Source organism: Marmota monax, unplaced genomic scaffold (genome assembly GCF_021218885.2).
Source record: "Marmota monax isolate L192 unplaced genomic scaffold, Marmota_monax_Labrador192_F-V1.1 WCK01_AAM20220418_F8-fsc00288, whole genome shotgun sequence".
NCBI classification, from domain to species: Eukaryota; Metazoa; Chordata; class Mammalia; order Rodentia; family Sciuridae; genus Marmota; species Marmota monax.
Genome location: NW_026693586.1, coordinates 1,378,743 through 1,513,149, shown reverse-complemented (window position 1 = coordinate 1,513,149; position 134,407 = coordinate 1,378,743). Strand labels below are relative to the sequence as shown.

Genomic DNA, 134,407 nt, shown 5'->3' with positions numbered 1-134,407 from the left:
GGAGAGCAGACACCTCAGTCCCCGCCTTGCAGAACCTTCTGTCTGGACAAGGAGTTGGGGCCACAGGCTGTGAACATGTAAACAAGTGGATCAGTAAGTGGATTTCAGGTCCTGAGCGAAGTCATGAAGACGAGAGGAATGAGTCGGGAGCTGGGCCTGGGTGTTGGTTCAGGGCCGTCTCTGCTGGGCAGTGAGCTGGGGAGCAGAATGTCCCGAGCCCTGTGGTGGCCTGCAGGCAGCAGCTGGCCAAGAGCACTCACGGGGCAGACTACCGGTGACTGTCAGCACCCTCTTCTGTGCACACTTTAGCTGCTTGGAGGAAAAGCTTTCCAAACAGAAGGGCCTGGGGGTACAAATGGCCCAGGCCAGGGAGGATTGAAGAAAGAAAGGTCAGTGGGCTCAGGTGATGTGCAGGAGGAGGGTCCCAACGAGAGCTCAGCGGCGCCTGGACCTAGAGGACCTTCTCAGGGCGCGGGCTCGGGCTCTTCATTGATTCGAGTAGCTGCTGTAGAGATTCAAGCACTTCTTCAGGTGATGGAATTGGGGGTGGTGCTGTTGTGGAAGAGCAGGTGTGGGGTGAGGAGGAGTCGATGAATCACTCAGCTTAGGCCACGCAAGTTGAAGCACTTCCTGGCACCCTCGTGGAGACGGGGAGGAAGGAAGCTTGTGATTCGGGTCTAGAACCTGGAAGGAATCTGAAAACGAGAAATCTCAGTGTCATCAGCCTAGAAATGGCATGTGAAGCCAGGGAGCCCGTAGAGATCATTTAGGGAGGGAATGGAGAGCCAGAGGGAGTCTGAGCATTGAGTGCAGGGCCCTACGACATCCTGGGTCTGGTCACGGGAGGAACAAAAGAACTTGGAACATTGCAGCTGAGACTGGCCTTGGAGGAAGTTGCTGTCCCAGGGCAATGTAGGCATGTGTTCCATGGAAGTCTGCAGCAGACCGCAGACCGATGACCATGATCAGAACAAAGCAAGAAAGTACGTAATAAGGAGGTCAGGCCCTTTGAGCAAGGACCTCAAAACATTCAAGATTCAGGGAATCTTTCCTCAGCATTTTGCAGAAGGAACTGGGATCTTCTACAAAATGATTCCAGAAATGAACCTGTCCAGGCCTTCTCAGAATTGTTGTGGATTCTCTATGCTGATGCTAGTCTTGGGAAACCGCCATGTCACCAGGGCCCACTGGTCAGAGTGGGGTGGGAGATGGGTCTTGTTCCAAGTCTGTCTCACACAGCCCAGGGAGTCTGAATCACAGGACGGAAGGTGTCTCGTCACTCCCAGACTGCATCTCTGTGTCCGCCAAGTCCCAGCTTCTGTGAACTTGCCACTTTAACACCTACCCGACATGCATGTGCTGGACACACCTGGTTCTGGACAACCGAGTCACCCACCTGCATCTCCGTGCCTTGACCCCTCACCCCACTGCTCCTTGGAGGAGTCCTTCTCCTGAGGGTGTTTCCAAAGAAAAACAAACTAGCCCAGAGCTCACATCCCAGCCACCCACTCCCCTGGGCTCTCACGCTCTTGGCTACTGTCTACCTGACCTCATCACCCTGGGCCAGCCCTGAGCCCCAGAGCCCACTGAAATTATTCACACTAGACAATCTAAAGCTGCTTAGCCTACTTATCCCAACTCACTCAATCCTTCCTGCAGAAACTGCAAGATAGGTTTGTTTTCTTTTTTGTTATTGTTGTTGTTATTGAGGATTGAACTCAGGACACTTAACCACTGAGCCACATCCCCAGCCCTTTTAATATTTTATTTAAAGATGGGGTCTTGTTAAGTTGCTCAAGCTATGCTAAGTTGCTGAGGCTGGCTTTGAACTTGCAATCCTCCTGCCTTAGCCTCCTGAGCCACTGAATTACAGGTATGTACCACCACGCCCAGCTACAAGAAAAGCTCTTGTACACAGTGCCCCCTTCTCCTTCTGCCTCCTGATGGACCCCAGTGCTTTCTGGTGGCCCCATGGATGGCACACCCCCTCCTCTGGACCTGTGAGTAACAAACTGTCTTTTCAATGGCAGTCATCTCCTGCTCTGTTGGCCTTATGTACCAAGGTAATAATAAGACCTATTAAAACAGAATTTATAGTTTACTCATGTTGTATCTTCCAATCTATGAGCACAATTAAGTAAATTTAATTTAGTAAATGTATTTTATTTCCCTTAATAAACTTTGCAGTTTTCAATGTCCAGGTATTGCATATCTTTTATTAGTATATCCCTAAGTATTTCGTATTTTAATGTCATGGTCATATTGTTTTTGAACTTCAATCTCTACTTGTTCATCGCTAGCTTATACAAGTACAGTTGGTTTTGTATGTTGACCTGGTAGAGTGCCTTCATGCTAAACTCACTTAATTCTAGCCTCTTCTTTATGGGTTGATGAAAGTTTCTACGTAAGTAACACAGTAACCTGCAGAGACGCTTTCCTTCCTCATCTCCGACTCCGCGCCTTCCCCACACCCCAGTCTTACTGTCCCAGCTCTCGCAGGTGTTTGTCACTATCCCTGTCCCTTTATTGCCTTGGTGGCATCCCGCAAGTTTTGATATGTTGGTGTTTTCATTTCCACTTGGTTGGAAATATTTTTAATTTTTCTCTTTGAGTTCTTTTGACTTCTGAGTTGTTAAGAATTTGTTGTTTAGTTTCCAAATATTTGGAGATTTTTCCAGAGATCTGTTAGCAGTTTTGAATGTAATTCCATCCTTATCAAAGACATGTCTTGGAAGTTTTTTAATTTACTGAGACATTTTCCACGGGCCAGAATACAGTCCCTTTGGGTCAGTGTTTTGTGTGTACTTGAGACAAATGCGCCTTGTGCTGTTGTCAGGGAGAGTGTTCTCTAGGTGCCAATCAAGTCCAGTTGGTGAGTGGTGTTATTCACGACCCTTCTGCCCTCACTGATGCCCTGTCCGCTTTATCAATTATGAAGAGAGATGTTGAATTCTCCAACTATAATTGTGGATTGTCTACTTCATAATAGTTTTTTTTTTTTTTTAGTTGTTGCTGCATGTATTTGGAAATTCTGTCACCAGGTACATAAATGTTTAAGATTTCATGTCCTCTTCATGAACGGAACTGTTATGAAATGACCCTCTTCATCCCTAGTAATATTCTTTGTTCTGAAGTCCTCTCTTATATTGATACAGCACTCCAGCTTTCTTTAGGTTAGTGCTTACAAAATATATGATTTTCCGTCTTTTAACGTTTAACCAGCTCTTGTCTTGACATTTGAAGTGAGTCTGTAGGCAGCACGTGGTTGAGCTGTGCCTTTGCAGCTAATCTGACGGTGCCTGACCTTAACTGGGTGGTGGAGGCTGTTGGAACCTTCCCATGGCTCTTTGTTTTCTTCTTGTCCTCCTCAGTGTCTGTTCACTCTCTGGGTTTTCCTCTCTTCTTCTAGGGTAATGATGTATTTCATGATTCTCTTCTACACAGGTTTATATAATACCTCTTTGCTGTGTTATTTTCTTGGTTACTTTCAGGTTTATCAGCTACATCTTTAACTTAGTATCTACTTCAATCGACATCACCTCACTTACCGTGTACCGTGAGTTCCTGAAAATAGTGTATTCCATCTCTCTCCTCCTGGTCATTCTGCTGTTTTTATCATACATTTGATTCTATCCTCATTACAAACTCCACATTATAATTGTTATTATTTTTGCTTTTAATAGTCATTTTATAATTTACTATTTTACATTTAAATAATAAGAGAATAATCTTATATATATCCAGAGAGCTGACATTTCTAGTGTTCTTCCTTCCTTTGATGATTTGCATTTCCATCTGCATCACACTCCTTCCATTTGGAGGATGCGTTTCTTGTGGTATAGTTTTTCTAGTGATGGATTCTTTCTGCTTTGGTACCTCTCAGAAAGTCTTTATCCCACCTTAGTTTATCAAACATGTTTTTGTTGGATATAAAATTCCAACTCTGTCTTTTTTCTTTCAGTAATTTGGAGATGTTGTTCCAATGTCTTGGGGGGGCGAAGCTTCCATAGTATCCAGTGGAAAATCTGCTGTTATCCTTATCTTTATTCCTTTGAACACAAGGAATATATTTTTCACCCTTCTGGCTGCTTTTATGATTTTCTCTTAACAGTTTTAAGTAATCGTATTGTCACAAAATAATACATCCAAGTTCTAGCCTCTGGTACCTGTGAACGTGGCCTTATTTGGAAATTGGGTCTTTGCAGGGGCAATCACATCAAGCTGTTACACTGGGTTAGGGTAAGTCCTGATCCATGACTAGCGCCTTTAGGAAATGAGAGAAATTTGGACACATACACCCATGTACACGCATGAGAACGTCATGTGAAGACAGAGACACACAGAAATAAGACCACATGAAGGTGGGAGAGAGAGAGGAGTGTGTAGCTTCACACCAGGGAACACCAAGGGTTGTTGGCGACCACCAGAATCTGTGAAGAGGCATGGAAGGATTTTTTCCTTGGTGACTTTAGAGAGAACACAGCCCTGGCAACATCCTGGTTTTGGACTTGTGGCCTCCTAAATTCCAAGATAATAAATTTCTGTTATTGTGAGCTCCCAGTTCATGGTAGTTTGTTACAGCAGCCCTCAGAAACTAATACAGCTCTGATGTGCCTTGATGGGGTGTTCTTTGGGGTTTTTGGGGCTTGGATTTTGTTAAGCTTCTTAAATCTGCTTATAGTTTTCATCAGGCTCTGAAGCTTTCTGCCATTAATCTTCAATTATTTTTTTAATCCTCTCCCTTTCTTTGGGGACCCCCAATAAATGTCCCATTTATATTCTGATCATTTTTTCAGCCTTTTTTAAATCTCCAAGATTTATTTTAGATAGTTTCAGTTGTTCTATTTCTATGTTTTCAAGTCTTCCAGTCTTTTCTTTCGCAATGTTCAATCTGCCATTAACCCATCCAAAGCTATTTCATCTTGGATGTTGTGATTTTCATCTCTCTTTTTTTTCCACCTCCTGGTGTTTGCTTGGAGGCTTTGATACATCTTCTGTGAATCTACTGACATGTTCAATCTTTCCTCTGGTTTCTTGAACATATTCAGTGCATTTACAATAATTGTTTAAATGTCCTTGTCTACTAATTCTGTCATCAGTGTCACTTCTGGGTCTCTTTGATTGACTGGTTTTTTTCATTATGGGCCTTATGGAATCACTTCTTTGTGTTTCTGGTAAGTTTTGATTAGACATGTAAGACACTGTTGATTTTTATCTTTGGGGTGCTAGATGTTTTTGCCTTCCTATGAGTTTTCCTGAGATTTGTTCTGCAATATAGTTAACTGTTCCTTGGAAATCATTTGGTCTTTCCAGGGTTGACTCAATCCTTCCAGCTTTCTGAGGTGGGCCAGCACAGAGTTCCATCTCTAGGACTGGTACTTAACCTCCTAGGAGCACTCTGCCCAAGACCTGGGGATCAGGTTGCTGTTCTGGTTGGTGGAAGGAGAAGCCTTTCCGAGCCCTGTGGGCACTCTGAAGCTTGCCCCTCCAACCCTTTGGATCCTTGATTCTGTCTCCATTCTGAGGCTGTGGAAGAATCAGGTGGGCAGTCCCTCCTGCCCACTGGGTGGCATAGCCATAGCACTCTGACACTACTCTCAGGGAACTCACAAAAACATTTAAATTTATTTTGTTATTTGAAGATAAAAGGCAAAATATGTTTTAAGATCTGATCATATGTGTATCTTCACGGCAGTGGACTCGGGAATGTGTGGCTGTGTGGCTGAGGGGCCTGTAGAACTGTAATGCAGGTGGCCAGGGAGAACATCATGGTGAAGACAGCCTCTCTCAGCAGGTGAAGAACCTGATTTTCCGGAAATTGAGCCAAGAGTAAAGCCTGAGCCCTGGGTTTGGCTCACAATGGTGGCAAGAGAAAGAGGATGAGCGGTGGCCCAAGGGACGAAAGCAGTCAAGAGGCCCTGCCCAGTGGAGTAGAGCGTGGAGCAGGTGTTTGAGGCTGGCACACCCAGGGCAGGTTCGCGAGTCTCTAAGCCCAAGTTTCCTGGCCTCTAAAAGGGATTCGGGGCTAACTGCCTTGCAGAGGAGCCCCGTGTGGAAGCTTTGCGGGATGGACACCCCTCTCTCAAGTTTAGATATTAGGCAAACGAGAAGGCCCTGAGTAATGGAAACCAAGGCACAGAGAAGGGGTGGCATTAGGGTCACAGCATGAACAAGACTGGGAAAGAGCGTGGGGCTGCCTCAGCCTGCTTTCCCGCAGGAAGAAATCAAGGCAGCAAGACTTTGAGGCCCTCAATCACAGGAGACCACAGGTAAGGACCACCTGACACTCACGGCCCAGAGTCGGGGAACTAAAATCTCCAGACTTCAGCCATGGGATCCTGGGAGAGCTTGGGAGAGCTGGGGAGGTGCTGGGGACCTAAACCCGTTCTGCCGTGTGGTACTACATGTGGGTGATGGTAATGGTACATCCAGGGTGGCTGTCAGTGACAGCAGCTGGGAAGTCCTCAGCCCAGGGTGATCAGGCACATGCTAAGTCCGGAAATGTGCTAATTTTTAGAGCAAATTTTACCAGACATAGACTGACCTGCTCCTCAATCTCTTTCTCTCCCTTTTTAGGAGACTGGCTGGTTTGGTCCCATCTGTCTGGGCCTTGATTAGGATAACTGTCCTTGCTCCCGGGTTTCAGGACCATCAGTCTCTGTACCCCAGCCCAGAGGGCGCCTGGAGTGCTGCGGGCTGAGACCAGCCGGACGCCCTTGGGAGGCTCGTTCTTCATGCTGCGCAGAACCACTCGGCTGGGCATCGAGGCCTGTGTGAAGGCCCAGGCCCAGGGCCCGCCCTTAGGCCTCCGTCCCAGATGGAATTAATGGAATTGGATTGCGTCTTTGTCATCTTGTGCTCACAGACCCTAGCTGGCTTGCGACAAGAAAGAATTAGGGCATAGCTCAAACAGAAAAGTGGAAAAAGAAACAGGCGAAAGCCCACAGGGAGGACTCTCTATTTCCTTATCTGTCTGCCGTCCCAAATAGCTCTGCTCTCCTCCCCCATTTGTGTTTATGTGTCACGTTTCTTTCTCTTGCAGCAGATGCCACTGGGCTGACTGTCCTAAACTGGGTCAGAGAGTGGTGGTGAATTGACACAGGTCCCTCTGGCGGTATCTTCCTGTGTCCTCACTCCCCCTCCAGTCCCCCAGCCTGCTTTCCGTGGCGTCTGAGGGTGGTCCCTGTCCCCAGAACCACAGGGACTCAGGGAGTTTCCTGCCACTCCAGGACCTCAGCGCTCGTAGCTGGGAGACAGGAAGGCATCCTTGACTGTCCTCAACCCTTTTGCTTCTCCAGGGTCCCTAGCTTCTCGTTTCATCTCACTAAGCACTGATAAATGATTTCAGAGAACTCCAACCCACTTGCCACAGCAGCCAGGTAACCACACTGCCTTCTGGACAGCGCCCTGCCTGCCCTGGGGCCTGTTTCCCACAGCCAGGCCGCCCCTGGTGTAGTGTGGCAGCAATGCCGCACTGGGTGGAAAATCAAATCAGCCATGTTTCAAACTCCATGGAACAGAGACCAAAGAAATCAGTGGATTGCCCAACGTAACGCAGTAAAGGGCAGAGTCCAGGGTCACACTCCCACTGACCATTCCTACTCCAGTGCACACTGTAGTCTACCTTTTGCTGCTTCATTTAAAGCATGCACTACTGAGAGTCTAGCTCTTTTCTTGATGTCCTCTGTTAAGAATCTAGGTCCAGGGCTGGGATTGTAGCTCAGTGGTAGAGTGCTTGCCTTGCAAGCATGAGGTACTGTGTTCGATCCTTGGCACCACATAAAAAAATAAAGAAAAATAAAGATATTGTGTCCATCTATAACTAAAAAAAAAAAAGAATCTAGATCCAAACTTTTCCTTGAGATGCCCTTCAAAAGAATAGATATGGCATGCGGGTGACCAGTGTTTGAGAGGGGAAATTATGTTACACAAAAGATTACCATCAGGAATATTGAAGAAAAAATTCTGATAGGTCCCATGGACTTAGGGGTCAGAGGCTTTGCCTTTCCAATCGGAGTTTAAAGATAATTGCTTGGTCTTCACCTCTGCATAGATGCCATGTTGGCAGACCAGTGTTCCACTGTGCAAGTGAAAGGCTGGATAGATGCTCTAAAATGACAGCACAGGACATCTGGGGTAACAATGAGGACTCGATGAATCGACATTTCAAAGAATCGGCACAGTTAGGTAACTGACATTACCAACAGGATTTGTTGTTGTTCTTCCTCTCTCCTGGGGGACATCCAATTGGCTGATCCCCAAGCTGAACATCAGACATGGTCCAGACACGTGAACACTAACCACAGGGGCAGAGAGAAACCAGGAATGCTTTTAGCAGTTGTGTGGGTCTGGAGGAGACCCTGGGAATTTGAGAGGCTCCAAATGTAGATCCTGGAAAGCTAGGCTGATATCTTCGGAAAATCAGAGGAAAATATCTGTTTCCATGCCTACAGAATGAAGACCATCCATGGGAGGGACCTGCCTCAAAATCACCAGTCCCCTCCTTCTCCAGACAGGTACCAGGCTGAAGCTGTCCAGGGTGGTAGGTGGAAGGTCCAGGCTGGCATTCCCACACCTCCTGCACCATCCAAGGCAGGGGTATCTGAGACCTGTCAGGGAAGTCCAAAAGGGCTATGCCCAAAAATTAAGTATTAGAGAGACATAGACTGAAAAAACAGTTATTTTAAAACCTAGCCAAATGTCTGATTGCATTGAGATAACCAGTTCTTCAATTTATCTGCCCCACAGAGGACAGAGGGATCCTCAGTGGAAGAAGACAATAGCATGTAGATCCTTTGTTATTTTTCTTTTTCTAAATAAGCAATGCCAAATACTTACTTAAATTTAATTCAAGTTAAAATGTTAAAAATTGCTAACCATACAATGAAACAAGAAAAGATACCTCCACGGTCTAGACATTAACATTGCCAGTATGGATTAAAAAAGAAAGCCAAACATATATTATTTATATATTTTAAAAATAAGACCACAGAAAGGTTGAAAGTAAAAATAATAGGAAAGAAATGATGTGAACAATAACCAAAAGAAAACTGGTGACACTTTATTAATTTCAAAGTACACTTTAATTCGTGAAGACAGAATCACACAAGGCTTTGAATAACATAATATGTCACATAAAATCGAGGCAAAGAAGATAGAATGAATGAAGATTCACAACTTAAATAAAGAATTTTAAATGACAAAGTTCAATGGACTTTGTAAAACTGAGAAAATATAATACCTTGAATTATCCAAATGGATAGTCTCTCTCTCTTTTTAGTTGCTTTTATTTTTTAAATACATGACAACGGAATGCATCACAATTCTTATTACACATATAGAACACAATTTTTCATATCTCTGTTTGTATATAAAGTATGTTCACACCAATTCATGTCTTCATATATGTACTTTGGATAATGATGTCCATCACATTCCTTCATCATTGCTAACCCCCTGCCTTCTCCCTTCCCTTCCCACCTCTGCCCTATCTAGAGTTGAGTTTGTCAATTCCTCCCATGCTCCCTCTCTCTACCCCACTATGAGTCAGTCACCTTACATCAGAGAAAACATTCGCCATTTGTTTTGGGGGGATTGGCTGACTTCACTTAGCATTATCTTCTCCAACTGCATCCACCAAATGGGTAGTCTCAACAACAGAATAGATGCAGCAGACAGAATCATTTTAACTGGGAGACAGATCAATTTCTAGGAAACTAAGAAGAAACATGACGAGTACAGGAGATACGTGGGACACATTCCTAATGTCTTTCATATATAATTACAATTTCAGAAAGAGAACAAGACAAAATCAACATTCAAAAACTATTGAATGAGCATTTTTTAAAACTTATGAACATCAATTCCTATATTAAAAAATCTCAAAACCTCAAGCAATAGAGACACAAAGAAAACTCCAACTAGGCATGTCATAATAAAACTGATGAAAACCAAAGACAGAACAATTCTTAAGAGCATCCAGAAAAGGGGGGGGGGCACATTACCTTCAAGGGACAGCAATAAAGATGACAGCCGACTTCCTAGCAGACATGATGAAAGCTAGAAGATAATGTAATGACACCTTTAAAACGATGAAAGAAAAAATGAGACAACCTAGAAATCTAGCCCAGCAAGATATCCTTCAAAATGATGTTGAAATAACCATGTTAAGAAGTAAATGAAAATGGAGGGGATTTGTTGCCATAGGCCCACATTAAGAGAATAACGGAGGGGAATTCTGGCAGAAGAAAGATGATCTTGGATGGAAATATAACCTGGAGACTGGAGAGAGAGAGAGAGAGAATAGAGAAGGTGTGGGGGTAAATACAGATGAGTATTTATTGTACAGAGCAGGAACTATAATGTCTTGTGGGATTTAAAGATAACAGAACTAAAATGCATAAGCATAAACACAAAGGGCAGGGGTTGGTAAATAGAATTGAGATTCTAACTTCCGCCAGTGTTGAGCACGTGATAAGGTGATGCCTGTCATTAGACTTAAATACATCAATGATGCTTATTTTAGTCACTGAAAAATATAAAGTATAATTTAAGAGATGGAAAATATGGGTAAATAAACATTATGCTAGCATTCTAAAAGAAAGAAAGAACAGAAAGAAAAAAAAACAAAACATATGTGGGACAGGTAGAAAATCAGTACTTGTGGCTGAGAATTTAGCTCAGTGGTAGAGGACTTGCCAAGCATGCACAAGACCCTGGGTTCAATCCCCAGCATGGGAGGAGTGGGCGGAATAGGAAAAAGAAAATCAATAGTAAACTTATATAGAGACCACATTACATCCATCATTACTGATACACTGATGATATAATTAGTACAGGACTAACAGACTGGATAAAAAAGATTGTGACCAGAGTCACGATTAAAATGAAGGCATGTACTGCTTAATAATTTCAGGGATAGATATGTTCTGAGAAATGCATCTGTGAACATCATGGTGTGTACTTACACAAAACTAGATGGTGTAGTCTGCCATGTACCCAGGCTATTGGGAGTGTGGGCATGCACATGTGTGCCTGTGGAGCTCAGAGGTAGAGGACTTGCCTGGCACATGAAGCATTCTGTTCTGTGTGTGATTGTGCTGTGCTTTTATATGGTTGGCAGTGCAGTGGGTTGTCTATATCAGCATCACCACAGCCACATGAGTAACACATTGCACTGTGGTGCTGTGATAGTCATGAGGTCAGGAGTGACAGGGATCTCCCAGCTCCGCTATGGTCTTATGGACCTGTGTGTGTGGTCCATCCCTGACCAGAGCATTGTCATGCAGTGCATGATGTACAGGAACACTCAAGAGGCTGACAGTAAGGGATTAAAACACACACACCACATAAGCACTCACTGAAAAAGCTGGGTTATCGTCTATACTAATATTAGACTAAGAATCCTTCAAGCCAAGGAGCATTATTAGAAAGAAAGAGGTTCATTTCATGAAAATAAAGGGGCTATGTGACAGGTTGATATCATAGTACTAAATCTGTATGCTCTAAATAACATAGCTTCCAAATATATAAAGCAAAAACATTAAAAATCAAAGGAATGATAATTCCACAATCATAAGAAAGAGGCAGTAATCCACATTTCTCAATAACTGATAGAAAAATAACATTTAAAGGATCAATAGATATGTATATCTGAACAACCCAGTTAACAAACACTGTATTTGATACCCAACAAAGATATGGAAAACTTATCAAAATCAACCATTGCCTGGGCCATTAAGAAAGCATTAGTAAATAAGTGATTGACATCATTCAGAGTAATTTATCTGGCTGTAATAGTATTAAGATAGAAATTAATAATAAAATGATAACTAGAAAAACAACCCTCCTGTCTAGAAATTAAACAGTGCAGTTCTACATAACTCAAAGGTCGAAGATAAAGATAGAAGCTTGATAATATATTTTTATTAACACACATCAAAACTTGTAGGATGGAGGTCCACATTTTGGAATAAGTTTTCATAGCAAAAATAAAAAAGGCAAATATAAGAAAAGTAGAAAAAAGAAAATAATTATAGAAACCAGTTATCTTTAAAATGCAAAATGAGGTCAGGAGTGACAAGGATCAAACGGTTTTTTAAGAAAAAAATTATTATTTACTTTATGAAATATCAATTACAATATTTATGATCAAAAGAAAGAAAAAGAAATAATAACAGGAATACAAAGATTAGAGAGCTATAAATCTTACAGACATCAAAACATAAGAGAATTTATGACTATATTTTTTACAATAAACTTAATGAGTTGGAAGAATGCACCAAATGCCTCAAAAAATACAACTTACCAAATCGAAAAGAAGAAAAAATAGAAACCCTAATTGTCTTTTTGTGATTAAAAAAAAAAATTTGAGTATAAGGCTGGAATACAGCTCAATTGGTAGAGTGCTTGCCTTGCATGGACAAGGCCCTGGGTTCAATCCCCAGCACCATTAAAACAAAACAAAACAAAAATACAAGTATGAATTAAGACCTTTCCCTCAAAACAATCCCTAGACCCAGGTGGTGAATTCTTCCAAAGACCTCAGGTAGTAAACTTCGCAAACTCTTCCAGGAGAGGTGGAGACACTTCTCTAGTCTTTGTATGAAGCCAGCAGAGCCTTGATTACAAACTATGATAAGGATATTATAAGAATGAACAAGGACAGGTCAATCTGCCTCATGATCACATATAGAGAGAGATGTATGAAAAGAGATTTTTGAATAATTGGCTCACATGATTCTGGAAGCTGAGAAGTACCATAATCTTCCATTTGCAACCTGCAGTCTTGGAATTCTATGCAAGTCCAGAGGCCTGAGAACAGGGAACCAGTGGTACATTCCCAGCCCAGGGCAGGAGAGGATCACCATCAGCTCAAGCAGGCAGCCAGGAAGGGGCTGAGTCCTCATTTCCTCCCCTTTGTATTCTATTCAGGGCCTGGCAGGTGGAGGATGCCCTCCCACACTGGGCAGAGAAACCTGGGTTAGTTAGTCTGCTGATTTAAATGCTAATCCTACCCAGAAACATCCTCCCAGACACACCCACAAATGTTTAATCAGGGTATCCTGTGGTCTAGTCAAGCTGACACTTAAAATTAGCCATCAATCACTGATGGTTTAAAAATAAGAAATTAGTAGTTATACCAATAATGTTTTCACAGCATTTATAGGAAAAGAGAGAATCATAATGATCTCAATAAATGAAAAATAAAAAGCACTCCTGTTCCAAATCTCCCACAGGAAACATCATACTCAATGGTCAGATTTTGCAAACTTTTCTCAAAAGATGAGGGAAAGGCAAATTCTGTGTATTTTTCTCTTTTTCTGTCCAGCATTGCACTGGAGGCCTGGCCAGTGCAATCAGGCAAGAAAAGAAATCCATAGCATAAAGACTGGAAAAGAAGAGCTAAAACTGTCACTTTCAAGGAACAACATGATTCTATAACTGGAAAATCTGAAAGAATCTAAATACAAATGGTTTGAATTAGTGAGTTCCGTAAGCTCATGACATAGTTTCCTATACACACACCAGAAGTCAGTATGTCAGTATGTGTGTGCACATGAGATGCTAATGAGAGAAAATTAGAAGTTCAACCTATTTGAAAAGGGACCCCTGATAAGCAGTGAGGGCAGACTCACTATGCCAGGCAAGGCCATCGGTGTTCAAAAGGTCCTGGCCTTTACCTCCCCAGTGGGCTCAGAAGTCAGTTCCATGCTGATTTCAAATTTACTGTGAAAAGTAAGAAGCTAATAAATATTTTGGAGTAAAATATAGTATTTTCATGACCCTTGGATTTGGTGGAGATTTCTGGTGGTGTCTGGGACAACAGTTTATAAAAATTCCTGTAGCCACATGTAAAAATTTCAAGTCACCATGGGGAGGAGTTTTGCTGGGTATGACCTTGGTGTGTGTGTGTGTGTGTGTGTGTATGTCTTTCTTTTGTATCAAAATTTTTCCAGAGTGAATTGTCAGTGCAAGTAATGAGGCCTTAGAAACTGGGATAAACCCAGCCGTCCAGAAATGCCAAGAAGCCTTGCAATGAACTTCGGAGGGTCCTGTGTGTTCCTACAGACTTCCTAAAACCTTACTGTTTTCATCTCATAAACACACTGATGGGGGCTGTGGCTGTGGCTCAGCAGTAGAGAGCTCTCCCAGCATGTGTGAGGCCCTGGGTTTGATCCTCAGCACCACATAAAAAAATAAATAAATAAAATAAAGGTATTGTGTCCACCTGCAACTAAAATAAATAAATAAATAAATAAACCCAAACTGATGGATGCTTCTGATCTTCTGGGTTCAGATCTTGAACTTTAATGACCTCAGCAGGTTTTATTGGGGCATTAATATTCTAGGTCAAAGTCATAATAAGCTAAAAATATAACAAGGTCATGATGTAAGTAAACCAGCTAGCACTGAAAGTACATCTTCTCTCCTCTTTCCTGAGCTGCCGTTTACCTTACCTCTCAACTGCCCCGGTTTACTGGATGCCCAGGGGCACACAGAGATGCTGTAGCTCCTGAGGGGAGCAGAGAGAATATCAATCTCCCTTAAACACCCCCCCATGAGTTGGGTGCCAAAGTAACATACAGGTTAACAATAAATAGTGGAGATACCTGATAAATAGTATAAAGAAGAAAAAACAGGATTGCTAGAAGGTGCCCGAGGACTGTAGGGTAGGGGCTGGACCGTGGTAACTGGTGCAGGGACTGGGCAGAAGGTAAGAGAGGATGGCAACTGGGTAGCAGTGCAAGGGGGGATGTAATGGATTCTGGCTCTGGCTTGAGATCAGTGCTGATGAGCTGTGCTGACGGATCAGACACACGGTGAGAGGAAAGAGTGGCCCGAGCCAGCGCCTGGAGAGTTCCCACGGGGCAGCAGGAGGCTTGGTCAAGCCATTCGCAGCACTGCCAAGGGCTGTGGTGGGGAGACTCCGGTGAGTGGCTGAATCACTAGTTTATTTCGAGATGCCTCTTGGATCTGTGTTCTGGAGCTCAGGGGAGAGGTCCGGGACATGCACAAGGGCAGACATGGCTTTTGTCACAGTGACTATGGTGAGATCATCCCAGGAGGAACAGCCTTCCTCAGTTAGCTGTGGGGGAAAGAGGGAGAACCAGCAGAGTTGAGAGGAGGTGACTGGATACTGGAGAACCAGGCTAGTGAGTTCCCCATCGTGGTCAGAGCTCATGGCTGACGGGGACTGTGGTCTGCTGGTGCCCAGCAGCTCAGGAGGGCCCAGCTCTGCGCATCACCAGTCCAGGAGACGCGTGCTGCTTTCCACCATCACAAAGTTGGGAAATTCCGCCCTTCACACGAGAGACCTGGAAAGGCTGTGAATTTAAACTTGATTTATGTTGTACTTATGCAATCAATAGGATTGGAATTGGGGTACAGAGTTCTGCCAAATTGTCTCTACAGCTACCCGAGGGGAGGGACTGCTGGGTGTGGCAGACATGGGAGCTCTCTGGCTCTTTCACCAGGACTTAAACCAACAACCTAAACGGCTGAGCTTGCTCTTTCTGTGAGGATGCCCTCTTCTACGCAGTCGGCCTACCCCCGGTCCTTGTGTCCTTCTTCTCCTGTGGGACTCAGTTGCCACAGCTATGGGTTATGAAAAGCCCGCCTTCACCAGCGCTGCGTTCCAAGCTACCACAGCGGGCAAGTAAATTACTCCCTGCCACAACTACCTGTCTCCTCCTTTCAAGTGGAAATGAAGCCATCCTGGTCAGACACCAAACAAAAGTCAGAGTAGACGTGCAAACCAAGGCGACCCAGGACAGCCAAAGGAAAGGCGGTCTCCACAATAGAGCCATGCTCATGTGGTCAGCCTGTATAGACCAAGACTAGAGCAGTCAGCCGGAAAGCAAGGCCTTCCCAACTCAGCTGCTGTGTGTACGGAAGAGATGAATTTCAAACCATATCCCACCATGCACCGAAACTATTTCAGGATGGATCACAGGCCTAAATATTAGAGCTAAAGTGAAAAGCTGCTAGAAGTAAACAGTTTACTGTCTCCTCAATATTGAAACAGGCAAAAACTTCCTAAACAGGATTCAGCCCATACTAGCCAGGAAAGAAGAAATTGATTAAATGGATTTAATAAAAATCAAATTTTTCTGCTCATTACGTGACCCCAGTAAGAAAATGAACCAGCAAGGCACAGACAAGGTGGAAACATTTGCACACTTCTGACAAGGGATTCACACACTCCGTAGGTACGAGACTCCTGGGACCCAATAATCAAAAGACAAACAAGTGTCTGTTCAGCTCCTTGCCCATTTATTGATTGGGTCGTCTGTTTTTTGGGTGTTTCTTCCTTCTGTCTAACTGCTCTGGCTAGAGTTTCCAGGACTCTGTTGAATAGAAGTGGTGAAAGAGGACATCTCTGTCTTGTTTCAGTTTTTAGCAGGAATATTTTCAGTTTTTCCTCCATTTAGAATGATGCTGGCCTTGGATTTAATGTGTACAGCTTTTACAATGTTGAGGTTTGTGAGTACTATGTCTAGTTTTTCTAGTGTTTTGAACATGAATGGATGATGTATTTTGACAAATGCTTTTTCTCTGTCTATTGAGATAATCATGCGATTGTTGTCTTTAAGTCTATTGAGGTGATGAATCACGGTTATTGGTTTCCATGTGTTAAACCAACCTTGCATCCCTGGGATGAACCCCACTTAATCGTGGTGCACTGTCATTTAAATATGTCTCTGTGTGTGATCTGCCAGTATTTTGTTAAGACATTTTGCATCTGTGTTCATCAGGGATATTGGTCTGAAATTTTCTTTCCTTGATGTGTCTGTCTGGTTTTGGTATCAGGGTGACAATGACTTCATAGAATGAGTTTGGAAGGGCACCTCCTTTTCTATTCGTGGAATAACTTGAGGAGGACTGGAGCTAGTTCTCCTGGGAAGGTCGGTAGACTCAGCTGGGAGCCCGTCTGGTCCTGGGCTTCCTTGGTGGCCTGTGATGGCGGCTTTAGCTTCACCGCAGCCTGGTTTTCTGTCCTCAGAGTGTGTGTGCACGAGCAAGGAGGGTTTCCCTTTTCCTTTTTTCTTTCTTCTTTGCTGTTCACAGCTCAAGGAATTCCACGTAAGGCAGAGTCAGATAACCACCCTCACATTGCTTTAAAACAGAACTCTTTTCCCTTCTCCTCATAAATATGTTGAGTTGCCTCAGAGAAGAATGCCACTTATTATGCCTGGCCTGGTGGGAAGAATTAAGCTTGTGGATGATTGTCCCAAGGAAGGACAGCGCACCCCTCGTCCAGGTGGTACCAAGTGTCCCCTGGGCCCTGAACCCGCTCTGTCAGCTGAGAGCCGGAGCAGCTCAGTTCTGGCATCCCCGTGGCCTCTGTGACTTCAGGTCAAGTTCCCAAGGCTTGCAAGCCAAGGGGCCTTGGCTGGCACCACCCGCTGACTGTGTGTCTTTCCACCCCATCCCCAGGACACTTGTGCCTCAGTGATTTTCTGTCCTGGACTTTAGCATGTTGCTCCTGATCTCTGAGAGTCAAAGCAGCCTTTTCTGGAGTTCAGGACCAGTGATGGCTGTGGAAGCAAAAGCTGTGAATAAGTCCAAGGAAACTTATAGGAACCAAAGTGTTAGATGTCAGGCAAAGCTGGAAATGAAGGGGGAGAGGAGAGTGGGGGTGTTCCTGATGAGCTGTCTGCCCCGGGCCGTCTGTGCAGATGCAAGATGAAGGCAGCAGGAAGGATGCTTCTGGTAGAGAGGAAAGATGGGGCTTTGTGCCCCCAGGGCCCTGGCTTGCTCCTCCCTGCAGACAGGTGCTCCAGCCCAGCCCTTGGGTGGGACTCAACCTCCCCCCAAGGTCCAGGTGAGCTCTGGGCTGCTGGGCTATGTCTCGGGTCCTCCCTAGGCAGGTATGTGATGAGCTCAGGCACAGCGAGTCAGCTGAGAATCTCCTCTCCCATCTGTGCCCACCCTTAGCCTTATTTCACACACTGAGAAGGACATTTGGGTTTGGTGACAAGACAGTGTTTAATCATCAGGATAACAGGAGCATCACAAAGCACAGGAGCACAATGACCCAGGGGGAGAGAAGCAAGCTGTACCCAGAGTCCGGCTGGTACACATAAGGTTTCCCTGCCTTCTTTGTCACCCTCTTGATCCACAGTAGGTAATTGGACACCTTTGTGTACACCCCAGGGATATCCTTTTTGCCGCAGTTCACACCCCAGCTGACGATGCCCAGCTGGTACCATTTGGTTTTGTTGTTCTTTTTGTGGCAAATCAGAGGGCCCCCACTGTCACCCTAGGAGAGAAAAGTTGTTTGGGAGTGGAGGGGACAGTAGCAAGTCACTCCTACAACCTACCGACGTGCAGGCAGCTCGCATAGGTCGAAAACCCTGGACTTGGGGCTCTTTTGATGGAAACTTTGTGGAGGCTGCTTCTGCTCTCCAGACGCGGACTGTGCTCTCCGACTGTGGGAGAGGTGCACCTGGTTTGTCAACAGCCTCGTGATGAATGAACGGCCGCGTGGTCAAAAGAGATCCCACCCTCGTCACAGAGTCAAGCCTTAGCTCTGATGTGCCAAGAAGTGGATCTCCACTCCATGTTGTCTTTAGCACTTTCATTTTTTAGAGAATTCCCAACTCTCCCCCTGCCATTTCACCTCAAATCCATTTTCTGCTGGCCCATTTTCCTCTTTCACAAACAGAAAAATAAAAAAACAAGAATCCATTTTGCCTTTTAATAGGCCATGAGTTGAACACATTAGATATACAAACTGATAAATAACAAATGAAAAAAGATCCATATTATGTCAACATGTCACGTTATGGCTCAAAGCATTAAATTTTAAACAACTTACAAATTTTTAAATATGCATCGTAGAAAAGACTTTCAAGTTAGCACAAGTAAGCAGAGCAGACATAATGGTCATGAAAATGGAAGAATATGGTAATTTCCCTTCTTCCACACCTTTTAGACCATTAAAAAAATTCTAGTAAAGAGTCATGCACAATCATCAAGAAAAAATTGGAAAAAATACCCATGATTATATAAAGAAGGAATTTTATGAAAACACACACATGATTATGGTATGAAAAGAATATTTCAAGAACCCCCCCATGTGGCAGTGTTTGGGAAGGGATGGGGAGGAGGTCAACCTGCTCTTCACTGCATGTTAAATAAGTGAAGTCAATAGTTCCACCCATGTAGAGGTGGCTCCTTCTTAATACCTTCAAATGTAACTTTCCAGATCCTTGCTTGCATGTGTACATATATCACTATTGTTTTATAGAAATAGGATCAGGTTGTAGATATTGTTTCAGAGTTTACAAAGCTTTATTTTGAAAATGTCCATGATGCTGATAAAGTTGATTTTTAAAAAATCCCTCGAGGATGTTTTAAAAATTTGAATCTAAATCCACAGTAAAACCAAAAACCAACCAACAAGATATGGGTATTTTTCAATTTTTAAAACCAGATTGTTATCACAAACTCTTGTCCTTACTGACTCACTTTGAACAAACTGTTCTTTGCCAACTGCCTTGAAGTCATTGGGAAGTCACACGATCTTTTTTTTAAAGTGAAAAATTAGAATTGCTTCTGTAATCCGTGACTTCTATATGAAAGAAGTCAGGCGGATCAGTGGGGCCCTTAGGATTTTACGTTTGTGCAGCCAAACAAACTTTGGTTCGAAGCCCGGTATGAGTAGTGAGCTGAGTGAATCTGGAGCCTTTCTTGAGTGTGCTAAGGCTGGGAGGGTGTGCTGAGGACGGAATCTCTCCTGCAGGGGACAAGCATTTACTCAGGGGAGCTCCCATTCTCCACGTGGCTGTGGGACCAGGCAAGTCTGGGCATGGCCAGGCTGGGTCTCCTGTGAAAATGGGGACCCAAAAGAGAGTTCTAACCCAAATGTCAGTGTGCTTTTGTTGGAATTCAGGGTCTGTGATTTATTCTACTGGACTGTCCTCAGCAGAACGTTGCATTTCTTCAATCCTTGGTTTCCTCATCTAAAATGTGCCCATTTGCATTTATTAAAACTTATTCACATTTTCAGAGGCAGTGTATGTGCTAGTGGGGACGAGCTGGCGTAAGAAAAGATGTTGAGAAAACTACAGGTATAATTTGCTCTCCTCACCCAGTGCCTTTGTGCACCCACTAGCAAATCATCATGAGGGCCCCCAAAGGCAGGCATTCTTGGTATTCCCATTTTACAGGTAAGCAAATCAGAAGAGGCACAGAAACTGGGGAGGTCACTTTCCCCGGTCACACAGGTGATAAGAAGAGGAGCCAGGAGGGAAGCCATGTTGTCTGACTTCAGAGCCTGGGCCCTGCTCCTGCATCACTTTGGTTTCAGAGTACCTGTTCTTAAAAAGATCTTATGGAGCCTCTGGGCTGGGTGGAAAGGATCCTCCCCAAACTCAAATCCACCCAGAATCTCAGAATATACCTACTTTGGATATAGGGTTGTTGCCGATGTCATTAGTTAAATTAAGACCAGGTCATGCTGAATTAGAGTGGGCCCTAGTGCAATGACTAGTGTCCTGTAAAGAACAGAGGTGTCAGGCACATGGAGAGAAGTCCACATGAAGACGGGCAGAAGTTTGAGTGGGGCGTCTACAAGCCAAAGGAACCCCAAGGATTGCCAGGAGGCCCAGGAGCTGGAAGAGACAAGGAGGGATCGTCCCCCGTTGCCAGGGGAGCGGCAGAGTCCAGCTGGTGTCAGGGTTTCAGGCCTCTGGCCTCCAGAACTAGGAGAGAATCATTTCTGTTGTTTCAAGCCACTCAGCATGTGAGGATTTGTCAGGTCAGCCCTGGGAAACAGCAGTGGCCTCTCCCGTGGAGGAGGGAAAGGGAGCCACTCACCCTCTCTCCAGCAGGCACAGCCCATTACCTGGCAGGCGTCTCCTCCGTGAGAACTGTTGGCACACATCATGTTCCTGGTGAGCACAGGGAAAACGTAGAAGCACCTGTCCCATGTGAGCAGGTCAAGGTGGACTTGGTGCAGCATTGAAGGCAAAAACTTGACAGAACCTGACCCAGAGGAGAAGCACATGGAGAAAGGCCTGAGCTGGAAGGGGTTCCATCAGCTTGAGGCAAGCACCCACCCAAGTCGTGTCTTTTCACTTCAGTGACAAGCGAACTTCCCTGTAGCCCAAAGAACAGTCAAGATTGGGACTGTGGAGGGGGAGGAGGAGCGAGGGTGCTTAGAGGGTTCTTGAGCCCTCCCACACAAGAATCTGGAGCTCTCGGGACTGGATCCCTGCTCGCTCTCAGCCACCCTGCAGAAGGTGCCAGGCTCCCACGGGAACACAACTGGAGTCCAGGATGGCAAGCCCGCGCCAGGGCCCAGGACACGTGGACAGGCTTGAGCCATGCCGGGTCCCTCACAGGGTTCCCTAGGCAGGAGGTGAACCCACACCTGGGCTTTCTTCACTCCCCAGATGGGGGTGCTTTCCGTTCTGCATGCTGCTGCATCCCCACCGCCTACAACACGGCCCACCAGAGAGGGCCATGGGTGTGCTGGAGGAAGGTTGGGAAATTCTAAGTTGAGAAGGTGGCCATTTTTTAAAGCTCATGATAAGGGCAAGTCCCAACAAGCTCTGAACTTTGGGATCACACTAGAATATAGGTCCAGCCATTTGTGTGCTTACTTGAAAGAGTGGTGCTGCCTGCCATGTGTGGATTCCATTCTGTGGATTATGGGCAATACCATTTACCAAGAGTGAGGATGAAAGGGGCCATTTTGCAAGTTGACTGGGGAGAGGCCCACGTGTGGCCAATTCTGAAGGGTGTTTTATATTCGGCCAATGCCCTGCGTCTGACCGGGTCCTATGGTGTTCAAAGAGTCCTTTGTCACAGGACAGCAGAGCCAACCCATCATTGCTACAAAATTGTTGTGATGTGGCCGTGGTGTGGAGGCCAGACCACATTGCTACCCCTTTGCCCATCTGTAAGTCCCTCAGAATTCCCTAAGTCACACCTTGGACTTGGGTTGTCCCTGAGCTCCTCTGAAGGACTCATGTTCCACAATGAGGCATACAGCTTGCTACAGGAGCCCAGAAAGACCTGTGAAGGATGGTTCCCCAGTTGAGAGGGACACGGCTCATCATGGGCCTTCAAGGAAATCTGAAGGTCCCAGATCTACCAGAGAGAATTTCCAGGGCCAGCAGGGCCTCTGGAGTTCCCATCCCAAACACCAGCCAGGTGCCAGCCCCAGCAGCTGGCTCTGAGTAACTCACTGGCGTTGGTAGTGCCCCATCCAGCCACCGAGCAGCTGCTCCATGCCTTTAGGTCCGTGACATCCGAAAGGCAAATGGGTACACTTTCGACACTGAAGTTCAACGGGGATGAGAGCAGGAGCAAAGCTATGTCATTATCCATGATCCAGGAATCAAAATAAGGGTGAGTGATGATCTTATCCACTGTCATCACGGTCACGTTCTTGTTACTTAAGTCATCTGCGCCGTGTACAATTGTCCACTCGGTGCTTTCAAGAAAAGAAGGAGGAAAAGCAGTAAGTGATGGAGGGCAAAAGACCAAATTTTATATAAAATAATCCCGCCAGGCTGTGGCTGTGGTGTAAGGAGTGGGAATGGAGGCATCGGGGCCGTGCAGGTGCTACCAAGCCAAGAAAGAAGGCGGACCAGGCAGCAGGAGCAGATCTGGGCTCTAGGCCTGGGCTCTGCTGCCCAGCTCTTGGCCCGATGGTCTCCTACTTGAGCGAACTCACTAGTACATGTCATCAACCAGTCGCTGTTCAAGTCACTGAGGGCTTGGCCTTGACTTGCAAGAAGCCCAGGGCAGGCTATGGGCAAGCACCTGGGAAGCTGCTTGAAAATCATGATTCTTGAACTTGGCATAAACAAGAAGCTTCTGATAAGCTGCCAGGGATGGAACTGTGCCTCAGGTGCTAATGCCTGCAGGACTCCGTGACCCTGTGGTCATGTCAGCCCATAACCTCTCCTCTCCGAGTGGGAGTGATTACTTAGTGAAGCACTTCCTGGAGGTCAGGCCGGGTCCATGTGCACTCAGCAAGATACAGTCTGAGGAACATCTGTTCTTCAGTTTAGGACACATGCTAAGATGTAACACGCGGGGAGGAGAGCAGCTCACCTAGCACCTGCCTGGGGACACCCAACCATGCAGGCCTAGTTTGACCTCCTGACACTTTGTTCTGTGGCTGACAAACCTGGTTGAGGTCCCAGGGCACCTGGGGAAAATATTCTACCATGCTGGTTTAAAAAAAAGTTTCTGTAGGCGATACTTACGGAGGATGGTGGTTGATTTTAATGAAGCAGTGGGAGGCAGTTAGAATCCACCACTCATTGAGAATAGTTCCTCCACAGACATGATGGCCTTGGTGAAGAATACCCACCTGCCAAGGAAAGTCTGCAATGTCTACAGGTTTCCCACCTATGATTGTAGCTATGTTTGACTCATTGGAACTCATTTTTCTGCCACATGTTACTAAGAGAAAGGAGAAAGAGGGAGAAAGTATCAGGACTCATGAGCTGAGTTTGGGAGAGAGCCCAGTGAGCCCGCTGCTCCCCAGCCCGCCCAGCGGGGCTAAGCCAGGTGGACCCCTCACGCACCCAAAGCCCGGCCCGGAGGCCAAGGGCAGGTGTGGGGTGTGCTCACGGGGAGCGTTTCTCAATGGGGCCCTGAGTGGAGCTCATGGTCCAAGCAGTGTGGCTTCTGAGTCCCCTGAGAGTGGAGGACGGGGCTACGGGGGGAGAGGTAGGGCTCAGATCCCTCCCAGGACTCCCAACCGCATCCCTGGGAACAGCCTTTGGAACTAGTTCCCAGTGATTCTCCTGCCCACTGTGGACCGAGGACGGGCAGGACACAGAGTGAGGGACCTCGGACACCTACATGCCAGGGAGCTGTGGGCCCAGGGCAGCAGCAGGGCGGCGGACAGCAGCAGCCCTGCTCCTCCTCTCCTCCATCCTGTCATGGGCCCCGGCCTTCATCAGAGGTGGGAGGACTTGGTGGAGGCAGTGGGGACGAAGGGAGGGCTCCCTCTCCGTGCGGCCAGCTCAGCCCAGCCTGGCTGCCAGGGTCACAATGGGGCCCTGGGTGGAGCTCATGCTCCAAGGCAGTGTGGCATCTGAGTCCCCTGGGGAGTGGAGGAGTGAGAGGCAGGAGTGGACTCCAGGCCAGGAGCTCTCCCACCAGTCCACGAGTGTGACAGGACAAGATGGCGGAAGTCAGCCTCCAGGAGTGGCCTTGTCCATCACAAGGCACTGAAGCTCCTGGTCCAGACAGATCAGGTGGAACAGCAGGTGGGCACCAGGTGGAGCAGCAGGTGGGCACCAGGTGGAGCAGCAGGTGGGCACCAGGGGGAACAGCAGTGGGCACCAGGTGGAACAACAGGTGGGTACCAGGGGGACAGCTGGGTAGGCACCAGATGGGACAGCAGGTGGGCAGCAGGTCTGACTGGTGGTAGGTCTGGAGCAGTAGAAAGTTTGTCCTGATGGCGGGAGAAGATTGAGGGGGACTCAAGACATGGTACTTGGCAGAGAACTTGGGAGGCGGGACAGGGAGGTGCAGAGGGCAGTGGGCCTGTGGCTTAGGATATGCCATGGTCTTCCTGGACGGTTCCACCCTTCTCAGCTGGGGGATTCTGGGTAGGCACTACCCTGCTCTGCCTGGGTGGACAGGGATTTGAAAGGTGTAAATTGGGTTTTTTGACTCTGATTCAGGCGCTACCCACTGCCCCCCACAGCCAGTGGTGCTGGGCCCTAGTTTGGAGGCCTCTGGAAGTCAGCTCCAAAGCTCCCCCAGGGCAACAGCGATACATGGGGCTCCCTGGCTGCTCCTGAGGAAGGATGGGCTCCCCCGGAGGACTCAAGCAGGGCGAGGTGGGTGGGCAGGGGAGGGATGGGCCAGCGGGACTGCTATCTGCCCACAGCCCAGGGACAGGCTCCACACACCCTCAGACAGTGGCACAGAATGTCCCCACTCGGCAGGTCCCGGGAGCAGGACCCTGCTCAGGTCCCTGGGAGCCCAGTACCTGTGGGGTCTGGCCAGGAGGGCAGGGGAGCCAGGCCAGGGCAGGACGTGGCCTGAGGGCCTGTGCAGCCAGCGCTGCCCTCTGTGACCCAGTTTAAGTCCTGGTGGCTTCTGTGTTGATGTCAACACAAGCCAGGGGAGGAGATGGAGCTGTCTGGGGCAGGAGACGGATCAGGAAAGAGACGCTGCTCCCTGTGGATTCCGCCATTGCTTCCCCTTCCGACTCAGCTGTGCCCTTGCTCTCTCTCGTTCAAGGCCAGGTGGGTCACTGTGGCATTGCCAGAGGTCCACCTCCAGATTTAGTGGCTGTGTTTGGGACGGGGTGCTGGTGAGACCCGGGCTAGCCGCGGTTGTCCTGGAGAGGGAGGCCTTCAGCCGAGAAGGTGGGTTCACCCTCAGGGACAGGCCACCTCGCCCCTGCTAAGCCATCAGAGCTCTGGATTTCCATCCAGCCTCTGAGGTGAACCAAGGAGGCCGACGGCTCTGTAACCACAGGCTGTGTATTAAGGCGGACGGCCCGAGCGTGCCAGTTAGGGAGGGTCCAGAAGGAACTGGAATTCCACTTCGAAGGTTCAAATGAAGGTACTTTAAGGAATGCGCTGAAAGTGTGGTGAAGGGACGTGGTAAAGGAGGCCCAGGCATCAGTAAGCCCCCACCCCAAGGAGGCAGGTGAGCTCAGGAGAGCAGCAGGGGTGCAGGAGGGGCCACCAGTGTGGATGGGCCAAGAGGGGACCCAGCCCCTGCAGCACAGTGGCCAAGCACGAACGGGACGGGGAGGCACCACTGCAAACGCTCTCACTTCCTGCTCTCGTACCCTTGCCATTACCCACCAGGGGACCCGGCACAGCCCCCAGGACCGGGGGGAACTGCACATGGACCTGGGGTGGGGACTGGAGCAGCTCAGCGAGCATCGTCAGCACAGAGGACGGTCGGCTGCTGCGAGTCGTTCTGATTTTAGGGCTGAGAAGACGCCCGACCGTGATGGAGCCTTGACGGGACGCCGCGTGCTGGGGCGTTGCTGGCCACGTGGTAGCCCTGGGGCTTCTGCAGAAGGACTGCTCTCTAGCAATCTGCACTTGGTAGGCCACTGCGCCAGGGAGTGTTCACTGACATTTGACCCCCCCTCTGCCCACTCCCTCTCCCCGGGTGGCAGAGACTGTGTGCTGAGCAGCTGAGATTCCCAGCCATGTTTTAGGGGGCAGAGGACGTATTTCCCCGCGGCAGCTGTGGCAGGCATGCAGACCTCAGCGCGTGGCAGCTGGGCGGTTCTGCCATGAGCTCTGGGACACTCCTGCCACCGTCACCCTGATGCTGAGGAGAATCCCAAGACCGTTCACAGTGGGTTCCTGTGAGGCCTGTGGCTTACTGAGCTCCCGAGAGCAAGCAGCTTTCCTGCTGTGCACACGGGCCTCTCATGGCTCTGGAAGCCAGTGCCATGTATCATGTCCATTTCTGCGTGAGGTGCGTGGACCATGATCTATTTTCCTGGCAGAATCTGGCTGATACGGTACTTGGTACTGAAAATGGTTCCAGGAAATACAACTGCAATGGCAACAGGCTTGGTTTGAGCTGAGGCTGCAGCCACAGTCTCCTGGGGTCCCAGGACTAAGTGCTGCTGTCCTCTAGTGCTCTGCGGCACAGCAGGGATTGTCTCATAGTCCTTCCTGCTCGGACCCCCAACCAGCTAGGGTGACACATTCTGCCTTGCCAGGCAGCCATTCCCCTGATGGCATCACAGACAGGTGCCAGGGTTAACTGGAAAACACGGCATCGGCAAGACCCTGGCCCTCGTCACTGTAAGCTGGGCACAGTCAGTCGGCAAGTGCCCTGACCAGCATTCCAGGACAGAGCGGACCTGGACGTGAGGAACAACAGGCGCCTCTCTGAAGTCACACAACAGTGGCGGCCTCCTGGGGTGGGAAATGGCCTTCTAGGGGGAGCCCCAGGAGCTCTGGGCCCAAGCGAGCAGTGCCAGCCCCTCCTTCTGCTGAGCTCGCCCCGACATACCAAGCCACCTGTCTGCTCAGGATCAAAACGGGGAGGGAGATGAGCCTATGGAGCCACCAGCATTTCTGTCCTTACACAGATTCTTAGTGCACTGGACCTGTTGGTCGCATGGCTAAAGGGGCAGGACCTCGTACTGCAGCCTGAACTCAGCACAAAGCCCTCTTGCTTTGCGCCACACCTGACATCCACCCTACCTGGTGGAAGTATTTTCCCACTTATTACATGCTAGCTTCAAAATCCAGTGGACCTACCAATTGCTGGGCCTCTTTCTTAGTGATGTCAGGCAGATGTGCAGTAATTTGTCCTTTACCTTAAAGGGGATGTTCTGAGGATGTCCACACCATTGGATTCCTACCAATGCATCAGGACCCTGAATCTCCGTACCTTTACCTTCCATCTCTGAAGCGAAGCACCTTAGCAGGGCATTCCAAGTATGTACCACTACCATTCCCCAAGTGTGATGAGCATTATCGTATTAATGCGTGGGCTGAGGCGATACTCCGGCGTTGTTGCAGAGAGCAGGAGGGTGCACCCAGGCCTTGGCAAGGCAGTAGAGGGAGCCCCGACACTCTCCAGGCAACGCACCCGACTGGCTTCTTCTGTCTTTGAGGACATGAGAGTGCATTTCCCAGATCAGATCATACCTGCCTGCTGTGTGCCAGAGTGTGTCCAGTGACACCACCGTGGGGGTTGCCACGTGGTAGAATGGATGGCCGGACGTGATGACAGCTGGGGCACACCAGGATCTTTGCAGGGGTCCTACCCGTGGATTCAATGGCCCCTCCTCCACCCTTTAAACCTTTCATGGTAGCACTAACACTGGCAGGTGCATGGGGGGGTGGACCGCTTCTGCTCAGCCAGCAGTGGGGGCACCAAGGCGCGGAGCTCAGGTCCTCCTTCAGGAATCACTGACTCGGCTCTCTTTGGGAATCAGAGGCTTCCTTCAGCCCAGGCCATGGCTGCCTGTCCAGGTAAGCACACACCAAATGACTGCCCAGTGCAGGGGCATGTCCCACTCTAGCCCCTCGCCCCAATTTGGGACAACTCTGGAAGGCCCCCCAGGTTGGCTGAGCCTCCCGACTTCTCGTTTGGTCCTGTCCTCCCTGTTCAGCTGCTCGTCCAGGGGTTGCCCGATAACCCTCCCACACGGCCACCGGACAGCTGTCTTGGCCACCAGGGACATCTCCAGGGCCTTTCTAAATAGTCAGAGAATGGACAGGAGGGTCCTGCTGGCTACTAAGTACAGCTGTCCTTGCCTGCACCCTGGAACAGGAAAGTGACCTCGGGTTTGGCCCAGCAACCTGTTGCAGCCACTGTGTGGGGCTTGGGCCAGGGCTCCAACAGGGACCCTAGTGGCTTCCTGGATCCCAAATGTCTTTTCCAACAGCTCTCCCAAAGTCCATCCTCCTCTCCCCGGGTGCTGCTAGCCTAAATGACAAGGGTACTGACGCAGGAAGGGGTGAAGACCGAGCCAATAATCTAGTCCACACAGGAAACACAAGTGGGGAACAAAGGCTGGGGATGGTGGGAGCCACTTTAGCCAGGAAGCCGGAAGGCGCCCCCTGAGGCGAGCCCAAAGGGACTTGTAGGTTCTGCTCCAAAAATTTCCCCTGATGTTTAAAATATAGAAACTTTAAAATGAAAACATTGGGCTGGGGAGGTGGCTCAAGTGGTAACACACTCGCCTGGCATGCTCGGGGCGCTGGGTGCGATCCTCAGCACCACATAAAATAAAGATGTTGTGTACACCGAAAACTAAAAACTTGGGATTAGGCAAAGATTTCTTAGTTGTAACACCAAGAGTTAAGAACCATAAAAAACCATAAAAGGAAAAACTTCAATTGGACTTGATGTGTTCGTGCTCTTGACTGTGAATCCTGAGTGACGTACATCAATATCTAGCTAATTTATATGTCGTTATATGTTAAAAAACATGACTCACTCCCACTCTCCCGATTCTGTAAGTCTGAGGAAAGCCACGGAGTCTGCACTTTGAACTGGCTTCCAGGCAATTCTAAGGCATGTCTTCAGACAGGGGCAGGATTTGAAGTTCCCCAGGTGGGAAGCAAACCCTGAGGACTGGCCAGGCAAGCAGAGGAGCTGGGGGTCCAGATGAGAACAGGAAGCCCTGTCTCCGTGGTCTCTCCACCCATGGATACAGGCCAAGAAGGGCAGGGGGCTGTGGCTTCCTGTCACCATTTAATGTTTGGTGTGTATTAGATGCCAAAGAGGGCAGACCTGTATTTCATGTTATTCCCAGAAGTTCCAAGAGATGGGAATGTCAGTGTGATGGTTAATTTTACCTGTCAACCTGGCTGGGCTCTGGTACCCAGTCACCTGATCAACACCAATCTGGATATTTCTGTGAAGTAACAGATCAGTAGACTGACTAAAGGAGATGGGTGGGTCTCATCCAATCAGGCGAAGGTCTTAAGTGAAAAGGGGTCCCTGGAAGAAGGAATTTTGTTTCCAGATGGGTTTTGGACTCATAATTGCAACCTAAAGTCCTCCCTGGGTCTCCAGCTTGCCAGTCTGCTCTGCAGATCTCACACTGGCCAGCCCCTCCCAAGCCCACAGGCCAATTCCTGAAAATAAGTTAGTCTCTCTATATATCTCTACTAATACACAAATAAAATAAATTTAACTAATTACTGGGGGCCCCTGTGGGGGCTCTGGAAGGCTGGACAGGAAGACACATATGAAGCCTTGAACTAAACCCATGAGGACTGGCCAGGCAAGCAGAGGAGTTTGGGTTTGAGCCCAAACCCATGCAGTGTCTGCAAAGGGTCTAAATCAATATTTTTCTTTCCTGTGGGGTCAAGTGATTGAACCAAGAAAAGATTCAGAAAGGCCCTCCTCCTGGGCGCGGTGCACCATCCCACACTATCTTCAGACCCCCTCTCTCAGTGGGATGACCTGCTCGCGTCCTGGCCTTGTCCTTCCTCAGGTGATGAGTGATGGCCGTGGGTTCTTGACACAGCTGTTTCTCCAGTTAATCATTACCTTAACGTGTGGTCCCTGAGTCCCAAGTCACAAGCCCCCTGACTCCAACCCGACCTCAGATTCCTCCACGGGAGGCTCAGGCACTGTGCCAGGCACTGAACCCAGGAGCAAAGCTGGTCCGCGGCCGGGTCAGAGTGTGTTCCATAAGACACAGAAAAGGTGATCGGGACGTCGGGTCGCGGGGAGCTTCGGCTCCTGGGTCCAAGCTTAGAAACGGGAAGGGGATTCCCAGGGTCGGTTTCTCCACGCTGTCCTGCAGCTGTTGCCGCTCCTTGTCAGGGATTCCGAGCATCTGGGGTCCCCCAGGCACTGCCGAGCCCCCGAGCGCACCACATTTGATATTTCACCCTTGGAGTTTCGGGAGAACTGATTCCGTGCCTAACCTCCAGAGATACCCCCAGGGGCGGGGGAAGGAGGGGGAGAAAGAGGAGGAGGCGGGGGTCAAGCCCAGTGACTCGATTTATCGCCGGTGAGCATGGCAGTGAGCAGCAGTTGCCACCCCACGCCCAGCACCAAGGGGTACTGTGGAGCACAAGCCAGGGAGCTTCCCGGGGCCCCTACAAAGGAGTAGACTCGCCCCTCCTTCTGGGTCTCCTCCTGGATCCATGGAATGAACTGAGCCACAGACACAAACACGCCAGGCCTTCCCCTGGAGCCAGAGCTCTTGCCCCAGATGAAGACGCCCGCCTGGAAGAGCCTCTGGGATCCGTGGTCAGCACAGACCATGGGCACCCCGCTGTCCCCCTGGGAAGGAGAAAAGAGCACTGGTCGGGAGCAGTCTCAGGGCCTCCAGCCAGGGCCCCGGGGTCAGAGGGTCCTGGTGGTGTGGGCTGGGGGCCTCCCTCCTGGCCTCTGCTGGGGCCTCCCTCCTGGGCTCTGCTGGGGCCTCCCTCCTGGCCTCTGCTGGGGGCCTCCCTCCTGGCCTCTGCTGGGGCCTCCCTCCTGGGCTCTGCTGGGGCCTCCCTCCTGGCCTCTGCTGGGGCCTCCCTCCTGGGCTCTGCTGGGGCCTCCCTCCTGGGCTCTGCTGGGGGCCTGGAAGGTGGTGGAGGAGGAAGGCCGGGCAGGGTCCCTACCTGGCTGTTGCCATTGGTGTCCTGTTCCTGCCAGGCACAGAGCGTGGCCCTGGGGAGTTGCTGGACCCACTTGCTGCACTCCCTCCGGCTGATCTGGCTCACCCGCAGCTTCTTCAGGTGCGTGTTGGCGTTCTCGGATGGGCCTGGCAAAGTGAAGACGTCCGCGTGAGATGGAGATGGCGTGGGCTGCCGGCAGCCACAGCCCATCAGGGTGGAAGTTCTGGGGCCTCAAATTTCCTCAAATCTCCAGTTCAGAGGGTGGGGGGCCTTAGTGAAGACCTAGGGCAAGGCCCCGCCGTCTCCTCTCCGCTCTAGCAGGGGGTTCCTCTGCTGAAGCGTCTCCCTGTAGGAAGCTCACTTCTTCCAGAAGCAGCCCACGAGAGCCCTGGTCCCTGGCAGGACCACCTGTGGTGGGCAACCCTCTGAAATGGTGGTCCGTGGTGCCTTTGCCAAGCCAAACAGAGAAACCAGGCACAGGACGCACCTGGAGGTGCTATTTTGCAGGAAGGAAATGCCCAGGAGGCTAGAGGAGCTCTCGGTCTTCTCCCCACCTGTTCCCTCCCTCCCAGAAATCCTCCCTGACTGACCAGCCTGGAGCCCTGCAGGAAAGTGCTGGAGTCAGGAGTGGCCACTGGACCAGAGGATCACTGGCTGGGAGTTATGGGGGGGGTGGTCTATAGCACGTGGTCAGCTGATGGAGATGGACATTGTAAAACAGGCTCTCAAGGGAGAATCCAACAATCTAATGAACAATTATCATTGTTCTCATACTTTGGAATTCTTCTATGACCCAGGCTTTTAATCAGGATCTTACCTATATAATTTCACTAATTTAACCTACATGATGTGTTTGAGAGAGATATCGATTACTGTTATTCTATGAGAAGGTGAAGAGGGTGAAGGATCTTGCCCCTAGTTCAGACCTGAGTCTTCCTGCATCAGCCCAGGGCTACCTAACACCAGCCTCCCGGGTTCCCAGGGAAGGCACCCACCATGCATAGCAGTCGGCACCCACTCTGCCATCCAGCACCTGTCCCAGACCCTCTCCTTCTCCTGCAGGCAGATGGGCATTTTTAAGCTGGTGAACTCCACTGGCGTGGCGAGCAGGAGCAAGCAGAGGTCGCTGTCGAGGGAGGGTGGCTTGTAGTCTTTGTGAATAATGATCTTCTGTACTTGCTTTCTCTCCAAGTGGGTGCTGCTGAGTGTTTTGGCTCCTATGACCACAGTGACATTTACTACTGCCATTTCTAATCTGAAGAATGAATACAAAAACACCCTCACAAACACATTTGTGAACAATAGAGTTGACAATTAAATACTGAGGTGGCACGGCATGCCACCGTGGCTTGGGGAGTGCTGGAGAGTGGAGATCAGGTAGGTAGGGGTCAGGGGTCCCACTTCAGCAAATCTCTGAGCCAATGACCCATCAGCCCAGAGAAACCCCGAGCACCAGGAGGGCCACGGGAGAGGAGACAGCGTGGCTGGCTTATCGTCTGCTGCATCCCCAGCACTTGGAATAGCACACGGTGGGTGCTCAATGCGTGTGTGTACAATGAATGAATCCACTGCGTTGTCTTCATATACAGAGGGCAGGCGGCGGAGAGGCCTGGGCGGGTCTTCCGACACTGGGGTGCAGCTGCGAGGAGCCGCTCACCTGTGGGTATGGTTGGCCGAGGGAAGCGGAGAGAGCAGGTGTACAGTGACTTTGGTCCCAAGCCAACAGGAGTGAATGTACTGGGGACAGAACCCATGGCCTCCAGGTCTTGTACACCAACCCACAGCCGACCACTAGGGGACTAGACAGGTTGTAAACCAAGGCGACGCCCTGGGCACTTACAGGGATCTTGGGAAGCAGTGTGCGGCCGTCAGGACCCACCACTGGTGTATGATGGCGCCTCCACAGAGGTGCTGCCCAGACATCTGGATACTCACTTGCCACGGGAATTCAGCAATTCGCGGAAGAGCAGCCATGATGAGTTTGGAAAGGCAGGTCTGTAGCCACACTGAACCACTTCTGAAAGAGACAGAACACTGACTCGCACCCGAGAAGCACGGAGAAAGCCTCGTCTCGTGTTCCTGGCGCCCGTCCAGCCAAGGACGTTGCCCAAGTGGAGGGAAGTCAGTGAGCAGGCCAGGCAGGGACAGATCTCGGAAAACACCCAAAGGGAGCTGTGAGACCCCAGGGCCGTGCGGAGCTCCACTAGAGAGTACACAGAGTTGGAACAGCAATGGGGACAAGCCAAAGACACGCAGGAGACAGAGGAAAAGTTACTGCGGGATCACCAGCTGTAACTGGAGGAAGTGGAGTCCAGGCCTCTAGGAAGGCTGCAGGGCTCCGGGAGAAGGCCAAGGAGGGACAGGCCTGCAGGGGAGCCCTCCCACGGCTGGGGGTCAGAACTCAGGTTTCCTGGCCAGAGCTGATGTTGAGTCTGATCAACAGACCACACACTGTATCTGGGTGATTGACAGATGTGAAGGCAGGGACAGCTTTTTTGGCAGGAGACCATTCAGAGGCTAAGGCAGGTTTAGGGTGCAGGGGGAGGAGAAGAGGAAACTCCAGAGGAAGGGCAATCAGAGAGGGGGCTCCCTGCTAGGTGGGAAGTCTGGGTCAGAGGAGCTCCCGAGGCAGCACTGTGGCCTGAGGTCTCTAGAGCCCCAAGCTTCACCTGTCGGTGGCTGATGTTGGGTGCAGGTCTGTGGAGTGTGCAAAGCAGGCAGGCCCTGGATGGCTGGACTCTTCTTTGCACTGTTCTAAACACTGGATGTGACAAAAGGGAGCTTAGCACCTGCAAGAGTTTGTGCTAAGACGTGTCAGCCTGCTGACAGTAGGCAAGGCGCCCACGGCCTCAGTATTTCACAAGGGTCACCAAATAAGGTGCACAAACAGGAGCATCCCCTTCCTTCTGCAGTATCCCTCCTGCCTGTTCTGCGAGAAAGTTTAACATGTTCACGGGCTGCAGCTCCATCGCTGCAGAGTAGGCAGTGAGGGGTGGTCCCAGCCACAAACTGAGGGAGCCAAAGAACACGTGTGAGGGTGGGGGAGGGGTGGGGGAGAGATGGCGGAGGAAGGCACAGAAGATATGCAGATTAGACAGGCCCGTGGCCACCGACCTCCAGTAAATCCACACTCCTTGAAGGAATCCCAAAAATGGCTGGCCCAGAAGAATGAATTATTGAAAAGGGCTTTGGCACAGAAATAATAAATATATGTTCTTTTTTTCCAAAGGGGAGAGGAATAGGAAAAAGCAGCAAAATTTATCAGATAAAACCTGGCTCTTGCTTTTTATGGAAATCAGGTAAAGTAGCAAATGGCACTGGAAGAGTGGGACAACGCAAACTTTATTTTACGCCTGCGGGCCCAGAGGAGATCAGACTCTAGATTCTGAGCGCCCAGCACCAGTTTTTCACAACATTTATAGGCTCTCTGGTGCCGTGAATGTTACCCGATATACAGCTGTGCACAGGGTTCCTAGCAGGAAGCTTGCTTAGAGGAGCAGAGCTGATCAGGGAAGAACTGCCTCCTCTCACAGGCCTTTGATAACCCTCTACCCCTGGGCCTGAGCCTCCACTTCAAGGGGAGTAGTCGTCCCAGGAGGAGGGAGTGGATGGTGCTGGTCAGGTTTCCTGGGAAGACTGACAGAACGGGGAGGGGACCTTTCCCTTTCCCAGGCACAGTTCTCACGACAGTGTCCTTAGAGTTCCTTTTACATCCAGGCCTGGGCTTGTCACCCATTGCTACCCATTACATGTTGGAATTGCAAGACAACTATCAATGACCTTCAGAAAAGATGGCTGATCAATTCATAAACACGCCTACCCAACACACATATAGAACAGGTCCTTGATGCCCACTGAAACTGACATCATTTTTTAAAACAGAAAAAAGGTCATTTATGCCAAGATCACTAAAACCAAGGTCATGCTGAACTTTGAGGATTTTCCAACTATGGTATTGTTTCAACAGGACGAAAGTGACAATGATGTTCAGCACACAGTCTTCCTATTCTAGAGGTTCTCACAACAGAGTTCTAGAAACTAGAAACTAAAGGAAAAAATAAAACCATAGATTCCTATAACCATTTGCAGCTCAGGGGGCATCGCCATGGCCCAGACAGGCCATAGGAAGGACAAGGCCACTTGTCCTCTCGGGTCAGGCACACTGACATCTCCACCTTTGATGTGGCTTCTTTAAAGGTCAAGATGAGGAAACAACTGAACCAGGACCTAGAGTCAGCTGTGCAGAGAAGAGCACAGGGGTGTCCCAGGGAAGAGGCTCCCATCCTCCCAAGAGCACCGCCTCCAAAAGGGAGGAAGCCCCCGAAGCCCAAGGGTCCCCCTAGGCCTGGGATCTCACCCCTGTCCGCCTTCTTCAGAGGGAAGATATTCCAGGGCAGTTCTCCAGACAGTCGTGACCCAGCCCCGTCCCTGTCAGACAGACTGATCAGGTGGTGGTGATGAGGGCCAGGCTGAAGGGGAGAGGGGGAGACTGCAGTGAGATTCCTCCAGACCACCTGCCGCAACTGGCCCCAGGCTAAAAGCAAAGTATAAAAAAATGAGAATCATGCAAAACACACATGACAATGCATTTATTTGTATAATCATCAGGGGAAAGATGAATGAAAGCTGTTTTATGCAAGAATATTGAAGAAAACATGGAGTAGTGTAGAATAAGAGCTCATGAGGAAAGGATTTAAAAAGGAAAAAGGCAGAAACAAAGAAAAATAAGGGGAAATGACAGACTTGAAAGTTAAATCCCGAATAGCTGGAATGTGACGCGGGACCTTCTTGCGTGACAACCACAGCGTGGGCCATGAGAAGCCCTGGGAAGATACCTGGGAAGAGGACAAATAGGGACAAAGAGGCAGCCAGGAAACAGGAGCGCTGGGCACACCTGGCAGATTGTGAAGGGCTGGGCTCCGGGCTCCAGGCCCCAGTGACGGTGACAGCCTCATAAACTTCCCACTTTGGCCAGGCACCGAGTGGTCTGCACCCTAACCCTAAGGGTGCATCAGAAACCAACCAGGCTGCACGTGCACCAGAGGAATAGAATAGCAAGCAGAATCTCACCAGAGGCTGCTACCATGTTACTACCAGGGGGTAACAGCCGTGTAGCAACTTCGACTGCACAGAACGTCCACAAGAGCCCAAGGCACCCAGCTCCACCACACAGACAACACCCCCCACACAGACAACACCCCCCACACAGACAACACCCCACACACAGAGACAACACTCCCCCACACAGACAACACCCCACACACAGACAACACTCCCCCACACAGACAACACCCCCCACACAGACAACACCCCACACAAGACAACACCCCCCACACAGACAACACCCCCACACAGAGACAACACCCCCACACAGACAACACTCCCCCACAGACAACACCCCCACACACAGACAACACCCCCACACAGACAACACTCCCCCACACAGACAACACCCCCCCACACAGACAACACCCCCCCACAGACAACACCCCCACACACAGACAACACCCCCACACAGACAAAACACCCCCCACAGACAACACCCACACACACAGACAACACCCCCCACACAGACAACACTCCCCCACACAGACAACACCCCACACACAGACAACACCCCACACAAGACAACACCCCCCACACAGACAACACCCCCACACACAGACAACACCCCCACACAGACAACACTCCCCCACAGACAACACCCCCACACACAGACAACACCCCCCCACAGACAACACTCCCCCACACAGACAACACCCCCACACACAGACAACACCCCCCCACAGACAACACCCCCACACACAGACAACACCCCCACACAGACAAAACACCCCCACACAGACAACACACCCCCACACAGACAACACTCCCCCACACAGACAACACCCCCCCACAGACAACACCCCCCCACAGACAACACCCCCCACACAGACAACACCCCCCCACACAGACAACACCCCCCCACAGACAACACCCCACACACAGACAACACCCCCACACAGACAACACCCCACACAGACAACACCCCCCACAGACAACAGCTCCAAACACAGAAAACACCCCCCCACAGACAACACCCCCACACAGACAACACACCCCACCTACAACACCCACCAAAGACAACACTCTCACACAGACAACACCCCCCACAGACAACACCCCCACACAGACAACACCCCCCCACACAGACAACACCCCCACACACAGAGACAACACCCCCACACAGACAACACCCCCCACATGGACAACACCCCCACACATGGACAACACCCACACACACAGAGACAACACCCCCACACAGACAACACCCTACACAAGACAACACCCCCACACACAGACAACACCCCCACACATAGACAACACCCCCACAATACAACACCCCTACACAGACAACACCCCCCACACAGACAACATCCCCACACAGACAGCACCCCCCACACAGACAACACCCCCCCACAGACAACACCCCCACACATAGACAACACCCCACAATACAATACCCCCACACAGACAACACCCCCACACACAGACAACTCCCACACACAGACAACACCCACACATACAGACAATATCCCTCCACACACAACACCCCCACACACAGACAATATCCCCCACATACAGACAACACCCCCACACAGACAACACCCCTACACACAGACAACACCCCCCATAGACAATACCCCACACACATAGACAACACCCCCCACACAGACAATACCCCCACACAGACAACACCCCCACACAGTGCTCTGGCACTGTAGACGGGCAAAGTATATAATCTTGAAAATAATGTAGATAACACAGTGAAAATGGTAAGAAAACATAAGCAGAACATTCAAGAAATATGGGATAGCATAAAAAGACCAAATTTAAGAGTTATTGGGATAGAGTAGGGAATAGAGTTCCAAACCAAAGGAATGAACAATGAAATAATATCAGAAAATTTTCCAAACATGAAAAACAAATTGGAAAACCAAATTCAAGAGCCTTACAGGACACCAAGTGTTCAAAATCACAACAGATTCACACCAAGGCACAATAATGAAAATGCCTAACATACAGAATAAGGAGAGAATATTAAAAGCCACAAGAGAAAGGAATTAGATCACATATAGTGGGAAACCAATTAGGTCGTGTGCAGATTTTTTCAACCTGGACCCTGAAAGCTACAAGATCTTGGAACAGCATATATCAAACTCTGAAAGAAAATGGATGCCAACCAAGAATACTGTGTATCTAGCCAAATTAAGCTTTAGATTTGATGATGAAATAAAAACCTTCCATGATACACAAAAGTTAAAAGAATTTACAGCTAGAAAACCTGCACTACAGAATATCCTTGGCAAAATATCCTTTGAAGAGGAAATGAAAATCAACAATGAAAATCAGCAGAAGGAGGTATTACACTAAAGGAAAAGCTAATCAAAGGAGAAACCAAGTCAAATTAAATAACTAAAATTTCTGGGAATACAAATCATGTCTCAATAATAACCCTGAATGTTAATGGCCTAAACTCACCAATCAAAAGGCATAGGCTAGCTGATTGGATTAAAAAACAAACAAACAAACAATATGCTGTCTCCAAGAGACTCATTTCATAGGAAAAGACACACACAGACTAAAGGTGAAAGGTTGGGAAAAATCATACCACTCCCATGGACTGCAGAAGCAAGCAGGGTTTCCGTCCTCGTATCAAATAAAGTAGACTTTAAGCTAAAGTTAATCAAAAAGGACAAAGAAGGACATTTCATACTGCTCAAGCGAACCATACACCAACAAGACTTAACATATTTATATATATATATATATTTGTTAAGATATATATATATATCTCTCCCCCAAACAATGGAGCATCTGTGTTCATCAAACAAACTCTTCTCAAGTTCAAGAGTCAAATAGACCACAACACAATAATTCTGGGTGACTTTAACACACCTCTTTCACCACTGGATAGATCTTCCAAACAAAAGCTGAACAAAAAAACTTATAGAACTCAATAATTCAATCAATAACTTAGACTTAACTGATATATATAGAATATTTCATCCTTCAACAAGTGAACACACTTTCTTCTCAGCAGCTCATGGAGCCTTCTCTAAAGTAGACCACATATTATGCCACAAAGCAATTCTTAACAAATACAAAAAAGTAGAGATACTACCCAGCATTATATCAGAAAACAATGGAATGAAATTAGAATCAATGATAAAATAAAAAATAAAAACTACTCCTACACCTGGAGACTAAATAGTATGCTACTGAATGAACAATGGGGTGTAAAAGACATCAAGGAAGAGATTAAAAAATAGAGTTAAAATGAGAACACTAATATAACATATCAGAATCTCTGGAACACTATGAAGACAGTACCGAGAGGAAAGTTCATTGCATGGAGTTCATTTCTTCAAAGAAGAAAAAGTCAACAAATAAATGACCTAACATTACATCTCAAAGCCCTGGACAAAGAAGAACAAATGAACACCAAAAGCAGTAGAAGACAGGAAATAATTAAAATCAGAGCTGAAATCAATGAAATTTAAACAAAAGAAACATTTGAAAAAAGTTGACAAAACAAAAAGTTGGTTCTTCAAAAAAATTAAATAAAATTGACAAACCTTTAGCCATCCTAACAAAGAGGAGAGAGAAAACTCAAATAACTAACATCCGTGATGAAAAAGGAAATATCACAACAGACACTACAGAAATACAAAAGACAATTAGAAATTATTTTGAAAACTTTTACTCTAATAAAATAGAGAATATTGAAGGCATCAACAAATTTCTAGAGGCATATGAGTTGGCCAAATTGAATCAGGATGATACATACAATTTCAACAGATCAATTTCAAGCAAGAAAATAGAAACCTACTGACAAAGAAAAGCCCAGCACCAGATGGATACACAGCTGAGTTCTACAAGACCTATAAAGAAGAACTAATACCAATACTCTACAAATTATTTTGTGATATAGAAAAAGAGAGAGCACTTCCAAACTCATTGTATGAGGCCAATATCACCTTGATTCCAAAACCAGGCAAAGACACATTAAAGAAAGAAAACTTCAGACCAATATCTCTAATGAAAATAGATGCAAAAATTCTCAATAAAATTCTGGCAAATTGAATACAAAAAAACATACCAAAAAAGATAGTGCACCACAATCAAGTGGGGTCCATCCCAGGGATGCAAGATTGGTTTAACATACAGAAATCAATAAATGTAATTCACTACATCAATAGATTTAAAGAAAAGAATCATATGATCGTCTCAATTAATGCAGGAAAAGCATTTGACAAAATACAGCATCCATACATGTTCAAAACACTAGAAAAACTAGGGATAACAGGAACATATCTCAGCATCATAAAAGCTATCTATGCTAAGCCCCAGGCCAAGATCATTCTAAATGAAGAAAAATTGAAAGCATTCCCTCTAGAAACATTACATCTTAAAGCCCTAGAAAAAGAAAAATAAATCAACACCAAAAGCAGAGGACAGGAATAATTAAAATCAGAGCTGAAGGAATGCCCTCTTTCACCATTTCTATTTAACATAGTTCTTGAAACACTGGCCAGAGCAATTAGACAGACAAAATAAATTAAAGGGATATGGATAGGAAAAGAAGAACTCAAATTAGCACTATTTGCCAATGCTATGATTCTATGCCTAGAAGACCCCCCCAAAAAAAAAATTCCACCAGAAAACTTCTAGAACTAGTAAATGAATTCAGCAAAGTAGCAGGATACCAAATCAACACCCATAAATCAAAGGCATTTTTGTACATCAGAGACAAATCCTCAGAAACTAGGAAAACCACCCCCATCCACAATACCCTCAAAAAAATAATAAAATACTTTGGAATTAACCTAACAAAAAAGGTGAAAGACCTCTACAACGAAAACTAGAGAACACTAAAGAAAGAAATTAAAGAAGACCTTAGAAAATGGAAAGATCTCCCTTGTTCTTGGATAGGCAGAATTAATAATTAATATTGTCAAAATGACCATACTAGCAAAAGCACTGTACAGATTTAATGCAATTCCAATCAAATTACTAATGATATTCCTCATAGAAATAGAAAAAGCAGTCATGAAATTCATCTGGAAAAATAAGAGACCCACAATAGCTAAAGCAATCCTAAGCAGGAAGAGTGAAGCAGGTGGCATCGTATACCAGACCTTAAACTATACTACAGAGCAACAGTAACAAAAACAGAATGGTGTTGGCACCAAAACAGACTAGTAAGACCATTGGTACAGAATAGAGGACACAGAGACAAATCCACATAATTACAGTTATCATATATTAGATATATAACAAATGGTGCTGGAAAAATTGGAAATCCATATGCAACAAAATGAAATTAAACCCCTGTCTCTCACCATGCACAAAACTCAACTCAAAGTGGATCAAGGACCTAGGAATTAAACCGGAGACTCTGCGTCTAATAGAAGAAAAAGTAGGACCTAATCTCCATTATGTCAGATTAGGCCCCAATTTACTTAAGACTCCTATAGCACAAGAATTAAAATCAAAAATCAATTAATGGGATGGATTCAAACTAAAAAGCTTCTTCCCAGCAAAAGAAACAATCAGTGAGGTGAATAGAAAGCCTACATCTTGGGAGCAAATTTTTACCACTCTAACATCAGATAGAGCACTAATCTCTAGGGTATATAAAGAACTCAAAAAGCTAAACAGCAAAAAAACAAATAGCCCAATAAATAAATGGGCCAAGGAACTGAACAGATACCTCTCAGAATATGACACAATCGATCAACAAATATATGAAAAAATGTTCAAGATCTCTAGCAATTAGAGAAATGCAAATCAAAACTACTATATGATTGCATCTCACTCCAGTCAGAATGGCAGCTATTTGGGGCAGGAGTGGGTGGGGCAGTGCTGGGGATTGAACCCAGGACTTTGTGCATGTGAGGCAGGCACTCTACCAACTGAGCTATATCCCCAGCCCCCATAGAATGGCAGCTATTAAGAACACAAACAACAATAAGTGTTGGCGAGGATATGGGGAAAAGGCACACTTACATACTGCTGGTGGGGCTGCAAATTGGTGCAGCCAATATGGAAAGCAGTATGGAGATTCCTTGGAAATCTGGGAATGGAAGCACCATTTGACACAGCTATCCCTCTCCTCTGTTTATACCTAAAGGACTTAAAAACAGCATACTATAGGGACACAGCCACATCAATGTTTATAGCAGCACAATTCACAATAACTAAACTGTGGAACCAACCTAGACGCCCTTCAGTAGATGAATGGATAAAGAAAATGTGGCATTTATACACAATGGAATTTGACTCAGCAATAAAAGAGAATAAAATCATGGCTTTTGCAGGTAAATGGGTGGAGTTAGAGAAGATAATGCTAAGTTAGCAAATCTCAAAAACCAAATGCGGAATGTGTTCTCTGATATAAGGAGGCTGATTCATAGTGGGGTAGGGAGGGGGAGCATGGGAGGAATAGACGAACTCTAGAGAGGGCAGAGGGGTGGGAGGGGAAGGGAGGGGGCATGGGGGTAAAAAAGATGGTGGAATAAGATGGACATCATTACCCTAAGAACTTGTATGAAGAACAAATGGTGTGAATATACTTCATATACACCCAGAGATATGAAAATTGTGCTCTGTATGTGTAATATGAATTATAATGCATTCTGCTGTCATATATAACACATTAGAATAAAAAATATTTAAAAAAAAAAAGAAGTGAAGTCACTGAACTCTGGGATAAGAGCTAAGGGTTTTGAGCCCTGACAGAGCCAGGCCTGCTCTCAGAGCTTTCTGCAGATTCTCTCCCCACAGGGACCCTCACGTGCCCACTTTACAGGTGGGGAAACAGGACCACAGAGCCAGTAAGCCAGTTGCCCCAGTGGGTAGAGCCCAGTCTGACCGCAGAGCCCAGAGTGCTGATTGCACTTGTGAGTTTGGGACCAAAATCCCTTCTGATGCATCAAATAAAACCCAAGAACTGTAGTGAAAAATATCAATAAAGTTTTCATAAACTTAAATTTCTGTTCGGTCCAAAATAAGTTGGAAGAGCACTGAAGAGTTAGGAGGAACGAGTTCATGACACATGTAAGAGACAAAGGGTTAATGTCACTACGGCTCAATACGGTCCTGCAAATCAGCTTTAGAAACTCCCCTGAATACGAGAATCACAAAGCACTAAGGGACAGGCGAATTTCTAAAGAAAAAGTAGAAAATGTTAGAAATAAGCCAGGGAATGGTCTTCAGGCTGCAGAGGGCCTACAGGGGAGGGGGGTCTATGGTCAGATACATCTCAGAAACGCCAGATTAAATAAAATGAAGCCAGCTGAACACCCTAAGGCGTGTCAGAACCATTAGTATGTGGAGAGCCACTGGGTTCTACAGGAAGAACGTGGAATGGAACGGTTCCAAATCTTATCTAACCATAGAACTTTTTCCTACAGAGTTTGACACAGGCCTGAGGGACAGAACAAACTTCTTTAACTCACGAACTAAATTAACCCATGATGGCCTTCTAAGGCCCCCATTTAATGAGACTGCTTAATACAGGTGTTCTAAATTAAATATGGCCCTATTCCATGTCCCCTCCTCCTAGGGTGTAAGCCCCTAAGGATCCTGAAGTGTCCTAGTGCTCAAGACAGAGCTCTGAGTCACCCAGCCAGATGCTGGATTCTTGCTCCCCTCCCCTGCGCTTCTGTACCCTGGGCCGGGTGCCTGGGGGTGACAGTAGGCGGTGTCTTCGTCCAGCTGGCTACAACGTTGTGATCGGTCAGTACAGTCTCCTTGTTTCCTCAGCAGCAGGCTGGGGCTCAGTGCCCTCGGGCTCAGGGAGGAGGAGGAGCCTTCCCACCCCCTCTACTTGGGGCAAGCCTGGCACCCACCTGACTCGTCCTGGGCATGTCCCTTGAGTGCCATGAGCAGTGCTGTTAGAAGCTGGAGCATCTTCTTGTCATTCCAGTCCAGAACTATCCAACTTCACCTCCAGGCCAGGCTGATACCTAGTCAGCGGTGGCAGCTGCAAGTGGGCATCACAAATGCATGGCAGAGCTGACCCTGGTGACCTCACAGTCAACACTGGGCTAGGGTGGAGGCAGCAGGTTCGGGTGCGGGTCAGTTGGGCTCAGCCCAGCCCCATGCTCCCCTGTCCAGTGCTCCCTCCCCAGCAGGGGCTGGAGGAGAGCCAGGTGAGGCCAAATTCATCTGCGTGCTCCGATCTCTCGCCGCCCCCCCGCCCCCCGATTCTGATCAACTTAAGGAGCCATTGGTTCTGCTCTGTGCTGTGATATTAAAGAGCTTTGGGTCTTTGGACAAGTTTTTATATTCTCTGAAACCAGGTGTCAAATGCCAATACACCTTGTTAGGAGATCTCAGCCTCATCTGAGGTTCAGTGGAGGGAAAGGGAGAGAATTCAAGGGGGTTGTTTGGTAGAGCTGGCATTAAAAGATTGGGCTTAACATGAGGACTGTGTTAGGGAGGGCAAAATGAGAAAGGAGAATATCGTGTGGTGATAACCTGGCTCTAGTGCCTCTAGTGATACAGCTAAAAAGAGACGCTGTTGGCCCGAGGTCGGAAACAGTGGGATGGGGAGAGAAGGGAGAGGCCGGGACAGAGGTGGCCGACGGCTGTGCAGGACAGTGAGAAGACACTGGACAGAGCAGCATGAACTGGACAGTCATCTGTCTCTGAGGACACGAGATGGAGGAGAGGCCCAGAGGCCAAGGGAGAATTCGGCCCCCGCAGCAGGAAGCTGGCCAGAGAGCTGGCAGAGGGTGTGACAAAGAAATACAAGAGCAAGAGCGCGCCAGCCCCCGGGACCCTCCAGTCAGGTCTCTCTGCGGGTCCCTCCTCACCTCTCGCCGCCTCCCGCCTGCCCAACCTCTTGTCCCCGTGGCCCCTGCTCCACGGCGCCTGGCCTGCCCAGCCCATCTGTGTCCTCAGAACTGATTCATTTTCTGTCTCTTCCACTAGACTAAGGCGAGGGCAAGGGCTTTTCCTCTTGTCGGCTCTGCCCAGCCTGTTCTGTTGGAAGAGATTTGCGTCCAGTCCCCAGCTCAGAGTGAGACCCGGCATCTGCCCCTGAGACAGTGACACTAGGCTGTGTTGGGTGGGGCACAGCTCCACAGGCTGCCACAGTGCTACTCAGCAAACCGCTAGCTGCAAGTCAGACTCTTCCCAGGTGGTGGCAGGGCGGGGGGGGCGGGGGAGACAGCGGTTGGGCATCGCACCAACCCGGCTTGGTCATCTCCTGCTGACCTTTGCCACCCAGTAAGATAGTTTGTCCTGCCCAGGTCGGCTTGTGTTGTGGAAATCGTGCTCAGCAAGAGACCCAGCACCACTCGGAGGGTTGGAGAACTCAGGTTTATGGTGCCACTGGATCCAGATGAGCCAGTAGTGGGTTCTGAAGTTCTGGGCCCGGAGCTGAGGTCACATGGGGCTTTCAGAGGAAATCTGGTGTCATTCCTTGCCTAGGACAGTATTGGCAGGTTCAATTCTTGGGCCACATGACCACAGACCATGAGCAGAAATTCTTATTTATTGAAGCAGAACAAAGGCAGAGGAGAATCTGCAAGGGATGTTGGGAAGTGGCCTTTGTCACAGGGAGGTGTTTCTCGAGGTCACAGGAGCTTACACGCCCCAGGGTGTGAATTATAGCATAGAAATGTTACAGTTTAAGCCAGTGCGGAAACAACACTCTCACAGAGACCAGCAATTAAGTAACTCCTAGGAAGACCAAGCCACGGAGTGCCATTTCCCTCTTCACTTGACTCCTGGCTCCTCTGAGGTCCGGCTGGACAGAGGCTCCTCTGATCACTCTGGGGTAACAGTCCTGCAGTCACTGGGTCCAAACCCCGTGGCACTCCACCCTGGTCACACTCTGCTTCAGCTTCCTGTGGAATAAACCACAAAGTGCTGGGGGCAGGGGGTGTTGCCCTCTGGGCGGGTCTGGAGGAGATGGGGCACCCTGCACCAGCATGAGGCCCAGCCTGGGCGCTGGCCAGAGTCCTGAGCAGGAAGGAAGAGGGTCACTGGACCCCGCGGGCCTCGTGCTGGAGAGGCCCAGCCGGCAGGGCTTACCTGGCCTCCACCAGGGGCCCCCTGACAGACTCGTGGAGGGACCTGGGAGCCTTAAAGAAGGATTGGGCGTGACGGCCCAAAGTGCCCAGGGTGGGCTGGGGGGAGGTAGGACGCCAGGTCAGCAGGGAGCCTAGCGGGCTGGGAGGGAGGCTCAGACCAGAGAGCCCTCTGTGAACCATTTTAGAACCCAAACAGGTAGCAAGAAGCCTCCTGACCTCAGCCTCAGCCCATTGTGACGTCGCCAGCAGGGCTGGTTCCTCCACGGCCAGCACCACCGCCCTCCGCCCTGGCCTCCTCCACCTCCCAGCCCACAGCCCAGCCCAGGCCCATGCTTCTCTTCTCAGTTGTGCTGCTCATCACCCACGCCACGGGGGCGGACCCAGGTATGTGGGCTCCTCCCTGGGGCCAGAGCAACAGACCCAGTGGGCACTGGGGGGGGGGGGACAAGTGCCCTCCTCACCTCCTCATTCAGTCCCACTGAGCATTAGGGGCAGGAAAGAGCCGGACATGGGCTTGTAATCAGCCAACTGGTCAGGGAGGCCCTTCCAGGAGAGCCCAAGAGGGTGACTTGATGTGCTCCCAGTCACCCTCCTTGGGGCCACTTGTCTTTCTTCCTGTTCCCCAGCCCAGAGTTTGACAATCTGACCTTTAGCTTTGGTTTTGAAACCCAAGACTTTACCCCAGAAAGCATCATGGAGAGCCCAGAAGCATGTGCCCGAAAGTAACTGAGCCTCAGTTTCAGACTCAGGGTGAGGAGCTTCCGGGGACCTGCCAGCAGAATGGAAGAGGGACTCAGCACGTCAAGCTAAGGCTGCTTCTGGTCTCAGTGTGCTCCTCACGGCTCCAGAGGGTGGCTCCCCCCTCTGAGACGTGGCCAGGGCTGGAAGGAAACTGGGTTACTTAGCAGCAGCAGCTCTAGGCCAAGTACTAGGTGGAAGCTGCCCACCGTGGGGGAGTTTCTGCTCTTCGCCTAAGTGTGGGTGGGAGCAAGCCTCAAGGTCCAGGACCTGCCCAAAGTCACTCTGCAGGAACTTGGTAGGGCTGATGGCAGCAGCCAGCCTGCTGTGCCAGTCCCTCCCTCCCTCCCTCTGCCCACTAGCTCTTGCACACCTGGCCTCCTGCCAGCCGTCCTGAGGTGGGTGCAGGGAGGAGCGTGGGGGAGAGGGGGTGTGGGCAGATCCTCCGAAGAACACCCCAAGTGCATGCTCATTCCCAGCCCTGCTCCCCATCTCTGCTGCCTTCACTGCCACCCGGCTTTGGTGCTTTGCTTTAACCCAAAGAACTTGGGTTGGACGGTTGGACCCTGGTGCTGCTGTTCTCAGGACCAAGAGAGTGAAGAATGGGCCCAGCTGCCAGTCCCTGGGGACTGGGTGCAAAGAGAGGAGAAATTCTGACAGCTAAGATGGCTCAAGGACCCCTCCCTCTGCTCCAGCCCCTGTGGGGGCTTCATCAACCTGGCTCCATCTGAGTGTCCATCTCGTAGGTGGAGAGAGTCTCATGCCCATTTCAGGAGTGGAGAGGGGATAAGAAGGGACGGCTGCTTCCCTCAGATCATGTATGAGTGACAGGGCCAGGGTCAGACTCAGGGGTCTGCCCCAGGGCCACGCTCTCAGCAGGTGCCGCAGCCGCGTCTCAGAAAGAGGAGCCCCCTGCAGTCACCCATGGGCTCTCGAGTTCACCCCACTCAGGGATCCTGACTGTGGTTACTCCCACGTGTGGATGTCCAGATTTTTAATACGGTAAAATCACAAGTTCTAAATATGATTTCGACCCTGACTTTTCTATTCAACTGTTTATCCCAAGCCTTTCCCCATATCATTAAAATCCCCCACGAGCCCGACTTTCCAGCCGAGGAGTCGCGGACGACACGGGTGAACATGCGTGTTGTCCACCTAACACGGGTCGCTTTCAGTTTGTTACTGTTAGGTCAGTGCATATCGTCCAACACGGATGGCCTGGCCCCGGGGGTGAGTGTCCATGAGGGCTCCTGGAGCCAAGGCTCCCTCATCGTTGGGACATCCTCTTCCTGCCCTGGGACCAGCGTCACCAAGGCAGAGCTTAAGCTCTAGCATCAGTCAGGCCAGGGGACCCCAGTGACCCAACGCCATGATGGTACATGAAGAAATGTAATGCTGGGCAGGAGACAGAGTAGCCAGGATGGAGGGGTTGGCTTGGCCTCCTTAAAGGAGCAACTCTCAGGCCAAGGCGGGGACGAGGTGAGGGAGTGAGCCAGGCACCCGTGAAGAGAACCTTACAGGCAGACAGCAGCTCTGGGAGTGGTAGGAGGTCAACTCCAACGCCAGATGCCCAGCTTCAAATCCTGGTGGGGCCATGGACTAGCTGTGTGCCCTTGGGCAAATACTTAACCTTTCTGTGCCTCATTTGTCCTAACTATAAAATGGGGATGGAAATAACAGTACCTACTTCGTAGGGTGGTTGTAAAAGTCACAGTGAATTGGTCTTTGTAAGGTGTTTGAAACAGCATCGGACACACATCTAAGCACCATAGTGTGTCTGATAAGTCAGATATAGGAAGTGCAGGTCCAAAAGTCCTGAACAGACATTCATGGATTATTGACAGCTGGAGCTTCTTGATACAATGTTGCTAAATTCCCCATTTTTTTGAACCAAAAATGACCATGACTTCCTCATTCCAAACCAGACTATGACATCCTGAAAGCCACCGTTGAGCCAATGACTGGACAATTAGAATAAAGACAGGGTCAAGGGGGTCTTGGGCTTTCTAACATCAACCCTCCCACCTTGTTCTGGAAACATCTTTTCCTTTCCCAGCATTGCTATGAGTAGCAGCCACAAACTGAGTGGCTTAAACAGCAATTCCTCACCTTGCCATCCTGTAGGGCAGAAGTCAGCTCAGCCTCCAGGGCTATTTCCAAGGCAGGACGGTATTCCTGCAGACACACCAGCCTTGGATCCTCAGCGTCCCCTTCCGGGGCTCCTGGAGCTGGTCTGGGGCCCCTGTGTCCATCTTTGGAGCCTCAGGCTTGATCTCCCGGGGCCTTCCTGTACTCACCTCCACCCAGCATGGACTCCCTTCTGCCTTCCTCCTACCATTTCTCTTTGGTGGTGCTGGGGGTTAAACCCAGGGCCTCATGCATGCTAAGCAAGCACTTCACCCCAGAGCTGCGCCCAGCCTCTTTATTTTGAGACAACTTCTTGCTAAGTTGCCCAGGCTGGTCTGGAACTTGCAATCCCCCTGTCTCAGCCTCCCAAGTGCCTGCTCCACTGCCCCAGCTCCCCAACACTCTTAAGGGTCCTGTGATTGCACTGGGTCCATTCAGTGAGGGATGCTGGGGTCAGCTGATCAATTCCATCTCCAAATTCCCTGTTGCCTTGTAAGGGAAAATATTTGCAGGTCCCAGATTGCGGCCCTGGAGGACTGGGGTATCTTTGAAGGGGTCCTGTGGGGTTGACTTTGGACATTATTTCCTCCAATTTCTCTGGGAAGACGTGGTTGCCTGACACCCCAGAGCTGGCAGAGTCAGAGCCAATGTTCTGGACCACATCCTGAGCTCTGCTCAACGAAAAGGAACCTGTCAGTTTGCTCCTGTCACACCGGAGCCTCCAGGGCCGGCCCAGTGTCCTCATCTCCAGGACAGGGCCAGGGAGATCTGTCTGCGAGCATCTCACCCAGCAACCGGGCCCATGTGGAGGTGACAGGTGTTTTATGTTTCCCTCCTGCTCTCTTCCATCCCAGCAGGATGTGGCGAGAGGCCCACTTTCGAGGACCAGAAGATGCGGTATTCCAGAATCGTCGGGGGGCTGGAGGCTGAGGTGGGTGAGTTTCCGTGGCAGGTGAGTATCCAGGCAACAAATCAACATTTCTGTGGCGGCACCATCCTCAACTCTTGGTGGATCCTCACAGCTGCTCACTGCGTAATTGGCGAGTTACCGTAAGTACCCAGGGCCAGCCGCGGACAGCCACACGCGTGGCCAGACCTGATGGTGAAGGGGTCCTGGCACCGTTGTATCCTGATGCAGACATGAATGTCCGCCCTCCAGCCTGTGGGCACTGCACAGTGGACCCCAAGCTGTGCCAGGGCCCATGGCTCTGTGCAGCAAAGTCACACGCTGTCCTTTCCAGGCACACCTGTGGCCTATGGAGGTGGAGCACTCAGTCCATCCACCTGTCCTAGGACATCCAAGTGCTTCTTGGAAATCCTGGACGTCTGGTCTCTGGCCACCTGAGTGCGTCCTTCCTGCTCCTTGTAGGGTGCTCTCTGCTCAGCTGACGGTTGACTGCTGGCATTTCCTGATCATGAACCATGCTCCAGGGACCCCATTAAGATTTTACCTGTGTTAAATTACTTACCTGTACAATGACCCTCTGAGGCAGGCAGAATAAATTACTCTATTTTATAGATAAGGAAACTGAGGTCCAATAAAGCTATGTGACCCCGCCAGGGACCACAGCTCACAGTGGAAGGCAGTCCTGAATGCTCCGGCACTTGGGCACCCTGCTTCACCACCTCAAGAGCTTTGGAAGGTACCCAGAAAGGCTGACAGATCTGGGTAAACCCCGTGAAACCGCGTGCAAAGCCGAGTACACTGCAGCACCTGCTCTTGGGGGGCACTTCAGAGCTGGCTACCAGAAAGTTCTTGCCCATCTGCCTGGAGGGGCCCTGCCTGCTGTCTGATTACTCGGGGTCTTTCTGCTCGGCCAGTGGAAGGTCAAATTAAACTCAGCTCCTAAGTCTCTAAATGGTTGTTGGAACCACTGCCGTGAGCAGAATGTGCAATCATTGGCACATGTCACCAGGCCTTACCTATCTGAAGACTGGCTTGGTCTGGGCCAACTAGTCCTTTGTGGGCTCTTTAGAGTGCTCCAAACTGAGCCCTGCCTCTGCTCTGTTGCATGTAAGGGTCACATTCAACCTCAGGACCCCTGAGGACTGGGGTCTGTTCTCTGATGGTTCTGTCCTCTCTTTAGTTTCTAAATCCTCAAACTTTCTGAGCAACAAAAGGACCATCTTAAAGGCCCCCCAAACTCTATGAGGACTGGTATTTGGGGCACAGTGAGCTCTGTGTGCTTTTGTGACCCCTCCTCCCCTCCCCTCTCTGGTTCTATGTCACCAGCACAGAGGATCTGAGTGTCGTGCTGGGGACCAACGACTTGACCAGCCCACGTCTGGAAATAAAGCCGGTCAGCAGCATAGTTTATCACAATAAATTTAAGAGACAAAGCATGGACAACGACATCGCCTTGCTGATGGTGGCCTCGCCCATCGAGTTCAATAGCCTGATAGTGCCCATCTGCATGCCCCCAGAGCCCATGCCTTCCAAGTGGCACAAGTGCTGGGTGGCAGGGTGGGGCCAGACCACTTCAGGTGTGTGACTGCCTGGCGTCCTAGAGAGCTGCTCAGGCCAGGGCCCCACGGGGAGGCAGGAGGAGGGCAGGAACTGATGGGCATGAGGATGAGGGGAGGAATCATGAGATGCATGTGTGGTCAGCGTGAAGGAGAAGGAGCCCAGGAGACCTGGAGGCCCGGGGCTCAAGCGCCCTGTAAACCCTCTGAAGACTTATCGCCCTCTCCACGCCTGGGGCCTAGTGATTCTTTATGGGGTGCAAATTGCTGTCTGTGGCCCTGTGGGAGGGAAGCGCTGTGCCCACGTGACAAACTGGTAACAGGGCAGCAAGCGGAGGAGGCAGGACCATGCTGGGCTGTCCACTGGCCCGTCCCCAGATGTCGAGCTCACGGGCTGGCTGGAGCAGGGCTCGAAGTTTGGCCATCAAATGAATGATCCCAGCAGGTGGTGGTCTCTTGGGAGAGCTTGGGCAGGATACCCTTTGGGCACAGATGACCTGAAGAAGGTGGATGGCCAGGGCATGAGCAGCATGCGGGATGGTGGGTGGGGCTGGCGGTCTCTAGGGCACCGCCGTTGCAATGTCTACTGCCTGGTGACTTTTCTAACATGCTCTCTCCCTGGACAGCTGACAAAGGGTCTATGAAAACCGATCTGTTGAAAGTGCCGATGGTCATCATAGATTGGAATGAATGTGCAAAAACGTTTACAAAACTTACCAAAAATATGCTGTGCGCAGGATTCATGAACGAGAGCTACGATGCTTGCCAGGTAACAGAGGCCCTGCCTCCTCCACTTACAGGCCCCCACCCCGGGGGGGCTGCCATGCAAGGGTACCCTCTCTCTGCTGGGAAGAGGCAACTGAGGGTCTGGGAAATCGTGGGGGTCAGGGCCTTTGGCTGTGCGAGTGCAGACATGGAGTGGACGCTAGGTACATGGGACCCCAAGGCTTCCACTTGTAGAAATTCCTAAAAAGACAAAGTCAAGGAGAATTTGAGGCCCATACCAGGAGTCATCATCATTCATCATTTAGCAACCTCTATCGAGCACGCCAGCCCCTGGTGGCTGGAATGAGGTGTGGTCCCTGCCCCTAGCCTCTTGGGCAGACAGTTGGGTCAATAAGCAAGAAATAATAGAGTGGGTGATGCAGGTTTCTTTACCGTGAACCAAAGTCTGATCTCTTAGGTTCTCTTTAATAAAACAGACATGAAACTTTTAAAAGAAAAACACATTTGATTGATGTTGATGTTGAGGATAATGAAAAATGGAAAACAAAAACAAAACATTCAGAGCATGGCTCCCTCTGGCTCCAAGGAGTGACAGGAGTTGTGTTTAAAGCTCAAAGACCCTCTATTTGTCCTGGGGGGCTCCCTCTGATGAGCCCATTAAGGCCCACCTGCAAGCCGGGTGCTGGCTTTGGTCTGGGTGCAAGTCTCCAGGTGCAGATGTAACCCCTCCAAGCAGTGAAGGACAGACAGCCCGACCGTGGAAGGGGCCTGTGTTTACCCACAGTCTTCTCTAGTGTTTCTTGATAACAGAGGAGACTGGTAGTTTCCCCAGGTAGACCACGAGATGGCACCTTGGGAAGGGCCTGCTGGGTCAGGGTTTGGGCAGGCAGAAGAGGAAGGAGCGAGGCCTCTGAGCTCAGCAGAGGTGGAGGCCAGCAGCGTGCCAGGCAGACGAGACTCCACCAGCAGAGGACCAAAGGGACAGCCAGACCGAACACCTAGCGCGCCCTGTTCCTTTCCGGTCCTGGATGATGTACACGATCACCAAACCTAACAGGACAAAGGACCTGGACCCAGATACAGTGGAGCAAGTAACCTCCTTCGATCCTGCCCACTAAGTCCAGCGGAAAGCCAGTGCTGGTGGCTGCAAGGCGGGGCTGTCTGTGGAAGGGGGCAGTGGGCGCGGCTACCGAGGGCAGCAGAAGCCTCCTCAGCACAGAGAAGTCCTGCCTCTTGAGGGGCTGCATGTCCCCTGCCCAGTGATGCTTCTGCAGTACCCATCAGGCTCTACCGTTTTGCCAGATAGTACTGGGGAAACTGAGGGGTTGGGAAATCTCTGCATTACTTCTTACAATAAAGTCTTCAATTATCTCAAAACGCCCAACTTTTAAAAATAATTTTAAAGTGGCACAATCAAGCAAAATATAAACTGGAACTTATCCCCAGCTAAGAAGATGAAGCGTTGGTGGCGTCTCCTGGGGAGCAGCCATCCTGGTGAGCCCATCTCTGGGCTCCTGCCTGCTCCCGGCCGGGCAGACACCTGTCTATTCAGGGGTGAATTCCCAGGGCCGCGCCCTGTGCTCTGCCCATGACAAATGCCTAAGAAATGTTTGTCAGATAGGCCCAGCTGCAAGCTGGGTGCTGTCGGCTGTCAGAACCGACAGTAACGTCACCCCCGAGGAGAGGTCCCCTGGGGGGAACCCCAAAGGGCCCTGGAGTCTGCCGGTGGAGGAGGGGTCCGAGCGGGCAGCGCTGGACGTGGGCCAGTCTGGCTGAGGGGCTGCCGTGGACCCTGGTTTAGAGCTGGGCTGCGTTCTAGGCTGCGTCCCACTTCATCTCTCACTCTGCAGAAAAACGCACAGGCCCTCAGAACCACGGGCCTTTAGAGCCGAGAAGGAGTCTGAACACATTCAACCAGAAGGCCGTTTTACAGAAGAGAAAACGTGGTTATCGTGATCACTCATGACTCCCTTGACCACCTGGACAGACCTGCGGTCACTTTGAAGCTCTTCGGCACCTTATCAGCGATTGTGTCTTCCCTGTGGCTCTGTGAGGTGGGCTGGAAGGTGAAAGAACAGGGATTCAGAATCTAAGCGGTTTTCCCAAAGTCCGACATCAGTGAAGAGGCCAGGCCTGCAGCCCGGTCACCTGCTTCTGCGCCAAACAGGACAGCAGTGGTGTCCTTCATCTCCTGGTGGCAAACTCGGGAAGCTCTCAGCCAGCGTTTCTCAGCAGAGACCCCGGCTACAGGCTGAGCCCTTGCAGGAAGGCCCCTCTCGGTGGCTCCTCTGGTGCTGCTTGCTTCCCAAGAGGAAGAGAAAAAACCAACATAGAAGGACGTCCACTTACGGACGCCCCTGGGCCCAGCCACCAGGAAGGGACAACTGTTCCCTGAAGGCAGCTGGTGGGCCACACACAGAGCAACGGTGCTAACCCATTTCTGGAACGTCCGCTACACAGGCTCGTCCCAACGATTCACAGGTTTTTGCAGTTCATGGGCCACCGTCCTAGAGAGCAGACGGGCGTCTCTCCGTTCCAACAGAATGATGGACATGGAAGTTTCCTGCCCGGGACACCCTCACCCTGTTGTGTAAGGAAATAAGTAATCAAGGCAACATTCCTAAGACATTGTTGCCACGGGTGTCCTTCATAAAACAAAGAAGATCACGTAAGACAACATTTGCAGAAGGAGCGAGCGATTGGAATAGAAGCTGTCAAGCGGGTTCTGCCCTGTAACTCACCAGCCAGCACCGGGGCAAGAGGAGGTGCCGGGGGACACTCTGTCCTGGAAAAGGCCACTTGGTTTGGGCCCAAGTTGCTGGCTGTCCTCAGGCAGTCATGACCCCCGACTCTGTGGAGTCACAGTGAGGGGCTGCATGTCCCCTGCCCAGTGATGCTTCTGCAGCAAGACCAAGTTCCACAGGGACACATTTACTCCTGACCTTCCCCTGTACTTTGTCTCCTGCAGCCTCTGACCCTGAATGAGTCCTCCCAGCCTATGTCCAGTGTCCATCTGGGGCCAGACACCTGGTGGTGTCTCCTGCCCGTCCCCCACGTGACCTGCTTTGGACCCTCATATTTCACCTCCTCTTACTGCCCTCTGCCTGAGGCCCCTCCAGCCACCCGGCCCAGCCCGTCAAGCCACTGGGTGCCCTTCGAGTCACATCTCCCCAGTTGTCCTGCCCTCGTTCTCCCAGAGCCAGAGTGCGCCCTCCTCTGTCTCACGCCACACGAGTCTCCTGAGGGCCCACAAGTGCATCTTCTCTGCTAGGCCAGGAGGTCTCGGACCCCCAGACCAGGCATGATGCGTTTCCTCTGTGAGGGTTTGTCCAGCAGAGGTCAGCCCTCTCGTGGCCCTCGAACTTTCTACTTACAAAATGGGAATCAAAATCTCTGCTCACCGAGAGGAGGCCGTGGGGCTGACGAGAGGCCGCCACAGAGCCAGGCCACAGGAACAGCTCAGCAGGAGACTCCTGCCCGGAGTCCACCCCATGCTGCACTGTCCAGCCAGCCCGCAGGACTGAGGAAAGGCCACCGGCAGTGTGTGACAGAAGGATCCAGCTGGGGAGCTGGGGGTGTTAGCATCAGGAGACCCTGGCTTCCGGCTCTGGCCGGGTGACCCTCAGCAAGCGCTTTCTCCTCCTCGAGGCTGGTCCTCCAGGAGAAGGGGTGAGAGGAAGCCATGTGTACATGAGGTCCTTGGTGGATACCTGGCACATCTGCATCATGTGTGGGCACAACCACACAAGTCACAGACCCACAGCGGGGGCAGTGCATCCAGGGAGACTTAGCTCCTGTGCCCCCCAGCACCCACTCCAGAGTGTTCAACAGAATGCCGTCCTCCCCACAGCTCTGGAGGACACCAGAGGAGACCCACTCATGGTGCCCGCTGACGACGCCTCTCACGCCCACTTCCTATTCTCCCTCTCCAGAGCCTCTGATCTGAGAATCCTCAACGCTGGCCTCCCTCCCCCCTCTGCCTCCTTCCCGCCCCTCTCTGGGCTGCAGAGGCGCGCTCCTCGCTCTTCTCACTGACCACTGCGTCCTCCTCCCTGGCTCTGCCCTGCCTGGCCCTGCATGCGTCTCCCCACAGCTGCTGGCTGACCGCAGGGCGCCCCCAGGGGAGCATGGGTGGGATTCCTTTGGCAGCCTGGAGTCGGGGAGCCAGTGAAGCCCCTTCCCTTGACCAAGCTGAGCCCAGCCTCAGTGGGCAGCTTAGAACAGGACCCGCCATGAACTCTGTTCTCTGCCTGCAGGGCGACAGTGGGGGGCCCCTGGTCTGCACGACAGAAGGAAACAAGAAGTGGTCCCAGGTGGGCATCATCAGCTGGGGCAGGAGCTGTGGGCAGAAGAACACCCCAGGAATATACACCTCGCTGGCCAACTACCAGCTCTGGATCAAGAACGTCACCCAGGTGGAGGGGCGGCCCTTTGACACCGAGAAAAGGAGGTCCACCCTGAAACACAAGTCCAGGGACTCCAGGTCCTCGGGGTGCTCAGAGCTGGGCAGCCCCAGGTGCTGGCTCCTGCGGGGGCTTCTGTCCTGCCTCTTGCTCAGGGCCGTTTTCAACGGGTAATAAAAGTCCTTAACCAAAGGTGGTGTGACCGGGAGGGACCACGCAGGTCGAGGAGAAGGCGAGGAACCAGGGCCAAGAAGAGTCAGCCCAAACCAGGCTGGGCCGGGTTCCGGGTGGGATTTGGGTCTCTGTTATCAGAACCCCCTCCATTCCTGGTGACCATTACCCAGTTCAGATTGGCTGAACCCAAGAAGAGGGTGTGTGTGTGTGTGTGTGTGTGTGTGTGAACAACACGGACGTCGGGTGGTGTGAAGATGCAGGCGTGCCTGACCTCCTGGCTGAAAGGAAGTTTCCAGGGACAGTGGTTCCGTGGCCATGTCCCCCAGGCAGGGCTGCTAAGTGTGGCCATGATACCCTCAGCACCTGCAGTTGACCTTCCCCAGCGTAACTGACTCCTCAGACTCCAGCCCCTTGTGATGACCCTCTCTCCTCAGCCCTTTGACACTCAGGTCACTAAAGGCCCAAAGTGGCCCTCTCCTAGGCTAGGCCAAGTTCCACGCCCACCCAGGGCCCAACCAAGGGACCAGCATCCAGAATCATGTGAACGGACAGCCAGTGACAGGCTGGTCCTCAAATGGCACTCAGAGTGCTGTGGACAGTCAGGGCAGCGGCCACTGAGCTGTCCGTGGCCATGCTGGCCACTGGTGGTCTCTGGGCCTGTCCAGCTGGTGTACATGAACAGCCACGTCCCAAGTCCTCAGGAGCTGCTGTGACATTGACATCTGGGCTTGCTGCTCCCGGGCCACTGGAGGAGCAGGTGAGAGTCAGGGAGGGAGGAGTAGGAAGCGTTTGTTTTATCATCCTCCCCACGGTCCGTTCCTGAAGACCCGTCGCCCTGTCGTGGGTCGTGGGGAAAAGCTTCACATAAAGCTTTGCATTCCCTGATGTCACTGCATCTTTGGTGGGGACCCAGGAAATCCAGGCCCAGAGGAAAGAGGCCCATGGCCAGTCCAGTCCCAATCTCAATGAGCAGAATGTGAGGACATAAAATACCTAGGGAGTTGAGGATTAATTTGATGTCCACTTAGAGGGTCTTTAGATGGGATTAATGTTTCAATCAGTAAACTCTAAGTAAGCGGACTTCCTTCTATAACGAGGGTGGGCCTCATCCAATCAGTTGAAAATCCAAATAGAACTAAAAGTTCTGCCTCCCAGAGTGATTGGATCCTCAGCCGGCTGCCTTGGGCTTCCTTCGCACCGTCATGCTGGTCTCCCGGCTGCCAGCCACGTCTCCACCCTCAGGGGAACCAACTGCTCACATTAATCCCTCTCTGTACATACACACAGCCCAGTAGTTCTGCTGCTCTGGAGAAGCCTGACTGATAGGGGAGATGTGTCCTTGGCACAGCCACAAGGCCACCGAGGCAACCGTGGAGATCACGTGGCCCTTCTACACTCACAGCCAAGACAACCACAGAAGCCACGTGGCCCTTCCACACTCCACAAGTCATGAAGCTGCCAAGACAACCACGGAGGCCACGTGACCCTTGCACACTCCTGCCAAGACAACCAGGGAGCCAGGTGGTCCTTGCACATTAATCACCCTCCTGCCAATTGGTTGTTAACCGTGTGGCTCATGGTCCTCGTGTCTGTCCCTGTTTGGGCACATGGTCATCAGGTATGTCCTGTCGGTTTTCACGGCTAGAGTAGCAGCTACCTACCCTGTGTACCTCTACAGACACCTGCGTGACGATGGATGCACAGGGACCTCTGTTGGACATGAGGGGAGCCACAATACATATGGGACATCAAGCACCTACCACGGTTAAGTTGTTTGGCCCAACAACTCAATAAATGCAACTTTTTGGGATTTCTTTTGGTTTAAGAACACACAGTGCTTGCCTAGCATGGATTCAATTCCTAGCACCACACGTGTGCACATACACACACACACACACACGCATGTACCCACAAACATTGGGATGTTAAGGGTCCATGAACTGGGAAAGTCTAGGAGGCTCCGACATCATGGAAAACTGCTGGTGTTGATGTTTGTGTTGAAGGAGGAGGTTGAGTCATGAGGAATTAGTGTTGAAGGAGGAGGTTGGGTCATGTGTTGAAGGATGAGGTTGGATGGTGTAGTAGTTTATGTTGAAGGATGATGTTGGATTGTGTGGTAGTTTGTGTTGAAGGAGGAGGTTGGGTCGTGTGGTAGTTTGTGTTGAAGGAGGAGGTTGGATGGTGTAGTAGTTTATGTTGAAGGATGATGTTGGATTGTGTGGTAGTTTGTGTTGAAGGAGGAGGTTGGGTCGTGTGGTAGTTTGTGTTGAAGGAGGAGGTTGGGTCATGAGGTAGTTAGTGTTGAAGGAGGAGGTTGGGTCGTATGGTAGTTTGTGTTGAAGAAGGAGGTTGGATGGTGTGGTAGTTAGTGTTGAAGGAGGAGGTTGGGTCGTGAGGTAGTTAGTGTTGAAGGAGGAGGTTGGGTTGTGTGGTAGTTAGTGTTGAAGGAGGAGGTTGGGTCGTGAGGTAGTTTGTGTTGAAGAAGGAGGTTGGATGGTGTGGTAGTTAGTGTTGAAGGAGGAGGTTGGGTCGTGAGGTAGTTAGTGTAGAAGGAGGAGGTTGGGTCGTGAGGTAGTTTGTGTTGAAGAAGGAGGTTGGGTTGTGTGGTAGTTAGTGTTGAAGGAGGAGGGTGGGTCGTGAGGTAGTTTGTGTTGAAGGAGGAGGTTGGGTCACAGGGTAGTTTGTGTTGAAGGAAGAGGTTGGGTCGTGAGGTAGTTAGTGTTGAAGGAGGAGGTTGGGTCGTGAGGTAGTTAGTGTTGAAGGAGGAGGTTGGGTCGTGAGGTAGTTAGTGTAGAAGGAGGAGGGTGGGTCATGAGGTAGTATGTGTTGAAGAAGGAGGTTGGGTTGTGTGGTAGTTAGTGTTGAAGGAGGAGGTTGGGTCGTGAGGTAGTTTGTGTTGAAGAAGGAGGTTGGGTCATAGGGTAGTTTGTGTTGAAGGAAGAGGTTGGGTCGTGAGGTTGTTAGTGTTGAAGGAGGAGGTTGGGTTGTGTGGTAGTTAGTGTTGAAGGAGGAGGGTGGGTCATGAGGTAGTATGTGTTGAAGGAGGAGGTTGGGTCATGAGGTAGTATGTGTTGAAGGAGGAGGTTGGGTCGTGAGGTAGTATGTGTTGAAGGAGTAGGTTGGGTCATAGGGTAGTTTGTGTTGAAGGAAGAGGTTGGGTCGTGAGGTAGTTAGTGTTGAAGGAGGAGGTTGGGTCGTGAGGTAGTTAGTGTTGAAGGAGGAGGTTGGGTTGTGTGGTAGTTAGTGTTGAAGGAGGAGGTTGGGTCGTGAGGTAGTTTGTGTTGAAGAAGGAGGTTGGATGGTGTGGTAGTTAGTGTTGAAGAAGGAGGTTGGGTTGTGTGGTAGTTAGTGTTGAAGGAGGAGGGTGGGTCGTGAGGTAGTTTGTGTTGAAGGAGGAGGTTGGGTCACAGGGTAGTTTGTGTTGAAGGAAGAGGTTGGGTCGTGAGGTAGTTAGTGTTGAAGGAGGAGGTTGGGTCGTGAGGTAGTTAGTGTTGAAGGAGGAGGTTGGGTCGTGAGGTAGTTAGTGTAGAAGGAGGAGGGTGGGTCATGAGGTAGTATGTGTTGAAGAAGGAGGTTGGGTTGTGTGGTAGTTAGTGTTGAAGGAGGAGGTTGGGTCGTGAGGTAGTTTGTGTTGAAGAAGGAGGTTGGGTCGTGTGGTAGTTAGTGTTGAAGGAGGAGGTTGGGTTGTGTGGTAGTTAGTGTTGAAGGAGGAGGTTGGGTCGTGAGGTAGTTTGTGTTGAAGGAGGAGGTTGGGTCATAAGGTAGTTTGTGTTGAAGGAAGAGGTTGGGTCGTGAGGTTGTTAGTGTTGAAGGAGGAGGTTGGGTCGTGAGGTAGTTAGTGTTGAAGGAGGAGGTTGGGTCGTGAGGTAGTTAGTGTAGAAGGAGGAGGGTGGGTCATGAGGTAGTATGTGTTGAAGAAGGAGGTTGGGTTGTGTGGTAGTTAGTGTTGAAGGAGGAGGTTGGGTCGTGAGGTAGTTTGTGTTGAAGAAGGAGGTTGGGTCGTGTGGTAGTTAGTGTTGAAGGAGGAGGTTGGGTTGTGTGGTAGTTAGTGTTGAAGGAGGAGGTTGGGTCGTGAGGTAGTTTGTGTTGAAGGAGGAGGTTGGGTCATAGGGTAGTTTGTGTTGAAGGAAGAGGTTGGGTCGTGAGGTTGTTAGTGTTGAAGGAGGAGGTTGGGTTGTGTGGTAGTTAGTGTTGAAGGAGGAGGGTGGGTCATGAGGTAGTATGTGTTGAAGGAGGAGGTTGGGTCATGAGGTAGTATGTGTTGAAGGAGGAGGTTGGGTCGTGAGGTAGTATGTGTTGAAGGAGTAGGTTGGGTCATAGGGTAGTTGTGTTGAAGGAAGAGGTTGGGTCGTGAGGTAGTTAGTGTTGAAGGAGGAGGTTGGGTCGTGACTGGCACTACCAGGTGCTTCAAGAAACACATATTTTTTATTGTGAGCCAATGAAATTCTCCTTGTTAACGTTTGTTCTCCACAACCTGCAAGTAGATGAGTTCTGACAGAAACACAGGGGACCTGTCACTCCGGGACACTGAACTCGAGGGTCTCCCCATGGCTCTAAGCTGCAGGCAGGAAAGACCCCAGGGCCATCAGAGCCTGGCAGTGGGTGGCTAAATAGCCTGGGGAGGCTCATGAGTGAATGGTACTTTAATTCTGAGCCAGCACTTCCCGAGGTACCCGTGGGGGGACCGTTGGAACATCTTGGGGTAGAGGCTCTGTCCCATTGACTGAGAGTCAAGGAGGATCTTCGCTGTTGGTGAAGAGCTCAGATTTTGTGAAGGTTAAGTTCTCCACAGAACACACAGTGGAGACCTTGAGTGGACATTTGGATCTTTGGTCTGGAGCCCAGGAGAGAAGGCTGGGCTGGGGGAGGTAAATATTAGAGTCCCTCCCCCTAAGAGGGTATGGAGCCAAGGGCATAATGCCAACCAGGCCTCTTCCTGGTGTCAAGCTTTCCCAGTGACCTCGAGGATACAAATAATCAAAAGTCACAGTCAATGCATGGCCAGGTCTGGGGCTGCCGCGGCTGCTGGCCAGGGCTGTTGAGGCTGTGAAGAGACTGCCCCGGCTTGGTTCAACACGGGCGGTCTCTGCAGGAAGGCTAGAAAAAGGTTCAGCACAGAGTTCACATGATGTTTTCCAGAGCACCACGCCTCCGAGCCACAGGTCAGCTTGTTCACCATGAACCACACCAGGCAGGCCAGGTACGTCTCGCTAACCCCATGCCTTAGAAGAATGGACTCCACTGAGGACATCACAAGGGTACTCTCCAAGGATGGGCATGGCATCTCTCTGAGGCGACGTCACACAGCCATCCTTCTGCGCCAGGTCTCCAGTGTGGAGAGGATGAGCACAGGAAGATGCTTGTGAGGAGGAACGTGTAGGGGAAGCACTGGGGCGAGGACAGCCTCCTAGAGAAGAGTCACTATTGGAAGACTGGCACTAGAAGATGTGGCAAAGGAGATGCCCCGATGAATACGCTGGAGAGGTGGTGTTCCTGCCAATCACAGGCCCTTGGCACTGACCCCTCTGCCCATACCTCCCCCTAAGGCATATGTCAGCCCTCTTTGGACGTCAACCAGGAAAAGCAGGAGACAGATGCTTCGACTGGACTCAGGAGTCCCAGCACATCCAGCAGGAGCTGTGTGATCCTGGGACCCAGTGTCCTTATATAAATATGGGATGCATGACTCCTGTCTCGAACCTTTCATGGGCTTGTCGAGAAGAACAAATGTGACAACTGGGAAACTATGATGCTGCCCGTAAACAGGAGGGAGTGACAGTGCTAGTGGTGTTGTGGCACAACACAAATTTATTTGTTGAGCTTCTGTTCCAGCAAGACAATGCAAACATAATCCACTCTGGATTTGCAATCCAGGAGGGAACAGGAAATTTACCCACATAAAGCTGTGTGCAAGGTGGCATGTTGGTAAATACAGTGATGCCGTACAGACATTAAGTGGCTAGAGAATGCAAAAGTCACGGTGGATTGGCGGGGATTTGGTGATGTCCATTCATGCATCAAACATTTGCCAAGAGTCTAGCATACACCCAAGCCGCTCTAGAGGGAGGAAGCAGGAGCAAAATGCCCTCGAAGGCTGGATTTCTCCTGGAGGGACAGACATTGTCAAATATGACAGGTGGATACAGCGCAGTGGGAGGAGGCTGGGTCCTTAGAGAAGAATTCACTGACAGGAAGCAGGGGCAGACCTTGCTGTATATGGGGAAAGAACATTTGATGGCACCGGGAACAGAGCTTCACAGAGCTTTAAAGGATGAATGGGGCTGCCTGAGGAAGCTTTGGAGGTAAGAAGCTTTGGAGGTAAGTGGGCTTTGGAGGTAAGAATCTAACCTTAACCCTAAGCCTAGCCCTGTAAGTCACCCGGGTGGATGGCCAAGGTGGACATGCAATTCCCAAATATCGCCACCAGGTGGCAGAGCGATTCCAGGCAGAAGGTCTTGCCAGTGTCTGGGAAGAAAGCTCTTTGCTCCTCCCAGAGAGGATGCCAGGGCACCCAGGGAGTGGCAGACGCTGCCGTAAAGGGTCAAAGGGGAGAAGAGATCCTGTGCTGGCAAATGGCTGGAGCTGTCCAGAAGCCACAGTGCACCCCCAGTCGGCCCACGGCTGCCCCCCCCCACCCCCTGCCTCCTTGGAATAAAGGCCAGCACGGTGACAACTGATGGGTATCCCTGAGGGAGGAGCTTGGTGTCCTGGGGCTTGGCCTGTGTCCTGGGAGCTGGAAAGACATTTCTTGGCTCTGAGCTGGGGTCCTTGTAGACCCTCCTCTGCCCTCCAGTCTGAGCCCGCAGTGCAGCCCTGCGCTTGGCCTCCCTGAGAGCAGACAGAAGCCCTTTTGGAGGAGGAGCCCTGGTGTGACAGTGCACGGGACACCCAGCGACAGGCCTTTGCACCTCTGGGTCCCTTGAAGTCCCTGACACCAAGCCTGTACACATCACGAGTATGTCTCAGATTAAGAGGAGCAAGATTGAACACTAGGGCCTGGAACAGCAAAACACGGCAGGGGCTCCCTCTCTGCACACCCCTAAGCCACAGCCTCACCCTGCAAGATGGAGGCAGCCCCTCCCCCTCGCCTGGCTGCAGTGAGAGAAAGCGCGGGGAGCAGTGCCTAACCCACGGCATCTCAGATGGCCAGACGCTCTTCTTTGCACTAGAGAGAATCACTCAGGTCAAACTCACCTTAGCACCAGGTTTGGAAATAAGAAATCCACGCTCCTGAATGCAAGGCTGGGGCATGGCAAAGTCCTCGAGAAAATGGACAGTGGGCGCCCATTCATCCTCAGGTCCCCGCCCAGGGCTCAGTTCCACGCCACCTCATGGCAGTTGCCTCCTGTGTTTTAAACATCAAGGATATTCTGGGACCTAGGAAGTTTTTGTTTTGCTGCTGTACTGGGGGTTGAACCCAGGGGCACTCTACCACTGAGCTACACCCCAGCCCTTTTCATGGTTCATTTTGAGTCAGGGTCTCACTGAGTTGTCCAGCTATCCTCAAGTTCACAATCCTGTTTCAGCCTCCCGAGTCATTAGGAGTACAGTCATGTGCCATCACCCTAGGCTAGGTCCTGGGACTTTGCTGGGATGTCAGATACCCACGCGGGTTCCAGGACTCCGGGCCCCTATCAGCCTTGTGAGAGGACACTGAGGCACAGGGACCCAGCCCTGCCCCACCATTTCTGAGCAGGATTTCCCCGGGTTTTCACCCGCCTGCCTTCCCCCCACTGTCTGCCCCAGGAGGATATTGGGTGAGGACCGTGTTTTATCCTCTTTCCTTGGGATGCGTCATCTGGTGGCTCCCTGGTCACTCCCTTCAGCTCTCCTACCTACATTGGTTCCCTTCTGTTTCCCACTTGGTACCTGTGACGAGCACAGAATTCACCTCCAAAGGGCGTGTGTGTGCGTACCTGTGTGTGCAGAGCGTCGTGGGTGGACGTGTTGGTACGGGGTGGGGAAGGCGTGAGGGGAGGGCATTTGCTCAGTTGCCTTGTCTTCCACATTCAGATGGCTCTGAACAAGTTAGTTCTTCCCACTGACACTTTTCCTGCCCTCGCAGCCAAAATGGGCCCTGCCTCCTCCCAGGGCTGCCTTGAAACGCCCTCCCATGGCCACCCTCCAGGAACTCTTCCTCTTTCAGAGCTTGCTTGGGAGCCCCTGAAGGTCCTTTCCTTCGGGGAGGGCTGTGGAAGGATATCCTTGAAAAGCCATCTGTGCTCAACAAGCTGCAAAGGTCGTGCCTCACAGCTGAAGGTCGAAAGGCATGGGAAGCAATCCGGCCCTTGGGACTTCTGTCTGGCCTCGGGCCGCCTTCTTGCTGTCTGAGAGGCGATCTTCTGAGGTAGAGGAGTCCTTGGTTTTAAAATGCACTTGTTTGCCCACCACTCATTCATTCACTCCTGCCCTTGTTGAATCAGAGTGAGTCCCATGCTGGGTGGCGCAGACAGGTGGCACTTGGTGAGCTCTACCCACGGCTGCACGGGCTGATGGGTCAGTGCACTTGGAAGGGTGAACTGAGGGTTCACGCTGCCCTGTGACTACATGTTTGCTGGGTCACTCAGATTAGATTAGGGGTGCTCCGCAGTGGGCTTCACTTCCAGCCCTGGTGACACCCACCAATGTTCAAAGAGGAGGGCAAGAGCAAGGACAATGGAACAGCATCTCCTCACCCTGCACTGGCCAGGGACTCGGGCTCAGGAGAATCCCCACCCGGTCCTTTAGGGGGCAAGCAGAAGATTATCTGCCCCTCACCCTGTGTCAAGCCCACACTGTCCTCCCTGTGCCCATCTCTGGATGCCCATTTCCAACAGCAAAACCCTGTGAAACCCGGGCTTTGACTTTTGCTGTTCAAAGGGGCACCTAAGTGACAGAACTGTCACACACTGGGGTCACAGCAGCCCAGAGCCACCATGAGGTGACAAGGGCTGCAGAAGAAGCAGGAGATGCCCAGGAAAGGGCTCCATTCCCCACCTGAGTGTGTGTGCTGTCTTTTTGTGCTTTGGAAAAGAGTAGTGGGAGCGCCTGGCTGCTGTGATCCCCTGGGAAAAGGCTGGGGACTCGGAACCCCCTGGGAGCCGGCTTCTAACTGGCTGACACCCTCTGGAACTCACTGAAGAGAGAAATCCTGCAAAGGTGACGAGGACAAAGCCGAGGACAGCTAGAGGTCTCCAGGAAGGCCTTCCTGCTTCTCTGCGGGGGGCTCAGAGAGGACCCCAAAGAGCAGCAGGCAAAATAGACAAACTGAAAAGCTGCAGAGCCAGGAAGATTGTCAGCTGAATGAGAAGGCGGGTTCCAGAATGGGGGCGCTATCTGCAAACCACACGTCAACAAGGGGTTCACACCCTGAAAGGGGAAAGGGGAAAGGGGGAGGGGCAAAGGACCCGAAGAGACTTTTCTCAAAAGAAGACGTAAACTGCCAACAGGTTTATGAAAAAATGCTGAGCATTACCATGAGCAGGGAAATGCCAATCCAGACCCCAGTGAAATACCACCTCGTACCCCCTGTTGGGGTGGCTACTATCACAGATCACGAGTGTTGGCGAGGGCGGGAGGAAAGGGGACGCTTGTACACTATTGGTCGGAATGTAAATTAGTACGACAATTGTGGAAAAGACTAGGGAGGATCCTCTAAATAAATAAATAAATAAAAGACAAGTAGAACCACCCAGGGTGCTGGATTCCTGGAGGGCCTGCCGCTGGGCAAACCCCTGGCCCCTCCTGCCTAGCTGGACGGGACATCTCCACCCCAGCGTCCCAGCAGAATCACCAGGCAGGCTTTCGAAAATATCAGTGCCAGGCTCTGAGAGAGTGCTAGGGGAACAGCTCTGTCACAGCCCCTGGTGACCTCCACAGACCCTCCTGGGCTTCACGGAAGCCTACACAGCTGTCCTGGGTCTTGGCAGAGCAGCCTGTGGCCCGAGGGAACCCAGGCGGAGCCACCGCGAGGCCAGGCCCGCCGTCCTCCCTGTCTCCTGGGTCTGGTGAAGTGTGGGAAGTCCTCCGTGTTTCACTCAGAAGAGACACAGAGTCCACACCACCCTCCTGCCACCTGGAGCTGACCCCTCAGCAGCAGGGCGTCCCGCAGCCATGCCGCAGTCTTGGTGGCATCCTGGTGGTGTTCCTGGTAGGTGGGACAAGGCTCTCCAGGAGCTGGCACCTGGGGTGTCTTCTCGGTGTCCCTAACAGTGGCCCTTGTGTTGAGCCCCGCCTTGTCTCACGCGTGTGCTTTACGAACTTCTGACGCGATGGATGAAACCTGGGGTGCTGGGTGTGGGTCTTCACTTTCCATTTTAAATCATTACAGATCACCAAAACTGCAGAACAAGATGCAAGAGGTGACATCAGGGGGACATCATCATGTATAACGACAGCACAACACCCAAATCAAGATGTTGGTACAATCCGCACTCTGGTGGCAGGGGTGTGGATGTGTGTGGCCTTGTACAACTTTGTCCCATGTGGCTTTATGGGGACACCACGAGATATGAGATGCACAACTGTTCCATCTCCCCCGGGATCCCTCCAGCTACCCCTTTAGCCCCATCTACCACCCCATTCCTAGCCCCTGTCACCCCTAGTCTTGCATCACTAGAATTTTGATATTTCAAGAACGTCCTATGAATGGAGCCATGAATCATGATCTTTGAGGCTGACTACTTTAACTCAGTCCAATTCCCTTCAGATCTCCCCGAGTTACTTCATGCATCCAAACTGCCTCGTTTCCATTGCTGACCGGTCCTCAGTGGGCTGGACAGCTGCCTTGGCTTGACCATCCACCTCTCAAAGGACACCTGAGCTGTTTTGTTTGGATCTATGACAAATAAAGGGGCCATGAACCTTCATGGGGAGGTTTTCACGTGAACATCACTGTTTGGTCCCCTGGAATAAATGCCCCTGATGGCAAAGGCTGGGTTGCATGGTAACCGCACATGAGGTTTTATAAGGAGCTGCCAAACCTTGCCAGGGTGGCCGCTCACCATTGTCCTGACACTCCTTGTAACTCCCCGTGCCCCAGGTGAGTTCCCAGTGCTGCTCTGGAGGCCAAGGGAGGGATTCCAGGTGCCGCGGAACCTCGACCCCTGAGCTGAGGGCCTCCCCTCATCCACACGGGACTTCAAGTGCTCAGTTTTTCAAGGTCTTCCAGAATCATTGCCCAGTTGCTGAAGCAGACCCTCGCCTCAACTTCCTGAAGGACTTGGTCCTCTGGGGTATGAGCTCCAGGGAGCCAGGGCACTTGCCTGGCATCTGCGTGGGGTTTTTAATGGTAGCAGTGGGGCCTGAGTCCAGCTGGCTGGGGCACCGGGCCGAGCTGTGCAGCCAGGTCAGTGTCCCCATCGCACCACTGATTCCGGACCCTTGGGGACCTGTGGGTTTTTACAGAAGGGGGCCCTCTCCTCATCTCTGGGCCTCACCCTGGAGTGCTTAGAGAACCAAAGTCCAGGCAGCTTCTTTCCTGGGGGTGGCCTCTCTGGCTCCCTCGGTGTGCTGGGACAAAGTGCGGGTCTGTCCCAGGTCTGTCCAGTCGTGGAACAGCAGCCAGGAGCAGTGGAGTTTCCTAACGTTGCAGCTGTTCCCAATTCCCCCAGGTAGTGCTCCTGGCCCTGAGCCCCCGCCTGCCTTCCAAGAGCCACAGGCACCTGCCATTTGTGTCACATCTGCCCAGGGTCGGGGACGCCCCTCTCAAGTGAGAGGTCAAAGGTAAAAGGGGAGATGGAGCCGAGCCCAGCCCTGCCCAAACCCTCCTCTCCTCTCAGCGCCCAGAGCACCCTACAGAGGAATCGGGAGATGGCCCAAATCCCACACTGCCCCTGCCGGCCAGCCCTCCCCTGCTGGCACCCCCCCCCAGACTCCTGGACCCCAGGGGCTAGCCAAAGGCCAAAGGAAAAAAGGGGAAACCAGAGCAAACAAAGGAATTCCCCAGCCCCCCCAGACACACAAAAGAGCCAGCGTGTGGGAAGAGGAAAGCTCCGGCAGGGGGAGCCGGGTCCCCCATTGTTCTCTCCAAGCCCCTGATGACAATCGCAGCCGCCAGGTTGCAGCCCCCTCCCCTGCCGCCTGGCCCTCCTCTTTCCCACCTTGGGCCCCTGAGAAAGCCGCCGGGAGGCAGATGTCCGCCCAGGAGCGGTTCCCACCGGGGGAGGAAGTGAGGGCTCACAAAGCCGGGCTTTTCCCTGAGGAAGCAGCAGGGGCTCTGCAGTGACAGACTGCCCAGGGACGAGGGACAGGGAGGCCGGGCCCAGGGGACAGCGCTGGAGAGGAGCTGCCTCTCCGGAGGAAAGGGGCATTGTGAGCCCTTGTTTACAGGCGCTGGCCCTGACCTTGCTGCTTGTCAACAGGCTGCCCCTCCTGAAGCCTTATTGTTGTGAGCGGCCCATTCATGATTTTATTGGGGGTGGCTGTTCTCTGGCCTCCGTCCCTGCCCCCACTGGCTCACTGTCAACATTGTAACCCGGATAAAAGGCAAGATATCCTTCCCCTTTCCCTGGAGCCAGCTTCCTACCCTGGCCTGTTAACCCTTAGGAGAGCAGGAGTCGCGGGCTCCCCTCCACCCTGGCTGGCAGCCTGAGAACTGGTCCCGGTCCCCATCTTCTGGAATTTGATGGGGACAGAAGCACAGGGTTCCAGGAGGGCATGGGCAAGAAGTCTGGGGGGAATCACGGATTGAGATATTGAAAGGCAGCCTGAGGGGACATGGGAGGGGGTACAGGGGCAGGAAGGTAGTGTCAGGGGCTGGGGTGTCCACAGAAATGGCGGACTCTGAGCAGCAACAGGGATATGTGAGTGCACATGGGTGTGCACACACACACACATGCACACACATGCACACACATGCACCCACGCACATGGCACACACACACACACACACTTTAAGAGGCACATTGACACCCCAGGGAGGGGGGAGGGGGCTGCCAGCATGGAATGGTCTGGAAGCTCTGTGAAAATCCGAGCAGCTGAGGCCTGACCTGAGGAAGACCAGGGACCGAGATGGGGGCTCCTGATGGATGGGAGCTGTCGGGAGCAGCAGGGCAGTTTGCTCCCAATAACTCAAGGGCAGGACTAGGAGCTGGATGAAGGCCCTGGAGGCCCAGCTCCTGCCAGTGTCAGGCCCACCGACCCTGGGAAAGCTGGGAGCTCCACCGAGAAGGAACCGTGGAGACCAGCTTCACAGGCTGAGCTGCAGGTTCACCCGGCCTCATCTGGGACCAGCTCAGACGGCCCAGGGAGGCCGGGGCACCCAGGAGCCTGGACCCCGGAGCAGCCTCCTCCCTCAGGCACTCACCCAGAGGCCGGCTGCCGGCCTGGGAGCCCTCCAGGAGAGCTTCAGGTTGCAGGACGCCCAGGACAGCTCAGGCCCCCCCTCGCCCTCCCCCTTCACACCCTGCTCCTGGAACCCCTCACCCGGCCCCTCACGCCTCCTGCTCTTCCCTTGCTCAGAAAATCCATGGGCTTCCGGGGACTCCTGGACCCTTAGTCCCTGTCTCTGGAGGTGTAGGTGTCCTGTTCTGGGGGTGTCCACTTCCTCTCCATCCCCACTCATGACCCACTACCCATGAGCCCACCAGGCAAACTTGTCTCAGCCACTGCCCAGGAGCGGGTTCTGACCTCTGGAGCCCTCCCCCGTCCTCTGCAGCAGGCGCAGCCCTCTGCCCACCAGTGTTCCCGAGCACTGTCCAACGTTAGGTTTACACCAGGTAGTGAGCTAGAAGTTTGGAAAGACAGAGCCGCACCTCACCTGTGCACTCTGGAGCTGTGACCGGGTATGGGGAGGACGGTGGCCCTGCCCCAAGGAGCTACAGGCCTCCAAGATGTTCACAGAAGCCACCACAGCAGGAGCATCCTCTATGGGCCGGGTCCTCACGTGGCATCTCCTGAGTGGTCCCTGCACAGGGGACATGGTAGTGTGCTCAGGCCCCTTCAGAGACCCCACCTGGCTCCAGCAGCAGAGTCTGGGAGACCCCCCACAGCTCTGGAGGCTGGAAGACCAGCACAGGCAGGACTAGGGGCGGGTCTTCCTGAGCCTCCCTCCTTGGCTTGCAGGTGTGTCTTCTCCCTCTGTGTGTAACTGGGACCTGACCTCTTCTTGTGAGGACAGCAGTCCTGCTGGATGAGAGCCCTTCTAATGATCTCACTCACCTTAATCAACTCTTTAAAGGCCCAGTCTTCAAATACCGTCTCCCGAGGTGCTGGGGTCAGGACTCCGATATGTGAATTGGGAAGGACACAATTCAGCCCTTAACAGAGGACCTAGATGCTGTCTTCAAGAGGACCTCCAGAGTCCAAGATTGGAGAAGGGCTTCCGGAAGGATCTGGAGCCCCAGGGCTGCTGGCCTCCTTTCCCTCCTTGGTCTTGGGCCACTCCAGGATCCTGGCTCTCCTTCCTTACAGCCTCCCAGCTCCACCCCAGGAGCTCAGGTGTGCGAGAGGCACCCAGCATCTCCCCTCGTGCTCCTCTCCCTCAGCCGCCCACCCAGGAGTCACTCTGGACGGGGCCAGCATGGATGAGCTGCAGGGCACACGGCTGGACAGTGTCTCTGCCAGCCCGTCCTCCTGCTGGAAGCCAGGGGTCCCCCGCCCCTCAGCTAGAGCAACATGGTAAGAAAAAGAGACAAAGGAAGGAGAGCCAGGATCCTGGAGTGGCCCAAGACCAAGGAGGGAAAGCAGGCCAGCAGCCCTGGGGCTCCAGATCCTTCCGGAAGCCCTTCTCCAATCTTGGACTCTGACTCAGAGAACAACTGGGTCAGGACCTAGACCCCACTCCCAGCAGGGCAAGGGTGCTCCCCCTTCCAGGAAAAGGTGGGAGAGAAGAGCCGGTCCACTCAGGGTGGAGACCCGGGAGTCCTGGCCTTCCCTGGGGCCCACTGCCACGTGCAGCGTAGGGGAAAGCAAAGACCCTGTCTTCACCAAACTTTGGGTGGACTCTTCTGAGCCCTCTTCTTGACTAGGCCTATTGTGGGCTTCTGGGTCTGTCCTTGAGTCCAGCTTCATTAGGAGTCCTGCGAGGTCAGTTTAGAGACCATCTTCCCACCCTTGGTATCTGCCCACCTCGACAGCTGGTCCAACCCCTGACCCGCCATCTCCAGGCCACATCTGCGCTCCTGGGCTGCCTGGGGTGGGAACCCCCACAAGTGGGCTCAGCCTCCTTTTAGCAAGCCTCCAGCCCCAACCCCCTAACCCGCTGCTGGCTCTAAGACCCCCTAGTTCTTGCACTTGGAGCTGATCCTGGCGGCTCCTCCCTGTTGTGGCCATCTTGACGCCCAGCAGGAGGGACCTGAGGTAACTGTTCCTTATCATCCTACCAGGTATCCGGATAGCTTGTTCTTTAACATGTAATAAGATCAAACAAAAAACAAGATGATTCTCTGCTCTGTGGGGGCTCTGTGAACACAGGTGTTTGCTTCTGAGTTTTACTTGCTGCCCAGCTCATGGTGACTTAGGGGCGCGATCCAGGAGAAGATCACCACCATATTGAACCTGGCAGCTCCAGGCACCAGCCCGGGCGATGCTGGGGGTCTGGCCCACTCCTTCCCCTGACAGTTGGGAACTGAACCAACGGGCTGAATCCCTCCCTTCACACCAAGCCTCAGGGTGAGGCAGAGCCCCGCTGGGATGGAGCTGGAGCTGAGGGGGGCTCCCTTCCCAATCCCAGGATCCCAAAGGACCGTGGCGAGGGAGTCGGAGGGGACTGCAGTTGTTGCTCGTGGTTAGTTCTTGCAGTTGGAGAAAACCACACTCTATGGTTTTCACTGTGGAAGGAGGTAAAAATGAGAAGCTGCAACTCAGTGGGGAATGCAATTTTAAAAATAATCTTAGGGCCAATGTGTTTAGTGCCCGCCCCGTGGGGATCCTTGGCCCATAACTCAGGAGCACAATGGCTTTTCTTGTTATGAATGAGTGTGAAGTGCTAGCAGAGGAAATAGGAAGCCCCCAATGTAGGCTGAATGGACCTGTGAACAGGGATAATAAAAGTTGTCCTGGATTTCCGTTACCACCAGGTGTTTCCGTCGGGATTTCCATTCATTCAGGCTCGGGGATGACCACTATGGCCAAATCTTCCCTACTGGACCCTGGCCCCTTGCTCCACGCCCCTGACCTCACCGCAGCCACTGCAGGCCACTGGGCCTGGGATCGTGGGACCCTGTGATGGACATGCTCTGATCCCTGTGGCCCCAACTCTGTGGAACTTGTTCTAGAGCCAAGGAGATGGTTAGGGGTGGAGAAAGGGGTCACAGATTTCTGCTCCCCCAGAAAGTCTGCCATCCCCTTGGGTTCATAGGGGAAGCTCACGAGAGGAAACCCAGGTGCACACGGACACAGTGGTGTCAAGCTATGAGTGGCAGAGACCCAGGAGCCAGCAGACTCCCAGCAGCAGGGAGGACTGGTGTTGGAAACTGAGGAGGACCCCCCCCCCAACCTCTAGGAGGGCCAAAGCACATCAACCTAGGTTCACATCCCAACAGCAGGGTCAGGAGCCTGAAGTCCTCCTCTGACTTGCCCTGTGACCTTGAGTGTGTCTGACACTACCAAAGCTGTCCGTTAGTTCCCAGGTGAGAGGGCGGGAGTGGGTGCTCATCCTGTGCCACATTCCCTGATCTGGAACCAGCTTCTAACCCAGGAGTGACCCTAACCAAAGGGTGAGGGGGACTCCCATCCCCAAACGCCCAACTAACCAGGAAGAGCACCCAGGTGAGCAAACTGCACCTGGTGAAGCGATGGGAGGGAGGGGACTGGAGAGGTCAGGGCCACCACAGCATGACGTGGACCACAGAACACACACCTGTCCACTGCCAGCCTATCATCAGGTGCTGGGGAGCCGCCAGATCAGATGTCAGTGCTATGTTTTAGCTGTCTTAATCGAGCAGATTCACAAACGTGCCACACCAGCAAGAGAGCTTTGTCATTCTGAAGTGGGAGGAGTCATTTCTCTTAAGGTAGAAAATACATCACAAATTCCATGCCCGTTATGTGGCAGGTGGTTTATGATACACAGGAGCTGAGCTGATAAGAGAGAGATCCTGGGCCACCTCAGCCCTGGCCCTGTTCAGAGAATTGGTGGCTCCTGCCCCAGCCAGGTGAGAAGGCTCCCTTCCCCCAGACACCCTGCCTTGTCTGCCCTTCCAGCGGACACTGCCTTGTGTGCATGGATAGCTGACCCCATGGTCACCAGGAACATGACCGGGACCATCTGCTGTCACAGCATCACTGTGGCAGGGGGAGGAACCTCCACCTGTGAGCCCCAATCCCCCCCACCCTTGGCCTCTCTTGGTGGTCTCTTCAGGAGAGGGTGGAGAGCCGAGGAAACCGTATTTACCAAGACCCTGCTGGGAGCAGCGCAGCCTCTTGCTGAAATTGATCCACGTGCAGGTTCTGCCTGTGGACAGTCCCCATGCTGGTCAGTGGTCTAAGACCTTAGGTGATCGCCAGAGTTATGCATGATGATGCAGTTTTTTCCTGACTTGTTTAGACTGGCTCCCAGCCACTGGGGACCACTAATACCTTTTAGAAGCCATAGAGCAGAGGCTGCTCTGAAGGCACCCTTCATGGGGAAGAAGAAAGAAGCCAGAAGCAGGGCTCCCTCTGAGTGCGGAAGGTCCGTCTGCTCCCTATCCAAATCCCAGCCACCCTTTGGGGCAAGACCCTGCTGTGAAAGACCAACTCCTAGGAGCTGGGCCCAGCCTTCCCCACCCCATCTTGCCTCTGCGCCTTCCCTCCAGGGTGCTGCCCCCCACCTTGGCATTGCACACCACACCTCCAGCACCTCTGCAATTTCCAAATTGAGGTCAGATTCTACTTAGAGTCCCCCTGCTCCTCTGCCCAGTCTCTGCCACTCTGTGGGTCGGCCTGGGCTGGTTGTGAGTTTCTTTCTGATCCTGTGCCTTTCAAAAGGTGGGGGAAGGAAGACAGGGAGAACTGGAGGGTCTGGTCACCGAGAACAGGTGCAGATGTGACAATCTGGCACTGGATTTCTGACTGGACTTGCCGTTGCTGCCAGGACTGCACCGTGAGTAAACCAGCACAAAACCACCCTTCCCAGAGCTGCCAATCATCCCAGCCATAACGGCACCCCTTGGGAGAGAAGGGACCTCTGGCAGGATCATGCTGTCACTGCTCGGGGGCAGGGAAGGAGAGAGCCAGAGGAGGCACAGGATGGAGACGGTCCTGCCCAGGGAGGAGGAAGAGGCAGTGGAGAGCCTTCTGCCTGGGTCCCACCAGGGCAGGTGAGGGACACCCTCAGGTGGCACTGCTCACCTGGCCCACCCTCCCCTGCCTTTCTCCTTCTCCACATGTGATCTTCTACCAGTGGTCACTGTTCTGCGAGTCACTGGCTCTCGGCTTCTCCCAGGGAGGCTCCGGGAGAGCTGGCCTTGCCAGCCACCAGGTTACCAGACCTACTGCACCAGTGAAAGAGAAGTCCTTGCCATCGGCCTCCCACGTTAGAGTTGAAGGAAGGGAGGCTCCCAGAGGGTGTCTGCCTATGACACACAGCTGGAGACAGCCAGGACTCCGTCCCAGGTCTTGGGACCCTGGGCTGATTGTCTTGGGCATCAGATGGGATTTGCCTCATTGTCCCTTGAAAGCAGCAACAGGCTCCGCACAGTCTTCCTCGGGACGCTCTGTTCTCTTGTGAATGGGCCTGCACCCTCCCCCAACTCCCACCTCCTTTCCTCCACTACGTTAAACAATGGAAACCCCACTCAGGTCATCCAAAGGCCACGGTCTTTGTGCACATCGGGGCCACACAGGTTCCATGTGGAGGGTCTCCGCAGACTCAGACTCTGCCTGTGGCAGTAGAACGGCCCCGAGGGAGGAGCGGTCCTCTGGTCTGGGCTTTGCCCTGGTACTGTGGACGTGCCTACATGCCCACACCTCTCACGGTCGTCACAAGAAGTGGCACAAGATGGGGTGGCTGCAGGCTCTAGCAGCTTCCTGAGCCGAGACCTCTGGGAGTGCAGACCACGCTCGATACCCCAGCGGGGCAGGCACTGAGCCGACGAGTTTCAGAAGTTAGCAGAGGGCACCGCTCACAGCTGGGTCTCAGTAAGTGGCAGTTATTGTCATCCATAAACACCGTCAATGGCAGCTATCACCTGATTGACTCTGTCTTCCTCGAGGAGACTGCATGAGCATCCAAAATGTGCCTGGCCTATTCCAGGTGACAGAGTCACAGTGAGCTCTGTGGGCAAAGGGAACAGCTTCAGGACCCAGCACTTGACAGTGAGCCCCAAAGCCCTTCCCACAAGCCCCTCGTGGGGAAGGAGGGTTAGGGAAGGCCCTTGGTTCCCCGGTCCCACAGGCCTGGCTCAGGAGATGGTTCTCCACTCATTGGCTGTGCGAGCCTGGGCAAGTTATCAACCCCCCTGACCCCCAGGGTCCTCATTTGCAAAATGGGATCATGAGGGAAGGTTTCCCAAAGGAGTCCTCCCGAGGATTGGTCAGGAAGGACGGGGAAGGTCTGGAGACCTGGATAGAGAAGGGGAGAGGCCTGGGGAAGGAGAGCCGAGAGGTGCAGGCTGGGGCAGCCCTGCCCACCACAGAGCATGCCTCAGTGCGCCAGATAAGGGGCCCTTGGGTGACAGATAGGCAAGAGGGCAGCTGCAGCTTAGGGGTGGCTGCTCTGAGCCTTTGGGCCTGAGTTAGCAGCGGCCTCACGGGATCTCAGGCCATGCTGTGGGTTCTGGAAAGTCCAAGAGCCGCCTTTAACACCAGCAGCGGCAGACCCTGGAGCAGCCTAGGAGCATCACATCTTTGTACACGTCCCCCAGGTCTGTGTGGCTGAGACGTGGGCTTGGCTGACGAGGGGCTCCCCCAATTATTCCTACCACAATGTCAATGTCAAAGCAAGCAGAGGCAGAGACAGAGTCACTGGAAAGTCCTGCCCTGAGACTGTGCAGAGAGGGTTGAGGAGGTGGGAGCACGGCATCCCTTCAGTCAGGTGATCTGGCCGTCTCGGAGGCCAGCAGAGGAGCAGAGGAGCACAGGGCCAGGACAGGGGGCTGGGGCTTCCTTCCCAGAAGGGCCTTACAACCATGGAGCCTGAAGACTAGTGAGAATGTGCTAGATGGAGCAGGAAACCCAGAGGCCGGCCTCAGTCAGTCCTGCTGAGCTGCAGTATCGGGGCGCACACTGAAGCCTTTCTTAGCTTTCACCCTGCATTATAACAGAGGCCACGTATGAATGGCCACAGTGTTGACCACGGCAGGCTCTGGATCCATGTGAGCCACAGTGGACCCCAGAACAGGCCAGAAGGGACACCAGCGTCCAGTCTATGACCAGCAACACAAGGAGAATGGCACAGTGTGGGGTCCCTGGGTGAGACCTGTAAGAACCACATGTCACGCTTGGTGCCTGGGCAGAAGCCCCAGAGCTGACATGGTCGAGAGCAAGTAGAGGCCAGAGGCCAGAAAGCCACCCGTTTCTGGAGGAGTTGTGTGGACAGAGGTTTTCCTTTGTGGGCCGCGTCTCCATTATTCTATGTGGGTGTGGAAAGCTGATTTCTCCACCATGGGGAGTTTGGGATAGCAGCGGCCATGCCAGACCCACCTGTTTGAGAATCAGAGCCCAGAGGAATTTCACTCTAAGAACTTTAACAGGATCAGAGATTTCAGCCTGACCACCAGCAGCTGAACAGCGGTGTTAAGTCTGCAATGGCCAGGTGAGGCGAGAAGGAGTGGAGTCCCCAGGCCTCCCCCTGCCACTGCATGCCACTTGCGTTGTCACTCAGCCCTGGGGACACATGAGGGTGTGTAAGTTGGGTTACTAGGATGCTAGGTCGGGTTGTGTGGATCGAGTGCTTTTATACTGTGAAGTGCTGTAGCGAGGAAATGTCACTGTTGAGTTCTGGGGCTGGTGTTCTTGGCCTGGAGAACCCCTTCTCAAAGTCATCACTGCTGGCCTGGGCTGCTGTCCCCTGCTCCCCCTGGGTGGTCGGTGAGGTGGAGCTTCCAGCAAAGTGCCTGCCTAGGGAGGCCTCTCTTCCCCCGGAGAGTGGCCTTGTCGTAAGCACTTGATAAGGTCCCCTGGGAGGCGGGGGAGCCGGGCTAGGAGCACGCTGAAGGGAGGTACTGTGCAGGCCTCTCTCTGGGGTTGAAAGAATAGCCTTCTCTGTCCCTTCCAACTCTGGAAGGTCCCTTCAGGACCTGTCAGTGCCCACAGTGTCAAGGCCACTTCCCAGGCTTTGTCTGATCTGCCCTCCCTTCCCTAACAGGGAGATTTAGACAGGGAGAAACACATGGGGACCTCCAGTGGCTGGCTCTCCCTTGAAGAAGGACATGTCCATCCTACAGGGCTCTCCTGACACGATGCCACACTCAAAATGAACCCCCAATTTTATTTTAACCTGGAGAGTCAAGTTCTGGGCCCTTCCTTTCAGACCTAGAGGTTGGCTGCTAGGAGTAAGATTTGGGAGTCGAAAAAGCTTCTGTAGTCCTCAAGGACAGGACATGGGTGATGAGCCTATCACCTAGTAAAGGACTGGGTCATTCTCTGATAAGCCGATGCCCAGGCGGGTTAGCCAGCTGGACTTTCATAGAGCACAGGCTGACGGGGGCCAGGCTCTCTGCTCCTGCTGGAGTGGCTGGAGAGCTGCAGGTGCGTCTTGCTACGCCCAGTCTTGTAATTGCAAAAGACCAATGACCTAACCCCTCACAGGACAAAGCAGTGTCTGCAGTCCTCCTCTGTAACAGAAGGTACTGCCCTCTGGGAGCCCTTGGACGGACCAAGAGCAGAAGTGAGCAGGTTGTGAGGTGGGAAATCAGGACTGGGATTTGCGGCCGGGCGTGGTCAAGCTCGCCCCATGAGTGGCAGGTCCAGGCGTGCTTGCTCCAACCTCAGACCTGGCAAAGCTCAGTGCCCCCCACGTCCTGCAGAGCCTCACCCAGGGAGCCAGACACACGGCTCCAAGTGGGCCTATAAATAGCACTGGGACCCTGCATGGACCTCTGAGCCACTGCCCAGGGTGGTACACGAGCCAGGGTCCAGTGAATGGGGATTGTCAGCCGGAGCCGGCCTGCTACTGCGTTCTGAATGGCTTGGGGCCACGCCAGCCCTTTCCCCGAGCAATGCCCTCTTGACTATTGTGCCATTTATGGCTGATGGCTATCTTGGTTGTTTATCCAGTTGCTGTATAGATTGACTCTCCGAATGTCAGCGTTTGACTGTTTCCATAACAGGAAGCTGCTTGCTGTCCTACTGTAATAAGGAACTCCAGTCCACACAATAGAATCCCAACAAAACCTTAAACACACCATTGGCTGGGGGAACCCCATTGAATCCTGCTCTTATTGTTTCATTTATAGGCTGAATCCTGTATTTACAGTCAGAGGGTGGTGTGTGTGGTTGTGTGTGTGTGTGTGTGTGTGTACGCTCTTGTGTGTGCACGTGTATGTGTGTGTTTATCGAGGTCAAGTCTGGCTTTTCACTTTCCTTGCTCTCCACCCAAACCTCAGCCCAGTTGACGGCGCCAGGTTCCCCGGACAGAACTTCTGAAGCTGGAGAGGGTGGCAACCAGGACCTGTCCCTGGAGAGCTTCCTCCTGTCCTCCTCTGCTTGCTTTGCAGTGGGGAAGTTGGGGCTTCTGTTTTCACAGACAGGAGAACAAAACTCTCCAGTCACCGTGGAACCCAGGCGCCAAGACCCTGTGGAGGAAGTAGCAGATCAAAGGGGAGCCGCTGGGCTCCGTTTCTGTCTGTCGATGGTGTTTGTTATCTTCTGAAGCGTCTCCCATGCCCAGAGGAGTTCTCAAGAACTGGTTAGAGATCCCAGGTTTCTTTTTTGAATTTATCTGGTTCACCCTTTGCCAGGAGCTTCTAGAAGAAATCAAATGGTGCAGTTGGCAGAATCTGATACCTGTGGAGTCTCCTCCTTCAGAACAGACTGGGCAGCAGACCCCAGTGGTTAGAGCTGCCCCAGAGCTCAGCAGGCACAGCCCCCAGTCCTGGCCTGGGCATGGGCAAGCGCACCAGGTGCTGCCAACTTGGAAACCCAAGGATGCTCCTACACGGAAGGAAGCCCGTCAGAAAGAAGTCTACACAGAAAATGAGCCTGGAGCCCTCAGGGTACAGCCCCCGAGCTACTTTAAAGCCCTGGAAATATAAGCACAGATGGCTCTAGGCATTCTTGCCTGATGGAACCAGTAAGGCCACGGCCTCTCAGATCATCTGTAAGGTCGAGTGTGTACCCTCCCTCCCTGGTGCCTGGAAGGCTTTCCTCAACCCCATTAATACAGTCTGGGAGGGGGCAGACATCTTCCTTCAGATGTGACTGCAGGAGAGAGTGGTCAGGACCCCAGGTTGCAGAGGCTTCCTGGCATTAGATGTCCACCACTGGGACCCTTTGTCCCTGTCCCAGAAAGGTGACTGTTCCACCCAGAAGGATCCTGGCAGAAGCTGAGAGAAGAAAGTGGGGTTACTAGATCTCAGAGGGCGCTGAAACACCATCTGGGTCAATCTGTCTCCCTACTTTACAGGCAAGAAGGGAGGGGTGGGGAAGTCAGAAAGTGTCCGAAGTCAGAGGAGGCCACCGCGAGGGGCTAAGGAGAGAGTAGCTCCCTCAAAGGCCCAGGTAGGAAGGCAGCAGCTGCCCCCCAACCCAGAAAGCCAAGGATCCAAGGGAACGTGGACTCGGGGCTTTCGTCTCAAATGGTCGAGCCTGGATTATTTTAGATCACCACGTATTTTGTAGTCTACAAACACGTTTAGGAGAAGATTTGGCTTTCCGGGGGGAGCTATTTCAAGTTCTAATGAAGCCTGAGATTTAATGATCTCAGATTACATAAAGTCAGAAGCCCTGGAGGGATACATGTGCTTGACTCTGATTCTTAGAATAGGCTCAGAATCACAAAGCCTTCCACTCTGCTTCCAAAAACCTGTCCTGGTGAGTAGGCCCACTAGCTAATCCACTGGGCCTCAACAGGTGGAAGGGTATTTTGCTTTTTGAGTTATCCAGATATTTGAATCTTCTTGTATCCTGATGCTGACACAATTCTAAAGGGATATGAAGTCAAACCTCAGCCCAATGCTAAATTCTAAATATAGTCTCATCCCCTGCAGGTTCTACGATCCCCCATGGATCTCCAAATCCAAGATGCTTGCGTGCCTTATATAAAATGGTGTGGGATTTGTGCATCTTCTCATAATCTTTAAATGATCTTTGCATTACTTATCATACCTAACACAATATAATGCTACCTAGATAGCTGCTGTACTGTGTTTAAGGAATGATGACATCAGAAGTCTGTACGTATTCAGTAGGCCTAAGTGTGTTTGCAATCTGCAGTTTGCTGAGTCCTCAGGGACTGAACTTGCAGATATGGAAGGCCTGTGTGGTGCTGGGATGGAACCTCAGCTTTGGCTGAAGATGCTTAGTACCATCATTTCCATCTTGTTTCATGTCCCTCTGCGGGTTCAGTCTCTTTGGGAACAGCTGCTGCCATCTGAGCTGTAATGCAAGCTCTTTAGCAGTAGAGGGCACTGTTTACCTAAAGTCCAACCATGAACCTGGGCAGAGAAAGAATTCTGCTGCTGCTTGGAGTAGGCATCTTACTTTCTCGTGCCTTCACGCCATGTCCAAGTCAGCTGAGTAGATGAGAGGCCTGTCAGCTCACAAAGAGCTCCCCTGCCTTGCCCAGGAACTCAGCCCAGCCCGGGGGCAGCCATCCTCCCCCGCAGGAAACCCTTAAACCAACCTGCATCCATTGTGTGACATTTCCTCCTGTTCTGTTCCACTCACTTTGAACCTCGCCTTCACGGTGCAGCAGATCCCGCTACTTCCCTGAGATGCCTCCCTCTATTATTCCTGTTTACCAGGCATCTCTGGGGTGGAGGACAGGATAGGTTGGGGCAGTACAGGTTGGGCCTATGTTGAACGTCGGCAGATCAAATGTAACATTGCCTGAGAGTTCAGGATGTAGAGACTTTACAGACAGTAGATAAAGAGCATTTGATTGCTTCTTGGGCTTGCAAGTCAGAAGACAAGTCCCTCTTACAAGGCTGCTTGGAAGTGCCCCCCAAACACCCAAATGTCCATCATGTCATTCTCTAAAATCCAGCCATATTGTTGTGGATTGTATAAACATTACTTGTGTTGACCCTTGGCCTTGGTGCACATGAACTGGGAGGTTTATGGTGAAGTTGGTGGAGGTTAAGCCTTGGGACTCCTGGTTGCTAGACAGAGCACCCTAGCAACCTGTTCCCAGGCACATGTGTTTGTGAGATTCCGAAAGTAAGCTCTTCTGATCACAAGTGGAGTAAGCCTGCTGTTTGTTTCCATTCAGAATTCCCCTCCTGTGGAGGTGCCTGTTGCTGGCTGGCATTGGAGGAGCGACTGCATGTTTAAGGTCTGGATAGGGGGGTGCTGAATTGAAGCTTTATTTAGTTGGGTTTAGTGGGGGTGTTGTGTAGACCCCAGTCGCTTCTGTGCGATGTTAGACTTGCTAACTGCCCTGGTGTAGAAATGGGCACACCTGTGGCAGGTGCAGGGCAAGAGTTGCTGGAGAGACAGTGGCAGAGCAAAGGGCTTCAGCAGTGGCAGCTTGTGTCAAGTGGAAAGTGCACAGAGCCAGAAGCTTGTCTCCATTGCTTTTCCGATTTCCGGTGACATCTGTGGAGTCTGCAGCTTTGAACAATACACTGTTTGGCAAAACCATGGAAGATCAGCAATTGCCAAGGGCCAGGGGAGGGAGGGGGGGAGGAATGGCTAAGCAGAGCACAGCCTGCAGGGAAGTGAAGCTATCTGTCTGACACCACCGTGATGCACAGGTGCCAATATGCATTTGTCCACCCCACGGAAAGCACCCTACCCAGAGTGGACCCTGGTGTGGACCGTGAACTCGGTGCCAACAATGTCAGAGCAAGTTGGTCAGCTGTGACAAATGCACCACTCGGCTGGGTTTGTGGAGCAGGGCTGTGCATGTCTTTGGTGGGGGTGTATGGGAAATCTCTACTTTTAGCTTCGCTTTGACATGAACCTGAAACTGACCTGAATCATGAACTCTATCTTTATTTACTCTTAAACATTTTTTAGTTATAGAGGAACACAATATCTTTGTTTATTTATATTTATGTGGTGCTGAGGATGGAACCCAGTGCCTCACATGTGCAAGGCTCTGCCACTGAGCCACAACCCACCCCTGAAGTCTGTGTTTAAATGTGCTATTTGTTATGATTCATTTACTCACAAGGATGTGTGGCCCGCCGGGGTGTGTTGGTCTGCACTTGCCACTTTGCCATTTTCCTGCTCAGACCATTAGGGAACAGACGGTGGGAGCAGGCGGTCAAGAGAATAGTGCTATACAGTGGGCCCACGGTGCTGGCCCCCACAGGTGTTCCTTTCCCAAGAAGCAATTTCCCTGCAGCCCTGCCTGGCCTAAGTGGACAGGACATGTCACATTCCTCAGCAAACTACCTGTTCACTTCAGGAGAAATGCAGGCCCAAAATAATGTTGATAAGAGGATCCCAAGTTGCCCTGAAGGAGGACACTTTTGTGACCAGATCCTGAAACTCTAGGAGATAAGAATCGTTTCTCCTAACCATAAAGTCTGTAAGAATGGACGGTTAAGAATCCAATTAGAGCTGGTCAGTATGGGCCAAGGTGACCTAGAGTTGCCATGGCAGTGGGGACTTGAAAGTCTGAGATTGTCCTGCGGTCAGTTAAAATCAAGAGGTGGACCTGAGCTGAATTCTCTGGAAAATTCTCTGGGATCCCCAATAAAACTGGAGTGCAGGAGAGGCACACTGTCACTCTCCTCTCTGAGAGGACCCTCTCTCTCCCTTGAAAGTGTCCCCTTCCCCTTTCCTATCCCTTCAATAAACTCATTCTGGTTTCTGAGTGACATGTCTGAAATCTTTCTGACCTGATCTCAAGAATCAGGGTTTGAAGGGGGGTCTTCACATCGTCTCCGTTTCTTGGAAGGCCCCAGCTCTGTAACAAGATTGTAAGTGTCCCCAGAGAGGGAAAGTGTCATAGTTCCCTGTTTCAGGACATTATGTCAAGCCTCGTGGATGGGAGTGGGCTAGGGTCTAACAAGCAGAGTGTAGAGTCTGGTACTGAGACGGCTGGTCACTTGGAAGTGTCTTGAGTTACAGCAAAGAGAATCACAGAAGCAGAGAGTTCCCCACCTCCACAGCCGGGGCCTCAGAATCTCCTTCTCAGTAGTGAGATACTGGCTTCCTGCCCCAGAGATGGGAAGCCCTTCTGCATCTGTGTGTCCTCCCAACCTGTGCTCCATCCTCTGAAGGACCTGAGAGACATTACCTCAAGGTTGCTAGGTCCTTTTTTGTTTCTAGAACTTTCCAAGTTCTTCCTATCTGGGACATAAAACTAGTGTACTTTATATTTTATTTTCTCCACGTTCTTGCTAGATTGGAGTAAAAGAAATGGAATTTTTCAGTAATAAAGACTCAGTGGGGTGAATTTTTCTTTACAGAAAATCCACAGTTTAGGTTTTTCAACAGATTAAAAAAAAAATTGAATCAGATCCCTGAATCTAGCTTCTCTGGTGGGTGACAGCCTCTGATTGTCCTGATTGACAAGCCCAGTTATATCTGCCATTGCCAGCAGGGGGCGAGATGCACCCACCTGTGGGCCTCACAGTCTGGTTCCTTCCTGGGCCTCTGCTAGCTGGGCAGACTTCCCCTTCACCCTCACAGGCGCTGATGAAGAGGCTGCACCTCAGCAGGCAGCAGGCTGCTCTGAGGGCCGAGGCCTGGGAGCATCCCCTGGCCCTTGAGAGCCAACCCAGAGAAGATTCTCGAAAGGGCTCCAGAGAAACTCCAGGGAATTGAAGCCAAGTCGGGAAGATGCCCCACCCATACCCCACCCTGTCTGAACCTCCTGAGGACCTCCCTGCCACATCTGGACCAGATAAAACACACCCAATCGCATCTGAATTTTGGATGAAGAGCAATTTTTTTTTTTAGTATATCTGTGACAAACATCACATGAGACATTCACATTTTTAAAAGCATTCGAATTTAACTAGGCATCTTGTGCCTCTGTACCGCCTGCTCTCCTTGAGGCTCCAGAACTCTCTGCCCAGTGGAGACGCCAGCGGTTCTCTCTTTCCCTGGTTCCCAGCCCTGAGTACAAGCTGCCTTTTGGAACAGACCCAGTCTAAACCCCTCACATCAGTAAGAAGTTGTGGGTGATGCAAGCTGTTCCTACCCAGCCACCCTGATGCTGGCCCCACAAGGACAGTCTCCAAAGCACCTCCGGCCTCTCTTTCTTTGGTCCTTTCAAAAGAACTGGCAGGCCCATGCTTAACCAAAGACACTGAGATACAGAGACCCCAGGCTGTGCAGGACGTTGCCTCAGTGGGGAGATTGGAGATGCCGTTGCTCCTTCTTATGTCACAGCTAGAAGGTGAGGCCCAGGCCTGAGGCTCCTGCCCTGACCCTGTGCATGGAGGCCAGTACCCCCCCAATTCAGCAGGATCTTGTGCTGGGTACTGCGCCACCCTAGCACCCCAGACGGCCAGGACCCAGGGACGCGGCTGCAGGGACCGATTGTGTGGCAGGACACCTGGCCGGTGTGCGGCCTCGCGCCCGCCTGGGCAGCAGCCTGGCTTTCCTGTGCAGCCGCTGCAGCGTGGAGGATGCTGATAAGGGAACAATGCGGCGGAGGAAAAGTGGCAACAGTGGGACAATGAGCGGCGGCAGGGACTCTCCCAGGCTGGGCAGACAGGGAGGAAGGATTTGCGGGTCCCCGGGGCCAAGCCGGAGACTGCTCCATGGGGGCGCCCAGGGCTCCACTCCCCAGGGAGCAGGGCTCTCTGTAAGGGAGCCGCGTCACTACTCCAGCCCCAGGTCCCCTCCCCCATGAGTGGGGCAGGTGCAGGTCAGAGTCCACTGACCCAGGAAGGGCCCTGGCAGCCTCCCCAGTGGACAGACAGTAGGACAAGTGTTCCCAGGAGGCCACAGGCATCACAGGGCTGCCTGTCCAGCAGGAGGACCCTTCACCCACCTTGGAGTACGGCAGGGACGTGGGGGCCTGCCAACCACTCAGGCAGGCTAGCCCTTGGGGGCACAGGGAGGCTGGATAGCTGGGGGCTTGGCCATAAATTAGATCATGTTGTCCCCATGGTGAGTGCCCTGCAGATGCTGGTGGAGGGGTTCTCAAGAGGGCTGCCTCCGGGCCGGGCTGCCTCTCTGTCTGGAGTAAACTTGGGGGGGGTATGATCTTCTTCCTCAGAGTTGGAGGCCACAGGAGGGTTGGCCCTAGGGTGGGGGCAGTGATGCGCCCCTGAGGAACACTGGTCCCTTCCTGTGCCTGTCCAGAAGGCTGTGCTGGCGCTGTGCTGTTGGTTCTCTGCTAAGCCCCAGCGGATGCCCAACAGGACTTAAAGCAACCTGAGGGATACTACGTAAGACAAAGTAAATCAAAGGAAGGGAGAGGGAAACAGAAAGGAGGAAGGGAGGCAAAGCGGGCCAGCGTGAGGAAGGGTCCGTGACGGTGCAGCCAGCACGCCCAGCTCCCGCCGGGGGCCGCCGTGGTGCTCAGGGAAGAGGGCGCCATCCATCACACCTCCATGGGAGGAGCAAAACCCCAAATATTATTTCTGATACTGAAACAAACAAAAAAGTTTCTCAGTGGCCTCATGAAGAGACCTCGGGTAGGTTGTGGATGTCTTCTCCGGGCCATCTCACTGTGACAGCAGCCAGTGGCTCTGGGGCTGTTTCTGGCAGCTTCTCTGGATTAGGCAGCAGCTGAGGTGGAAGCCAGTCAGGTGGAACGCTGGGACCGGCTCGTGGTCCCGCTCTCTGCTGATGGGCTCCAGGGAGGGGCAGGTACCAGAGCACCAGGGGAGGTGGAGGTGTGTGCAGCTGCCCTGGTTCCCTGGTCAGCCCCTGGGGAGGTGTCCTGTGGCGTGGAGTCAGAGGCGCTCCTCTGGCAAGGCCGGGGCAGCGGTGTGCAGGGCCTCTGTGCATGGTTCCTGCAGGCCTCTGTGCTGAGCTGTGGGGGCTGCCATCCTCTGTGTGGGAGATGAGGCCTCCCAGAGGCCAGCCCACTCCCCTCCACACTGGAGGTCAGGGAGGTCCAGGCCAGTGTCACACAAAGGTTATGTGGTCACCTGGCTTTACCCGCCAGGCCTTCCCTTGAGCCTCCCCTTCCGACATCACAATCGATTTGGGGCAAAACCCATTCAGCCTTAGACGTATCCACTACAGTGGGGAGTACCAGCTGCTTTGCTAGCAGGGACCAGGGGACCGTGACTCTCAAGACCCTCCAACTCCATGTGCCCAGGATGCCAAGAGCTAGTGACCGAATCACACAGACCTGTGCACTCAGACACAGGGGCAGCTGGGGGACAAATCATGATCCCCAACACAGGGCTGCGTCGGTGGAGGATTCAGCATCTGTTCTGGGTTGGGACAAGGCAGTGTCCACTCCCTTGGTGACCACCCCCCACCTCTAGAGCTGGGGTTGCCCTAGGTCAGGTCCCGGCAGTCCCCTCCTCCACACAGTCCAGGGCAGAGCCCGGCCGCCCCCGTGGAGGACTCTTTTGTCAGCACTTGGCATGCAATCACGGAGGTGACACCAATTACTTGTGTCACAGCTTCTGGGGAAGACGGAGATGCATGAAAGCCAGCTCAGAGCCATCCATCAAGTCCTGAGGGGGCTGAGGGTCTGTCACAGTGACAGGGAATTGAGGGAACCTGGAGTCTCTCAGGACAGCGCTGGACAAAGTGCACTCTGTCATCAGCACTGATACCTCTGTGAGGAGCGCAGCCAGGGCCCTGGGAGCCAGAAAGCCATCCTGTCCCCATGCCTGCCTTTGCTCTGCTCACAGAGACCCTCGCTGGTGCCCAGACCTCTGCAGCGACTCCTCTGTTCTCTGCCCTGGAGTCCCCAGCTCAGGGGCCTCCTCTCAGGCCCTCCCTTCTTGAGAGTCCCTCACATGCCCTGTGCTGAAACTCGCCTCCCCACCCCGCGTGCTTCTCTCCCAGGTGAACCCAGCAGCTTTCCACACCTCTGTGTCAAACGGCTTCCAGCCTGTCACAGAAATAGCTTCTGCGTTGAGTATCTACAGCACTGAGTTCCCACAGCCACTTTGGCCAGCAGGGATGAGGCCAGGTTGAAAGATGGATAAACTGAGGCTCAGAGAAATGGGTAACCTGCCCCAACCATGCTACTGGTAAGCAGGATGCTGTGGCTGGGCAAAGCAGGGGCCAAGGAAGAAGGACGGGGGGGGGCGGGGGCCAGCTGCCAAGCCCCTCAGACCTTCTTCTGTGCCTGGGGACCTGGTGCTGGATGGACGGTCCTGTGAAGAAAGGGGGCAGGGGGTGACCTGGATCAGGAAGTCTTCCAGCCTCAGGAGAAGTCAGGCAGAAACTGCCAGGGGAGAGGGGCTTTCAGAACCCTCTTCTTCCACGCCGTCACTGGCGCCCCCGCGGCTCCCGTTCACTGGCACCTCTACCAGAAACCCTTCACCACGAGGATCTCTCCGGTCTTCACCCAGCACAGGGCACGGGAGGCCGTGTGCAGCTTCTCTGGGCTGTTCAGAGGCTGGTGGAAACCGAGGGGCTTTAAAATGTGCCAACAATGCACGTGACAGGTGGGCTCTGGGGATCCCTCTGATCTGGGGCAGGGGTGGCACAGAACCCCGGGCAGTGGAGGGGACACACTCAGCCAGGGTGGAGGCAGGCAGTAGTCATGCTCTGCACTGACTACTCCAGAGCTCCTGCAGGACCCCCAGCATGCAGCCAGCTCTACTCCAGGGAGCCTGAGGGACCGTGCGGGGAGGTGACAGGACCCAGCACTTCAGAGCTGGTGAGGAAACAGGCCTGAGGGTGAGGGAACTGTCTCACGGGCTTAGTGCGAAAGAGCTGACCCCGAAAGCCACCTCCCAAGCTGCCAGGGTCCCAAGGGGCCCTCCCAGGAGGCCAAGCCAGTGAGTGCAGAAGTCCTCCTCTGCCTCTGTGGGACTCTTCTTCCAGGCCACCACTCCCGTCGTGGAGGTTAGAGCGGCACTGTGCCCACGGCCCTCAAAGACGGACTCCTCAGGCTGCGCCTGTGCCCGCCTGACACTCCTGCGTCCCGTGGAGGAAGCTGAAGTCAGGGTGGTGTGGCCAGTCTCGCCAGCTGTGCTGAGGGGCTCCATGCGAGGCCTGGTCTCTCTACCAGACGTCACCACACCCCTATGCCACAGGCCCAGCCACCTGCTCTGGGTCTGCTGGCCAGGAGAGTTGGCTCTGCCTGGCCCATGGCCAGCTGCTCTGCCTGGGTTTTCCTCCCTCCTCCCTCCAGCTCGGGAGTCGCTGGTCACCGCGGGTCACCCTCAGTTCTAAAACAGGTCCTGCGCAGGCAAGCCCGCGGAGCCAGGGCCTGGCCTGCTGCCCGCCTGTCCTCCCTGTAGGCAGAGCGCACACCCAGGCTGGAAACTGCAGCAGTCAGCTCTTCTCCTATTTAAAGTGACCCTGTTGTGTTAATTAATTAAACCTCCTTGTCACTGGGAGGGAGGCCACAGCGTTATTCCTGCTCGGAGCTGGAGGAGGGGCGGCGGTTGCAGGCTCCATCCCACCTTAGAAGGAAACAGAGTGTAGGGTACCAAACAAGGGGTGGGCAACCTCCCCGGCCCCACCTCTCGGCCACCACCACACTCCTGCACAAACTGCCTTGGACAACAGATGCCCCCCCCCCAAAAGGACTCACCCCCACCCTTCCTGGAGTAGTGGGCCATGGGGGAGGGGCTTGGAGCTGCAGCAGACACACTGGAAAGGGGGAGAAAAACTGTGGCTGAGAAAATGCGCATCGGCCCGGGAGCGCATAATGGGAAGATTTCAGCGTGATGTATGGTTCCGGGGATATTATTAATGGTTTGCTGATTTTTACCTTTAAAACCTTTGGGCAGATTATTTATTATGTCCTTGGCATGCCTATGATCTATGGAGGGGGCACTAATCTCTGAGCACGCCCCCCATGTCCCTGCTCCTCTACAGCGTCTAATTAGGCTGGGGTGCTGCCTCCCCGCCGGGCTCCACCCCACATCAAGCTGAGAGAGGCAGATGGGAGGTCTATGTTCTTGCCCCGTGGAGCCTACACATCAGGAAAACTGTTTCCTACATTGACTTGCTGTGTGACCTTGGGCAGGGGCATGACCCCTCTGGGCCTGTAGACCACAGAGGAGAGACAGAAGCAGGGGTGTGGCCCCCTGCTGTGAAAGCCTCCTCCTATCAGGGAGAAAGCAGCAGAGCATTCCCAAGGCTCCAGTCACCAGTCTGGGAGCAGGTGTTCCTGGGTAAGGTGGGGAGCCCTTCACTATGACTCCTGTGCCCTGGCTGCTAGCCACAGGGTGGACCTCATGAACCCTGCCTCTCAGAGCTGGGAAGAGCTGGCTGAGTCCTCCAAGGTCATCAGCCCTGCAGATCATTCTGCTGGCTGGGAACAGACAGGACGGGAAGCCCTGTGTATTGAGGAAAGCCATTGTGGCTGGCAGAGTGTGTGGCCTCAGGCAGAAACATCTGGAGGAGAGGAGGCCACACCCCTCATGGTGGCTTGGACACCCCAACCTAGGGACCTGGTGGGTCTTGGGCCAGGGTCAGCTGCCAGCAGGGCTGGCTGATGGCCCAGGAAGAAGCCATACTAGGACTCTTGAGGGCCTGCCCCGGGGTCTGCTGAAGCTCATCTATTTCTTTGAAGCTCTTGAGAGTCCCCCCCCACCCTCCTCTTTCCTTCCAGAGCCCTCTCCTCAAATAGGCAACATTCCTGTGTCACGTGGCTCTCTCTGGCCCACACCTGCCTCCCACAGAGCCACCTGCCCCCCATGTGCACACACACAAACATGCAGACACATACACACATGCAAACAGGCCCATCAGGCATGGGTGTGCACACACACACAAGCCACGTGGCCTGCCTATAGTTTTTCTTCACTAGGGTCACCTCCATCCTATGGCCCCTGACCCTCAGCCTCTGCTGATGACCCCTGACCCACCCTAGCCCCACTCATGCCTCCTGGAGGAGCCGCACTCCACCACTGCCGCTGCCCAGAGACCCTGGACCACCTGACCTTTTCTGCTTGACCCGGGGTTGCTGCTGAGGCCATGTCTACTGTCCCTCAGTTTCCCTGGTTCATGGGCACATGGAGCAGGACCCCTTACTCATCAGGAGGGGGAGGCTAGTGAACCCCCGGTGGGGGCTCTTTGCAGGTACATACAATACAGGGGACCATGGGGGTGCTGGCTTCCTCTCTGCACCCTGAGCTCCTGCCACGCGGCCTGGCAGACCAGGATGAACGGACACTGTCTGGGGGGGAAGAGGCCTGGGCCCAGGTGGGAACAGACTCAGTTTATCCTGTAAAGTCTTCAGAAGTCCCTGTGAGTTTGACTGCAGTATCACTTGGGGAACCCAGGTGAGCTTGGAAGGCCGAGGAGACAAGGGGAGACAGGTAACTGCTACCCATGGCAGAACACAAGGGCTAGGTCACCAGCACTGGAGCCACCTGTCCAGTCAGGCCTGCCGATCTCCAGGCAAGGACAGCTCACTGCTGTGCTGGTGCAGATGGAATAGGATGTGGGGCTCAGGCTTGTCCCAAAAATGAGTCATGCTCCAACCCTCAGTCTTCCCACCTGCCCATCCCTGGCCCAGCAGGTGGCTGTCCCAGGTTTGCGTTCCAGGAACTGCATGATGGTTGGAGCTTTGCGAAGTCATCCGCTCCCTCGTCCCTTTGCCTCCAGGCAGGGTGCTCCCAGCCAGCCTGGAATGTTGGGAAGTGATCCTGTTCTTTCTGGGACACTGCAGGAAGAGTCAGAAATCTGAAGAGGGAGGATCCCTGCCTCCGCCCCGGGCCATGCACCCCTAGAAACGCACTGCTCCCACCTTCCACCTCTTCAGCTGTGCAGGGGCCAGTGGGAGCAGCTGAGGCATTGGAGTGGGCCGGAGACGGGCAGGAAGGCCCATGGCCCAGGCTGGGAGAGATCTTGGGTGCAGAAGGGCCAGTACTCCACTGAGTGAGCACAGGGCCTGAGGCCAGAGCCAGCATGGGAACTGGGCCTGGGACTGGACCAGGAGCTACAGAGAGCACAGGCCTCTAGATAGCCCAGCCCTGGGAGAGCCTGTCATTTCTAGGTTTAGGTTGTCACAGGGAGAGCCGCACAGCTCAGGCCAGAGTGAGCCAGTCCAGAGGGAGCCCATGCTTCCTGGGCCCAGGAGGGAACAGGGAACTCCTCCACAGAGAGAAGCCTGGAAGCCCAGGTCGGGGAGAGCCTGTGGATGCTGAGCCCAGTATCAAGTCGGGAACTCGACAGAGAGCAGGCTCCGTGGGCAGATGAGTGTGAACACCCAGGAAGGTGCGGGAAAGGCCTCCCAGCCCAGTCCCAAGTGAACCAGTGGGTGCTGGCCCAGAAGAAGGCCAGGTATTCCCTAGAACCCAGGGCCTGTATCCCAGCCAGTGTGAGTCTGTGGGTTTTAGGTCCAGGCAGGGGCCAGGTAGTCTGCAGAGCAAAGGCCTCATAGCCACAGCCCGAGTTAGCCTTTGAGGACTTACCCAGGACGGGGCTAGGTGCTCCACAGGGCCCAGGCCCTGAAGCCCAGCCAGTGTGAGCCTGTGGGTGTGGGCCCAGGAAGGGACCCGGTGCTCCTCCCCTCAGGCCTGTAGCCCAGACACGGGCTCCTCCAAGGGCAGCTCCTCAGGAACCCAGTCTTCTCCAGCTGCTAAATGCAATGGCGTAATGAAGAGGGAAGGTAAGGGAGGGGACACAGGCAGAGAGAGAGAGGAAAGGGAGGAAGCGGAGCCCACCAGAGTGAGCCTGAGGGCTGCACCCAACCTTTCCAGACCTGGCCTTGACTCTGTGTGGTGAGGCACCCTGGGCAAGTCACAGGCAAATGCCACGTGCTGAGGTGTTCCTCTCCGAGAGGGTAGTGGCCCAGGCTGAGCACAAAGTTGAGAGAGCTTCTCAGAGGAGACCCCGTGGGCAGCAGGGAGGGTGACCATGAGGAGGAACCACCAGGCCCCGGGCTGCTTTGGCAGGTGTGTGGTGGGCAGAAGAAGCCAGGTCAGCCAGGGCTGGGTCTGAGCAGTGGGTCAGGATCAGGCTTTCAAAGGAGGATGATTGGGAGCTTGGAAAGAGCCTTGGTGGGAGCCTGGATGTGGGGAGCATCTGCCCCAAAGTAGTAGAACAATAGAGTTGATGAAGTCACCGGGAGCTGCAGGTAGAGGGCAGCAATGGACACCTGAGTTTGCCCTGCAAGGAGCCAGCACTGGGCTGCGGGGGGCAAGAAGGGAAGGTGGTCCCAGAGCAGGGGCAGTAGTTGTTAGGAGCCACTCATCCCCGGTGGTGGTGGCAGGAAAGCAGCTGGCATCTGGAAGTGGATGGCAGCCATAGGGGGCCTTGCCCCCAGGGTGCAATGGGGCAGCTAGGTAAAGAACTGCGTGAAGGGGCGGGGGCAGCAGCAGAGGGGTTCCTCATCCACCTGCTCAGCTAGGACCGGTGCCATGGACTCACTTCACTCCCAACCAGACCTCACAATCTGGGAGCAGGGAGACCCAGGTGGACCTGGTGAGGCCTTGTAGGGATGCAGGCCTAGTGGGCTCTGTAGGTACCTCTCAGAGTGGAGGGGAGGCAGGGGAAGGGTGGGGGCCAGGTCCCAAGGAGGCGCTCCATGAGAAAGCAGCCCCTATCCCTGGTTCAGGTCCTTTCAGACTCAGCACTTTGCTGGTAGGAAGCCTAAAGACCCCGTGCCAATTCCCCCAGGAGGCCAGGGCTGGCGGCGGCACAAGATAAACAAATTAGTCACTTTGTTGAGGTTGGCCTGGTCAGTGACGGGGACTGAGCCAGAGACCTGGCAGCCCAGGTCTGTGTGGCCTGGGTGACATCCCTTTACACACGTCCCAGGGGCCTGTGTTGCCTGCTGGGCCTCTGGACGTGGGGGCGGGGAGAGAGGATCAGGGAGGGTGATCTTTACCCACCTAATTGCCTCTCAGGAGGCGGAGCGGAGAGAGAGGGCAACTGGGGCTGACCAGCATTCCCTGGGGAGACTGTGTAACGAGGGACAGTAAGACCATCTGCGCACATGGACGTGTGTGAGTGCCTGTGTGCCTGTGTGCACAGGTGCGCATTGCGCATGGGTGTGTGAATGTTTGCATTGTGCACACATATGTGTGTGTGTGTGTGTGCATGGGAACCTGTGTGCATGTGTGTGCCTCAAGTGTGTGTGTGTGTGTGTGTGTGTATGTGTATTGGTGGGGCTGAGGCTGGTGAGAGGTGCTCAGCCCCTTGGGGATGCCCAGTCCTGGTGGGGTGAGGGTCTGACTGATAAATGCAGGCATCTGGTGTTCAAGCCAGTGCTTGTTGAGTTGCACGTTCGGGCCCCACATCAGACTCCCTGGATAGGGATTTTGCACGAGCCAAGCTGTATGTTTACTAGGCTTCTCGAGGCAGGGTAAAGTGAGGGGAAGACAGCTGGCTCATGATTTGTTGGGAACCTGCAGCAGGCTACCCCACTCCACTCCTCCTCAGTCTGATAAGACTGAGGCAGGTCCCCTCACTCTGGTCATTTTAGAAGGGCCCTTGGGGAGATTGATGCAGGGATCTGGGTGAGCAGGAAGGTGGGGGCCCACAAGAAGAGGGCACGTGGTCTGAGGACCAGGGAGCAGTTTGCTCTTTACTGCTTTTCTCTCTTGCCTCTGGCTGAGGGGTACTAGGGAGCTCTGGGAAAGGCCACCCTTCTCCAAGGTGGATCTGTCAGGAGGATGTTGGCTAACTCAGGGACCGGCCACCTCAACCAGCTATCCAATGCATCTGGAAGCATTAAAAAGAAGTAGAACTAGAGACCTAATCAGGTCAATAAAGTCAGTTTCTGGGTGTGGGTCCTGGACACGGGTCTTAGGTTCCCAGCCACTGAAAGGTGATCCTTACAGCCTGGACTTTCTGATCTCTGCCAGCCGGACAATGAGGGTGGGGGGAAGGGTTGGTTCTTTCCCCAACCAGGTAAAAGGTTTTGCCTTACCACCGTTGCTGTAAGTACTTGGGCAGAGTTTGGAGGGATGAATGGCTCAAATTTTGACTCAGGAGCTGGCTAAGACCACAGGATCACCAGCCTTTTCAAGAGACGCTGAATTACAGAGGCATGAGCTGCACAGTTGCTGTGGAGGAGGGGTGGGGAGGGGTGGGGAGGGGACACCAAGATCCCCGCCTCAGGTATGGCCATGAGATTCCTTATCTCCAAGCCAGAAGAAAGCACGGAGTTGTCCATTAACAGCAAGTTTTTAAAACATAAAGGGCAGAAATATTTGGAGGCTTAAAGCAGGTGAGTTTGTAACTAAGAGGAGAATCCCGTGGATAGATAGGTAAGTTTTCAGTTCAACCCTTGGCTTTATGAACCCAGGCTTTCGCCTGCTTCTGATATCTGTACAGAAGTAGAACACTACTAAAGACAATGCAATCAGCAAAAGAATCCCGTCTAATTTATTTTCCTAAGCCTTCACTCTTTTGCAGTACATTCAACAAAGTGTCCCCCACCTTTAGCTAAGTTACTTATTCACAGGACCTGAATTGCAATGAAAAAAAAAAAAGATACAATAGAAAAGGACATGGACTTTAGAGTCTGAAATAGCTGAGCGTAGAGTTGGCCTCGCCCCTAACTAGCTTTGTGGGCGGAGGCAAGTTTATGTCTCCTATGCACCCCCCACCCCCCGTTTATTCATTTGTGAAATGGGCCTAACAACGTCTACGTGCTTACTTGGCAGATGTGCTGGGAAGGTGACACGGAATAATTTCTGTGACGATTCCAGTATGGTACCTGAGAGAGTTGGAGCTTTGAACACAGAGCAGCCATAATTAAAATGTCCATATTCCTCAATGTGTGGGTAACGCAGTCTCTTGTGTGGTCTCGTCTGCCATTGCACAGGTGTTGGGCCTGAGGACTTGACCGAGGCCCTCCAACCCCACGTTTCATGCTCTTTCCACACATTCTCCTGCTAGAGACAGTGCCACTTCAACGAAGCACCTGGTAGTGGGTGGCAGGGACTCTGGCATTAGGGGAGACAGCAGGAAGTCAAACTCAGGCACTGGAGCATCTCTCGGGGAATGACTGGGGACCTCAAATCACAGAGGAGGTGCCTGCTGGATGCTTCATGCCAACTCACAGTGACAAGAGCTGGAGAGCTGTGCACATCACCATATCCAGACCAAGCTCACTCTGCCATCTGTCCCACTGGGCCATCTAAGAAGGTGCTGCTGCTTCACTCTGCCTGACGGCTGGCCCTGGTCTCCAGCAGCCCCTCAGCCAGTATCAGTGTCAGTCGATGCTGATTGATTGTTGGAAAACCAGCTCAAGACTCCACCCTCCAGACATATAAATACTCGTGTGTGTGTAGACACGTGCTTATGTCTTTATTTACTGCAAAAACCTTAAGGAATCACCTGCATAGAAATTTTAAAACATGCCACGTTTTATTGAGACATCTCCTCCGTCTGCAGAGTAGGTGACTACAGACAGCACACTTAGACCTTTGCTTTTGGTGGATACGTTTAAAAAAACCAGTGACTGAACCCTGTTCCTGTGTCACAGATGTCCATTTTTGTGAATCTGGATACCATAAAATGAACAGGGAACAGTTGAGAACTAATCAAAGAAATTGGGTCCCATCTGGGAGCTCCCTACATAGAGAGGACCCAGCCCATGGCCTGCTATGGAAGAAGAGGACAGAGAGCTTTTTTTTTTAAATCTCAAAAATAATAAGTGAATTTAAAAAAAAATGATGATGGGTACATGTGATTAAATTTTTTAAAAAAGGGGTGAGGGCTAGGACATCAATAGAAAAATGGGTAAAAGGCATACACATATAATCTATATGCAAACATTTTAAACCTAAAGTTTTTTATTTCATTAGTAATCAGATATATCTAAAATAGTACCCCATTAAAATGAAGTATTGCCTTTGCCTATAAAAATAGCAAATGACTTCTTATTTGTAAGGGCACTGCCAACCCTGATGACCACACGCCAGGCCAGGGATATACCCACTGTTGGAAAAATAGTTAGGTTAAAGTATTCCAAGAGCCTAGAAATGTTGATATCATTTGGCCCAGTAATCTTATGCTTGGGATCATCCTAAAGAAAGCCTCGGAAGCTCAGAAAAAAAAATATTGTAAGAAAATAATAATGGAAGCCAAAATGGACATCAGTAGGTAAAGGTGAGGTACTTCATGTTCTCACAATGCACCGTTTTTCAGGTGTAAAAGTAGGTTTATGCAATGTTTGAGAGAAATAGGGAAATTCTTACCTAGCTAAGCTTTTCTTTTCTTTTTTTTTCTTTTTTAAGCAGCATATAAATGTTATACAAAGAACAATCTCAACTGCACATGCTTGGGAAACAGAAGCTGCCTCTGGTTGATGGGATCAGGAGTAAGCCCTTCTTCTTCCTGTTTTTTTTTTTTTCTTTACAAAATATATGAATTAAGAAAAAACACTTGGACTTTGGGGCTAAGAACAAACTTTATCCAATGCCCTGAATTTATCTGTTTTCCCCAAATATTTACATCTGCAGTCACCAAATACATTCAAGACTACGAAAAAAAAAAAAAAAAGCCCCTCAAAGTCAAATAAGGTCAGTGCCAGGAGAAACCAAGGAGGAAAATAATGGGGGATCGATGGGGAAAGGGACCCAGCAGCACTGGCTAGCAGAAAGCCACCCGAAACCCTGGCACATTTCCAGCCCGCGCCGTCCTCTGGGCCCTGCAGACAACCGGGCCGCGTCTGGCCTCCGATAATAGAGGGGCAGCAGGTAAGCCTTCCTCGCGCCATGTGTGGCCAGGCTCCTCTCTGAAGCCTCATTGCAGACCTCAGGGACAGTGTGGCCGGGCTGCGTCCTTGTTGAGTCTCCATCTTTGCCCATGATCCTTTTAGTCCCCTGAGGCTGAGCCGTGCTCAGGGTTAAGGATAAAATATGAATAAAAGCAGCTCCCACTCTCAGGCCGTCTTGCCGCTTGATGCCTAGAAGTCCAGGTCTTCTTGGTGGAAGCCATCTGCCCCTGGCCCCGCCCCCGCCGAGGCACTCGGGGAGCTTTGGGGGGCCTTCTCATTGCCTTCGCCGCAGTCTCTGCCTGACCCCTGCTCTAGAGTCTCTGGGTCTGAAGGGGGCTCCTCATGCTCAGAAGTGGAACTCTCCGGATACATGGAGGTGACTTTTTCCTCTGCAGGTGGCTCTGACTCGGCCCCAGTGTCCCCGGGGTCTCCGCCTGCCTGAACTTCCTCTGAGCCTTTCTGGGAGACCAGGGAGCAGTTGCCCAGGGTGAAGGTTCTGGAGGAGCAGTCATGGGTTTGGGGGTCTGGCCCCGGGTGAGGGGTGTCCTCACTTGGGGCAGGTGACGGTGGGGTCACCTCTTGGTCTGTGATGCTGTTTTCAGAAGCCTCCCTTCTCTGTCCCTGTCCCAGGCTAGCTAGAGGGCCACCTTCTTCCTCACCTTGACTTCCTCCCGCGGACTCCAGCCGCCTGCCTCCTCCAGCTTCCTGGGCCTCTGTGGCATCGACACCGTCACCAGGTCCTCCTGCAGCCTCCGAGGTGTCCCCCTCCCCAGAGTGCTCACACATGGCTCCTTCCTTCTCAGTCACAGCCTGCTCCAGCTGCTCAGCCTCCTCCGCGGTGCTGCCATGGCGGCTGTGGGCTCTCCCGGCCTCTGCATCCCCCACCTTCTCCTGGTAACCAGCCTCCTCCTCGGCCTCCTCTAGCTCAGCGTCTTCGTCTCTGCTGGGCCGCTGGCTCCCCTCACCCTCACTCTCCTTGCCCACCGAGGGTCCCAGGTCCTGACTCCCATCAGCTCCCTGGACAGACCCGGCTCTTGCGGGGATGTCCCGAGGCAGCTCTGTCCCTGTCTCCTCGGGGGCCCTCTCCTCCGCCTCTCCATCAGTACCCCCTTCTTTCTTCTTCTGAAGATTTTGCAGAATTTGCTGTAGGTCGAAGGCCTTTTTGATAGGTGCACTGGAGGCCCCTGGGGTGTCCTTTGGAGGCACAGGGGACACTTTCTTCCTAATGCAGGCCTCACAGGGACAGAACTCGTCTTCCTCAGTCTCCCCACGTGGCAGGTCCCCTAGGGCTTCATGGAGGGTGGGCCGGTCCTCCAGGGTGAAGGAGTGGAGGGCCCGGGCATAGGTCTGCTCAGAAAAGGCCAAGAGGTTGTGCAGACCCTGGAGGCGACGCCGGCGCTGCTCCGTTTGCAGGGACGCTTGTCCCCTGAGGACCTCCCTGGGTGGCCCCAGGGCCATCCTCCCAGTCCGGCTCTCTATCTTCTGGAGTTCTTTGTCAGTGCTTTCTTGGAGCCGGAGGCCTATGTCCTGCTCTAGCTCGGCCACCATCTGGTCCAGCAGAGGGTTGTCCTGCAAGTCCCAGCGGGCGCGGAGCTCGGCAGTGGCAATAGCCAAGTGCTTCATGAAGGCCTTCTCTATCTTCCTCAGCAACTTGGACACCCAGGTGGGGTCAGGCTCCAGAAACACTCCGTGGGCCGCAGATGCACTGGACTCCCCAGTCCCTGGGGTGAACCTGGCCGGGGCTTGCTCACAGCCCAGCACATCAGCTCTGGACAGCTCTTCCAAGCTGGACTTTGATGTGGGGCCAGTTTGACGCTCACTGGCATTGGAGTCCCTCTCACTGAGAGGACGAGGAGGGCATTCTGCGGATTCCTCTGCGCTTCCTGGGGGACACAGCCCTGCAGAAGCAGAGTCTCCTCCTGCTTCCTCTTCCGGCACCCCCGGGTCTCCCAGTGTGCCTTCCCCACCTGGTGACTCCTCCCCGCTGACTCCGGCTTCTTCTAGGAGCCCCGCCTCCTCGACGCCCTCTTCTGGGGGGCTTTCTGTCTCTTCTGTTTCTTCTGATTGCGCCTCCGCTTCCTGCAGCGTGTTTCCAACAAACCCTTCGGGGTTGTTGTCTGATTGCTCCAGGCCATCGCCCAGCATCTGCTCCCCGAGGCCGCCTCCTTCTTCCCCGCTGGTGGCACAAGCGCACACCTGGGAGCTGGGAGAAGCTGGGAGACCACTTGGCTGCGGGGTTCCCAGGTCCTCCAGGTGCCCCGAAGTTCTGGAATCAGGCCTCTGGGAGATTTCCAGGGGCAGCTCCGTCCTCTCGGGGACCAGGGCACCATCCGTGGCACAAGGCACGCTACCCTCCCCGGAGCCTCCGGAGCCACTGCTGACGTCCACACCGGAGGAAGAGGTGGGCGTGAAGTTGTCCGTCACCTGCGGGGCCTGTAGTGAAGTGAGGTCCCCAAGACTCAAGTCCAGCATGCCTCGCCCAAGGCCACACCCTGGCCACAGGGTCTGGGAGATGTTCAGCAGCTCCTGGTAGCGCACTGAGTGTGTGGGTCTCACTTTGCCAGCAGGAGACCCAAGATCCTCATCAAAGAAGTGGAGCCGGGCGAGGCAGGCAATGAGGTCACCTGCCAAGCGGCGGAGCCGCCTGGCCTCAGCACTGGACACCTCTGGCAGGCTGCTGGGTCGGCCGTGCTTGGAGCCCATCAGGGCCTTCATGATCTGCATGGAGGCAGAATCTCTGCCCGGAAGGACACACGGGCTCATGCCATGGCCCACAGTAGCCCCTTCTCCCACTCCAGCCTCCGACACAGCCTTGGATGCCTGGCCCGGAGCTGTACCTTGATGAGAACCGTCTCCTGGCTTGGAGCCCGCGTCACTGGTTCCTGGAGGGGTTCTGTCTGGCTCATGGGTACCCCCTTCCAGGGCCTGCCGTCCAGCCTGAGCCTGTTCCTCAGTGCTGCTCAAAGAGTGATCCCCTTCAGGGTCCTCCCGGGGGCCTTCTGGGATGTTGCTGACCACACCTGTGGCCTTGGCCACCATCTCATGCCTCATGTGCAGGGGCTCTTCTGGGATGTTGTCCAGCCATTCGCGGACCATGGCATCCAGTGAGGAGTGGGGCAGATCATTGGGCGTCATGGTGCCATCTTCCCGAGGCTCCTCAAGGCCACCCCCATTGCCAGAGCTGGTCCCCAGCAATACACTCTTGGGCCCAGAACCGGGGCTGGTCCTGCCTGCCACCATGACTCTTGCCCCCATGGTCCCTGACTCAGGGCCAGGGGACAGCCCCCCCTCCACCTGGAGTTTTTCATCCCCCAGCCTGCTCCTGCTTGGCCCCCCGTCAGCCCTTTGGTGGTCACGGCTGGTGCTACTGCTGCTTGTTGGGTGCTTCCTGGCGCAGGGCCGGCCCCTGGGAGGAGTGGGGCAGTAGCCACTGCACACCCAGCAGGCTTCAGAGAAGGGCCCCCAGGCAGCCTTCGCTTGCTCACTGGGGCTCCCCTGGACAGGGGAGGACCCAGTCTGTGGGCAGCAGCAGCTTTTGTGGGCTCCTGGCTCTTCTCCCTCGGGACATCCAACTGGCAGAGCCAAGGGCAAGGAGGGCTCTAGGGTGTCCTCTGCCTGGTCCCCCAGACTGCCACCCCCTTGCAGGGGCTCTGGGGAGCACACCTTGCCCTCGGTGTCCCCCGCCAGTTCTGCAGCACAGTCTGAGTTACTCAGGAGTGTGGTGCTGGCACTGCTGGCCTCTGGTAGGTCCTGGGAATCCAGAGAGCCAGGGACGGATGGTCCTAGGTCCCTGGAGGCCTGTTTTCTGGTGCTGGATGAGTTCTGAGAAAGCGGTGGCCCTGGACCACCTGGGCCAGCCCTGGGCATCTGTAGGGCTGTGGGGGAGTCTGGCAGGCAGTGGGTGTCCCTGCAGTGGTGACACCGCCTGGCACGGCCTCTCTGGACCACGCCGGCAGTACCAGGTGAGGACACTGCGCTAGACGGGCTCTGCCGCTTCCTCCTCCCCAGCTGGGCAGGGGCGTGAGCGAGAAGCCGGGGACAGCCTCCCTCTGCATCCCAAGAGTGGGAACGGCCTAGAGCCAGCGGTGGCCCCGTCACGGGTCCCTCCGTGGCCTGCTGGTGTGTGGTGCCCTGTTCACACTGCTCTGCTTGCGAGTCCCCGTCGCTCAGAGGTGAGAGACTCCTGGTGGGAGCATCAGTGCTACTGCCCTGGGAGCCCTTCTCCCGGGAAGTCCTGACCCTCACTGGGCTCAGGCAGCCCTCATGCTGGCCATCCCACTTGCTGGACTCCTCATGAGGCCCGGGACTGGCCAAGGAGTCAGAAAGGGCTCCCTTTGCACCTGGGATCCCTGGTCCCGGGCAGCCATGTTGTCCTTGGCCACCCAGCTCTGCTTCCCCTGGGCAGGAGCCCTCACCAGCCTCCCTCTCATCCCCACACTGGGAAGCAGCTGTGGAGGCTGGACATGGGCTGTCACTGCCCACGCCACCCTCGGGGGTCCTGGGGCTGTAGGAGTCTGGCTCGGAGCCTTCCGCGTGTCCGGCACTAGAGGAAGGGCTGACGCTGTCCCTACTTTGTCTTTCCCTGTTCCTGGCCCCTCTACTCCAGCGGCCCCTGCACTGAGAGAGCTGGGCTGGCCCTGACCTCCTCCAAGGAGCCGACCCTTCACCCTGGGGGACATACAGGGGGTTCCTCCAGATCTCGAAGCTCGGCCGTGGCTGCTGGCCTCCATCAAACGCTCCCTGATGTCCTGCCTCGCAGGGACCCGGTCTCTGTGCCCCTGACTTTGAGAAGCCCCACGGGTGGCCCCCCCATCGGCAGCAGCGGGGGCTCCCCTCCCCCAGGACGGGGCCCTCCCCGCTGGCTGCTGTGAGGGTGCTGGCCCTTCCCGCCCTGTGGGACCACAGCAGCGTCTCCTCGCCCAGGAGGTGCAGGCGGACCTTCATCTCCACAGACAGGCTGCCGTCCTCGTTCATGCAGACCTTCTTCTCCACGTTGTCACCAGCCAGCAGCGGGCCAGACGTGTCCTGAGGGTGCCTGTCGGGGGCACCATGCAAGGATGCTGAGGGGTCTCTGAGACCAGACAAGGAGAACTGTGACGGTCTGCTGCTGGCCGTGGACCTCAAATGGATCACGCTCTGCTTGGCCTTGGGCCCCCAGCAACCTGGCGTGCAGTGGAGAGCAAGAGGAGAGAGAGGGCAGTGAGCCAGCGGGGACGACGCGGAGGGCACCCGCCGCCTCCCCACTGCACGAAGGGAGTCAGAGCTGCCCACAAGAGCCTGCGGAACCTGGCAGGAAGAACAGAGAAGGGTCCCAGCGACCTGTTGGACCACTAGGGGGTCCCCAGAGGAGGGGCAGCAACATGACAAGTCATGAGCTGGACTCATGAGGAGTCCAGAGAGGGGGGTGGCCAGCATGAGGGGCCTGCCTGAGCCAGGCAAAGGCCAGGACTTCCCAGGAGAAAGCCTCCCTGAGCGGCAACCCTGATGCACCACCAGGAGTCCACCTTCCACGCTCCTGGCCACCAGCTGGGTGGCTTTGGGCAGAACTCTTTCCTGAACTGTGAGAGAAGCAGAACTGCACAGGTCCGAGAGGCTTGCTTTGAGGATGTGCGTGTGGCCAGCCATGCATCTAAAGCCACCAGTACAGAGCCAGCAGGGCTGCAGGGGTCAGTGCTGGGCTCCTAGCTGCAGGCCAGGAGGCACCTCAGCACACTGCCGCCTGCAGCCCGACTCACACTGGAAAAGGCTCTGCGATTACCTGTGGTGATTGATTTCACCCTTATCAAGCTCTTGGGCTGATAAATGACGGCCAGGAAGGGTCCCGATGCACACTATCAGGCCCTGGTCACCCAGCCTGCACCCCATCCAGAAAAACAAGAAGGAGCCAGTGAGGATAGAAAGTGGCCCCGGGGAAGAACGGGCCCACTGAGGGATTTTTCCTCTCATTTCCTGAGCTAGGCGTGGTGACAGGGCAGGGCGGGCAGAGGCTGAGCCCGTGGCCAGCCTGGCAGACCCTGTGAGCACATCTGGGCACATCAGGGAAGCCTAGGGCTCCTCTGAGAGGGGCCTGGGCTGATGCCTTGTGCCTCTGGCCCAAGCATGGCATGGTCACTGAAGGCACCAGGGTTGGTGTTTTCTTAGTTTACTTGTTAAGGTTTGCTCGTCATCAGTCCAGTCATTTGGGTTTGATTTTTTATTCACCTCTGTTCATCATGCCTTTTAAGTGGTGTGATGTTTGATAACAGAGCCTCGGCCGTGACCCATGCAGGCGTGTGACCCCTGGTCAGGGTTTTTCAGTGCTAGTGGCCCTGCTGCAGGCCGCCCGCTGCCTAAGACAGCCAGGGCTCTCAGAGGATTCGAGTATCTGCACACACCAGGCCCTTTCTGCCGTGAGGCCAGGCCCACTGTGTCCCTCCGCAAGTTCTTTAGACCCTAGAAACTTCCAGCTCAAGATTTCCTAATTCCTGTTCCTTTAAATACCTCATTCCGCCTTCTCCCATCCCCATAAAATGCTCAGCCCAGTTAAGGTTGGCAATTAAGAGAAGGACAAAGACACAAGAACCGAGGCCAGCGGGCACATTTCCCCAGGTGCCTGGAGGTAGCTGCTCAGCCCTGCCAGCCCACCACGCAGTGCAAATCAGATTGGAGCCTAAAGCAAACTCACTGTGTTTGTTCCTTGAAGTCATCCCAGATAAAGTCTCAGTCTTGTTTTTCTGGGTGCTTTCCAGAGCTGGAGGTCTGAAGGCCTCGTTCCCAGCACACACCAGCGTGGAGGGGCCGCACAGCAGGGCCTGCAGGGAGTCCACCTGCAGAGGACAGCGTGAGCAGAGACCTCGATGCAGAGACCCCCTGCTCGGGGGCCACAGTGGGGAAGGATCAGCCTTTCAGCCCTTCCTGACATTTGTACATCATACCAGAGCGGCGCCTGCCACCCCCAGACGCTCCCTGCTGGCCAGGCACTGGTACCTCCCACGTGGCCTCCACTCTAGCTCTCCCTCCACCAGGTGTGAGCCTGCTTTGGAAGGAAAGAAGGTTGGAGCCCTCAGGCTTCTACCCTGCCCACATGTCCACCCTCCAGAGTGTGTTTCCTAACGCGGCTGCTGCAGAAAGCCCTCCAGCCCCAAGTAGAGCTGGACTCGACATTCCCCCCCCCCCCCCCGTTTTCCCAAGCAGAGTCCTCTCTGGTGTCTGACCTGAGTTTTCTAGGGTAATCCGAGCCCATTGCCTCTGCCTCTGCCCAAGTGGAGTGGAGGGGGCAAAGAGCTGCTCGCCCAGCAGCCCTCGCTGCCTCCGTCCCGCAATGGTGTCCAGGCTCCTAACCCCCACTGGGCCCAGCACCAACCACAGCGTGCCCTGCCCTCTCCTGAGTCAGAGCTGAGCAGGCTGGAAACAGCCCCTGCTTTAGAAAACAATCTCACCTGGCCCCAGAGGCCCCTGCACCTCTGAGTGTTTGCACTCTTGCTGCCATCACTAGCTGTGTCAGGGGACTTATTTCATCTTTAAAGGGCAGAATATGTTCTTTTTCATTTTCTCTAATTAGAAGAGTTTACTCTCATTAGCAAGGGAATGATGGAGAATTCTTAGTCTCCCCCCAAATGACACCAATTTCTTATACTCCAGATCGTTCAGCCCAGTTAATTAGATGTGTGTTTTCAACTTCTAGGTGCATTTCTTCTTGGATTTAGATTTCTAGTCCATCTCAAAACTACAGACATGAGCCAGGTCTTTCAGCTTATAGATGGAGCCGGACGCCTAGGAAAACACTTTCCAGGAGAGCAGACAAACTGAGATCTGAATGGTGCTTTCACCCCTGGGGGCGAGTGGAATCTAGAGTCCGTGAACAAAAGGGCATTATCAGGAGCTCATCCAGCAAAGGACCCCAAAGTGAAGTCATGACAGCCTTCCCTGGGGTGTCTACAGAAATGCTAACAGCTCTGCCGTGAGTCTGCTGAACATATCCTAATATCTCTTTCACGTATTTTGTGTCTGTTCTCTCCCTCACTAAACCCTCCAGAGTGTGAGCTAACCCAAGGTACCCAAGGTAGGGACTTATTTTTCGTGGTCTCTGTACGTGGCACATGCTAGGACGTGGTAAGTCCTCAATAATTCAAGAGCATTTTTGCATTATGACTTTGAAACCACGGATGCTGGTGCTGCCCTTTGTCAGCTGTGCAACTACAAACAAATTACTTAGCCTCTGTGCCTCGTTTTCCTTTTCTATCCAAAGGGGATAATAACATTAGCTGTCCCTGGGTGTGTGTGTGGTGGAGGCTAGGCTCTGGACCAGGCCATCTCTGAAACACCCTCTCTAGGCTGCTCTCCAGAATGCTCAGGAAGCTGGGAGCTTCCAGATCTCCCGTGCAGCTAGGGCTCTTCTCATGAATCGGTCCCTCTCATTGGATGCCCAAGACAGGGAACATGGCAGCAAAGCAGAGGTCACCTTCTTTCACCTTTTGACTTGCCGGCAAGCAACAGGCACAGAGAGGCTGAGCCGCAAAGATGGCAAAAGTGACACTCGTTATTTCAGTGCCCACTCACCAGCTCCTGAGCATCGACAGACGACTGTGACCCATCACCCTCCCCAGGCTGGGTCCCAGAGACGGAGGGGTAACACTGAACCCAGTCATCCCAGTGACAGTCACCCAATGGTCCAATATGCAGACTGTTAGAGATCAGTTTGGTGATATTCTGGAATCTTCTCCAGGAATGCAGCCTGGGCTCCTCCAGCCTCTCAGTGACTCACCCTCGGTGCAGAACTCCTCCCTATGTAAGATACCGAGAGGGGACTCTTTCCTGTGCCGAGCCACAGCTGACAGAGTGTGTTATCAGAGGTGTTCGAGGGACTAGGCCCTCAGGAAGAGAATCTGGGGTTAGTTATCTGGCCTGGTTGGATTCGAAGGTGATGATAAACTGGTGACAAGGGGACACTGGTAGCCCATGGCACACAGTGACAAAGTAGGTACTTAAGTGGTGACCTTGAATGGTAGAAGTGGTGTACTGAGAGCAGGACTGTGGCTGCCCTGGCTGCCACAACAGACTCGTCGGGACACTAAGCAGGACTGAACAGGGGGCGTGCTGCCTCGAGCCTCAGAATTGGCAGCTCCACCTCTAAACCCTCCTCTGAGGACAGCGCGAGGGCTTGGGAGCTTCCACAACCACTGCCAAGGATCTCTCTTCTCTTGTAGCCAAAACTCAGATGCAGAAACTGGTTCTGCTGGAACACAGCTGCCTGGAGCCCATGGAGCTGCAGAGCCGGTGTCGGGGCAGCGCTCCTTCACCAGGACGAAGACACACTCGGGGTCAGGCTCAAGAAGAGTGAATGGAGGCGTGACTAGGTTGCTTGGGCAGGTGGCTCCCACTCGCAGTTCACCTGCGCCTGTGGCAAAGCTGCCTCCCCTCAGCACACACCTGGGGCTTCCTGGGGAATTCCCTAGGACCAATTCACTGAAGAACAGGTTGGGTTCTGGGTCCCAGAATATGGCAACCTGGCCGGAGCTGGTGTGGCCGCATTACAGACCCACGCAGCCTCACGAAGGGCAATGAGGAAGGAAAGGCAGGGGATTTGGTTGACTATCTTCCTGGAAGGAGAAATGGCAAGAGGCTCTCTGCCACTTATGGGCAGTGGTTGGCGGTACAATCTGACAATCAGGGACTTGGGAGGACTGGAAAACTGGTGGTGAGGAAGTGCAGAGAAGGATCTGTGAAAGGATCTTTCAGGATCCGCCCAGAGGGAGAGAACATGGTGCCCTGCTTGTTCATCAAAGAGTGATGATCATCACGTGGACAAATTGACCTGCACAGTGGAGCCCGGCGCCCTCCTTCTTTGGCTCCCCAGGCATGCTCCGTCAGCTCCTGCACAGAGTGGCTGAGTCACACAAAAGAGGATGCGAGCTCCACTTGGTCCACATAGATCTGGCTGCCACATTCTCTCAGGGCTGGGTCTGCCAGGAGCAGAGACCCAGGCTAACCTCATGCTCTGCATCATACCCCGAGGGACTCAGCCAGCCACCTGGTGGGGAGCTAAGGACACTGAGATCCTGTCTAGGAGATGGCCAGCCACGTGTCATCACCGAGATGGACACTTATTTTGGATAGGTTTTGTGTCTTGTCCGTCATTCTTCCAGTATCCCTTTCTGTGGACTTCTTGAGTGCTCCAACCCCAGAGCACTTCCTCCCAAAGAACTGATTTTATAGTAAAGACTTGGACAGGGGCTTCACCCCGAGGAATTCACTGTGTGGCAGGTGGTATATGCCACCGCCCCAGAGTACCTGTAGCATGGGAACAGCAGGACAGTTTCTGGAAGACTCCATTTGGGAGCCATCTGGGAAGCGTCCCCTGAGGTATTACCTTACAGGATGTCGACAAGTGCTTCAAGAGCAGACTGCAGACACCTGGGGACTATGGGCAGGAAGTGAGAGTGGCTCCCCGCCCTGGTACACCTGTGAATCAGGTGCCCTTCTTTGCACCTGTGGCTGCAAACATTTTGCTTCCCATCCCAGCAACTTGGGCATCTGCTGCCTGGGAGGCCCCAGGACCCAGGAGAATCCCCCCTGGAGTCACATGGCGGCTCCATGAGCTGAAAGTGGAGACCGCCACCTGGGTGTGTGGAGTTGCCCATGACGATGAGCCGACAGGCAACTAGAGGGCTCCCATGTGGGGTGCGGTGGGTGGTTATCGTCAAGGGCAAGGAGGTCGCCGTTACACAGAATCTGTTGGGGTGCCTGTCTGGGGCTGCCCCGGCAGGGAGAGAAGTCAACACAGCCCCGGCAGCCGCGTCCAGGAGGAGCTCCGAGGCTCAACCTCAGAGCGTGGCTCCCTCTGCCAGGTACGCCCTGGTGGGAGCAGAAGGAGCAAGGATGGGGAGTGGAGGGATTTTAAATACCAACAACAGCCTCGTGAGACAAAGCTCATCTCCTTCCCACCTCTGCCAAGTAACCATATTAGGTCTATCTATATTAACCAATTTCCTACTTTTTGCTATCAAATTATTAACACCACTTTAACTAAGGTATTTTGATGGGCATGGACTTCAATAGATCTAACATAAAGGATGCCATGTGGGTTGTGGTTGAATTCGAAACAGGGGTACTGTAGGGGGTGACTTCAGGAGAGAATATAAACATGATTTTGATTGCTCTGAACTCTCATGGAAGGAGGCTGCTGAGAGGACTGGGGAAGAAAATCAAGAGTGTGCCAAGCAGGAGCCTGGCTCTTGCTAAGTGCTCGGTAAATGGCTCTGGAGATGTGGGGAGCAGTTCCTGCTCCACCAGAGGCCTGGCTGGGGCCTTCCTGCTGTCCATCTGTGGGTAGCGTAGAGCAGTCAGGAGGAGCCTCCCGTCCCATCTGTGCTCTGACCTGAGGTCCAGAGGCTTTGTTAAGGAAATATGGCCCGACAGCCTACCTTCTTCCCACTGGTGGTGTATATCTGCCTCACGGGGAAGCGCAGGAGATCCGAGGCTTTGCTGAGAAAGGCCACCAGGCTCCTGGTGTTCCTGTGGCTGAGAACCACCGTCTCCTGGAACCTGGAGTCCCTGTTCTTAACCAGCGTTATCCTCCTTGGGGCTCTAGGTCCTTTCCAGGAAGAGGATGCTCCTGGCACCTCCCGCCCGCCATCCAAGTCCTGGGACTGAAGAGCAGAGGGGCTCCTCCCCCGCAGCTGGCCCGGCCCACTGGGGGTCTTGGGGGGCTTTCTATCTGAGCAAAGGTAGCAGCCCCCATCTTGTAGCTGCTCCAGGGCACTGAGGCCATGCAGGCCCCGGGGTGTGGTGACGGAGCGCACCCCAAAGGAGAGAGGCACTCGCTGGGAGAGCTCGTCCATCAGGGCACTGAAGGTCTTGAAGCTGCGCTGGTGCACGGCCAGGCGAACTCCTGCGAACCGCGCATCCCCGCGCTTGAGGAAGGTTATCTTCTTGGCTGGTGGGACGTGGGTGACAGAGGGCAGGAGGCACTGTGGGTGATTTGGGCCCTGGGTGTCCCTTGGAGAGCTGCTCATGACGCGGAGGCCCAGACAGCTGAAATGGCAAAGGAAGAGGGAGTCAGGGATTTTGTTGTCTGTGTCTCCTCTTCTTTATCGAGGGGCTTCCTACCCACTCCAGACTGGGCACCCCACCGGGCAGAGATGACTAACCCCTTCAGGGTGGGCAAAAGGGCAAAGGTTTGGCATTGGACAGGTCACCCATGTGGCCCCGGGGGGAATGACGCCATCTGGTAGGGGCAGCCCACCCCCACTGTGACTGCAGCTCCGGTTTTACGCAACGCGATGGTGAACTTGAGTTGATGCAGACGCAGCACCCGGCCTGGAGCGAGTGCCAAGTCTCTGTTCCCTTCCTTCCTCTTGCAGCCTTTCCACCCCCTTCTGCCAGCCCTGGACTTTGAACAGGTTAGTGGTCCGTCTTGGTCTTGACACAGAGTAAGATCTCGGGGCGAGGAGTCAGGGGACCAGCTGGCATCCCCCTCTCCTGTGGCCTGGAACCCCACATCCCTGGACCCTGTGCAGCTGCAGAGTGGGAGGGCTGGAGCAGAAGGTGCTGGTCCCAGTCCCTCGGGACAGTGGAGTAGACAAGGGGCCCTGAAGCTCTTTCTGTGACCCCAAGAGAAGCACCCCTCGAAGCCCTGAGTGTTCCTCCCTGGAGAGTGCAGCTTGCCGCCTCTCACTCCACCAAGTCCTGCACCTGCCTGATGAGGCCTGTGGGTGATCTTCCAGCCCACTGGGAAGGAGATAGGCCAGGCCAGCCGTGTAGGGTCAAGGCCATCCCTGCCCCGTCACACCCTGGCAGGGGAGCCCAGTGCCTCACACAGGACTCTGTGAAAGCCTCCCGCACGCCTCTCCTGTCCCAGGTCACGTGCTCTGCTCCACGCACCCGCAGTCAGGCTGCCTGAAACCCAGCTTCCGGGTTCCCCAGGATCTACAGAAAAGGCCAGGCCTTGCCCAAGGTTCAAGGGCTTCTCCCACAGGCCACCTCCCCCAGCCCCCTTGTTTCCTTCCAACCCCAGGGTCCTTCTGTGTGGCCCACCCTTTAGCGTCCCACCATGGGGTGAGCCCTCCTGGGAACCCCCAGCAGGTCCTCGTTCCGAGCTGCACCCTCTGTCCCACTCCACCTTGGCAGGACCTGCCTTCTTCCTAGCACCCACCCCTGCGCTGGCCCAGGATGGGGCCCGGGAAATGCACACTGAGAGCCCCTGTCGGCAAGCTGGCCGCTTTAGCTGTCAGAAGAGGAGCATCCCAGCTGCCAGGCAGTTCAGCGTCACAGCGTGACCCTCACTGATGTGCCCACTGAAGGGGACAGTCTCCCCTCTGCAGCTGTCGACGCGCACAGACGGCTACTGGGACCATATTTCCTCTCGTCCATCTCCCCTCCATTTAGCTCCTGGAGGGAAAGAACTCCTTATTTTCAAAATTTGGGTGTACGGAACGGACTTGCAGCCCTCCCTCATCTCTGGCACGGCTCTATAATTAGCTTCCTCGACCTCCTGTGTCCCCACTGATCCCTGCAAGCTGCTCTGTCTAGGCCTCCTCACGTCCTGCCCCTGATCAGGTGCCTCGAGGATTAGCCCTCAGGGACAGCTTTTCTTCCCACTTGATTTTATTTCCATCTGTGACTATGAGCATCCTTCTCGGCCCTTCCTAAGGGACCCAGAGGGAAAGGAAGCGTGACAGTCCCGAATGCCATCATGTCACCCAGCATCACCATGTCCTCCAGCAGGCTGTGTCCCCTAACACCACCATGTCCCCCAGGATGCCAGGACTTCTCCTGCTGCCCACCCCTGCCTTGCACAGAGGTCCTGGACTGAGACCTCGGGGACCGCAGCTCTGCTGAGCGTCCAAGGGCAGACCTGGCCTGGGGCTGAGGCCAAGGCCCTCCGTGGGCCTCGACGCTGCAGGTCCCAGCCACCCTGTCCTCTGGCGTTCTTCTAGAGCATAATCTCTCTCCCAACTGGAATTTCTGATCTTCAACTGGATTTTGGGAATAAAAAGAGACATGTGAGCTGAGGGATCCTAAATACCAAGATCAGTTTGAGAGCAGCTGGGGTGCCCTACAGAGGTGACCAAGCACGCAGCCTGAGGAGTGGCGGGCAGTCCTGTCTGCCCTCCTGATCAACGTGCCCGCACTTGTGTGACTTACACACTCACACCCATCCACACTCACTCACACACACTCACTCCTCCCACAGGCACACACTCATAGATGTGGATGGAGATGACTCCATCCACACTTGCACACACTCACACCCATGCACACTCATACCTATCCCCACACACACATGCACACACATGTCACCATGTATTTAGAAGCACACGTGTTCAGAGGGGATTTCAGGCCCAGGAGGCCTGGAGGAGCAGGGCTGGCTGGCGGCCCCGGCCTGTGGAGGTTGTGCGTGCGTGAGCATCACACTGCACGCGGCAAGCAGAGGTGGCACTGACCTCCAGCCTCATCAACACAGAGACAGGCAAAGCCTAGTCCCTGCAGAGTCACCTGCAAGTACAGCCTTCTCTTGCGGCCAGGGGACAGGAGACCAAATGGGGAAGGTTTTCCTCTCTGAAGAGGCTTACGGAGCCAAGTCCTCCACCCTGAGACCACCTGCCTCGTGGGTTACGTGGTCATTCACTCATGTATCTACTTTTCTTCAGCCTCTACCCTGGGTCACAGGAATGACCCACAAGATATGGCTTCATCTGCCGCATCCCCGCATTCTAGTGTGACAGTGGACATTCTCATGCACACTACTGTAACAATCCAGACCCCACACGCAGGGCATGTTAGAAAGCAGGGAGAGGGCGAGTCGCGGGGAGGCCTCCAGGAAGAGGTCACGTGGAGGCTCCAGAGAGAAGACTGCAGGACAATGTGGAAGAGGCTAGAACAGGCTCGACACAGAGATACGGCCTTGGCACCGCCACTGCCTGCTTGGGGTGGGTGGGTGGTGGGATGGTGGGGGAAGGTTTGACGCTCCCCAAGAGCCAGACCCACTGGATAGACTCAGTGAAGACCTGCAGCAAAGCGTGCCAACCCCAAATGTGAACTTCCCAGGAACAGGAGCAAAAACTCCTCTTCACTTTCACTTTTTTTTTGGGGGGTGGTGTACTAGGGATTGAACTCAGGAGCATTCAGCCACTGAGCCCCGTCCCCAGCCCTATTTTGTATTTTATTTAGAGACAGGGTCTCACTGAGTTGCTCAGCACCTTGCTGTTGCTGAGGCTGGCTTTGAACTTGTGATCCTCCTGCCTCAGCCTCCAGAGCCACTGGGATTTCAGGCGTGCCCCAAGGCGTCTGGCTCCCTTCACTTTAAGGACCTGAACTGGGAAGCTGCCATGTGGGGTGGAAGGAGCCTACAGTGTGGGCACAGGAAGCCTCAGCAGCAAGCACTGGCCTGTCGCAGAGGCAGAAGTCGGATCTGAGTTAGGAAGGGGCTGGGGCTGGGGGCCGGGCCCCTGCCGGATCTCCAGTGCGTCATAGAGTCCACAGGGGCCCACTGGCCCATTCCTACCTGCCGACAGGCCTTCAGCTGCAGGACACAGCACTAACTACCAGCCGAACAGAACAGGGCACCATCCACTTCCCCTCCGGACCCCTCCCTTCAAGGCTCCTGTCTGGAGCAGGACGGGAGAAGGCAGCTGAGCTGGGAGGACACCTGGCTGGCTGGAGGGAGGGCGCCCACCTGCACTGGGCTCCTCTTCTCCCCCCCGTCAACCAGGCTGACCTCCCATCCCAGAAGCACCGCAGAGGGAGAAGACGGCGCTGCCCGCTGTGACTCCCACCTGGGCCCTATGGCCAGCAGAGAAGGGTGTGCAGAAGGGAGGTGCTGGCCCCTCGGGGTGCAAGGACTATGGGAAGAGAGGGCAGGGACGAAGGGACAGAGGGGAGCCTGGCAGGTGCTCCCCTGTGCCCAGATCCTCTCCACTCCCAGCGCAGGGTGTGGCTGGAAAGCTGTGGCAGGTGTTTCTGGTGAGCACAGAGACAGGGCACCCTCCACTAGGGGGGGCCCAGGAAGCCAGGATGGCACCGCAGGGAGGAAGGGGCTGCAGAGGTGGGAGGGGCGGAGCCTGGGGAGGGGGAGGAGGAGGGGAGGGGAGGGGGAGCAGAGGGGCGCAGAGGCGGGGGGTTTCAGGAGGAAGCAGGAAGGCAGAGGCCTTCCAGCTGGGGACAGGGAAGCAAAGAAAAACAGATTAAGGGGCAAAGGGAGAGAAAATAGAAGTCACAGGAAACGCTCAAGAGGTGGCCAGTCCCCGCGTAGGAGCTGGCAGGGCCTCGGAGGAAACGGTTCAGTTGGCAGCCGTCCTGGGAGGGGCTAGGCTGGAGCTAGGGGCCAGGAGCCAGTGGGGCAGCAAGCATGGCAGATTCAGGAAGGGACAGAGGGTGAGAGAAGTCTGCAGGCAGGGTGGAGCTGCAGTGACAAGGGACAGTGACACCAAGGCCAGGCCAAAAGGATGAGCAGGACGGAGGGGAGACGGTGCAAGGCAGGTGGGTGTTACAGGTGGACCCTGAAAGAAGCCACTGGATGGCGTCAAGGCAGGGGACCATCTGGGCGGGGAACAAGAGCCACCATCACCAGCGGGGCACCAAGACCTCTGTGGGTCCCCACGGCTATGTGGGTCCACGCAGGCTGCAGGGTCAGCACGTCCTAAACACCACCTGCCAGCCATGCAGACTCGCTGCGGGTCGTAGGGAGCGTCATGAATTTAAGGACTAATCAGAAAGCCAGAGGGAAAATAGTGACAACCAAGACAGAGGGAGGCCATTTACGACAAAGCGTGACCCCGTTTTCAAAGACATTAAAATGCCACAAACCCCAACCTGTGTGCATTAGTGCCTCCAGGCTGACCAAGAGCTTTGCACCAGTTGTACCCATTAAGGGACAGCAAAATGGTCCAGCCACTAAGGACAAGGATATGCAGGTCCTCGAAACATTACCTGGGCCATTACCCCACGACCCAGCAATGACCCTTCTGGGTAAACTGCAAAGCGTGGAAGGAGGGACCAAAAGGAACGTCTCCATATCCACGCCTCTAGCAGCAGGTTCCCAGCAGCCAAGGCTGGAGAGACCCAGGGTGACCAGCAGGTGAGCCCAGGGGTGAAACGTGATCTACCATATGGTGACTAAGGTGACTACGGCACACCGACACGTGCTGCATGGACGGGCCTCGAGGACGTTGTGCCAAGTGCAGTCAGCCACTGAAGGGAACGCTGGCGTGGCGGGCTGTGCCATAAGCCACTCCTGGCCTTCAGAGGACTCCTGGGAAGCCAACAAACCCATCAGCGCTTAGGACTTTCCAGGTAACGCCCCATACCCTTCAAGCTAGGCAAAACCCTGGACAAGGGACCCTCCAGTCCTGTGAGCACGAGGTTCAGCACACATAACAGGACTGGGCCTCTCAGGCCACCCACAGATGCCCCCAGAGAGCGACAGGGCCAGCAGACACCCTGCTGGTCAGAGAGAAGGGGTGCGATGGAGGGGAGGGCGCGGAGCTCTGGGCTGGCCGGGGCCCCTGGGGTGTGAGGAGGTGGCCTGGGAACACAGGCTCTCCTGTTCAGCTGTGGCCACCGGAGAAATCTCCCCAGTGACAGTCCCTGTCCCGTCTGGTGATAAAGGAAGGACTCCTCATGACAACTCAGGAAAAGACCTGGGGGAGGGGGGACAGAGAAACCTGATACTGACACAGGGAGTAGAATCCTTGGAAACTGGTCAAAAACGAAACGAAAACCAGGGTCAGAGGGTCTTCCTGCCCCGCCCCCCCACTTGTTGGTACTCTGCCCTGCCAAGGAAGCCGGCTGGCCGCTGGGGTCCTGCGCCCACAGGGCTTCAAACGCCCAGCGGGGCGTGCCGCCTCCTCTGAGCCCCCGAGAACAGGGGTACCTGGTTCACCTGGCATCCCAAGCTGGCACCATGTAAGTGCTCAGCAAATATTTGCTGAAGCTCAGGGAACCATGCAGTGGGGACAATGAGGTTTTGGTCAAGAGAAGCCGGTTGGGGCTCAAGGTTTCAGAGGCCTGCCAGCCTGTGTGCAGAGCAGAGCCCTCTCCTGAGAATGTTTTTGTCATTTTGTCACCATGGGTCTCACGTGGGCGGTAGTGGCAGAGGGCACCTGAAAGGCCACCAGAGGATAGGTCCGTTGAGGAAGAAACGCGGTGGAGATGGGGCAGACCCCAGCCAAGGAGGTGGCTCAGGTGGGAGTGGGAGCGTCCCATCCCCACAGCCCATCTCTGATCTACCAAATGACCCCAGACCCCTGGCCGGACCACGGGGCATCCGAACAGACGGTGGGGAATCCCAATTTCCCTGCTTAGCTTGAGGTACACCTGGGCGCTTCTGTACTCCACGGCCCATCATTGGGACGGAGACAGGCATTCTAGAACATTCCACTTCAGCCTTCTCTCTCAGGGAAATTGCGGTCCTTGTGTCAGGTATGGCGCAGAAGAGCCGGAGAGGCAGACTTGGAACCTGGAGCTTGCTGGACACCGTCTGACCTCCAAGCTCAGTTCCCTTCCCATGCAGGGGGACAGTAGTGTCTCCCAGGAAGCTGAGATGGGATATGAAGCACCTTTCACACCGAGGACATCAAGATGAGGAACTGTCTCCTTCAGCCTAACTCACTGCTGAGTCGTCAGCCACCGGCTGCTTCATTTCTTGGTTTACGAGTCTCTTCCACCTGAACTTCAGGGCAGGGATGCCCGTGGCCACCTGAGCCCCTCTCCCACAGTCCTGCACCTCTGCCTCTCGTTCCCACGCGGACGTGTAGCTTGGGCAGCTGTCACCTGTGCAGGGCTTATCCTCCTACTAGACCAGAAGACAGTCAGGGCTGGGGTCACCTTGGCACAGCACCCTGGGGGGGCTCAGAACCTGTTTGTTGAGTGACTGTGAGTAGACGTGAAGGCTCACTGGACACGACCCTATTGGCTCTTTTTATTTTCTTATATTTGTAGATGGACAGCATGCCTTTATTTATTTAGTTTTATGTGGTGCTAAGGATCGACCCAGGGCCTCCCTCAGGCTGGGCAAGCGCTCTGCCACCGACCTGCACCCCCCCCCGTTGGCCCCGCCCTCCCATTGGCTCTTCAATCTGAGGCTAAACCGACGTGCGGTCCATGGGTCAGTGTGAGGAGCTTCAAGCCTGAGACCTCTGGGTGGCTCTGACCATATCTGGAGCCAAGAGTGATCCACCCCGTCCGTCAGAATCGCTGGTTTCCACTGGCCCCGGCTTGGCTGGGCAGACAAGGCGTGTCCACCCAGCCCCGCCCTGGCTCCTCCAGTAGGCAGGGCTGGGCTCCCAGGAGCTGGAGGAGCCTTGGTGCCTCGGGGTCACTCTGAGGGTGAGGTCAGCATCGACGATTGATCAAAGAGAGTTTAGGGAAGAGGCACAGGACACTGTCCAACAAGGGATAGCAACGTGGCTAGGAGAGGGCCACTGTGGGAAGCTGAAGGGGCAGGGTGAGGAATCAGCCTTGCTGGACCAAGGGGAGCCAGTGCCACAGAGCCCGGAGGCCTGGAGAAGGGACACAGAGGGGGCTAAGAGGTGGCTGAGGATGTGGCCTGGCAGGCGAGGGGAAAGGTAGACTCCACCGTCACTCTTCTCCCACTGGCGCCTCCCATTGGTGGAGCCAATCAGAAGCCAGAGGGCAAGAGAATCCATGGAGGTTAAACTCCTAGGTCAAAGGACTAAGACTAGATCTGGAGGAGCAAATTGAGAATAAGTTACTCTGTATTAGTTTTTTGTGCTGTTATTATTATAACAAAATACCTGAGTCTGGAACACTTTATAAAGGAAAGAGGTCTATTGTGCCTCACAATTCTAGAGCTCAAGATTGAAGAGCCTCACTTGGTGATGGTTCTTGCTTTCAGAGTGCCAAGGCAGCACAGGACATATCATGGTGAGAGACAGGAGAACTTGTGTCTCCCTGGTCTCTCCCACTCTTTTTGTGAAGCCACCAGGATTCAAACATGTAGTTGTACCTTGATGACACTTTCTCCTCCTAATCACTTCCCAAAGGCCCCCTCTAAACACCACAGCTGGATTGTCTCCATCCTCCAGAACCTCACAATGGGGAGCAGTTTCTGGTCACAAACCCTTGGGTGACACGCTCACTCCCTCCAAGCCACGGCACTACCCACGCTGGTCCACGACCTGCTCGGCCCTCCCTTGGCCCAGCCCCTGGGGGACCAGTGATGAGGTACTTTCCACTCTCTCTGGGGTGTCCTGAGGGACGTAGCCAATGACACACATGTGACCTAGGAGAGCAGTGTGTCCCTGCAGTCCACAAACACCTACTGAAAAGCCAGAGTCCTGGGCATGGGGACAGGGGGCGGGAGGGACCTTCCTATTGTCCTACTCAGCAGGCAGCCATGGGACAAGACAGAAAACCTTGGTCTGAACAACAGGAGGGGCTTCCCTTCTTCTCCACTCCCCTCCTTGCCCTCCTGCCCGGCTGTTGGTGTCCAAGGGAGCGGGTGGGAGGACGTGGGGTTCTCCACATCATTCTTGCGACTTCCCCGCAGGTCGGGGGCTCCCTCAAGACCAACATCAGTTGACTTAATTCACCGATTGTTTAGGAGCAGCACAAGTGGGGACTCGGGGTCGGCCACCACTGGGAGACCCCCAGTCAGGCCACAGAGTTGACCTGTGGACAAAGTCACGGAAGGGGCTTGGTGGCCCAAGAGAGCCACTGTGCTCCAAGGGACCAGAGGGGGGAACTGGGCTGTGCCTGGCCCTGCCCTCACCTTCGAGTGTCCAGTAGCTCTGTGTTGGCCACCTGCCCCGTGGAGGACACTCGCATGCCATTCGGCTGTGGACGAGTTACTGCGTTTCTTGGCCTCAGTCTCCTCATCTGTCAAGGTGTGTGACTCAAGGACACTCTGGGTGCTGCCAATGCCCATACCTTCTGTGACTGAGCCACGGACCCTGGGATGCCCAGTGTCTGGGCTATGTGGGGCAGTGGTCCCTGCTTGGCCAGATGTGAAGATGTCCACATGAGGCTAAGGGGACAGGAGCAGGTTGGGGTCAGCCAGACACCCTCGAGGTCCCAGTGCTGCCCTTCAGCAGCCCGGACACTTTGGGGAAGTGGGTTTCCCTCCTGGGTGGGGACGGTGCTCTGTAGCTGGGGACGTTGGCACTTGCCCTGAGGGCTTGTGGTAGGACCTGGCTGAGCCTTCCTCCTCCCTTGCCCCTCTGATGCCCCTCAGCCGCCTGGTGTGGGGAGCCTGCCTCGCAGCCTCCTGGATGAAAGGCCTGGGCCACAGGAAGCGCTGCTCCAACTGCGCCAGCTTCCGCCCTTTGTCCCCGCATTATAAACAAGCCTATTCCCCAAAGCCACACTCCTCATACAGCTGCAGGAGGTCAGCGGTCAAGCAATCAGAGGTGCTCTCAACTGGGGTCAGGTGACTCGGCCAGGTCAGAGCCCCTCCCTCCGCCGTTGCTGGGGCCGCTGGGCTTGGATGTCCAGGAAGCCGCCAGGGTCCTGGATAGCGCTGCAGCAACCAGGACAAGGTCAGCCTGTCCTCCAGGCTACCTGAGAGGCTCGAGCCTGGGCCAGCCGCAGACCCGCCTTCAGGCCCTGCCTACCCCAGGCCAGGGCTACAGGGCCTTGCGGGGTGCTCTTTGCAGCTCACAGGGCACCCTCTCCTGCTCTCCCAGCTGACCCTGGCAGCAAGCAAGAGAGACAGGTAGAGAGACAGGTAGAGCCCTGGGTACAAAGAACTTGGGGCCAGGGAGGGAGAGGCCTATGAGGACAGCAAGACGTGAGGAGAGTCTTCCTGGTCAGGTCCCGAGACTTCCTCCCTCCAGCAGGGCCTGCCCTCCCCTCCCTTCAGGCTCAGCCACAAATCCTGCCAGCAACCACTCCCTCGGCCCCAGAGTCGAGCATAGGAGATCCTGTATTTCCCCAAGGCCCCCAAATCAGGTCAATTGTGCAAAAATTTGGTGATAGCACCTGTGTGTGCGCGATGTTACTTAGGGACCCGAAAATGCCTCTAAGCTACCTATGGCATAAAATGGAAGGGCAAATATTCAAGAAAAGCATAGTTGAAAGGCGTCCCCATTCAGAGGCAGCCACACACAGGGAATGTGCCAGATACTCTCATCAGCCATGGTCCTGCCAAGAAAGAGTTAATGCAGCTGCTTCTGGGTGACTTGTCTCATTTCCCTAAGCTGGTGGAGATGAGGATGGGGAAGAGATGGGGGAAGAGGAAGGGAGAGAGGAAAAATGGATTAGTCTCAAGATCAAAAGATGCTCAAGATCCAAAAGGAAGCACAAACTCCGGGGGTGGGGGTTTTCAGGACTCTGTATCCTCCTGATAAGGAGCTGGTTCTTGAGATGGCCTCCCCCTCCTGCCTGCAGCCCCAGGGCAGGGTCCCCTCTGCCACCGGCGAAGCATGGCACCCACCACAGGAACTGGGGCCTGGGAGGCTGAGCAGCTCAGCAGGTCCAGCGTCACCTCGGGGAAGTGCTCCCCAAGTCCACGGCAAGAAAGAACAGCTGGGAGACGCCAGGCCGTCCACCCTCTGCCAGGCCGTGGTGTGTGCGTCTGGTACGCAGACGACACGTGCCAACACAGCCCTGGTGCTGAGCTTGCCCATGCAAATGAGGCCCGTTCCCACACACCCGCGGGTGCTGGTGGTCCCCACCGAGGCTAAGTGAGCAGCGAAGGGAGAAGCAGCTTTATCGCCTTGGTGACAGAAGCCACACACAAGCTCTGGCAGCAACCTCCCCCACAGGCGGTGCGGGGGGGGGGGGGGGCAAGACCGAAGCGGGAATTGGAGACCAACCGGTTCACATGGAAAAAACAAAGGAAGGAGCGCAATAATTCATCCCCCTGGTTTTTATTTCTCAGAAAATGAGATCTAGAATTCTGAACAATTTGGTTTGAGGGTTGGAAGAGTTGGGATCAAAGCTGAGAATAAGGGGGACGGGGAGCGGGCAGGGCCCCAGCAGAAGAACACAGATAAAACCCATCAGCGGCTCAGCAGATTAATCCAGAAGCTACAGGAGGGCTGCTGGCTCCAGCAGTCCTGCCCCTGTGCCTTTACAGAGCCAGCGCAGGCTGCTTCTGCAAGGCCCCTTGCTCACCCCCAGATCTGGCCCACGCAACCCCATCGCTGTGAGAGTGTTGTGCATCAGAGAGGGAGAAAGACAGCGAGCAGGAGAGAAGCAGGTTGTGCACGTGCTGGACAGCCCCGGTCCTGGTAATGCCACCTTACCCTGGTGTGCCGGGTGGTCCCACCTCTTTCCCTTTGCTTCTTGCTAATTATAACATTTGTTTAATAAACCGTGTGATGGAGCACTTACTGAGACCCTTTCTCTTCCATGATCTCAGGGAAAGTCTCAATCTAAGTTTCCATGCTTAGATTGCCTGGCATCAAGGTCCCCACTCAGAAACTCTGGAAGGGGAATGGCTCTAACTTGGCCAAGGCAGGGTCACAAGCATTTCCAGCAGAAGGGACAGCATGTGCAAAGGCCCCAGGGCATTTTCTTTCTGTTTGACTTTTGATTCTACTTTATTCTACTTAAAAACAAAACAAGGCAAAAAAAAAAAGTCTACCTTGGAAAGAGAGTTTGAAAAGTGGCTGAAAGATCTTAGAGGGAGGTTGGCAGGAGACTGCTGGTCCAGGAAGCAGAGCCCTGTGATCTAAAGGCTCCACGTTTGTCCTCAAAGCGTGATGCCTTCCTGACAGCAAGGCCTCTGGTGGCCTGAGGAGGGGCCACACAACACAAGTGAGGTTACAGGTAACAGAAGCTCTACTTCATAAAACACCAAGATGTTTTTCTATGTGGAAGTCATTCTAAACTTCTGCTTCTGGAGGATTTATAAGAAGTGGGAAAGGGATTTGTGATTTTGATATTCTAAGGCTGTGCTACAATATTAACCCATAAAATAAAATACAGTTTTCGTGCAAGATGTCACAGAGGCAGGGCTACAGCTGAACCACACTGCAGGCCAAAGTCTTCCCTCCTTGGTCCACTTTCCCATCCTTCACAGTCAGAGAGCCACATGACCAGTTCTCGATAATGAGACGTGAACAGACATGACATTTGTCATTACTATACTGAGGCAGTTGGGGCAGCAAAATTCGAATGCTAAAATAGCTTGGACCCCTGAGTCACCACTGTAGACCCCAAGAGTCACCTGAATGGACACTGACTGTGTATCAATGGGAAATAAACCTGTGTGGACTAAGCTCTGGGAGCTACTCGTCACTGCAGCGTAACCTAGCCCATCCACACACAAACACAAGAGAAAAAGCAAAGATGCTCATCCTAAAAAGACATGAGGAGAAGACACTTGAAAAACCGCAGGTTAAAAAAATTAACCTTTAACTTGTTTGGCGTATTTTCAGTATCACCACAGACCATAGGACCAAGCAATTGCATTCCTGGGCATTGATCCCAGAGAAATGTAAGCTTCGGTTCACACAAAAACCTGCACGCAGATGTTCCTAGCACCTTTTCCATCAAAGGCTGGAGACACCTGATGTCCCTCAGCAGTGGGATGATAACCAGGCAGTGGCAGCCTGTGCCATCCAGCATGAGCCAGCAGAGAAAGGAGCAAACCCCGACACACAGCAAGCAGAGGCACCATGCTGTGCCCCCCCCACCCTGCAACCCACATGCAGTGGTGCTCAGAAAGACAGACTCCTAAAGAGCCCCCGAGTACCCTTCAGAGGAAGGTCAGGGAGGCTTTCTCTCCTTTCTAAATGCAGCACTTCAAACCATGCACAGTGAAGCGTAGAGTCACATGGGCCAGCACAGATTTCAGTTCTGTCCCTCTTCTTAGTTTTGCAATTTGGGGTGGATTTCAGTCTCCTGGTCTGAGAGAGAGTGATGTCGAGCCCTACAGTGAGTCTGTATCTGAAAGTGCCCAGTACACTGCAGGTGCTAGACGCCGGGTCTTCTCCTCAGCTGATCACCTTCTGCCACAGGGTGGCCAATCCGTCATGAGCCACTAGATACTTGAGGCCAGTGATGTTAGATGTAGCCTCAGCCTCTCAGAAGAAGGAGAACACACAGAAGATGGTGTCTTGGAAAAAATGGAGGGGTGGAGAGGAGATGCAGGAGGAAGAGGAGGAAAGGAAGGAGGGAGAGTAGGAGGAAGAGAAGGAAAAGGAGAGGGAGTGGGGTGTCTTCCCCGGTGTCTGTCACGGGGAGGGGGAGGCTGGTAGAGGCTGGGAGGGGGTGCTGCCTACCTACAGGACGAAAGCCAAGCTGCACCAAAAGGAGAAGGTCCTGGTGGCGCAGCTAGGGGCCTGGTGTGGGCTCTGGAGAACAGCCCTTCGGTGCGGGCCCTGCTGGCTCCTTGCACCTGGCTGCTGGTGGTGGGTGCTAAGGCATCCAGTCCCAGGTAGGTGATGATAGCTCATGGAAACTCAGAGAGTGGAAGCCACGAGAACGTTACAGGAAAGTGATCTGCAAGACGAGAGCAATAAAACCGGGTGCAGCCTGTAGCACACAGGAGATCCAGCCAGGGGCGGGAGGGGAGACTGGAGAAGGGGGCCTGCTTCCTAGAGTGCTTTGGGGTGTGGGGAAGGCCGTGCTGGGTCCTGAGAGCACCTGGCCAGGGTCTACCTCCTGGGAAGCCTGCTCTCTGCTCCCTAGCCCTCTGCCCAGCGTGGTCCAAGCTCCCTGGGCCACATCTCCAGGGAGAAGGCTGGACAGGTGTCTCCAAGCAGCCTGCCATCCTAAGAGCCCGTGGCCATCAGGAGACCCCCGCCTTCTGCAGCTTCCAGAGCATGGCCACCCTTGGTTCAGCTTCTGGCTGCTCTAGAAGCTTCCAGGGAACTCAGCTCCAGATAGGCAGCAAGGCACATCCCCTTGACCCTCTGTATTCCCAGTCCCCTAAGAAAATGTGTAGACAGCCGAGTACCAGAGCCAGCCCTGTGAGAGTCTAGGGTCCCAGGCAGGGCCTCTCTCGCCCACATCAAAGGTGATCCAACCTAAAGTGGCATTTAGACAGCACATGGACAGCACAGAGACTCAGAGACAGGAGGGGTGGTCCTGAACCGGCTCAGCCACTGCTAGCCATGTGACTTCAGGCAAGTGACCTCCCTACAAAACAAGCATGATCCTGCTTTCCTCCAGGTGCTAGGGACAGTACAGTCACCATTAAATAGGACGAGTATGGAAGGCCTGCTGGGCGCCCTGCGCTTAGACACTTGTACCCATCTGCTCAAGTGACAACACCCCTCAGCCTCCTGGGGACTGCTCCTGTAGAACACAGTCCCAGCCCGGCCATGGAGCCTGTGAGGCCATGCACATCCAAGGGCAGGTCCACATGGGGCCCCAGTCAAGTGGGACAGCAGTGAAGACTGTCCTGCCACAGTTCCCTGTGAAATTGGCCAAGTGTTCATGGGGACTCCATGGCATTCTGGGTCCTCCCTGAGCCATCCTGCTCCTTGGTGACAAGGACACCTGGTAATCCTCGGCCCTCTGGCCTCGAGTGGCTTCCCGTGAGATCCTCCGACTATCGTCGCTGCCCGCTGTTTTTACACTGTGCACACCTCACAGATTCCCCACTGGAGCCATTATAAAGGTGCAGATCGGTGGCACTCAGCGCCTGCGTCACTGTGAGGCAAACCCAGAGCCACCTCCGCGGCTTCTTCCACGTCCCCAGCTGCAGCTCTGCCCCACTCAGCCCTCACTCCCGGTCCCCACCCCAGCCCCGTTCTGCCTCTGTCTCCGTGAAAGTGACTGCTCTAGGAGCCTCCTGTGACGGGGTCTTAGGGACCTGTCCTTCGTGGCTGGCTCGTTTCTGTCTCCAGGGTTCCGGGTCAGGGTTTCCTCCTTCCCGAGGCTGAATGGTGCTCCAGGGGATGATGCACTGCCGTGTGTCCGTCCATTCAGCCCCGAAGGACACTTGGGCTGCTTCTGCCTTCAGCCATGTGGATAGCGCTGCTGTGGACACGGCAGTGCAATCGTCTATCCATGGTTCTGTTCCAGTTCCACACCACAGGGACTTGCCGTGTCGCGCGGCGATTCTGGGGTTCTTTCTCTCTTTCTTTCCTTCTTTTCTTTCTTTCCTTCCTTCTCTCTCTCCTCTCTCTCTCTCTCTCTCTCTCTCTTTCAGGGCCCTGCCATTTCACACGCCCAACCGCAGTGCACAGGGTTCCAATTTCTCCACATCCTTGGGAACATTTGCTGGTTTCTGCTTTTTTTTTCCCCTTAATTTTTTAATTACTTAGAATATTGCCAAATAATACTTTAAAATTAGAATTTATATGGTTGTTTCATTTTGAACATATTCATTCAGTTGCAGTATGTTTCAAGAGAAAATAAAGAAGTTCTGATGGGAATACTGTTTTGCATACCGCCTCTTATGCTGCCTCTCAACGTGCTTGTCCTTTTCTATGGATTATGGGAAAGAATAACATTTCAGGTGATTCCACCAGAGAGAAGCATGGGCCAACAGGTCACATTAAATGAGTATTGTCTGAGTAAGCCTTTAGAGTGAGCCTCCCTTTCTCGTGACATCTCTTATCACATTACCAATTCTTTTTAAGTAACAAGAAATCAAATTAAGATCTTCAATTCGTAGGTAAATCAATGTAGGAAGTCAGTTCTGAGTCTCAGTTTTAGTGATAAAAAATCCTTTAAAAATCAAATCACTATTAAAATAAATACAATATCTATAGCTGTTTTATTTTAGGCAATTTGCAAATTATATTTCCTTTATACCTTAAGGCAAGACTGTATAACTCATTTGAGACAAAGAGACAATGATACAAATATACCTTTTTCAAGGCCTTCCTTTTCTATTAATAACCTGAAAGTTAGGAATTAATCTTGTTTTCCAAAATGCACAAAGTGATAATCAGAGATTATGCAAATTTCAAAGGATCACACTTTGATTACTGGTAGTAGAAATAGGATTGAGTTATTTCTGATAACACAGCAATGTGGCATATATACACAATGGAGTACTACTCAGCAATAAAAGAGAATAAAATCATGGCATTTGCAGGTAAATAGATGGAGCTGGAGAATATAATGCTAAGTGAAGTTAGCCAATCACAAAACACTTAATGCTGAATATTTTCTCTGATATAAGGAGGCTGATTCATAGTGGGGTTGGGAGGGTGAGCCTAGGAGGATTAGATGACCTCTAGATAGGTCAGAAGGATGGGAGGGGAAGGGCGGGGGATGGGGGCAGGAAAGGCGGTGGAATGAGATGGATATCATTACCCTAAATACGTGTGTGAAGACACGTGTGGTGTGAATACACTTTGTATACAACCAGAGATATGAAAAATTGTGCTCTATATGTGTGATATGAACATAGTGCATTCTGCTGTCATATGTAACAAATTAGAATTAAAAGGAAAGAATGCCGACTGACCTAAATTAGTAGAAAACGTGGAAGTCTCTTTATGTGTTCTTTTAAGCTATTTTGGCCCTCAGAAATTCTTCATGGAAGAGAACATGAAGCTTCTTTAAAATTATATTAGATCACAGTAATGTAAATATTAATCAAGCTACATTGCTAAATCTTTACTTTTTAAGCACCAAAAACAAGAAATATGGGCAAATATGGGCATATTTTATTCCCTGAGAACTTTTCACTTTGAAAACCAGTTTGAGCGTTGCTTTTTTTTTTTTCTTTTGTACCAGGGGCACTTAAGGACTCACTCTGCCACAGCCCTAGACTTTCACTTTAAGACAGTCTTGCTAAGTTATTTGGAACCTTACTAAATTGCTGAGGCTGGCTTTGAACTCGCAATCCTTCTGCCTCAGCTTCCTGATTGGCTGTGATTGTAAGCGTGCTCCCAGCTTGAGCATGACTATTTGATCCTGTTTTCTGGTTTTTGATGACCGCTGTTTCAATGCAGACTCCCAGTCTTCTCTGGAGCGCATTGTGCTACAGGCAGGTCCCCCATGTACAGACTTGAGAGCCACATCTCTGAACCCAGCAGCCCCAGCAACCCTCTCCTGTACGGTTTCCAAGTTTTATAGCAAACATCTCAAGAACAACAGGACAGGTCGGGGAACACTCCCCTCCCCCCAGGCCCTGGTTCGGGAACACTCCCCCTCCCAGGCCTTAGCTTCCTGTCCCCTTTCAAGTGGCTTCCACATGTTTGCCAGTAAAATGGGAGCTTCGAATTAGAAGAGCAAGTAGATCCGCATGGCTTTGCCGTTCTCTGGCTCTTGTGCTGACCGTGAGGCCAGCTGGGAACTCACTGGGAGAATGGCTTTTGCTGGACCCCGACAGGCATCACACACGGGGAGGCAGACACGGCTCTACCTTCCCAGAGCGCAGCTGCCTCGGTCCTGCACACACCCAGGGCCCAACCTCACCCCTTCCCCACTTCACAGGCAGGGGCGGGGGCTTCAGGTCCAGGGACCTGCACCCCCAGGGAGGCAGGGCAGGGGCACTGAGGGCTGTGGCCCCTTGCCCAGCCCTCCATCCTTTCAGGGCTGCCTGGCCATGCCTGAACCCAGGCGAGAGGGAAAATCTCGCTGGATTCTCCTTAGGAAACGCTGGGACTCAGCCCTCTGCTGGCCGCACAAGCCCCCATGGAGGAGGAAGAACGCCATCCAAACACCCGCCACGTGCTGCTCTGCTCAGGACCCTTGAGTCTCTGTCGGGTGGAGCCTCCAGCAGGTACCAGGACTGCGCTAGACTCAGGAGGAAACCAGGACAGGGCAGCATAGTGCCACTCCCTGTGGATCCTCAGGGTCCAGGGCTGGCCTGAAAAACCTGTGGCCAGCCACGTCCAGCAGGCCAGGATATCACCTGACCCACGGCCTCTGGGCCATCCCAGAGGTAGGAGGTTGGTTTGCTGTGGACTCTTGGCCCTGGCCCCCAGGAATGCAGCATCCTCTTTGAGGGCTATAGGTGCCTCTGGGGAAGTCTTGCTGGGTCCTCTCTGGCTGCACTTCCAGCGCCAGCCGGGCCTCTGGTGTGTGGGGCTGGTGGCTTGCGGGCAAAGCACCAGGGACACAGTTCCCACTGGAGAGGTCGTGGAGCACGGCAGATCCTGTTGGTCACCTCTGTCCAGCCATTGTGCACCAGTCCTCACTTGTGGATAGAAGTCTGCCTGGGAGGCCCTGTGCTTCTGGGGCCTCTCAGGCACTAGGGTTGGAAATGGACCGGCCTAAGCCAATGAAGCAATTCTGTTTCCTTTGCTGTGGGGTGTGTGATACAACGCTGGGCCATGAGAAGAGTCTGAGAAAGTTTTTTCATCCAACAAAATGGACACAGTTACAGACTCATCTGCAGCTACCACGTGACCATGAGGAGAAAGCCAAGAGAATTCCAGTCTTTACTTGTACAGGAAATTAATCAACCCCAAACTACCCTGCCTCTGGACTTGTTGGATGGGACAAGAGACCCCATATTCTTAAAGCCCTCTTAGCTAGGTGGTCTTTTTCTTGCAGTTGGAAGCATCCTAGTTGGTAACAGTAGCTCAAAATGTAGCTTTGACCAAAGAGGCCAAGAGGACACACAAACGTGCATTATTCACACCTACGGCAGCAAGCGGTCCCGTGACCAAGGTTGGCACACAGAATGGGCCACTGAGCACCCCTCGCATTGTAGACGAGGACCTTGAGGCTGGGGAGGGTCTAAGAACAAGTCTCTGTAGTTCTTTATATTTCACAATGTGCTTTTATGTAGATCATCTCACCTCATCTTTATATAAATTACCATTATTATCCTCACTTTATAGGAGCGTTAAAGCTGAAGGGGAACATTAAGCTATTAATAGTTATATTGTATTTTATAGTTTACAAAGTGCTATAAAATAATTCATCTAATTATTACCTTTAGATAATAGTCTAGTCTATAAGGTAAAGGTTTATAAATAAAGAACAGGCCCAGGAGGTGGGCTCACGGGGCTGAGTTCCACTAAACTCCAGGGCCACTCCTCCTCTCGGGTGCTCAGCAGGCTCTGGACCTTGGGCCCACAGCCCCAGCGTCCCCTGGGGGCTCCTCGGAAAGGCAAACCATCAGCGGCCCATTCCCTCCGAACCAGGAGCTCCGAGAGAGGAGCCCAGAGCATCTGCCTGTTCCTAGAACTCCAGGGCTCGCGGCTGCCCAAGTTCAAGTGTGGGGCTTCAGACCCTCACTGCCTTTCAGCTTGTGTCGGCCACAGGTCAGCCACAGGCCAGCCAGAGGTCTCGGCCGGGGATCCAGTGCTCTTCCCAGTCAGCAAACTGGTGCTGCGCTCAAGGGTCCTGTGCAGCCAGCCATAAAGCTCGACCACCCTGCTGCCCAGGACAGAGTCACGAAGCACAGGACACAGTATACATGGCACACTGTCCTTCCAAGGTGAAGGACATTACTTGAGGGTCCACGGCAAGGACAGTCCTGTTGCACACGTCAGGCCAGACCTATGGGACTCACACCCAGCCTGCATGGTGGAGCCAATGCACACGGCACCCAGAGAGCCGGGCAGCTCAGAAACTGGTCCGCAGAGGGTCTCCAGGAGGGGAGGGTGCCCGTGGGACACCTGCTGTGCACAGACACACCGTGCGGGACCTCATCTCAGCCTAGGGACTCCTCCCTGGAGGGCACTGTCCCCCCAGGGATATAAAGAACCCGGCGCTCAGACAGATCAGGCGAGTCGCCCAGGGCCCATGCGGCTAGTGAGGGTGAAATCACTCTTCAAATAAGGTCTGGTTTTCTCCCCATTCTCAGTTCTTCGGCTGCTTGGCTGTATTGTTGGTCATTCTGTGTCAGGAAAAGTCATGTCATCCTAACACCAGCGCCCCTCTGCAGCTGGCTCCTGCCAGGACCCTTTGTCCTCCTCGCACACCTTCCCCTAGCCTCCTCCTTGTGCACCTGCCCCTCACCTGCTGTCCAGGGACTGCTTCGCGCTCGTTGTCGTCACCCTCACAGTGCCAACAGAGTCTGGGCAGGGAAGGGCCTGACGCAGGGTTTTCACACACGAATGTTGGGGAGCCTGATCTTTTGAGAATAATGATGGCCCAGGAGGGTCACACTGCCAGCCTCAGCAACTTAGCCAGGCCCTAAGCAAGTCCGTGAGACCCTGTCTCTAAATAAAATGCAAAGAAGGGCTGGGGTGTGGCTCAGGGGTTAAGTGCCCTGAGTTCAATCCCCAGGACTAAAAAAAAGAAAAAGAAACAATGACCTCCCATGTGTCCCCAGAGCCTGAGGCCACTGCTGGACAAATGAACCCTAGGTCTGAGGGAGGCTGAGACCCCCCTTTTCGTCTGTGGGGTTGCGTGGTGTCACTCCCGTACCTCAGCAGGACACGGAGCGCTTGCTCAAGAGCTACTGTTGACAGACTGATTTACGGGCTAATTTATACGACATACTTATCCAGTGACACAGGTCTCTTGGAGGGAGTTCAGAGGAAAACAACCAAGATGATTAAAGAATTGGAAACCGTGTCTTACAGGGAGGCTGGAAGGACTGGGCTCTCTAACTTGGAGCTCAGAAGGCCGCTGAACCCCGCGTGCATGGGCTGTGGGGCTGGGGAACCAAGGCCTCCTGCCTTCCAGCCCCTCCATCTCCACCTGGGAGCCCAGGGCCAGAGAGCAGAGGGCCACCCTGCCGGCCAGCATGAGGGTCCTGGTGCAAACAGCTGGCTGCGGGTCTCCCCCACACTGGCTCCCCTTCAACCTGCGCCACACACAAGCACACCAACACACACTAGCACACACACAGCCCACCTTAACAAACACTTATCCACACACACGTGCGTGCCCACCACAAACACACACACAGAAACTGAAGCACCAAGCTCATCTCCTTCCCCCTAGAAGAAGAAAAGGGGCCCATCTGAGGTCACAAGGCTTGTAAGAGGATTTCTAGAAGATGTCTCTGTAACTAAGAGGGTAAATAAAGAGTCACACTTCCCTGAGGGACGCTCCTGCTGTCTCTGTGAGAGGCATTTCTAGGCCGTGCACCTTCCGGAAGGTGGGGCAGCCAGGGACTGATGCCCGCCCAGGCCTCCTCCCTCTGAGGTGGCACCACCAGGACACAGTGGCCTTCACCCCTTCCTTGTCACTGTGCAGAAGCCAGGGAGGGTGGGGACTTCCTCCTCTGCAGAGGGATCCTCCAGCGGAGGGTGAGGTGGCATTGGGTGTGGCCCCTGGAGACAGTACAGAGCAGAGGCACAGGGACAGGGGAACCGTATGGCCGCGTGACGGTCTGCAGACCACCAGAGAAGCTGGGCCCTCTGGGAGCATCACAACCACCAAAGGAGCAGACCCGGCCCGCCGCTGCAAGCCTCCCGCTACTTAATCTCCAGCGCCTCGGTTTGTTTTGCAGAGATGAGCACAGATGAGAATCTTGAAGCCAGTGGAGAAATTCACGAGGCCCCACAGGGACCCCAGCCCTGCTTTTGTGCCCTCTCTTCATTCACCCTTGTTCTCCAGGGACTTCTGCCTGATGTCTGGGTCCTCTGAGAAGCAAACCAGGCTCCCTCTCTGGAAGCCACCCTTGCCTGGCAGTTCCCACCACTCTGGTGACCTCAGGAGGGTCCTCAGGAGGGATTCGTCCCTCCCTGGCTCTGGTGACTGCATTGTTCTCCCTGCAGGTCCAGGTGGGAGAGCAGACAGGCTGCGATGCTAACACCCCATAAATCAACGAGCAGGGACCCGAGGCTCTGCAGGCTGTGTTGAGACACGCTCTGCTCCCAGGGCCTGGCAGGCTGGGGAAGAGGCCCAACCTGGCACCGTTGCCAGCATCCTGCCCAAGAAACGCCTCCCTGGCTCTGGGACTTCCCAGAGCACGACTCCCTGCCCCTCTGTGGCTGACCCTGCCGGTCATGGCAGCTGCCAACTCACCATCCTCCAGGGAGCACCTGGACATGGTGCAGCAGACGTCCAGTGGAGGAAGGTCAGGCGTGCAGGACTCTGCCTCTCGCTGCAGCTGGTGTGAGCCCCTGGGCGGCAGGGCTGGCCGCCCTCCTCCAGACAGGCCTCAAGTTGGCTCTGCTTGGCTCCAGAGCCCACAGCCCCAGCACCCACCTCCTCTGCTCAGCAGATGGCCACTTGTATCAAGAACCACCACCCCAGAGAGCTGGATTATGGCAAGCCCAGGAGGATTAGTGGGGAGGCCATCTGCAGAGAGAGTAATTGGCTTTGTGGGGTTACACAGATTGCTCCGCTGCTCTGCCCAAGGGTACAGGCATCAAGACCATCCAGCACAGCATGGCTCCGTTCCAGCCAGCTGGGGGTCACCCATCACACCTGCACACTGGGCAGGAACCTGAGTCCTGAGTGGGGGACGCCAGGAAAAGTGACCTGACTACCTTCACCCTGAAGAAATCAGGAAGCTGCAACATCAGACGGGACTTAGGTACTTGGAGGCTGAAAAGAATGGTGGACGGAAAGCAGTTGAGGGACCCTTCCTCTCCAGGGGTGAATAACCGGCTCCACCGCAGGGTTCTCCCAGCTCATATTAGACTAAATCCATCATTTTGGTTTTAGTTTTTCTAGGGAACTATGGAAGCCTGGAATGATCAGATCCACTCCCTCTGAAGGCAGTATACACCTTTTATTTTCACATCTGTGTTTAGGTGCAAAGTTGCCTGGAGGAGGAGGGTGAACTGTGACCTCCAGCCAGGCAGTGTCCTCACGGGACCTAATCAGATGAAAGAGCCACCTGTGGACACTCTTGCAACGGAGGGTGCATTGCATTGAGAGGCAGAAAGCTGGCTGTGTGTGCCCAGCATCAAGCTAATGGATTCCGCCATGGAATCCGTGCGGCTTGCTTCCAGCCAGCACACAGCAGATCAGTCCCAGTGCCCAGGGGCGTGGAGCTCACTCAATGTGAAAGCTGGCCTTGCCCACCCAAGTGGTTTGTTTAACTAAAAAAAAAAAAAAAAAAAAAAAAAACTTTTTAGTTTTGTTTATTTATTTATTTTGCGGTACTGGGGATTGAGCCCAGGGCTTTGTGCGTACAGGTCAAGGGCTGCATCATTGAAGTACATCCCCAGCCCCTGGTGATTTTCATAAGTTACAACAGACAGACATAATCAAATCTCACGGGTAAAGTCCAGATTTCTCATGCAAAGCACAGAATAGGAGCAGCACAAAGAACTTTCAGACAGTATGTGGTGGCTTCACGTCTATTAACACGGCAAAGTATGCAAAGACTACTGGTCTTTAATAAGTCCCCATTCCACTGAAGGTATCCATGAGCACACACGGGTAGCAAGACCTTTCGCTGAGTCTTCATGGGAATATGGAGAAACATTTTGCAAATGTTAGGAAAACGTGATTTCAACCTGCACGTCTATGAATAAGGGGAGGGGCTTGGCATCTCCACATGGGGTGACCACGTTTTATCAATCAAAGCAGGGCACTTTGGAGAATGAATGGGGACATTGTCAAGGACCTCAGGACAACAGGAGTAAACCTGGCCATCCCAGATGGTCAGCACCCTGGGCTGCCCTACCTCTAAGATGACCATGTGCTCAGGAGACTTTGTCCCAGAGAGAACCTGCTGGAGTTACCTGAAGCTCTAAAAAGGCAGGGGAACGCGCTGTCCTGAGACTCAGGGGTCTTGGTATCAATCAACAGAGACCAGGACTCCTCGTTTCCAAAACACCTGCTTCACTCCAGCTGTCCCCCAGGATGCAAAGAAACCCCGAGGAGCTAAGATCAAAGCCCAGGCGGGAGACAGCCAGTCACAGTGAAATACCCGTCCAGCCAGCCACTGAGCGGCCCACAGAACCCGCCAAGGCAGGGTTACTGACGGAAGGTGGTGCAAAAGCGCTAAAGCTAAAGGACTGTCACAGCTGGAAGGAGGAGCCCGCTCTGGGAGGGCAGAAGGGAGGGACATTGCCATCCAGGGAAGCAGCAGGTTGGTGTGTGAATGTGCTCCGGGCCCATCACCATAGGAGATGAAACAAATGAAGAAAATCCAGAAGGCAGGGCTAAGCTCAGCCCCCGCTAGACTAGAGGACAAACAGCCAACAGGAAAGCCAAACCCGAGGGCCACCTGGGTGCCTTGGCCTCTCAGAAACAGGAGCTGTGGAAGGCAGTGTCCACCCCTGGTTGAGGGTGTGGCTTTGGGACAATGGATCTCAGCAGCTGGGGCAGGGATTGTCCCTTGAGAATGTGTGGCAAGGGTTGGAGGCATTGGGTTGTCACACGGGAGAGAGGCTGCCAGAGGCACCCAGTGCACCCTCCAGTGCCCGGGACAGCCTCCATGACAAAGAACCACCTGCCCTGAGCATCAGTCATGCCGAGGTTGAGGAGCCCCCATTAATAAGACCCCATTGGCCTACTAGTGGAGACGGGAGAGGCCAGAGACCCAGCTGTGTGGCTGTGACAGGGATACCCCCAGTATCTTTGCAGAACGAGAACTCCAGCCCTGTCGTTGAGAGACTCGGGTCGGATTGGAACCTAGGGAATCACATGGGACAACCAGTAAGCCGCCACACAGGCAGGGTCACAGGGAAAGGGGGGCAAAATGAACAAAAATACTCCCCCCACACAAACTTTAGGAGCACATGACAAATGTGACGTAAAGAAAGGCCGTCAACACAGCCAGCAGCTAGACCGAGAACTCACCCCAGCTGGAACACGTTTCCTGGACTGGTCCGATGAGGACTTATAAGCACTCTCGGAATGAAGCCACAGCAGGCCACAAGGGTGCCACAGGGGTTCCACGAGGGTTCCACGAGGGTTCCAAAGGAGAGCGGCTTTCTGCTGTCATCTGGCAGTCATGGTCTGCCACCGCGTGCAGCTTAGCATAGTAAGTGCCACAAACCCAGGAGGCCAGTGTCATTGCCATCCACTCTGCATGCAGGGAAACTGAGTCATGGGAAAGGTGACTAGTTTTTGCAAGGTCGCTGGGCGGGTACATGGGAGCTATACTTTGGAGATGAGCAGTGGACAGCAGCCTCCATATCTTGCCACCGTGATGGCAGCATAGACCCAAGTCATAAAAGGAGGAAGAGATTGAGGTGTCCAAAGGGAATGGGGGCGGGG

The 134,407-nt window shown here is 53.3% G+C and overlaps 3 protein-coding genes across 5 annotated transcripts; 1 reads left to right on the top strand and 2 right to left on the bottom strand.

Annotated features, from left to right (window-relative positions):
- Positions 1-30,426: 30,426 nt before the first annotated feature.
- On the bottom strand, positions 30,427-36,141 carry Prss51 (serine protease 51). The gene is made up of 7 exons (XM_046459347.1): positions 36,126-36,141; positions 35,799-35,890; positions 35,413-35,524; positions 32,991-33,072; positions 32,051-32,310; positions 31,059-31,201; positions 30,427-30,729 (listed from the first exon to the last, which is right to left on the bottom strand). The coding sequence occupies exons 1-7, from the start codon at positions 36,139-36,141 to the stop codon at positions 30,427-30,429; spliced, it is 1,008 nt and encodes a 335-aa protein (XP_046315303.1).
- A 9,626-nt stretch (positions 36,142-45,767) lies between these two features.
- On the top strand, positions 45,768-56,793 carry Prss55 (serine protease 55). Of its 3 annotated transcripts, XM_046459312.1 has the most exons (6): positions 45,768-45,888; positions 46,341-46,528; positions 49,864-50,652; positions 51,243-51,493; positions 52,099-52,241; positions 56,455-56,793. In XM_046459312.1, exons 3-6 carry the CDS (start codon positions 50,603-50,605, stop codon positions 56,773-56,775), a joined length of 765 nt encoding a protein of 254 aa, XP_046315268.1. In that variant the 5' UTR covers positions 45,768-45,888; positions 46,341-46,528; positions 49,864-50,602; the 3' UTR covers positions 56,776-56,793. The 3 variants fall into 3 exon arrangements, with proteins under 3 accessions (XP_046315268.1, XP_046315269.1, XP_046315266.1); XM_046459313.1 differs by having other exon boundaries at positions 45,768-46,528; positions 49,864-50,059; XM_046459310.1 differs by having other exon boundaries at positions 45,768-46,528.
- Positions 56,794-97,708: 40,915 nt separating this feature from the next.
- Positions 97,709-109,512, bottom strand: Rp1l1 (RP1 like 1). Its single transcript, XM_058583984.1, has 4 exons — positions 108,922-109,512; positions 104,184-104,325; positions 100,851-102,681; positions 97,709-100,745 (listed from the first exon to the last, which is right to left on the bottom strand). The coding sequence occupies exons 1-4, from the start codon at positions 109,510-109,512 to the stop codon at positions 97,709-97,711; spliced, it is 5,601 nt and encodes a 1,866-aa protein (XP_058439967.1).
- Between the last annotated feature and the right edge of the window lie 24,895 nt (positions 109,513-134,407).

What these genes read in the sequence shown, in the direction of transcription:
- Prss51 (XM_046459347.1), bottom strand. An exon ending in TCTGAAGAAGGCGGACAGGG is followed by an intron (nt 33,073 to 35,412) that starts GTGAGATCCCAG and finishes TGTCTCTTTCAG; the next exon opens with AAGTGGTTCAGTGTGGCTAC. An exon ending in GGTGCCGACTGCTATGCATG is followed by an intron (nt 31,202 to 32,050) that starts GTGGGTGCCTTC and finishes TCACTTTGCCAG; the next exon opens with GCCCATCCGAGAACGCCAAC.
- Prss55 (XM_046459313.1), top strand. Translation starts at nt 46,474, where the DNA reads ATGCTTCTCTTCTCAGTTGTGCTGCTCATCACCCACGCCACGGGGGCG. An exon ending in CGCCACGGGGGCGGACCCAG is followed by an intron (nt 46,529 to 49,863) that starts GTATGTGGGCTC and finishes CTTCCATCCCAG; the next exon opens with CAGGATGTGGCGAGAGGCCC. An exon ending in GTGGGGCCAGACCACTTCAG is followed by an intron (nt 51,494 to 52,098) that starts GTGTGTGACTGC and finishes CTCCCTGGACAG; the next exon opens with CTGACAAAGGGTCTATGAAA.
- Rp1l1 (XM_058583984.1), bottom strand. Translation starts at nt 109,512, where the DNA reads ATGAGCAGCTCTCCAAGGGACACCCAGGGCCCAAATCACCCACAGTGC. An exon ending in ACACCACCAGTGGGAAGAAG is followed by an intron (nt 104,326 to 108,921) that starts GTAGGCTGTCGG and finishes TGTCCTCTGCAG; the next exon opens with GTGGACTCCCTGCAGGCCCT. An exon ending in GACTTCAAGGAACAAACACA is followed by an intron (nt 102,682 to 104,183) that starts GTGAGTTTGCTT and finishes ACTGCACGCCAG; the next exon opens with GTTGCTGGGGGCCCAAGGCC.